The 144179-nt window shown below is 40.2% G+C and overlaps 3 protein-coding genes and 1 long non-coding RNA gene across 5 annotated transcripts in view; 1 reads left to right on the top strand and 3 right to left on the bottom strand.

Annotated features, from left to right (window-relative positions):
* Window positions 1-6970: 6970 nt before the first annotated feature.
* On the bottom strand, window positions 6971-7962 carry LOC125782672 (uncharacterized). 2 transcript variants are annotated; one of them, XR_007425418.1, is made up of 3 exons: window positions 7921-7962; window positions 7245-7400; window positions 6971-7179 (listed from the first exon to the last, which is right to left on the bottom strand). It is a non-coding gene; the product is annotated as an uncharacterized LOC125782672 (long non-coding RNA). The 2 variants fall into 2 exon arrangements; XR_007425417.1 differs by lacking the exon at window positions 7921-7962 and adding an exon at window positions 7505-7601.
* A 30984-nt stretch (window positions 7963-38946) lies between these two features.
* On the bottom strand, window positions 38947-93583 carry fxyd6 (FXYD domain containing ion transport regulator 6). Its single transcript, XM_022667948.2, has 9 exons — window positions 93345-93583; window positions 57577-57627; window positions 48476-48499; window positions 47094-47129; window positions 46854-46928; window positions 45217-45256; window positions 44294-44343; window positions 41643-41682; window positions 38947-40121 (listed from the first exon to the last, which is right to left on the bottom strand). Exons 2-8 carry the CDS (start codon window positions 57620-57622, stop codon window positions 41654-41656), a joined length of 300 nt encoding a protein of 99 aa, XP_022523669.1. The 5' UTR covers window positions 57623-57627; window positions 93345-93583; the 3' UTR covers window positions 38947-40121; window positions 41643-41653.
* A 14483-nt stretch (window positions 93584-108066) lies between these two features.
* tmprss13a (transmembrane serine protease 13a) lies at window positions 108067-135871 on the bottom strand. Its single transcript, XM_007239081.4, has 13 exons — window positions 135686-135871; window positions 127333-127507; window positions 123764-123883; window positions 121991-122167; window positions 121667-121793; window positions 113452-113547; window positions 113267-113310; window positions 112322-112487; window positions 111099-111277; window positions 110891-110989; window positions 109732-109874; window positions 108446-108601; window positions 108067-108331 (listed from the first exon to the last, which is right to left on the bottom strand). The coding sequence occupies exons 1-13, from the start codon at window positions 135701-135703 to the stop codon at window positions 108317-108319; spliced, it is 1515 nt and encodes a 504-aa protein (XP_007239143.3). The 5' UTR covers window positions 135704-135871; the 3' UTR covers window positions 108067-108316.
* A 5205-nt stretch (window positions 135872-141076) lies between these two features.
* The window catches only part of il10ra (interleukin 10 receptor, alpha), a 7393-nt gene continuing 4290 nt past the window's right edge, over window positions 141077-144179 (top strand). The window contains exons 1-4 of the mRNA XM_007239080.4: window positions 141077-141850; window positions 142560-142677; window positions 143180-143355; window positions 143441-143583. Coding sequence (XP_007239142.3) covers window positions 141787-141850; window positions 142560-142677; window positions 143180-143355; window positions 143441-143583 — 501 coding nt within the window. The 5' untranslated portion in view covers window positions 141077-141786. The remainder of the gene's footprint in view (window positions 141851-142559; window positions 142678-143179; window positions 143356-143440; window positions 143584-144179) is intronic.

Here is a 144179-nt window from a genome sequence, read left to right as displayed (position 1 = left end):
CGATAGCTTTGTTTATAGCAGTACAGCCGCAGATGAATATTATGCTGTTATTGAGTTAACTAAGTTAGACTAATCTCAGCTTGTTAGCAGCTAATGATTCAGCTATTTAACTAACTACTGTTACAGACAAATATCATGCTCCATCGTTTTAGTAACTAATCAACAAAGCTGTACATCAGTAATCTCTTTGTCTGTATGAAGATAATGTTTATGGACGGCTGAAATTAAAAGTTTGGAAGTAAACTGAAATCACTGACTAATAACTGAGCCTGTGTGATGTTCAGAGGAGATCAGAGACCTCCAGATCAGAGGTCCTTTCACTAATTTGTTTAAGGGAGCAACAGTAAAAGGTAACTATTATTTTGCTGCAAGAAATTAGGAAAAAAATACAGTTTCATAAAATGCTGGGGAAACTCTATGCCGTGAAAGCTAGTGATGTTTTTTTAATGTTTTTATTACAGCACATTTTTAAAACCATCAAATACAAAAATTACATATTATGCAGGATGCTTAAAAATATATGTAAAAAAAAATCTTTGGCTGGGCTGAGCCCCGGATCTTTAGATACACAGGCAATGCCCCTGACTCTGATCATTTTTTTTAATCAAATAATGTTACCTTATAAACCTTGTTAATGAAAGGAATGAGTCTGTGTGAGTGTGCTCATTGCTGCTTGTGCTGTTTAGTGTGCCCGGTTAACATTAACGCTAATCCAGCAAGCCATCTATGGACCTAAGTTGCTGTACTACAGACTCTCAGACACTTACTCTCTCTCTTTCTCACGTGCACACACACAGCTGATGGCACATTTCCAGTTTGTAAATGGTAGAACATGCAACATGTGTACAGTTAAACGTAGCACATTTATATATTCTATTTTTTTTAACTGCCCTGAGATATGCCTAAAAAATAAATCCTGATATTAATTATTTACTTATGATCATTCAGAGTGTAGCCTAGTTGCCCCGGTTACCTTAATCCGCCATTGGCCACGGTTATCACCTTTAGCCATTAGCTTGTTCTGGTAGTGTGCTCTGCTAACCCATGCAGATGATGGATGGTGTGGTACAGAGGTTAATATGTATTTTCCCACTACAGTAATAATAATGGGATCATATGCATCTCTGATCTCCTTCAAATATGGACGGTTGAATTAATGGTATTGTGACGCTCAAGATGCACTGTATCCTGTTCACACCTGTTCACCCAGGATGCACGTTTGCTAAGTGCGGACCACGCCTAAAGTAGAGAAGAAGGAAAAAGGGGAGGGAACTCAGGGAAATTTGGGCTAGAGTTCTGAACTACGTGCTTGAAGAAGCGTGCAGTTATATCCCCAAAATTGGAGCTTATGTGGAAGCTAGTTTGGAATGAGTCCGTCTCAAATCGTCTGGTTGGGAACGGATGTATAGGTTATAAGCTTGGGGAATCCGAAGTATGCCAGGAGAAATAGTGCTTGGAGCGTGGAGGATGTAGTCGGAGAGTAGAAGCCTGATTGGAGGTTTAAATGCAACGTAGCAGGATTTCTGGAGTGATAGGAGCTCGATGATGTGAGATTGGAGTTTCTGAATTTTTGGATTCCTTCCAGGAGCAGGGAAAGTTGTGGGTGATTGGAGGAAGGGTGAGGTATGCCAGTAATGAGTTTAGTGAAGAAATTCATGGCGGCCAGATGGACTCTGAGTGATGAGGAAGGGGCGGAATGTTGAGTGTGAATAAAAGTGAGGAATGCGGTCATTACGGATAGATGATGAGAAGGGAAAGAGATGTTATTTGTGAAGGTGACTCTTTTGTACGTTTTCCTGCTTGACCAGTAAGTGGAGAGAGTCTGTGGGGAGACGGCTGAAAGGATGGTTTGTTGAGCTTGGAAGATCGGTTCGTTCACATGGGGTTAAGTGTAGTGTAGTTGTGAAAATGGATGTACCGACATTGGGTTGCATTTGCATGCAGAGCCAAGGATCTGAATTTCTGTAATTGAAAACGAGAAAGAGAATCAGCAAAAAAAAAAAAATTGGATGGACCTGGGATGTGAACAGCTTTAATGATTAATTGATGCTTAATAGAGTGCCAAGTGAGATGATGGATAAAAGGCATGATTTCTAGCGATTTGGAGCAACTTTTGATGATGCGGACCGCGGCGAGATTGTCAGAGTGGAGTAGAATAGATTTTTCTATCTTTTTTGTCCCCAAAAGAGGGCAGCCACGACGACCGGAATATTTCCAGAGAGCGCGGAAGAATCGCACCCGTGCGCGGCGGAGCAGACCAAGGTCTCCGGCCAGGCAGAGGCGACTAGAGAGGAAGGAGCGGCATCTGTGAAAAGCCGAACATCAAAAGAGCTGGAAGCTGCGTCGGTGTAGAAGAAGGAAATCCCGTCCAGTTGCGGGGGAGGTACAGCCAGAAACAGGATCGATGATTAAGAAGTTACCAAGGAGGTGGAACACGAATGGGAGACTGTGTTGAGCAAAATCTAGCAGAGCGCCTCAGCGAAGGAGTCGAAGCTTGGGGTTACTTTTGCACCCGAAAGCAAGGTGAACTGAAAAGCGGACTCTGAAAAGGCGCCAGGAGTCAGGTTGGAGAGGGAGGATTTTGAAAGCCAAAAACACGTCAGCCTTTGACAGCCAGGCCCATCACAGGATGGGAAGCTTCGTCCCGCAAACACACGGCAATGAAGTTCCAGATCCGGGGTGCCCCGGAATGTAGTAGGGTTCCAGTGTTGGAGATGAGCCACAGCGCGAGCTGAGAGGGGGCAGCGCTGTAGATAAGGAGAATGAAGGTCAGGGGGCTCCAGCAAGGAGCTGAGCGGGTGCTGCAGACCGGTGAGGAATGGCGAGAAGGAGGCGGGGAGAGAACTGACAGAGTAAAGGAAGGAGAAAGGCCGGCCGGAAGGGATGGGTTGGAGAATAGTGTTGCCAACTGCACAGTAAGGAAAGTAGCTATTGGCCGCAATTTGTGATTAAAAAACGCCTTAAATGTTAGAAATGTTACAAATGAACTTTAACAAATGAACTACTGCTGTTGCTTTTATAAATAGGCAGTCACTTCACAAAATAACTTCATTTTAACGTAAATTACATAATCATTTTTTTTTTTTTGTCAGTCAGCGGCAGCTTTAGGTATGCGCAGTTCGTTGCAGCGTGTTTGAGGAGCGGTGTGGGTGTGCTCTGACTGAGACTGCACCGTGAGTGTTGTGGGCAGGGCTCGCGGCAGCACCTGCTGCTCCCTGAGGACAGAAACTGAAGAGCATGCGTGTTCATTTAGAGTTGTCAAAAGTCTCAATAACAAACAAAAACTAAGTTGTTAAGTTGGCAACACTGTTGGAGAACAGCAGGAGGAACGCAGAAGTGGAGAAGGAGGACGACTGAGGGAGGGGGTTTGGACGACTGAGGGAGGGGGTTGGACGACTGAGGGAAGGGGGGTTGGACGAGAGAGGGAGGGGATTGGACGATTGAGGGAAGGGGGGGTTGGACGATTGAGGGAAGGGGGGGTTGGACGAGAGAGACGAGAGAAAATGGCCCGGACTGGCAACGAAGAAGGAGAGGACGAGGCAGATGAGAAGGGGAGGGGTTCGGGGCCCGGAGGAGGGCACGCTGAGGCTGAAATGGGTGCCGCGCCTGGGGCGCGAGAGCAGCCGCGACGGTGAGTTGAGCGGGTGACGTCATCGGGCCGTGATGCCGGTGCAGCTCCTGCGCGCTGTTCACCTCTCAAAGAGGAGACGGTGTGGTTGGATGAATGAGGGAAGGGGGAGAGGAGAGAGACGAGGGACGAGAGACGAGGCACTGAGGCTGAAGCAGGCGAAGTTGGTGCCACGCCAGGAGCGCGAGAGCTGCCGCGGCAGCGAGTTGAGCGGGTGACGTCATCGGGTCGCGACGCCGGTGCGGCGGTACCCGGAGAGGTACGGCAAAAAAGTTCTGCCTTTGGAGCAGAACGGGGGAAAGGGACGCCGCAGTCCTTCAAAACCCACTGCAGCTTAACAACAGTCCAATCAGACATGCGAGGAGGCTGGGACTTACTAGAAGAGAGGGGCCCAGGGCCGGCGAGGCCGGCCGAGGAAGACGGGCATCCGGAGCGGCGAGCCCGCGCAGGAGGAGTAGGGGAAGGGGGAGAAGAGCGGCGGGAGTGCCGAGATCCGGGGGTGCACTGGAGAGGATGACCGACCCGGGAGGAAGAATAAGCAGTAGCTGGAGTAGAACCAGGAGTAGCCGGAATGGAGATTACGGACTTCAGACGATGAGCCCGGCGAGGTGGAGCAGGAGTGGAGACAGGCTGGCTAGGAGGGAAGAGGTCCTCGTCGGAGGCGGTGAGTTAAAGGTCCATGACGGAGAACAAGCTAATGCTAGCAGGCGGGTGCGGCAGATTCGACTGATGCGAACTTTCGTCACGAGAGGTAGTTAGTTAGGGGAGGTATTTATAGGACGGTTGATTGATACGGGGTGGAGTTAGAACGTAGAGTTGGGGCGTGGTCCTTCTCCCAAACTTTTGTTATTACATAACATCATTTAAAGCCAGGTGTAAATGAACAGGGTCAATGTTGTTTTTTTTTTTCAGTAATTGTTGTCCTAGTCTGTATATCTTCAGGTATTTAGTAATAGATTTTAGTAGTAGGAGATTGAGTGAGTCCTATTGTGACCCTTTATGGGGCTGCTGGTTCTCCAATTTATTGATTCACATGAATCTCTATGTCACCTTGAACTATGCAAACCTCACTAAGCAAATGCCAATATTAAGCTCTGTAAATAGAGAGGAAATGACTTATAGAGCAGGTTTGTTCCCAAGACCAAGAGTTAAATGGAGGTTAAAATGATTTAACAGCAACCACAGTCTGTTTTAGAATGCTTGACTCTATTCTTCAATATAACAAATTAGATAAGTACTGGGTGTTCTACTGATATGCTCAACTAAAGTACATACTTTGTGCATAGTCTGGGTATGTTTTGTTTGCAGCAATTATAATAAAAATATAAAAGCTATCAATTGGCTACAAAAATTAAGTAGTAAATAAAAAAATGTATTCCTGTTTTTTCTATTGTGGTTGATGTGGTGCATTGGATAATAGCACCTGCTAGTAGGCTACCACATCATGTTGGAGACTGGTGTTTAATATCTCGTCTGGGTGACTATACTGCGTTACACCAATTAGAGTCCTTGGGCAAGACTCATAACAATACACGTGCCCACCACTGTAAGGGGAATAACCTTGTAAGTCACTTTGAATAAAAGTGAATTTTAATGTAATGATCAAAGACTGCCTGAACAGAATTCCCATCATAAATATGACCTCAAAAATATTAAGTGTTATATTTTCTGAGGTAGAATCATGTAGACCCTCCGCTGGTGACAAACCAGTGACCTTCCATAAAGGACTGTGTGTACACAATGGTAGAGTGCAAAAATTCTAATTATACAAGGTAAGTCAAAATCTTTCACTTTATTATCATTAACTTACATACAGTAAATGTATAAATCTGAGGAGGTTAGCATCTCTTCATATGATTAATCCAGTGGTTTAGTGCTTTTTAAATGATATAATGCACTTTTAGAATGTTAGACTCACCTCCTGCAGAAGACATGCTGGTGTTGTGAGTGTGGGTGGCGCTGCAGAGCGGGAGATCTGTGGACAGGTGTGGTATATTTGGGATGGTTAGTAGGTGTGAGAAAGATAAATCCACTGAAACTCACAGACTCACAGCAGAGAACAGCGTCAGCTTCACATTACATTATATCTGTGTGCAGATTACCAAGTCTATTAAAATGTGTAATCAATATACTCTTTGCACATCCTAGTTTGGTTTGTTTTCACAAACCTAAACGCATCAAAATGCACTTGCAGCATTCAGTGTGAAAACAGCATAGCACAGAGCAGCAGCAGAGACAGTGTTTATTCATAGCTGTGGTAATTATCTGGCTAATATATCAGGTTAAACTGCATCTGAACAGAAGTTTAGATCAAATAAAATTTGTAAATATGACAGTTGGGTCGACTCGAGACCAGATCAAATTCATATCACAAACAGAACAGCTTCGGAGTTCGATCAGAGCCGGGTTGTTTTGGACTGAAGCTGAATGTGATTGCTAATTTCACACTTGTGCTAACAAACCGCATCAAGAGTGCAAACTTTAGCGTCAAAATAGAGTCAAAAGTTTTGAGAAGCAAAAGTATAATCCACAACCAAGAAATTTAAATTTGAAAACGTCTGTAAACCGAATATTTAATAATGAATGGAGAGTTTAATATTTTGTTTTGTGTTTTAGATTTATAAGAAATCTGTTTGCGCTTTCAGTATTTTTTTGCTCAATGGCGCTTCACTCACCTGACTAGTGGGTAATTGGCTGCTGAAATTAAAAAACCTGCCCACTAAGGTCGTTCCACTCGCTCAGAGCAGCACAACCTGCAATTTATGGTTTGTGGGAAATGGTGAACCGTCACAGTGCGGGGGCTCACGGGACGGAACTAGAGCTCACAGACGAGCTGCAGCCTGAAAGCTTTTCCACTGCAGGAGCAGGAGGTTTTAAACGTCATGCCGCCGCTGTGTTCCTGGCTGGTTCTGACCGCCGCTGTAAAACCTGGTTGCTGCTGGCATTGTTAAGCTAACGGGTCAGAACCAGCCAGGAACACAGCGGCGGCACGGCGTTTAAAACCTCCTGCTCCTGCAGTGGAAAAGCTTTCAGGCTGCAGCTCTGTGACTGTGACGCTTCGCCATTTCCCACAAACCATAAATTGCGGGTTCTGCTGCTGTGAGAGGGTGGAATATCCTTAGTGGGCGGGGCTTATTTCCAGCAGCCAATAACCGACTAGTCTCCACCCACCCGCACAACTGAGCAAAAAAATATTGAAAGCGCAAGCAGATTTCTTATGAATATAAAACACAAAACGGAAAATAAAACTACCCTTCCATTTAATATTAAATATTCTGTTTACAGACAAGATTTATGTTTTCATATCAATAACGTTTTCAAATGTAAATTTCGTGGTTAGGGATTATACTTTTGCTTCTCCAAACTTTTGACCATATTTTGACGCTATAGCAAACCAACCAGAGTTCATATTAACCAAACCAAGTAGTGCTGTTTTAAAAGCATCCTCAAAAGAATGTCAAAGACATCTACACATCACATCTACACATCACATCTACACATCACATCTACACCTCACATCTACACCTCACATCTACACATCACATCTACACCTCACATTTACACATCACATCTACACATTACATTTACACCTCACATCTACACATCACATCTACACATCACATCTACACATTACATTTACACCTCACATCTACACATCACATCTACACATCACATCTACACCTCACATCTACACATCACATCTACACATCACATCTACACCTCACATTTACACCTCACATCTACACCTCACATCTACACATCACATCTACACCTCACATCTACACATCACATCTACACATCACATCTACACATCACATCTACACCTCACATCTACACCTCACATCTACACATCACATCTACACCTCACATTTACACATCACATCTACACATTACATTTACACCTCACATCTACACATCACATCTACACATCACATCTACACATCACATCTACACATCACATTTACACCTCACATCTACATCTCACATCTACACATCACATCTACATCTCACATCTACACCTCACATCTACATCTCACATCTACACATCACATCTACACATCACATCTACACATCACATCTACACCTCACATCTACATCTCACATCTACACATCACATCTACATCTCACATCTACACCTCACATCTACATCTCACATCTACACATCACATCTACACCTCACATCTACACATCACATCTACACCTCACATCTACATCTCACATCTACACATCACATCTACATCTCACATCTACACCTCACATCTACATCTCACATCTACACATCACATCTACACATCACATCTACACATTACATTTACACCTCACATCTACACATCACATCTACACCTCACATCTACATCTCACATCTACACATCACATCTACACATTACATTTACACATCACATCTACACATCACATCTACACATTACATTTACACATCACATCTACACCTCACATCTACACCTCACATCTACATCTCACATCTACACATCACATCTACACATCACATCTACACATCACATCTACACATTACATTTACACATCACATCTACACATCACATCTACACATCACATTTACACATCACATCTACACCTCACATCTACACCTCACATCTACACCTCACATCTACACATCACATTTACACATCACATCTACACCTCACATCTACACCTCACATCTACACATCACATCTACACCTCACATCTACACCTCACATCTACACATCACATCTACACATCACATCTACACATTACATTTACACCTCACATCTACACATCACATCTACACATTACATTTACACCTCACATCTACACCTCACATCTACACATCACATCTACACATCACATTTACACCTCACATCTACACCTCACATCTACACATCACATCTACACATCACATCTACACATTACATTTACACATCACATCTACACATCACATCTACACATCACATCTACACATCACATCTACACATCACATCTACACCTCACATTTACACATCACATTTACACATCACATCTACACCTCACATCTACACATCACATTTACACATCACATCTACACATCACATCTACACATCACATTTACACCTCACATCTACACCTCACATCTACACATCACATCTACACATTACATTTACACATCACATTTACACCTCACATCTACACATCACATTTACATCTCACATCTACACATCACATCTACACATCACATCTACACATCACATTTACACATCACATTTACACATCACATCTACACCTCACATCTACACATCACATCTACACATCACATCTACACCTCACATCTACACCTCACATTTACACATCACATTTACACATCACATCTACACATCACATCTACACATCACATTTACACCTCACATCTACACCTCACATCTACACATCACATCTACACATTACATTTACACCTCACATCTACATCTCACATCTACACATCACATCTACACATCACATCTACACATTACATTTACACCTCACATCTACACCCCACATCTACACATCACATCTACACATCACATCTACACATCACATTTACACCTCACATCTACACCTCACATCTACATCTCACATCTACACATTACATTTACACCTCACATCTACACATCACATCTACACATTACATTTACACCTCACATCTACATCTCACATCTACACATCACATCTACACATCACATCTACACATTACATTTACACCTCACATCTACACCCCACATCTACACCTCACATCTACACATCACATCTACACATTACATTTACACCTCACATCTACATCTCACATCTACACATCACATCTACACATCACATCTACACATCACATCTACACATCACATCTACACATTACATTTACACCTCACATCTACATCTCACATCTACACCCCACATCTACACATCACATCTACACATCACATTTACACATCACATCTACACATCACATCTACACATCACATCTACACATCACATCTACACCTCACATCTACACATCACATTTACATCTCACATCTACACATTTTAACTACAAATCACATTTACACATCACATCTAAATATCTTATCTACACATCACATTCACACATCAAATTCACACATCACATTTACACCTCACATCTACACATCTTAACCACACATCACATTTACACCTCACATCTAAATATCTTATCTACACATCACATCCACACATCACATTCACACATCAAATTCACACATCACATCTTATCCACACATCACATTTACACCTCACATTTACACCTCACATCTACACTTCGCATCCACACCTCACATCCACACATCACATTTACATCCACACATCACATCCACATTCACACATCGCATTCACACATTCACATCCACACATCTTATCCACACATCACATCCACACATGTGATGAAAACGCACATTATAGGAGAATGTTTAAATATGGTAGATATGATTAGGAAAAAAGGCATTTGAAAGTAACAGGTACAATAATGTGAACCTGCTGCTTTTATTGCTAGAATATGAAATACACAATGGCAGATTTGCTGTGAAATAATCTGAATCTTCAAAGATGTTTAACATTATTAGAATGCTATAATACATTTCCTGTACTGTACCTGTTGTTTTAATGTACTTTTAGAGACAACAAATATTAAAGTGATCTGTTACACCTTTATTAATAATAATAAATTATTATTTTCTAATATTTCTAAATTAATTCAAATCTATGTTTTAGTTAAAAGAAATCAAAAGAAAAAGTAAGAACAAAATTGTCCCTGGCTATAAGAATCAAAGTAGAATTATTGTGCAGAGGAATTGATAAAACATTAAAACATTAAAATAACTTACAATTATATCAAAAAGTGAAAAAAGTTTCATTATTTGATTAGTAAACATTACTTAAAATAAATAAAAACAGTTATCTGTTAAACCTTATTAATATAGGATATAATTTCTCCCCTTACCTCAGTTGAGCAGAGCCTCCTTGTCTGTGTGGAAATGAACCCTGGGCTGAAAGTCTCTCCGTAATCTGTATGAAGTTGCCCTTCAGCCTTCTGCCCCTACCTGTTTCCTTTTCTGATAGTCCATACATGTATGCCCTGCCTTGACACACACTCACACAAACCCCCCCACACACACACACAAAGATTTTATTATCCTGTGAACACTGGCCTTTGACCAGCTGTAAAGCACTGCTCTCCTGACCTTTGGAATCCTAACCCAGTGCAAACCCCTCTTATCACACTTTCTCAAAGACTGATGACCGCCTGTGGCCTGACTTTACACTGTAGATGAAAGACCTCAGGCCTGGCAGTCAACCATCCACCATACATTATTCAACTACTCTGGGTTGCATCTTTAGGTTAAATCAACTTATGATAACTTCAATAATTGTGTTTACTCTGTTGCTTCTTTTCATTGTTTGCTGGTGCCATTGTTGGGTTTTTTGTTTTCCCTCTTTCCAACAGTACATACTCTAGTACATTGTTTGTACATGTTCAAACTCCAACACCATTTATGACAATTGTGCAAGAGCTCTGTTGCTTGGGTGTATAACTTAAATACCTAAATAAACTTTACTCTTTTACCAATAAAATGCTCTTCTTAGTAAGTGTTTGATTTGAGAGCTGATAAACTGAAACAATCCGTCTATATGGATACTGCGTGTGTTTTCCTTTCATTGACAATCACCATCAGTGTTTGGTTGTTTTCGCTGGGTTACATGTGTATCTTATGTACTGTTCGATTGCCTGTTTTCACTGTTAAACCAAGTTATTGTCAACTTACACAGAACATTTATTTTGGAAAAATAGGTAGTATGAGTAAGTAGGATGAGTAGTCTATATTACTCTAGAAGTAAATCTAAATTAAATTATTACAGCATTTTATAGTCATACATACTGTTCAAAACTCTAATAAGACTTATACAACTATTGTCTGTTGTGGATTCTATTATTGATACAGTTAATGTTGGTATTGCAGATTATGAATTTAATTATTTTGTTTTTAGGGAATAGTTGGGTCAGGATAAAGGAGAGGAATAGTCGGTCAGGATAAGGGAGAGGAATAGTTGGGTCAGGATAAGGGAGAGGAATAGTCGGGTCAGGATAAGGGAGAGGAAAAGTCGGGACAGGTTAAGGGAGAGGAATAGTCGGGTCAGGATAAGGGAGAGGAATAGTCGGGTCAGGATAAGGGAGAGGAATAGTCGGGTCAGGATAAGGGAGAGGATTAGTCGGGTCAGGATAAGGGAGAGGAATAGTCGGGTCAGGATAAGGGAGAGGATTAGTCGGGTCAGGATAAGGGAGAGGAATAGTCGGGTCAGGATAAGGGAGAGGAATAGTCGGGTCAGGATAAGGGAGAGGATTAGTCGGGTCAGGATAAGGGAGAGGATTAGTCGGGTCAGGATAAGGGAGAGGAATAGTCGGGTCAGGATAAGGGAGAGGATTAGTCGGGTCAGGATAAGGGAGAGGATTAGTCGGGTCAGGATAAGGGAGAGGAATAGTCGGGTCAGGATAAGGGAGAGGAATAGTCGGGTCAGGATAAGGGAGAGGAATAGTCGGGTCAGGATAAGGGAGAGGAATAGTCGGGTCAGGATAAGTGAGAGGAATAGTCGGGTCAGGATAAGGGAGAGGAATAGTCGGGTCAGGATAAGGGAGAGGAATAGAGGAATAGTCGGGTCAGGATAAGAGAGAGGAATAGTCGGGTCAGAATGAGGGAGAGGAATAGTCGGGTCAGGATAAGGGAGAGGATTAAGGGAGAGGAATAGTCGGGTTAGGATAAGGGAGAGGAATAGTCGGGTCAGGATAAGAGAGAGGAATAGTCGGGGTAGGAAAAGTGAGAGGAATAGTCGGGTCAGGATAAGGGAGAGGAATAGAGGAATAGTCGGGTCAGGATAAGGGAGAGGAATAGTCGGGTCAGAATGAGGGAGAGGAATAGTCGGGTCAGGATAAGGGAGAGGAATAGTCGGGTCAGGATAAGGGAGAGGATTAGTCGGGTCAGGATAAGGGAGAGGAAAAGAGGAATAGTCGGGTCAGGATAAGGGAAAGGATTAGTCGGGTCAGAATAAGGGAGAGGAATAGTCGGGTTAGGATAAGGGAGAGGAATAGTCGGGTCAGGATAAGAGAGAGGAATAGTCGGGGTAGGAAAAGTGAGAGGAATAGTCGGGTCAGGATAAGGGAGAGGAATAGTTGGGTCAGGATAAGGGAGAGGAATAGTCGGGTCAGGATAAGGGAGAGGAATAGAAGAATAGTCGGGTCAGGATAAGGGAGAGGAATAGTCGGGTCAGAATAAGGGAGAGGAATAGTCGGGTCAGGATAAGGGAGAGGAATAGTCGGGTCAGGATAAGGGAGAGGATTAGTCGGGTCAGGATAAGGGAGAGGAATAGTTGGGTCAGGATAAGTGAGAGGAATAGTCGGGTTAGGATAAGGGAGAGGAGTAGTCAGGTCAGGATAAGAGAGAGGAATAGTCGGGGTAGGAAAAGTGAGAGGAATAGTCGGGTCAGGATAAGGGAGAGGAATAGTCGGGTCAGGATAAGGGAGAGGAATAGAGGAATAGTCGGGTCAGGATAAGGGAGAGGAATAGTCGGGTCAGAATAAGGGAGAGGAATAGTTGGGTCAGGATAAGGGAGAGGAATAGTCGGGTCAGGATAAGGGAGAGGATTAGTCGGGTCAGGATAAGGGAGAGGAAAAGAGGAATAGTCGGGTCAGGATAAGGGAGAGGAATAGTCGGGTCAGAATAAGGGAGAGGAATAGTCGGGTCAGGATAAGGGAGAGGAATAGCTGGGTCAGGATAAGGGAGAGGATTAGTCGGGTCAGGATAAGGGAGAGGAAAAGAGGAATAGTCGGGTCAGGATAAGGGAGGGGAATAGTCGGGGAAGGAAAAGTGAGAGGAATAGTCGGGTCAGGATAAGAGAGAGGAATAGTCGGGTCAGGATAAGGGAGAGGAATAGTCGGGTCAGGATAAGGGAGAGGAATAGTTGGGGTAGGATAAGGGAGAGGATTAGTCGGGTCAGGATAAGGGAGAGGAATAGTCGGGTCAGGATAAGGGAGAGGAATAGTTGGGGTAGGATAAGGGAGAGGATTAGTCGGGTCAGGATAAGGGAGAGGAATAGTCGGGTCAGGATAAGGGAGAGGAATAGTCGGGTCAGGATAAGGGAGAGGATTAGTCGGGTCAGGATAAGGGAGAGGATTAGTCAGGTCAGGATAAGGGAGAGGATTAGTCGGGTCAGGATAAGGGAGAGGATTAGTCGGGTCAGGATAAGGGAGAGGAATAGTCGGGTAAGGATAAGGGAGAGGATTAGTCGGGTCAGGATAAGGGAGAGGAAAAGTCGGGACAGGATAAGGGAGAGGAATAGTCGGGTCAGGATAAGGGAGAGGAATAGTCGGGTCAGGATAAGGGAGAGGATTAGTCGGGTCAGGATAAGGGAGAGGAATAGTCGGGTCAGGATAAGAGAGAGGAATAGTCGGGGTAGGAAAAGTGAGAGGAAAAGTCGGGTCAGGATAAGGGAGAGGAATAGTCGGGTCAGGATAAGGGAGAGGAATAGTCGGGTCAGGATAAGGGAGAGGATTAGTCGGGTCAGGATAAGGGAGAGGATTAGTCGGGTCAGGATAAGGGAGAGGAGTAGTCGGGTCAGGATAAGAGAGAGGAATAGTCGGGGTAGGAAAAGTGAGAGGAATAGTCGGGTCAGGATAAGGGAGAGGAATAGTCGGGTCAGGATAAGGGAGAGGAATAGTCGGGTCAGGATAAGGGAGAGGAATAGTCGGGTCAGGATAAGGGAGAGGAATAGTCGGGTCAGGATAAGGGAGAGGAATAGTCGGGTCAGGATAAGGGAGAGGATTAGTCGGGTCAGGATAAGGGAGAGGATTAGTCGGGTCAGGATAAGGGAGAGGATTAGTCGGGTCAGGATAAGGGAGAGGAATAGTCGGGTCAGGATAAGGGAGAGGATTAGTCGGGTCAGGATAAGGGAGAGGAAAAGTCGGGACAGGATAAGGGAGAGGAATAGTCGGGTCAGGATAAGGGAGAGGAATAGTCGGGTCAGGATAAGGGAGAGGATTAGTCGGGTCAGGATAAGGGAGAGGAATAGTCGGGTCAGGATAAGAGAGAGGAATAGTCGGGGTAGGAAAAGTGAGAGGAATAGTCGGGTCAGGATAAGGGAGAGGAATAGTCGGGTCAGGATAAGGGAGAGGAATAGTCGGGTCAGGATAAGGGAGAGGATTAGTCGGGTCAGGATAAGGGAGAGGATTAGTCGGGTCAGGATAAGGGAGAGGAGTAGTCGGGTCAGGATAAGAGAGAGGAATAGTCGGGGTAGGAAAAGTGAGAGGAATAGTCGGGTCAGGATAAGGGAGAGGAATAGTTGGGTCAGGATAAGGGAGAGGAATAGTCGGGTCAGGATAAGGGAGAGGAATAGAGAAATAGTCGGGTCAGGATAAGGGAGAGGAATAGTTGGGTCAGGATAAGTGAGAGGAATAGTCGGGTTAGGATAAGGGAGAGGAGTAGTCGGGTCAGGATAAGAGAGAGGAATAGTCGGGGTAGGAAAAGTGAGAGGAATAGTCGGGTCAGGATAAGGGAGAGGAATAGTCGGGTCAGGATAAGGGAGAGGAATAGTCGGGTCAGGATAAGGGAGAGGAATAGAGGAATAGTCGGGTCAGGATAAGGGAGAGGAATAGTCGGGTCAGAATAAGGGAGAGGAATAGTCGGGTCAGGATAAGGGAGAGGAATAGTCGGGTCAGGATAAGGGAGAGGATTAGTCGGGTCAGGATAAGGGAGAGGAATAGTTGGGTCAGGATAAGTGAGAGGAATAGTCGGGTTAGGATAAGGGAGAGGAATAGTCGGGTCAGGATAAGAGAGAGGAATAGTTGTGGAAGGAAAAGTGAGAGGAATAGTCGGGTCAGGATAAGAGAGAGGAATAGTCGGGTCAGGATAAGGGAGAGGAATAGTCGGGTCAGGATAAGGGAGAGGAATAGTTGGGGTACGATAAGGGAGAGGATTAGTCGGGTCAGGATAAGGGAGAGGAATAGTCGGGTCAGGATAAGGGAGAGGAATAGTCGGGTCAGGATAAGGGAGAGGATTAGTCGGGTCAGGATAAGGGAGAGGATTAGTCGGGTCAGGATAAGGGAGAGGATTAGTCGGGTCAGGATAAGGGAGAGGATTAGTCGGGTCAGGATAAGGGAGAGGAATAGTCGGGTCAGGATAAGGGAGAGGATTAGTCGGGCCAGGATAAGGGAGAGGAATAGTCGGGTCAGGATAAAGGAGAGGAATAGTCGGGTCAGGATAAGGGAGAGGAAAAGTCGGGTCAGGATAAGGGAGAGGAATAGTCGGGTCAGGATAAGGGAGAGGAATAGTCGGGTCAGGATAAGGGAGAGGATTAGTCGGGTCAGGATAAGGGAGAGGAATAGTCGGGTCAGGATAAGGGAGAGGATTAGTCGGCTCAGGATAAGGGAGAGGAATAGTCGGGTCAGGATAAGGGAGAGGATTAGTCGGGTCAGGATAAGGGAAAGGATTAGTCGGGTCAGGATAAGGGAGAGGAATAGTCGGGTCAGGATAAGGGAGAGGAATAGAGGAATAAGGATAAGGTAGAGGAATAGAGGAATAGTCGGGTCAGGATAAGGGAGAGGAATAGTCGGATCAGAATAAGGGATAGGAATAGTCGGGACAGGATAAGGGAGAGGAATAGTCGGGACAGGATAAGGGAGAGGAATAGTCGGGTCAGGATAAGGGAGAGGATTAGTCGGGTCAGGATAAGGGAGAGGAAAAGAGGAATAGTCGGGTCAGGATAAGGGAGGGGAATAGTCGGGTCAGAATAAGGGAGAGGAATAGTCAGGTCAGGATAAGGGAGAGGAATAGTCGGGTTAGGATAAGGGAGAGGAATAGTCGGGTCAGGATAAGAGAGAGGAATAGTCGGGGTAGGAAAAGTGAGAGGAATAGTCGGGTCAGGACAAGGGAGAGGAATAGTTTTGTCAGGATAAGGGAGAGGAATAGTCGGGTCAGGATAAGGGAGAGGATTAGTCGGGTCAGGATAAGGGAGAGGAAAAGAGGAATAGTCGGGTCAGGATAAGGGAGGGGAATAGTCGGGTCAGAATAAGGGAGAGGATTAGTTGGGTCAGAATAAGGGAGAGGAATAGTCGGGTTAGGATAAGGGAGAGGAATGGTCGGGTCAGGATAAGAGAGAGGAATAGTCGGGGTAGGAAAAGTGAGAGGAATAGTCGGGTCAGGATAAGGGAGAGGAATAGTTGGGTCAGGATAAGGGAGAGGAATAGTCGGGTCAGGATAAGGGAGAGGAATAGAGGAATAGTCGGGTCAGGATAAGGGAGAGGAATAGTCGGGTCAGAATAAGGGAGAGGAATAGTCGGGTCAGGATAAGGGAGAGGAATAGTCGGGTCAGGATAAGGGAGAGGAATAGTCGGGTTAGGATAAGGGAGAGGAATAGTCGGGTCAGGATAAGGGAGAGGATTATTCGGGTCAGGATAAGGGAGAGGAAAAGAGGAATAGTTGGGTCAGGATAAGGGAGAGGAATAGTCGGGTCAGAATAAGGGAGAGGAATAGTCGGGTCAGGATAAGGGAGAGGAATAGTCGGGTCAGGATAAGGGAGAGGATTAGTCGGGTCAGGATAAGGGAGAGGATTAGTCGCGTCAGGATAAGGGAGAGGAATAGTTGGGTCAGGATAAGGGAGAGGAATAGTCGGGTCAGAATAAGGGAGAGGAATAGTCGGGTCAGAATAAGGGAGAGGAATAGTCGGGTCAGGATAAGGGAGAGGAATAGTCGGGTCAGGATAAGGGAGAGGATTAGTCGGGTCAGGATAAGGGAGAAGATTAGTCGGGTCAGGATAAGGGAGAGGAATAGTTGGGTCAGGATAAGTGAGAGGAATAGTCGGGTTAGGATAAGGGAGAGGAGTAGTTGGGTCATGGTAAAAGAGAGGAATAGTCGGGGTAGGAAAAGTGAGAGGAACAGTCGGGTCAGGATAAGGGAGAGGAATAGTCGGGTCAGGATAAGGGAGAGGAATAGAGGAATAGTCAGGTCAGGATAAGGGAGAGGAATAGTCGGGTCAGGATAAGGGAGAGGAATAGTCGGGTTAGGATAAGGGAGAGGAATAGTCAGGTCAGGATAAGGGAGAGGATTAGTCGGGTCAGGATAAGGGAGAGGAATAGTCGGGTCAGGATAAGGGAGAGGAATAGTCGGGTCAGGATAAGGGAGAGGAATAGTCGGGTCGGGATAAGGGAGAGGAATAGTCGGGTCAGGATAAGTGAGAGGAATAGTCGGGTCAGGATAAGGGAGAGGAATAGAGGAATAAGGATAAGGGAGAGGAATAGAGGAATAGTCGGGTCAGGATAAGGGAGAGGAATAGTCGGGTCAGAATAAGGGAGAGGAATAGTCGGGTCAGGATAAGGGAGAGGAATAGTCGGGTCAGGATAAGGGAGAGGATTAGTCGGGTCAGGATAAGGGAGAGGATTAGTCGCGTCAGGATAAGGGAGAGGAATAGTTGGGTCAGGATAAGGGAGAGGAATAGTCGGGTCAGAATAAGGGAGAGGAATAGTCGGGTCAGAATAAGGGAGAGGAATAGTCGGGTCAGGATAAGGGAGAGGAATAGTCGGGTCAGGATAAGGGAGAGGATTAGTCGGGTCAGGATAAGGGAGAAGATTAGTCGGGTCAGGATAAGGGAGAGGAATAGTTGGGTCAGGATAAGTGAGAGGAATAGTCGGGTTAGGATAAGGGAGAGGAGTAGTTGGGTCATGGTAAAAGAGAGGAATAGTCGGGGTAGGAAAAGTGAGAGGAACAGTCGGGTCAGGATAAGGGAGAGGAATAGTCGGGTCAGGATAAGGGAGAGGAATAGAGGAATAGTCAGGTCAGGATAAGGGAGAGGAATAGTCGGGTCAGGATAAGGGAGAGGAATAGTCGGGTTAGGATAAGGGAGAGGAATAGTCAGGTCAGGATAAGGGAGAGGATTAGTCGGGTCAGGATAAGGGAGAGGAATAGTCGGGTCGGGATAAGGGAGAGGAATAGTCGGGTCAGGATAAGTGAGAGGAATAGTCGGGTCAGGATAAGGGAGAGGAATAGAGGAATAAGGATAAGGGAGAGGAATAGAGGAATAGTCGGGTCAGGATAAGGGAGAGGAATAGTCGGGTCAGAATAAGGGAGAGGAATAGTCGGGTCAGGATAAGGGAGAGGAATAGTCGGGTCAGGATAAGGGAGAGGATTAGTCGGGTCAGGATAAGGGAGAGGAAAAGAGGAATAGTCGGGTCAGGATAAGGGAGGGGAATAGACGGGTCAGAATAAGGGAGAGGAATAGTCGGGTCAGGATAAGGGAGAGGAATAGTCGGGTCAGGATAAGGGAGAGGATTAGTTGGGTCAGGATAAGGGAGAGGAATAGTCGGGTCAGGATAAGGGAGAGGAATAGCCGGGTCAGGATAAGGGAGAGGAATAGTCGGGTCAGGATAAGGGAGAGGAATAGTCGGGTCAGGATAAGGGAGAGGATTAGTCGGGTCAGGATAAGGGAGAGGAATAGTCGGGTCAGGATAAGGGAGAGGAATAGTCGGGTCAGGATAAGGGAGAGGAATAGTCGGGTCAGGATAAGGGAGAGGAATAGTCGGGTCAGGATAAGGGAGAGGATTAGTCGGATCAGGATAAGGCAGAGGAATAGTCGGGTCAGGATAAGGGAGAGGATTAGTCTGGTCAGGATAAGGGAGAGGAATAGTCGGGTCAGGATAAGGGAGAGGAATAGTCGGGTCAGGATAAGGGAGAGGATTAGTCGGGTCAGGATAAGGGAGAGGAATAATTGGGTCAGGATAAGGGAGAGGATTAGTCGGGTCAGGATAAGGGAGAGGATTAGTCGGGTCAGGATAAGGGAGAGGAATAGTCGGGTCAGGATAAGGGAGAGGAATAGTCGGGTCAGGATAAGTGAGAGGAATAGTCGGGTCAGGATAAGGGAGAGGAATAGAGGAATAAGGATAAGGGAGAGGAATAGAGGAATAGTCGGGTCAGGATAAGGGAGAGGAATAGTCGGATCAGAATAAGGGAGAGGAATAGTCGGGACAGGATAAGGGAGAGGAATAGTCGGGACAGGATAAGGGAGAGGAATAGTCGGGTCAGGATAAGGGAGAGGATTAGTCGGGTCAGGATAAGGGAGAGGAAAAGAGGAATAGTCGGGTCAGGATAAGGGAGGGGAATAGTCGGGTCAGAATAAGGGAGAGGAATAGTCAGGTCAGGATAAGGGAGAGGAATAGTCGGGTTAGGATAAGGTAGAGGAATAGTCGGGTCAGGATAAGAGAGAGGAATAGTCGGGGTAGGAAAAGTGAGAGGAATAGTCGGGTCAGGACAAGGGAGAGGAATAGTTTTGTCAGGATAAGGGAGAGGAATAGTCGGGTCAGGATAAGGGAGAGGATTAGTCGGGTCAGGATAAGGGAGAGGAAAAGAGGAATAGTCGGGTCAGGATAAGGGAGGGGAATAGTCGGGTCAGAATAAGGGAGAGGATTAGTTGGGTCAGAATAAGGGAGAGGAATAGTTGGGTCAGGATAAGGGAGAGGAATAGTTGGGTCAGGATAAGGGAGAGGAATAGTCGGGTCAGGATAAGGGAGAGGATTATTCGGGTCAGGATAAGGGAGAGGAATAGTCGGGTTAGGATAAGGGAGAGGAATAGTCGGGTCAGGATAAGGGAGAGGAATAGTCGGGTCAGGATAAGGGAGAGGAAAAGAGGAATAGTTGGGTCAGGATGAGGGAGAGGAATAGTCGGGTCAGAATAAGCGAGAGGAATAGTCGGGTCAGGATAAGGGACAGGAATAGTCGGGTCAGGATAAGGGAGAGGAATAGTCGGGTCAGGATAAGGGAGAGGATTAGTTGGGTCAGAATGAGGGAGAGGAATAGTCGGGTTAGGATAAGGGAGAGGAATAGTCGGGTCACGATAAGAGAGAGGAATAGTCGGGGTAGGAAAAGTGAGAGGAATAGTCGGGTCAGGATAAGGGAGAGGAATAGTTGGGTCAGGATAAGGGAGAGGAATAGTCGGGTCAGGATAAGGAAGAGGAATAGAGGAATAGTCGGGTCAGGATAAGGGAGAGGAATAGTCGGGTCAGAATAAGGGAGAGGAATAGTCGGGTCAGAATAAGGGAGAGGAATAGTCGGGTCAGGATAAGGGAGAGGAATAGTCGGGTCAGGATAAGGGAGAGGAATAGTTGGGTCAGGATAAGTGAGAGGAATAGTCGGGTTAGGATAAGGGAGAGGAGTAGTTGGGTCATGATAAAAGAGAGGAATAGTCGGGGTAGGAAAAGTGAGAGGAACAGTCGGGTCAGGATAAGGGAGAGGAATAGTCGGGTCAGGATAAGGGAGAGGAATAGAGGAATAGTCAGGTCAGGATAAGGGAGAGGAATAGTCGGGTCAGGATAAGGGAGAGGAATAGTCGGGTCAGGATAAGGGAGAGGAATAGTCGGGTCAGGATAAGGGAGAGGAATAGTCGGGTCAGGATAAGGGAGAGGAATAGTCGGGTCAGGATAAGGGAGAGGAATTGTCGGGTCAGGATAAGGGAGAGGAATAGTCGGGGTAGGATAAGTGAGAGGAATAGTCGGGTCAGGATAAGGGAGAGGATTAGTCGGGTCAGGATAAGAGAGAGGAATAGTCGGGGTAGGATAAATGAGAGGAATAGTCGGGTCAGGATAAGCGAGAGGAATAGTTGGGTCAGAATAAGGGAGCAGAATATTTCGGTCAGAATAAAGGAAAGGAATAATTGGGTCAGAATAAGGGAGCAGAATATTTCAGTCAGGATAAGGGAGAGGAATAGTTGCGTCAGGATATGAAGCAGGAATAGTTGGGTCTGGATAAGGGAGAAGAATAGTTGGGTCAGGATAAGAGAGAGGATTAGTCGGGTCTGGATAAGTGAGAGGAATAGTCGGGTCAGGATAAGGGAGAGAAATAGTTGGGTCAGGATAAGGGAGAGGAATAGTCGGGTCAGGATAAGGGAGAGTAATAGTTGAGTCAGGATATGAAAGAGGAATATTTGGGTCAGGATAAGGGAGAGGAATAGTCGGGTCAGGATAAGGGAGAGGAATAGTCGGGTCAGGATAAGGGAGAGGAATAGTGGGGTCAGGATATGAAGGAGGAATAGTTGGGTCTGGATAAGGGAGAGGAATAGTTGGGTCAGGATAAGAGAGAGGATTAGTCGGGTCTGGATAAGTGAGAGGAATAGTCGGGTCAGGATAAGGGAGAGGAATAGTTGGGTCAGGATAAGGGAGAGGAATAGTCAGGTCAGGATAAGGGAGAGGAATAGTTGGGTCAGGATAAGAGAGAGGAATAGTCAGGTCAGGATAAGGGAGAGGAATAGTCGGGTCAGGATAAGAGAGAGGAATAGTCGGGGTAGGATAAGTGAGAGGAATAGTCGGGTCAGGATAAGGGAGAGGAATAGTTGGGTCAGGATAAGGGAGAGGAATAGTTGGGTCAGGATAAGGACGATGAAAAGTTGGGTGAGGATAAGCGAGAGGAATAGTTGGGTCAGAATAAGGGAGCAGAATATTTCGGTCAGAATAAGGGAAAGGAATATTTGGGTCAGAATAAGGGAGCATAATAATTCAGTCAGGATAAGGGAGAGGAATAGTCGGGTCAGGATATGAAAGAGGAAAGTTGGGTCAGGATAAGGGAGAGGAATAGTCGGGTCAGGATAAAGGAGAGGAATAGTTTTGTCAGGATAAGGGAGAGGAATAGTCGGGTCAGGATAAGGGAGAGGATTAGTCGGGTCAGGATAAGGGAGAGGAAAAGAGGAATAGTCGGGTCAGGATAAGGGAGGGGAATAGTCGGGTCAGAATAAGGGAGAGGATTAGTTGGGTCAGAATAAGGGAGAGGAATAGTTGGGTCAGGATAAGGGAGAGGAATAGTTGGGTCAGGATAAGGGAGAGGAATAGTCGGGTCAGGATAAGGGAGAGGATTATTCGGGTCAGGATAAGGGAGAGGAATAGTCGGGTTAGGATAAGGGAGAGGAATAGTCGGGTCAGGATAAGGGAGAGGAATAGTCGGGTCAGGATAAGGGAGAGGAAAAGAGGAATAGTTGGGTCAGGATGAGGGAGAGGAATAGTCGGGTCAGAATAAGCGAGAGGAATAGTCGGGTCAGGATAAGGGACAGGAATAGTCGGGTCAGGATAAGGGAGAGGAATAGTCGGGTCAGGATAAGGGAGAGGATTAGTTGGGTCAGAATGAGGGAGAGGAATAGTCGGGTTAGGATAAGGGAGAGGAATAGTCGGGTCACGATAAGAGAGAGGAATAGTCGGGGTAGGAAAAGTGAGAGGAATAGTCGGGTCAGGATAAGGGAGAGGAATAGTTGGGTCAGGATAAGGGAGAGGAATAGTCGGGTCAGGATAAGGAAGAGGAATAGAGGAATAGTCGGGTCAGGATAAGGGAGAGGAATAGTCGGGTCAGAATAAGGGAGAGGAATAGTCGGGTCAGAATAAGGGAGAGGAATAGTCGGGTCAGGATAAGGGAGAGGAATAGTCGGGTCAGGATAAGGGAGAGGAATAGTTGGGTCAGGATAAGTGAGAGGAATAGTCGGGTTAGGATAAGGGAGAGGAGTAGTTGGGTCATGATAAAAGAGAGGAATAGTCGGGGTAGGAAAAGTGAGAGGAACAGTCGGGTCAGGATAAGGGAGAGGAATAGTCGGGTCAGGATAAGGGAGAGGAATAGAGGAATAGTCAGGTCAGGATAAGGGAGAGGAATAGTCGGGTCAGGATAAGGGAGAGGAATAGTCGGGTCAGGATAAGGGAGAGGAATAGTCGGGTCAGGATAAGGGAGAGGAATAGTCGGGTCAGGATAAGGGAGAGGAATAGTCGGGTCAGGATAAGGGAGAGGAATTGTCGGGTCAGGATAAGGGAGAGGAATAGTCGGGGTAGGATAAGTGAGAGGAATAGTCGGGTCAGGATAAGGGAGAGGATTAGTCGGGTCAGGATAAGAGAGAGGAATAGTCGGGGTAGGATAAATGAGAGGAATAGTCGGGTCAGGATAAGCGAGAGGAATAGTTGGGTCAGAATAAGGGAGCAGAATATTTCGGTCAGAATAAAGGAAAGGAATAATTGGGTCAGAATAAGGGAGCAGAATATTTCAGTCAGGATAAGGGAGAGGAATAGTTGCGTCAGGATATGAAGCAGGAATAGTTGGGTCTGGATAAGGGAGAAGAATAGTTGGGTCAGGATAAGAGAGAGGATTAGTCGGGTCTGGATAAGTGAGAGGAATAGTCGGGTCAGGATAAGGGAGAGAAATAGTTGGGTCAGGATAAGGGAGAGGAATAGTCGGGTCAGGATAAGGGAGAGTAATAGTTGAGTCAGGATATGAAAGAGGAATATTTGGGTCAGGATAAGGGAGAGGAATAGTCGGGTCAGGATAAGGGAGAGGAATAGTCGGGTCAGGATAAGGGAGAGGAATAGTTGCGTTAGGATAAGGGAGAGGAATACTCGGGTCAGGATAAGGGAGAGGATTAGTCGGGTCAGGATAAGGGAGAGGAATAGTTGGGTTAGGATAAGGGAGAGGAATAGTTGGGTCAGGATAAGAGAGAGGAATAGTCGGGTCAGGATAAGGGAGAGGAATAGTGGGGTCAGGATATGAAGGAGGAATAGTTGGGTCTGGATAAGGGAGAGGAATAGTTGGGTCAGGATAAGAGAGAGGATTAGTCGGGTCTGGATAAGTGAGAGGAATAGTCGGGTCAGGATAAGGGAGAGGAATAGTTGGGTCAGGATAAGGGAGAGGAATAGTCAGGTCAGGATAAGGGAGAGGAATAGTTGGGTCAGGATAAGAGAGAGGAATAGTCAGGTCAGGATAAGGGAGAGGAATAGTCGGGTCAGGATAAGAGAGAGGAATAGTCGGGGTAGGATAAGTGAGAGGAATAGTCGGGTCAGGATAAGGGAGAGGAATAGTTGGGTCAGGATAAGGGAGAGGAATAGTTGGGTCAGGATAAGGACGATGAAAAGTTGGGTGAGGATAAGCGAGAGGAATAGTTGGGTCAGAATAAGGGAGCAGAATATTTCGGTCAGAATAAGGGAAAGGAATATTTGGGTCAGAATAAGGGAGCATAATAATTCAGTCAGGATAAGGGAGAGGAATAGTCGGGTCAGGATATGAAAGAGGAAAGTTGGGTCAGGATAAGGGAGAGGAATAGTCGGGTCAGGATAAAGGAGAGAAATAGTCGGGTCAGGATATGAAAGAGGAATAGTAGGGTCAGGATGAGGGAGAGGAATAGTTGGGTCAGGATAAGGGAGAGGAATAGTTGGGTCAGGATAAGGACGATGAAAAGTTGGGTGAGGATAAGCGAGAGGAATAGTTGGGTCAGAATAAGGGAGCAGAATATTTCAGTCAGGATAAGGGAGAGGAATAGTTGGGTCAGGATATGAAGGAGGAATAGTTGGGTCTGGATAAGGGAGAGGAATAGTTGGGTCAGGATAAGAGAGAGGATTAGTCGGGTCTGGATAAGTGAGAGGAATAGTCGGGTCAGGATAAGGGAGAGGAATAGTTGGGTCAGGATAAGGCAGAGGAATAGTTGTTTCAGGATAAGGGAGAGTAATAGTTGGGTCAGGATAAGGGAGAGTAATAGTTGGGTCAGGATATGAAAGAGGAATAGTTGGGTCAGGATAAGGGAGAGGAATCGTTGGGGTAGGATAAGGGAGAGGAATAGTCAGGTCAGAATAGGGGAGAGGAATAGTTGGGTAAGGATAAGGGAGAGGAATAGTTGGGTCAGGATAAGGGAGAGGAATAGTCGGGTCAGGATAAGGGAAAGGAATAGTCGGGTCAGGATACGGGAGAGGAATAATTGGGTCAAAATAAGGGAGCAGAATATTTCAGTCAGGATAAGGGAGAGGAATAGTTGCGTCAGGATATGAAGGAGGAATAGTTGGGTCTGGATAAGGGAGAGGAATAGTTGGGTCAGGATAAGAGAGAGGATTAGTCGGGTCTGGATAAGTGAGAGGAATAGTCGGGTCAGGATAAGGGAGAGAAATAGTTGGGTCAGGATAAGGGAGAGGAATAGTCGGGTCAGGATAAGGGAGAGTAATAGTTGGGTCAGGATATGAAAGAGGAATATTTGGGTCAGGATAAGGGAGAGGATTAGTCGGGTCTGGATAAGTGAGAGGAATAGTCGGGTCAGGATAAGGGAGAGAAATAGTTGGGTCAGGATAAGGGAGAGGAATAGTCGGGTCAGGATAAGGGAGAGTAATAGTTGGGTCAGGATATGAAAGAGGAATATTTGGGTCAGGATAAGGGAGAGGAATAGTCGGGTCAGGATAAGGGAGAGGAATAGTCGGGTCAGGATAAGGGAGAGGAATAGTTGAGTTAGGATAAGGGAGAGGAATACTCGGGTCAGGATAAGGGAGAGGATTAGTCGGGTCAGGATAAGGGAGAGGAATAGTTGGGTTAGGATAAGGGAGAGGAATAGTTGGGTCAGGATAAGAGACAGGAATAGTCGGGTCAGGATAAGGGAGAGGAATAGTGGGGTCAGGATATGAAGGAGGAATAGTTGGGTCTGGATAAGGGAGAGGAATAGTTGGGTCAGGATAAGGGAGAGGAATAGTCAGGTCAGGATAAGGGAGAGGAATAGTTGTGTCAGGATAAGAGAGAGGAATAGTCAGGTCAGGATAAGGGAGAGGAATAGTTGGGTCAGGATAAGGGAGAGGAATAGTCAGGTCAGGATAAGGGAGAGGAATAGTTGGGTCAGGATAAGAGAGAGGAATAGTCAGGTCAGGATAAGGGAGAGGAATAGTCGGGTCAGGATAAGAGAGAGGAATAGTCGGGGTAGGATAAGTGAGAGGAATAGTCGGGTCAGGATAAGGGAGAGGAATAGATGGGTCAGGATAAGGGAGAGGAATAGTTGGGTCAGGATAAGGACGATGAAAAGTTGGGTGAGGATAAGCGAGAGGAATAGTTTGGTCAGAATAAGGGAGCAGAATATTTCGGTCAGAATAAGGGAAAGGAATAATTGGGTCAGAATAAGGGAGCATAATAATTCAGTCAGGATAAGGGAGAGGAATAGTCGGGTCAGGATATGAAAGAGGAAAGTTGGGTCAGGATAAGGGAGAGGAATAGTCGGGTCAGGATAAAGGAGAGAAATAGTCGGGTCAGGATATGAAAGAGGAATAGTAGGGTCAGGATGAGGGAGAGGAATAGTTGGGTCAGGATAAGGGAGAGGAATAGTTGGGTCAGGATAAGGACGATGAAAAGTTGGGTGAGGATAAGCGAGAGGAATTGTTGGGTCAGAATAAGGGAGCAGAATATTTCAGTCAGGATAAGGTAGAGGAATAGTTGGGTCAGGATATGAAGGAGGAATAGTTGGGTCTGGATAAGGGAGAGGAATAGTTGGGTCAGGATAAGAGAGAGGATTAGTCGGGTCTGGATAAGTGAGAGGAATAGTCAGGTCAGGATAAGGGAGAGGAATAGTTGGGTCAGGATAAGGCAGAGGAATAGTTGTTTCAGGATAAGGGAGAGTAATAGTTGGGTCAGGATAAGGGAGAGTAATAGTTGGGTCAGGATATGAAAGAGGAATAGTTGGGTCAGGATAAGGGAGAGGAATCGTTGGGGTAGGATAAGGGAGAGGAATAGTCAGGTCAGAATAGGGGAGAGGAATAGTTGGGTAAGGATAAGGGAGAGGAATAGTTGGGTCAGGATAAGGGAGAGGAATAGTCGGGTCAGGATAAGGGAAAGGAATAGTCGGGTCAGGATACGGGAGAGGAATAGTCGGGTTAGGATAAGGGAGAGGAATAGTCGGGTCAGGATAAGGGAGAGGAATAGTCGGGTCAGGATAAGGGAGAGGAATTGTCGGGTCAGGATAAGGGAGAGGAATAGTCGGGGTAGGATAAGTGAGAGGAATAGTCGGGTCAGGATAAGGGAGAGGATTAGTCGGGTCAGGATAAGAGAGAGGAATAGTCGGGGTAGGATAAATGAGAGGAATAGTCGGGTCAGGATAAGCGAGAGGAATAGTTGGGTCAGAATAAGGGAGCAGAATATTTCGGTCAGAATAAGGGAAAGGAATAATTGGGTCAAAATAAGGGAGCAGAATATTTCAGTCAGGATAAGGGAGAGGAATAGTTGCGTCAGGATATGAAGGAGGAATAGTTGGGTCTGGATAAGGGAGAGGAATAGTTGGGTCAGGATAAGAGAGAGGATTAGTCGGGTCTGGATAAGTGAGAGGAATAGTCGGGTCAGGATAAGGGAGAGAAATAGTTGGGTCAGGATAAGGGAGAGGAATAGTCGGGTCAGGATAAGGGAGAGTAATAGTTGGGTCAGGATATGAAAGAGGAATATTTGGGTCAGGATAAGGGAGAGGAATAGTCGGGTCAGGATAAGGGAGACGAATAGTCGGGTCAGGATAAGGGAGAGGAATAGTCGGGTCAGGATAAGGGAGAGGAATAGTTGAGTTAGGATAAGGGAGAGGAATACTCGGGTCAGGATAAGGGAGAGGATTAGTCGGGTCAGGATAAGGGAGAGGAATAGTTGGGTTAGGATAAGGGAGAGGAATAGTTGGGTCAGGATAAGAGAGAGGAATAGTCAGGTCAGGATAAGGGAGAGGAATAGTGGGGTCAGGATATGAAGGAGGAATAGTTGGGTCTGGATAAGGGAGAGGAATAGTTGGGTCAGGATAAGAGAGAGGATTAGTCGGGTCTGGATAAGTGAGAGGAATAGTCGGGTCAGGATAAGGGAGAGGAATAGTTGGGTCAGGATAAGGGAGAGGAATAGTCAGGTCAGGATAAGGGAGAGGAATAGTCGGGTCAGGATAAGAGAGAGGAATAGTCGGGTCAGGATAAGGGAGAGGAATAGTCGGGTCAGGATAAGAGAGAGGAATAGTCGGGGTAGGATAAGTGAGAGGAATAGTCGGGTCAGGATAAGGGAGAGGAATAGTTGGGTCAGGATAAGGGAGAGGAATAGTTGGGTCAGGATAAGGACGATGAAAAGTTGGGTGAGGATAAGCGAGAGGAATAGTTGGGTCAGAATAAGGGAGCAGAATATTTCGGTCAGAATAAGGGAAAGGAATAATTGGGTCAGAATAAGGGAGCATAATAATTCAGTCAGGATAAGGGAGAGGAATAGTTGGGTCAGGATAAGGGAGAGGAATAGTTGTGTCAGTATATGAAAGAGGAATAGTTCGGTCAGGATAAGGAAGAGGAATAGTTGGGTCAGGATAAGGGAGAGTAATAGTTGGGTCAGGATATGAAAGAGGAATAGTTGGGTCAGGATAAGGGAGAGGAATCGTTGGGGTAGGATAAGGGAGAGGAATAGTCGGGTCAGAATAGGGGAGAGGAATAGTTGGGTCAGGATAAGGGAGAGGAATAGTTGGGTCAGGATAAGGGAGAGGAATAGTCGGGGTAGGATAAGTGAGAGGAATAGTCGGGTCAGGATAAGGGAGAGGAATAGTTGGGTCAGGATAAGGGAGAGGAATAGTTGGGTCAGGATAAGGACGATGAAAAGTTGGGTGAGGATAAGCGAGAGGAATAGTTGGGTCAGAATAAGGGAGCAGAATATTTCGGTCAGAATAAGGGAAAGGAATAATTGGGTCAGAATAAGGGAGCATAATAATTCAGTCAGGATAAGGGAGAGGAATAGTTGGGTCAGGATAAGGGAGAGGAATAGTTGTGTCAGTATATGAAAGAGGAATAGTTTGGTCAGGATAAGGAAGAGGAATAGTTGGGTCAGGATAAGGGAGAGTAATAGTTGGGTCAGGATATGAAAGAGGAATAGTTGGGTCAGGATAAGGGAGAGGAATCGTTGGGGTAGGATAAGGGAGAGGAATAGTCGGGTCAGAATAGGGGAGAGGATTAGTTGGGTCAGGATAAGGGAGAGGAATAGTTGGGTCAGGATAAGGGAGAGGAATAGTCGGGTCAGGATAAGGGAGAGGAATAGTTGGGTCAGGATAAGGGAGAGGAATAGTTGGGTTAGGATAAGGGAGAGGAATAGTCGGGTCAGGATATGAAAGAGGAATAGTTGGGTCAGGATAAGGGAGAGGAATAGTCGGGTCAGGATAAGGGAGACGAATAGTCGGGTCAGGATAAGGGAGAGGAATAGTCGCGTCAGGATAAGGGAGAGTAATAGTTGGGTCAGGATAAGAGAGAGGAATAGTCGGGTCAGGATAAGGGAGAGGAATAGTCGGGTCAGGATAAGGGAGAGTAATAGTTGGGTCAGGATAAGAGAGAGGAATAGTCGGGTCAGGATAAGTGAGAGGAATAGTTCAGTAAACTGTGCAAAAACATAGAACACTCAATATCTATTCCATTTAACTGTTCTTGTAATGTAATTCTTTTTTTCAGTGATTAACTTATATTAATTAACTAATATGGTGGTTGGTGTGATGCAATGGATAACACCACTGACTGCTTGTGAGCCACCACATCATGTGGGAGACTGGAGTTTAATTCCTGGTCTGCGTAACTGTGCTGTGATACACCAATCAGAGTTCTTGGGCAAGACTCATTCCACTATTGTTGCCCTGGGGTAAGTTTTCCTCAGAGGTGGAAAAAGTACTAAAAAAAAATTAATTGAGTAAAAGTACCTAAAATTCTACCCAAGTAAAAGTACCCCTCTAAAAATCTACTTGAGTAAAAGTAATTACAATTTAAAATGTACTTTGAGTAAAAGTTACATAGTTACTTTTGATTATTTGATGTAAAAAAGTACAACAAATCATACATTAAATCATTTTAAATGAATTATTATTCCACATAATAATTTGGACCTTTCAGGCAGTATTTGTTCAAACCATCCCATGAAACATTGTCAAGAAGAAGTGGCATAAGTTTCAATGATCGTTTTTTTTTCTTTACTGTTAAAAGTTATGGTCATATAGGTGACTATAAACTGTATTTTTATAGTTTTAAAGTTCATTATTATATTTTAACTTGCCATTGTTATGTTTTAACTGCTTTTTACATGTTTTTTAACATTCAAGCAAATTGTTTAATGTTCCCAAAAAAAACGTATGGAATTATCATTAAAAACATAAAAATAAAATAAATAAAATGTTGGTCGGTGCATGGGCAGTGCTGCAAAGAAGCACATATCAATGGGTAGCATAACTCGATAGAACACCGGTTCTGTTTTTGTGCAATATAAAATATAAACTAAATAAATTGAGAGCATAACTTTTTATGTGCATAACTATAGGGACACTTTTTGAACCATGGGGTAATTTTCACTTAAATTGAACAGTATTTGCTGGTGCTGAGTTGAAAGGAAGTCAGGTCATCCAGTTAAACCCCACTTATTATTATATTTTATGTAATGATCACTGGACACTGTATTCCTTAAAAATATAAACATTTTGACACAAAATACACAGAAATCTGTACACGCATTTTTAATCTGACAAATAATTCCTAAAATGATTTTTTTTTTTTTTTTTTACAGATTTCTGTGTATTTTGTGTTAAAATGTTTATATTTTTGTGAATAATACCGTGTCCAGTGATCTCCCGGAGACATTGTGGATCAACAAAGCAAAATAAATAAGTTTTTATTAAATCCTTATATATTAGAAAATATATAAGAATTTAATATATATTAGATTTGTATATATATATATACATTGTATATATATATATATAATAATTTTTTCGACCAAACAAAACATACTAATCGATCAAATAGTCCACTAAAATAAGTTCTGCCCCATGCACTGACATCTTCTGGCAAAATCACAACCAGATAATCACATAATTACCTGTCAAATATCAGTCTTAGGAGATGAGTGGGGGATGAAGGATGTGAGACTGGTGCTCGGGCAGTGAGACACTGAGTGTGGGCAGTGTTGCTCTCCTGATCCACGCGGTCTGATATCAGAGAGCCACCGCGGGCTACCGAAAACACGTGCCGGCGCGTTTAACAATTTAATTTATAATCATCTCCACTGACGCCCCTTGAGTAAAAGTAAAATTACCTATTTTAAAAACTACTTAAAAAATTACAAATTACTCATAAAATCTACTTAATAACAGTAACGTGAGTAAATGTAATTCGTTACTTCCCACCTCTGCTAAAATGCAATTATATTTATATTAGTGGTGTCCTTAAAAATATGAGTATATACTTGTATGTTTGAGGCAAAATAAAGCGAATGTGGGGCCCTGGAATAAAGATTACATGATAAATTCGAAACTTTTTTACTTTACTGAAAACATCTCAGCCTGGTTGTAAATATTTCTGAATTAAAACTTTATTTTCTGAGAATAAAAGAGCACCAATAAACCATGTGAACATGTCTCCTCCGATTGGTCACAGCTGTCTGACGTAGGAGCAAGAAAGTAAATAAAGAGAGAAGATTCTGTGTTTCAGTGCGAAGCTGCTTTAACACTGAACACTGAAAACTTGCCACTGCACTTTTAAAGACAATGTTTTTTTTAATGGGACGTGCAGTGCTTGTTCATAGCAGTACATTATTTGGCTAATATATAAGATTAAAATGCCCCTTATTAGCAGTTTAGCTTGATTAAAAAGAAGTATATTTGATAGCTGGGTCAGATCCAGACAGGGCTGGACAGGACCCTGGCATTTTTGGTTTAGATTTTTGGCTAAATGGATTTTCATTCATTATAGCTTATAAGTCCTGCAATCCTAAATTAATAAACACAATTTAAAAATGAAATAGTTATTGGCTGATCAGGCACATCAGGGCAAGCTAAACATGAATTTTTAATTCTCAAACCTTGACTACTTATCTATCTAATTCCAAATTAAAGTTACATTCTGTAGGAACTTTGAGCGAGCAAATGAAATGGCTACAGCAGTCGAATTTCAAAACATCAAAGAGAGTAGACTGTGCCGCCCACCCCTCCCCAGCCACAAAGCTTATTTGGGTTGCCTAATTCAGGAGGCTGAATCTACAAAAAGTTTAGACTAGTAGGAGAGGCAGAGAACTTAGAGTACGAGCGAGAGGAGAAATACAGCAATTCAAAACTCTTCTAAAACCTGTATATAGCGTTATATTGACTGTGATATAATCCAAAAATTGCAGAGAGAACAGAACCAATCCGGTATCTGTCCCTGTTTCAGGCTTTACGGTCACGTAAATTATGGTCACTGATTACAAAACACCTGATCCAACTAATCAACCAATAACTAGCTTATCAATTAACTATGTGCCCTCATGGAGGCAAGCTGAGTGATGCATAGGAAAACCAGCATTACAGTGTTACAGTGTCCAAAACTACAGAGCTAACCCAGCTAACTGAAGAACCACAGAGCTAACCCAGCTAACCGAAGAACCACAGAGCTAACTGAAGAGTAACTGTTTATTTTACCTTGGGTGTATCGACAAATATCTCTCGATTATGATTACTTATCTTAGTATCTATAATTACATAATCATTGTGTGAAACCTTGTATTTTATATGCATTAACCAATACTCACATTGTATTTGATCATTTTTATTACTCACAGTGTATTTTACACGCATTTATATAGAAGATTATCCAATAATCACAATATATTCTTTACATATATAGTAAAACATTGTTTGATCAGGCATGTGACTAACACCGACCTTATTATGACAAATTAACCCACATGATACATAGGGAGGGCGGCACTGTCTAATTACTGAAACAATATCACACTGTCTGACTGGACCCAGTCAATTCTTGAAACAATACCACACTGTCCGGCTGGACACAGTCAAGGCCAAACACTAGTGGTCCGGTCAGACCTGTGAAACTTGAGTACTAACACGTGAAATTATGCATGGTAACATGAGATGATTTTAGCAACGCCTCATCAGCAGGTTTCACGTCATTTGGGGTATAAACATGGAGTCAGATCAGAGGGGGGTCAGAACTTATACTGGGACGGCTGTTAGACTGTCTTTCTGTGTGTATGGTTCTCCTGAGCTCAGTAATAAATACTTGGTTTGCTTTCAACTTCACTCCACCTGTCTGACTCTCTCTATCAAACGAACACGCAGGGGAGTTGTACCCCGGATGAGGGGTGGGTGGAAACCCATCTTTCATTTTCATTTCTACAACATAACCCAGCTAACCGAAGAACCACAGAGCTAACCCAGCTAACTGAAGAACCACAGAGCTAACCCAGCTAACCGAAGAACCACAGAGCTAACCCAGCTAACCGAAGAACCACAGAGCTAACCCAGCTAACTGAAGAACCACAGCGCTAACCCAGCTAACTGAAGAACCACAGAGCTAACCCAGCTAACCGAAGAACCACAGAGCTAACCCAGCTAACTGAAGAACCACAGAGCTAACCCAGCTAACTGAAGAACCACAGAGCTAACCCAGCTAACCGAAGAACCACAGAGCAAACCCAACTATCCGAAGAACCACAGAGCTAACCCAGCTAAATGTAACCCAGCCAAAAATATGTATGTGTATATTAGAAGACAAAGAGAAAAAATAATAGTTAGTAGGTGATAATTATAAATTATATTAGAGAAAAGCAGTAAAATAATAATAATCTTATTAATTGGGTGGCAAGAAATACATGTGTGTAAAATATCAGAACTATTTTGTGTGTATTTTGTAAGGTTTAGTGTGTATAATCAATCCTAGCCAATAAGGATTCAGCAGGTTGTCATAGAGACGGAGCAGTAGAATAAAAGACAAGGGGGAAGGGTGAGCACGAGGCAGCAGCAGGTTGTGAGTTCGCTGCCTAGCCAGCTAAAAAGCCAGCTAAAAGTTTCTCAACTAGAGAAATGTGTTAGTTAAGAGTTTATTAAGTGGGTAAAAACCTCAGTGTTTGTCTACCTTTTTGAGTTGTGCTGGACCTTATATGCACCCTTTGTCAGTGTTTCTGCTCGAAACCTGGAACTCACGAGTCTGCTAGCTGACCCAGCTAGGCTGAAGTTTCGTTTGGCTCTATATTTGGCTCAGCTTCGTGCTAGCTGGCTAAGTCGACAGAGTTCATCCCTAGTGGAACTAACACAGTTAGGCTGAAGGAAGACTCTCTTTTAACTACATGCTTGCTGCTGAACTGAAAGAGAGATGCTGGCTGGTGAGCTGCGTGAGCTGTGCTGCTGCTGAACCGAGTGAGCTGCGTGAGCTCTGCTGCTGCTGAACCGAGTGAGCTGCGTGAGCTGTGCAGCTGCTGAACCAAGAGAGCTGTGTTGCTGAGAAGCTGAGTTGCACTGATTAAAGCAGCTATTACTGGATCCACAATACAACTGAGGTACTCGGAAACTACACATACACACACTCATATTTTTGTTTGGCTGCCTGAGCAAAGAGGCAGTGGCGGACTTAGCAATTTGGGGGCTCAAGGCGAATTTAGCTAGGGGGCCCATCAACATTAATATGCAAGAAATAGGGTTGTGCCGATGGATGATATCATCGTCCATCCTCATTTAGGACCCAACATTGCATGGATGGTAACCATCGCGATGCCACGCCCACTGTTTTGTTTTTCCAGAAACATGCACTGACCTTCTTTAGGTCTCCTTCACCTAAAACTTTAGCAGGGATCGTACAGAAAAAGATCAAATCAGGTATATGAGTCAGGGATGAAAAAATACCCTACTGCTAAATATGCCTAATTGGCATATTATTCTAATATTTATTATTATTATATTATTATTATTATATTATTATTATTATTATTATATTATTATTATTTATATCTAGGTTACAGCTTGTCTTCGTCTTGGTTTTTCTACATGTCTGTATTCATGCTGGTTGTGCCAGGAAACTTGCTCATTGTCAGCCAGTGTTGGGCACGGTACTTTGAAAATAAATTATGAAAATTCTATTATTATTAGAAAAATAACAAACGAAAATAAACCCAAAATGTGGAAAAATATATAATCTAACGAATTTCAAAACATAGAAACGAAAAACTTTAAAATGGTATTAATATAATAAAATATAATAACTGGATCAAACAATTTAGCGTCAGTCACAAGGAACGCGCGCTTCAGTCAAAAGGAAAGTGCGCGCGGCATTGCGATATAAAAAAAAACGTTTTAATAAATAAGGTCCTATCAAGTGAATTAAAATATATGGTATTAAATGGTATTAAATTCACATGTTTATTGATATTTAATCAAGAGGAATCAGGCAAAATGCGCTGCGCTCTCTCTCTCCCCCTCCCTCCCTCCCTCCCTCCCGCAGCACGGAGCTAAATTCAGCGTGAGGCTAAAAATAATACAACAACTAAAATTAAGATGAGTAAGGACCTGTAAAGTAATAAAATATTGTCAAATATAAAGGATAGTTTGAGGTTTTGGGGAGCTGTTTCAATTATTTGAAACTGAAACTAACTGAAACTGATATTATTCTGTGCACTATTATAAAGCTTTTGATTGTGTTTTGAATGAGTTTTTATTTTATATTAATTACTTTTTATTCATTTAAAATATTTTGAGTTTTTTATTGATAAAAAAAGCTTATCAGTTTTGGAAGAGCATCTGTTTTTAGTTTAGCCTCTTCCTTCTTTTTTTCTTTTTGTAGCAAGTGGCGCTTCATGGCTTGGCTCACAACCCACTTGTACACTTAATTTCACCTTAATTCCTCGTTGCGGTTCATGGCATGGCCACATGGCATGAATAGAATATTCCATTTTAACGCGAAAGAGAGGGGGTGTGGACTGAACTGTATTTCTTTGTAATTTATTGTGTTGTCTTTGTTTCCATTTTAAACATACAAGATTCACCATTTCTGAACGCACTATGTGTGAATTACTGTCCAAAGGGCCCCAATTACCAGCTGTAAGCCTATGGGAAGTTTGCAGCTAGTCAAGGGGCCCCTACAGTGGGCTGCAGTGAAAGGGGCCCAAGGCAGTTGCCTAGCAATGCCTCTATGCAAAGACCGCCTCTGCAAAGAGGCCAGTTTCAGTTTTCTTGGGCCACTTCGAACCCCAGCTATGTCCAGGCCTGCAACTTTTGTTTTTTTATTTCATTTAATGCCGGCTTAGACAGTACTACTAAAGGGCCCATAAAGTTTTATTTTGGGGTTATTAAGCGCTAAAACTGTGATTGCATCACTGTGTTTGTTGTGCCATTTATTTGTGGTTAAATTCTGAGGTTTAATCTGAAAGCTAAAAGCTTTGTTGATTGTAATTGTGCTAGAGAGAACTACTTGAATCCATTATTTCGGTGTAAATACTTTTATATTTAAATTTAAAGGTTTCTGTCTATTGTTCTTTATACTGTTATTTGAGTGTTATTATTATATTTCATTGTTCCTAAAGGTTCTTTTATATGACCAGTCAAGAAGGTTATTAAAATTAGCTATCCTCATAGTCAGGTTTAAAAAAAAGACAGCGAAAGGCTAAGCTACAGTAATATAAAAAACCTAAAAGAAGTTCATTTATTTTACTTATAACAGATACGAACCCAACGCCCTTCCAGAGAGTATTAGGGTGCTTTCACACATGAAAGTCCGGACCGTGGTCCAAACCAAGGTTCATGTGTTTGCTATATTGTATATATTTGGTCCGGTTATTTTTGTTTTCACACTGCAGTTTAGGGAGCCACCAAAGATATTTGTGTGATACTCCTACATCCTTTTATCATCACTTACGTATCGATGCGTTTTCCTTAACTTATTGCTGATTGGTTTTAGAAGGACATGGGTCTGACGTTGGCGTGTTGACAATTCAGCAGGTGGTTCATTCAGCGGGAAGCCTTTCCATATTAAGGATAAAATTGAATTAACAGATTAATTTAGTCTCCATAGTAGTGCTGCTATTGTGGTTTAATACCAGCAGCAGCAACTTCAGGCACAGTACTCTAGGTCAGTGGTTCCCAACCTATGGGTCGCGACCCAACCTATGGGTCGCCAAAGATGCACGATGGGTCGCGAAGCCCTCTTGATTTTAAGGGGTTTAATTTTAATACTATATATAGCCTAGGGTAAGCAAAATTTAAATGAAAATGAGTGAGGGCCTGTAAAGTTAATCAATTATTGTCCAATATTTGGACAGGTTGAGGTTTTGGTGAGCTGTTTTACTGATTTGAAATTGAAACTGAAACTGATATTATTCTATTTTTTTTGTTTGTTTTTATTTTATATAAATTATTTTTTATTCATTTTAAATAGTTGTATTATTTTATTGATCTATTTTTTTTTTCTTCATAAGATAAAAATTCTTTATGTTTTATGTGCCAATTTTTCCTTTTTTACGTGTTTATTTTATTCATCTAAAGTAAATGTCAGTTTTTATTTGTCATTTCTAACACTGCTTAGTCATTTTTCTGCTTCTGCTGCCGTTGCTGAGGAACGCCTGCTCAGCTTCCTGTAATTGGTCCAAAAGTTCGAACCATCCAGAAAAGCGCTTTCACACTGCAGGAGAACCGGACCATGGTTCAGAAGATCCGCACCGAGACCACCTCTCTTGATCGGACCAAAATCTGGTCCTTTGGTCCGAACCGTGGTTCCCTTTCACACCTGCTACTTTGGTACCTTCATTGGACCAATAAATTTACAGGCACTAGGGCACTGCGCACGGCGCTGCGTGTGACATAATCCCTGAGAGCAGTAGACAGCGTCAGTCTCACAGTCAGAGCACCCCCCAACCCCCCCAACAATAACAGTGCAGTACCACTGTTAGAGACCCCCTTCCACACCACCCAACCCCATCCCCACCCCCAAGATGCAGTATCACTGTTAGAGCACAGTTAGATCAGCTGTGTGTAAATATTCTGTAAACATACTGGTTTGAGTTCACTGGTGTTGCGCTGAAAAGAGTCCCCTCGCAATCTCTAAGCTAATGCTAAACAAAAAGCAGCCATGCGCAGACTACCTGTGTGACGTCAGCGTTTTCAGAAAGCTCCGTTTTCCCTGTCCGGGGTCTGAACGTCTAAACGTAGCGGACCACGCAGAGAGAGGGTGGGGCCACTTTCGTCTTATATCCTGATTGGTTCAGTCCACTGTCTATATTTAAGATATAAATTGCAGGACTGTCGGCCCACCAGGCAAGCGCCTGGTACACCAGATTACCTGTCCACCCCTGGATCCAGACCAGATCACGTTCTCACCAAAAGCGAACCTCTCCACAAAAGAATATCTGTGGTGGGGGTGGGGGTGTGGCAGAATATGGGGGAAGTTGGGGTCAAACCTGGTGGTGTATTTAATTGCATAAAAAATAATAATAATTCTGTTACAGATTTCCGATTAATTGCATGCGTTAACACTTTATTTTTGACAGCCCTGTTAAAGACATTAGCATGTTAAGCGTATTCCACTTAACTCAGTGAAGTTATAATTTTGCATTGAGTAACTTAAGTTGAATAAATCTAACATGGTATATTAAGCTGGTTATTTGAAATTGAATTCAAATTGAAATGGGTTGTTCTGATCAATCATCATAATAATAAAAGTTCATCTTACTATAACAGAAACATTTGTAGTATGTAATAACTGATTTAAACATGGATTATAAACAAATAAAATAAACTCCAGATGAATTCTGTCCGACTTTATTGGGTATTTAAAAGCACAAAATGCGGCCATACAATACAGCTGCACAAAGATGTGTAGAATATTCATAGAAGTACTTTTCTCTAATGAACACAGCTTTTTCTAAAATACTTAGCATCGTACCTGACTGGATGATTCAGAATATGTCCATGCTAAAATGGTAAATTGATGTTTTCTTTTCTTAAACTGACCTGTACATCTACTAATCTTAGGTTCGTAGTCACAAGTAACATGTGGGTGGACAGATACACACTGAAGCACACCATCTCCAATCAGACTGACAGCTTGATTTCACAGAACAGTAGAACATCTGGAGCTGAATATGCAGTTGGAGGAGAGTGGGTGTAAACGCTACATGTGCAGAGAGGGGTGGAGGACGGGTCAGCGGCACTATGGTGAGGCGAAGGGCTCCTGCGGCCTACGGGTCACAGGTCCTGTTATGCAGGCACAGAGCTGGGCAGTGTAGTAGCTGATTAAGAGAACAGTGGTGCGGCGCCCCCGGTGGTGCAGCAGTTGAAGTGTTTTTATGTGCTTCTGTTTAAACTGTAGGTGCTGCAGTTATCAGATTGTCAGGAGGAGGCGTGCCCACACGCACTGTCAATAACCTGTATGATTGGCGGCTCATTCAGATATATGCACACACACACACATTCACAAGCTCAAAACACGCATTCGCACACACAAACACACACATATTGTGTGTAAGGTATAGTCATAATAATGCATGTTTTAACAGTTCTGCAATATATGTAAACATATGTATGTTTTAACAGTAGACATATAACGAGAGTGAGCACACTATTAATAGCACTTTGACATAAAAAAGGTTGACATTAAACTAAACGTGGACCCTACAGTTAAACCGAACACAGGAGCTTAGCCGGGGAAGAGCACTAGCTATTAGAACACTCGGCAGTAGTGGCTAGTTTCTCTACAACAACTTACTTTGTACGAACTGGTGCAAGAAGTTACGGAAAAAGACATTACACAGTAATACAGTAACTGGTCACGTGACAGGACTAAGCGCTATATACAAGACACCGGCCTGAAGTCTCCTTCAGCAACTTTCATTCCTCCATCGAACAGCCATGGACCGTAATCAGCTTTAGCATCATCATCATGTTTGCAGAAATGTTCTTCAAAGACAGCTGTGTTTCTCTGTAGAGGGAGAAAAGTGATTTAAAAGATGATTGTTAAGTACAATGCCAATAATTGTTTTTAAAACATATTTTATTTCAATCTAATTTCAATATTGTAATCTGACAGAGACATTCCTGAACCCTTGCAGTGTGTGGGTGATCATTGTCCTGCTGAAAACTCAGTTGCTGAGAGCGTCCCTCGTATCGCTACTAGGGGTGACTGATCCTCTGACTGACCCCAGATCATCAATCACACCAACAGTTTGTTGGAATAAATCTCTCATCAGAGAGACCTCCAAACTCAATCCTGACCCACAACACACCTGATTGTCTCTAAACACAATACTGTTTTGTCTGTAACAGTTCTGGGGCTTCATGTACTAAGACTTGCGTGGACTTCCTACTAAAATGTTCCGTACGCCTAGACCTGATAATTTCCGTACGCACAAAAAAATCCGGATTTATCAAACCGTGCATAGGCAGAATCCCACGTACTTTCTTTTAGTACATCACAATCAACTTAAAAATCAAGCGCAAGTGCACGAAAACATCACACCTGCCATGACTCCTCCCTCAATTACACAGAGTATAATGTTATAATAATAATAATAATAATAATAATAATAATAATAATAACAATATTAATATGGTAGAGTATAATATGCAAGTCAAGAAAGAAAAGTGTTGCAAGACACGTAGCGTAATAACTAATAATTACCCATGTTTAAATGTATTATTCTAGGATTTATAATAAATGCTTTCATTTAAATGAGTTGCTTACCAAGAAGCCACCCGTCACGCTCTCAGCTTGTTTTCTTATCCTCTTATGCTCTTGGAAATCTAAAACGGCTTATAAGCCAGTCATCATCATGGGCCAAAAAACATAATGCTCACAGAAAATGCGCTCTCAATGAATTCGGCCATTAGCAATATTTTCCAATAATGCCAACGTTGCCATCTCCAACAACTCTAGCGCAAACTTTTATGCATGTTTATATAATCTAGGCTAAGTGGAAACACGTTGAACGATTATTACAGTAAGCCAATGAAATTGTCTGATTAATTTACTTTATTTTACCCAATAATGGCTTACTACAATCTGTGCATAAAGGATATCTTAATTGTAATTGTAATCTTAGTTGTAATTTCAATGCATCGCCTCTAAGTGTCGCCAAATGACAAAAACACAATACATAAAAAAACGCGTACGCCCGAAACGAAAATGCCGTGGGGAAACGCACTTTCTCACGTTCAAGTCAAATTTAGTACATCTGACCCTGAGAGTAAAATATAGTTTTGCACCTTTAGTACATGAGGCCCCTGGTTTCTTGAGAATGAAGGTGATGACCCCATTTTCCCCCAATTTAAAAAGCCAAATACCCAATCCCCGTTCATAAAAACTCCCCCTTTCACTAGTATAATGCCCCCAACACATAGAGGGTAAAGATCAGCTCATTCCTCTCTTATTTTCACTGTTTTATTAATTATTAACAATGCATGCATACATACATCTTTTACCCTGTTTATCTGTATTTCTTACCAGGTCATGTCTCAGTTCTCAGCTTTTGGCGTTTCCTTATCTTTAAAAAGAAAGAACAATCAAAAAGAGATTTAATGCAAATTTAGTTTGAAGAAAAAAGACAGAGATATATGGGAATGCACACAATAATTAAAACACTTAAAATATCTTAATTTTCAGGGTTGGGTTTCCTGTAAGCTTCGTAATGTTAAGAACTATGTTAACTCGTACTTAAGATTGATCCTTAAATAAAGAGTGTTTCCCAAACACGTGCATAACTAAAGTACTGCGAAAACTAACCTGACCCTAACGATTCTACTTAATGGGAACTCACCTTAAACACCAGGGACCGCCAAATTTGAGGAAAAAAAGTTCATTTCTGTGGTTTAATTAATATATTAATATTAATATAATTATATTATATTAATGCAATGAATGCAATCAATAAATTCCTGCAGATGATGCTCACGGTTTAAGCAAAGCTGCAAAGTCTCCAAGTCACTGCATTTTGTAACCAGGCTGCCATACTGCCATTCTGTAACCAGGCTGTTACTGTACACAATTATATAATATATTATATTATATTATATTATATAATTATATAATAATTAATTCCCACCAGACCGGGAACTACAGCACAATATATTTCTATATATATAAGTACCAGTCAAAAGTCTGGACACGTCTCATTTTTTTTTTCTTTTTTCTACATAATAATAATAAATAATATTATTAAGAATAATATTAAAATCATGAAAACTATTAATTGATGCATATGGAATTATATAGTAAACAAAAAGGTGCATGGCCTTCACAATCCCCTGACCTAAACCCAACTGACATGGTGATTTGGGATGAGCTGGAGCATATAAGAAAAAGCAGTAACTATTGCCACAAACAGAGTCACCTGAGAGCCGACTCTGTGGCATGCTTGCAAAAATGGCTTCTTTCGCATCACTCTCACATGCAGCTTCTCCTTGTGCAAAGTGCGCTGTATTGTTGACCAATGCACAGTGACACCATCTGCAGCAAGATGATGCTGCAGCTCTTTGGAGGTGGTCTGTGGATTGTCCTTGACTGTTCTCACCATTCTTCTTCTCTGCCTTTCTGATATTTTTCTTGGCCTGCCACTTCTGAGCTTAACAAGAACTGTCCCTGTGCTCTTCCATTTCCTTACTATGTTCCTCACAGTGGAAACTGACAGGTTGAATCTCTGAGACAACTTTTTGTATCCTTCCCCTGAACAACTATGTTGAACAATCTTTGTTTTAGATCATTTGAGAGTTGTTTTGATGAGCCCATGATGCCACTCTTCAGAGGAGATTCAAATAGGAGAACAACTTGCAATTGGCCACCTTTTCTCATGATTGGATACACCTGGCTATGAAGTTCAAAGCTCAATGAGGTTACCAAACCAATTTTGTGCTTCAGTAAGTCAGTAAAAAGTAGTTAGGAGTATTCAAATCAATAAAATGATAAGGGTGCCCATACTTTTGCACTGGTCAAATTTTGTTTTAATGCATATTGCACATTTTCTGTACAATAAATCTCATTTTAATCCTGAAATATTACTGTGTCCATCAGTTATTAGATCTATCAAACTAAAATGGCTGATGCTAAAAATGATTAAGATTAATAGGGGTGCCCAAACTTTTTCATATGACTGTATATATATATATATATATATAGAAACATACGTAATAACAAACTTAGGCCTAAAGACACATATGATTAAATTAATAAACAAAAGTAACTATATTAACGCTACAATCTATTTAAAAACATTAAACAATCTAAGAAAAGTTTAATGTTTTAAAACAGATTATATTTTTGTTTATTAATTTAGTCATATGCATCTTTAGGGGTATTTTATTAATGCCAAAGTACATCCTTTTGTAATTTAAATATGAGAATATGTATAATGTCTTTGATTACAACACATTTCTACATTTTTAGGGTGTAATAGTGAATAAATACTGCATATTGGCAGTGCTGAATCCATGTTTGTGGTTCGATTGAGTTTTGGGGGAGGAGTCAATAAAGACGCTCTTTAACTTGTTCGTTAATTTTCGCTTTACGCAGCTCTTTGGGAAACACTTGCAGAACTGGCTCGTTCTTTACTCACGTCATTCGTTAGTTTGTTCGTTATTCGCTAAGATTGATAGTTTTTGCTCTGATCTCTTTCTGATTTAATTATCACTGTCATGTAAACACCACGTGTCTCCATTTGTAGTATTTTCACTTTTTGTCCTAAGTTAAATCTGGCAGTTCTGTCATAATGATTAACCAGTCATTAATGATTAACCTGTTTTTAAATGACAATTTATTTTATTGTTTGATATTCTGAAAAAATGTATGACAAGTATGACAAAACAAAAAATAAAAGAAAATTAAAGAGCCTGTGAGGGGGCAAATACTTTTTGTACACACAGTATTTATAGCAATTGAATGTTACGAAACTCTTCTTTCTTTCTCTTGTTAAGCAACCCATTGGTACGTACAGTTTTTTGCTTGACAATGATGATGTACTGATTATTCAGCCTGTATTACTGATTAGTTAGTCAATAAGCTAAAGGCCTTATTATTTTATCCACCCTATTGTACTTATGCATATCTGTTATGTATTGGTGTATGTACTAATAGACACACGTATATCTATTAAATCTCCTTACCTTTGGCCACCATAAGGTTTTCTGCTTGAGCCTCTTCATCACCTGGAGCTCTAAAAAAAAAAGAAATATTTATACACTTGGGTTCCGCATTGTGAGACTTGTTTTCCCATCAGTTTTCATCATTTTACTGAATACGTCAGGACACATGAACATGATCTTTGATAATGCAAAGGTGTGTGTTTCACTGTAATACGGATGGTAACAGTTTACAATAGCATTAATTCATGCATGTCTCATGCATGACGTAACGCAGGAACAATGTACAGTACCAGTTTGGACACACCTCTTCTCATTCGGTGTGTTTTCATTCTTTTAATGCTTTTTTACACTGTATATTTAATTTTAAAGACTATATTAATGCTATAATGAAAGACATGCAGAATTGTTCTGCAAACAAAAGGTGTTACAAAAACTAGAATATGTTTTATATTTTAGATTATCTTTGAGGACAGATCTGCTCACTCTTGGTATTTTAACCTCAGGGTCTTTATGAGGTAGAGTCAGCTGGAATAGTTTTTCCCAGCATCTTGTAGGAGTTCCATCTCAGTTGGGTTTAAGTCAGGGGATTGTGTAGGACAAACACATTTATTATGTAATTCCATGTGTCCCTTAATTGTTTTCATGTCTTTAATATTAATCTACGATGTAAAAAATACATTAAATAAAGAAATAAAGAAAAATATTGAATGAAGGTGTGTGCCCAAAATCTTGACTGGAATTGTAGTCAAAATGGTCATAGAGCAGAGCAGCTGTTATTATTTGGGTGGTGGGTCATTATTCTCAGCACTGCAGTGATTAGCACTGATTAGCATGGTGGTGGTGTATGAGGTGTTAGTGTGTGTTGTTCTGGTACAGTGAGTGGATCAGATACAGATTTTAAACACTGTGTATGAAACAGGATTGCTCAGTTGGTTGGCGAGTACCTCTGGGGTTTCTGGTTAAAACTGCAGCGGCATCTTCGGCCTAAAATCAAACAAAAGCAGACAGGTTTACTATTTGGCAGAATATTTTAGTAAACACTTTTTGTTTTGGACACATAAGTGTTTTTTAAAAGATCAAAATGTGAGATGAAATATTCTAATAAAATAAAAACATATAATCCAGTTTTCTGATATATAATACTGTATAATATAATACAACTGTATATAATTCAGCTCTTGATCTTCTTCAAAATAATTATAGTGGAACTATTTTTGGTGCTATATACAGTCATATGAAAAAGTTTGGGAACCCCTATTGATCTTAATAATTTTTAGTTCTAAATATTTGGGTGTTAACAACAGCCATTTTAGTTTGATATATCTAATGACTGATGGACACAGTAATATTTCAGGATTAAAATGAGGTTTATTGTACAGAAAATGTGCAATATGCATTAAACCAAAATTTAACCAGTGCAAAAGTATGGGCACCCTTATCATTTTATTGATTTGAATACTCCTAACTACTTTTGACACAAAATTGGTTTGGTAACCTCATTGAGCTTTGAACTTCATAGCCAGGTGTATCCAATCATGAGAAAAGGTATTTAAGGTGGCCAATTGCAAGTTGTTCTCCTATTTGAATCTCCTCTGAAGAGTGGCATCATGGGCTCATCAAAACAACTCTCAAATGATCTAAAACAAAGATTGTTCAACATAGTTGTTCAGGGGAAGGATACAAAAAGTTGTCTCAGAGATTTAACCTGTCAGTTTCCACTGTGAGGAACATAGTAATGAAATGGAAGAGCACAGGGACAGTTCTTGTTAAGCTCAGAAGTGGCAGGCCAAGAAAAATATCAGAAAGGCAGAGAAGAAGAATGGTGAGAACAGTCAAGGACACTCCACAGACCACCTCCAAAGAGCTGCAGCATCATCTTGCTGCAGATGGTGTCACTGTGCATCGGTCAACAATACAGCGCACTTTGCACAAGGAGAAGCTGCATGGGAGAGTGATGCGAAAGAAGCCATAACTGCAAGCACGCCACAAACACAGTTGGCTGAGGCATGCAAAAGCACAAAAGCACACCTCAGGCGACTCTGTTTGTGGCGTGCTTGCAGAAATGGCTTCTTTCGCATCACTCTCCCATACAGCTTTACTGTGTCCATCAGTTATTAGACATATCAAACTGAAATGTCTTTTGCAAACACCCAAATATTTGGAACTAAAAATGATTAAGACAAAATAACATGCATTTAGGGCCACATGTTGGATGGACATTGTAGTCATGGAGTGTTTATTTCTAATCCAGAATTTACTTTTCAATTTCCACCCTATACATGATTCTTTTTTTATATTTAGGACTTTATTACAAGTTCTATATATTTTTTTATGTTTGGCCTCCTTTTTATGAGAGACTATTTTTAACAAATTAAATGTGGGTAGTTTTCTTAAAAATGTACAATGTATAATTCTACTGGGTTCTCTTTATGAACTTTTAATTGTGATTTCAAAGTGTGATTCAGACATAAAGCAAACTATTCCCATAAATTTACTGCACATTCTAAACACTATACATTCTAAAGTCTATATATTATAAGATCAGTGAGATGTATAGTAGGTTAAGTGCAGTGTGTCTTACTGAGGATGAGGAGGACGCCCAGAGCGAAGAGAACCACAGCAAACGCCAAACCTCCAATCCTCAAACTCTCATAATCTAAAAGAGGAAGAGGAGAGAGAGAGTATCCAGTCTGAACTTCACATTAAAGTGATTAATTCTATTTAAATGTATTTAATGTGTTTTTGTTATGTATATATTAATAAGGGAACACAGAGCCAAATCTGGATTTTAAGTACAGATCATACAATCATTCACTCTTACCATATTCAAACGGGGCCAATTTACGCTCCTTTCCATCTGGTGAAGACATGAAATATGAATAAATGAGTAATGCAATATACTAAAAAAACTGGCTAAATGAATATTTCCAGTTGTAAATTTTGAGGCACGCTGATCACTGTAATAAACCTTTTTTAATTGTAATCGTGTTTAAAAAGGAAATCCCTACAGTTTAAAAATCTGAAGTTAAAAATGTACCCCACAGCTATTCATATAAATTCATTCTTATTACATATCAGTGAGAATGTGATACTTTAACACATATTTTTCTTCCAAATGGACACAGAGGCACTAACATTAAGCAAGCATTTCCTTTATGTTAAATAATTAACAATATCTTCATTTGAAAGTAATAAAATGAAATAATGTTCCGGTAATTGATAAATTAGCATTTATTAAAGTGTTTACAGGGTAACGCTGTTGCTTATAAGGGTCAACAGTTCCAGGTCTAGATGGCCTTAATGTAAGGACAATCATTATGAAGACTTGGATAAAGCAAAGTATTCTGGGAAATTAGGAAAGTTATTACAATTTTGATGATCTGTTTAATAGAGTATATTTTTGTGGTCTATACAATAGTATCTGTACACACTTCATGGTGTAATCATATGTAATATATACTGTAAAGCTTCATTGTTAAATACACAATACTTTTTTTAAAAGTGCTTCTGTTTATTTACAGTAAGCTTATATTTCCAGTATTTTATTGTGGTTAGCAGCAGTGCTGCTAATACTGTTCCAGCCTCTGTGCTGCACTATTCTGAAACTCCTGTATAACTCTGTACTTCAGCGGAGTGGCTTTACTGCTTCTTACAAACTGACTGATAGAATTCATACATAAGGTGCATTGATGATTTTTGGGAAAATTTAAGGATTTTAAGTGCGCCTTATAGAACAAAAAAATACAGTAATTATGTATTTTAAAAAACATGGCTCTGAAATTCAATCAGAAAATGAAACTAAATAAAAAGAGAGGTTTTAGGAATGTAGACATAACAACTGATACATAATAACTAACAGCCTCACTGTGTAGTTTTTTACTGTTGGAATATTTCTATCTCTGCCAGGTTAGTGATTTACAACACTGACAAATAAAATTTCCCCAACAACTTTCAACACAGAAAAAGTCTTGACATTTCCTCCAGACAGTTTTAATCAGACAACTGCAGACATGTTTAGTAACTATAAAACTTATATGCATTTAATTCATTTATTCATCCACACAATTATCATCATATTAAGAAGCTTTTACTCTTCTCTAGTGTGGTTATGGCATAAGACAGGGGCACTTCCACACAGATCAGACGCTTCAGAAATGGAGATAACATATTAAAAAGGTAAAGACACCAAGTATGTGTACTTACCCTGTTCAGTGGACTCTGATGCAGCTAATACGAGAGAGAGAGAGAGAGAGAGAGAGAGAGAGAGAGAGAGAGAAAAAAAGAGAGAGAGAGAGAGAGAAAAAGAGAGAGTAAGTGCCAGTTTATTATTTTACCTTTATTCTATATTTGAATTTAATACAAAAAAGACAGCCTCACACTTTACATCCTGTGATAAATGATATTAAGAACTAAATACTTTAGTTGAGTATGACTAATAAATATAAACTCTACACACACACACCGAACTCTATACAAACACTATACACACATACCCACACTTTACATACACATACATTCAAACTCTACACACATACCCACACTCTACACACACTCTATGCACATACCCACACTCTACACACACTCTATGCACATACCCACACTCTACACACACTCTACGCACATACCCACACTCTACACAAACATACATTCAAACTCTACACACACTCTACGCACATACCCACACTCTACACACACTCTACACACATACCCACACTCTACACACACTCTACACACATACCCACACTCTACACAAACATACATTCAAACTCTACACACACTCTACGCACATACCCACACTCTACACACATACCCACACTCTACACACACTCTACGCACATACCCACACTCTACACAAACATACATTCAAACTATACACACATACCCACACTCTACACACACTCTACACACATACCCACACTCTACACAAACATACATTCAAACTCTACACACACTCTACGCACATACCCACACTCTACACACACTCTACACACATACCCACACTCTACACACACTCTACGCACATACCCACACTCTACACAAACATACATTCAAACTATACACACATACCCACACTCTACACACACTCTACGCACATACCCACACTCTACACAAACATACATTCAAACTATACACACATACCCACACTCTACACACACTCTACACACATACCCACACTCTACACAAACATACATTCAAACTCTACACACACTCTACGCACATACCCACACTCTACACACACTCTACACACATACCCACACTCTACACACACTCTACGCACATACCCACACTCTACACAAACATACATTCAAACTATACACACATACCCACACTCTACACACACTCTACGCACATACCCACACTCTACACAAACATACATTCAAACTCTACACACACTCTACGCACATACCCACACTCTACACACATACCCACACTCTACACACACTCTACGCACATACCCACACTCTACACAAACATACATTCAAACTATACACACATACCCACACTCTACACACACTCTACACACATACCCACACTCTACACAAACATACATTCAAACTCTACACACACTCTACACACATACACACACTCTACGCACATACCCACACTCTACACAAACATACATTCAAACTTTACACACACTCTATACACATACACACACTCTACGCACATACCCACACTCTACACAAACATACATTCAAACTCTACACACATACTCACACTCTACACACACTCTATGCACATACCCACACTCTACACAAACATACATTCAAACTTTACACACATCCACACTCTACACACATACCCACACTCTACACACACTCGACACACACTCTACACAAACATACATTCAAACTCTACACACATCCACACTCTACACACACTCTACACACATACCCACACTCTACACAAACATACATTCAAACTCTACACACATACTCACACTCTACACACACTCTACACACATACTCACACTCTACACACACTCTACACACATACCCACACTCTACACAAACATACATTCAAACTCTACACACACTCTACACACATACTCACACTCTACACACATACTCACACTCTACACACACTCTACACACATACCCACACTCTACACACACGCTACACAAACATACATTCAAACTCTACACAAACATACATTCAAACTCTACACACATCCACACTCTACACACATACCCACACTCTACACACATACCCACACTCTACACACACTCTACGCACATACCCACACTCTACACAAACATACATTCAAACTCTACACACACTCTACGCACATACCCACACTCTACACACATACCCACACTCTACACACACTCTACGCACATACCCACACTCTACACAAACATACATTCAAACTATACACACATACCCACACTCTACACACATACCCACACTCTACACAAACATACATTCAAACTCTACACACACTCTACACACATACACACACTCTACGCACATACCCACACTCTACACAAACATACATTCAAACTCTACACACACTCTACACACATACACACACTCTATGCACATACCCACACTCTACACAAACATACATTCAAACTCTACACACACTCTACACACATACTCACACTCTACACACATACTCACACTCTACACACACTCTACACACATACTCACACTCTACACACATCCACACTCTACACACACTCTACGCACATACCCACACTCTACACACATCCACACTCTACACACACTCTACGCACATACCCACACACTACACAAACATACATTCAAACTCTACACACACTCTACGCACATACCCACACTCAACACACATCCACACTCTACACACACTCTATGCACATACCCACACACTACACACACTCTACGCACATACCCACACTCTACACAAACATACATTCAAACTCTACGCACATTCTACGCACATACCCACACTCAACACACATCCACACTCTACACACACTCTATGCACATACCCACACTCTACACACATACCCACACTCTACACACACTCTACGCACATACCCACACTCTACACAAACATACATTCAAACTCTACACACACTCTACGCACATACCCACACTCTACACACATCCACACTCTACACACACTCTACGCACATACCCACACACTACACAAACATACATTCAAACTTTACACACACTCTATACACATACACACACTCTACGCACATACCCACACTCTACACAAACATACATTCAAACTCTACACACACTCTACACACATACTCACACTCTACACACACTCTATGCACATACCCACACTCTACACAAACATACATTCAAACTTTACACACATCCACACTCTACACACATACCCACACTCTACACACACTCTACGCACATACCCACACTCTACACAAACATACATTCAAACTATACACACATACCCACACTCTACACACACTCTACACACATACCCACACTCTACACAAACATACATTCAAACTCTACACACACTCTACACACATACACACACTCTACGCACATACCCACACTCTACACAAACATACATTCAAACTTTACACACACTCTATACACATACACACACTCTACGCACATACCCACACTCTACACAAACATACATTCAAACTCTACACACATACTCACACTCTACACACACTCTATGCACATACCCACACTCTACACAAACATACATTCAAACTTTACACACATCCACACTCTACACACATACCCACACTCTACACACACTCTACACACACTCTACACAAACATACATTCAAACTCTACACACATCCACACTCTACACACACTCTACACACATACCCACACTCTACACAAACATACATTCAAACTCTACACACATACTCACACTCTACACACACTCTACACACATACTCACACTCTACACACACTCTACACACATACCCACACTCTACACAAACATACATTCAAACTCTACACACACTCTACACACATACTCACACTCTACACACATACTCACACTCTACACACACTCTACACACATACCCACACTCTACACACACGCTACACAAACATACATTCAAACTCTACACAAACATACATTCAAACTCTACACACATCCACACTCTACACACATACCCACACTCTACACACATACCCACACTCTACACACACTCTACGCACATACCCACACTCTACACAAACATACATTCAAACTCTACACACACTCTACGCACATACCCACACTCTACACACATACCCACACTCTACACACACTCTACGCACATACCCACACTCTACACAAACATACATTCAAACTATACACACATACCCACACTCTACACACATACCCACACTCTACACAAACATACATTCAAACTCTACACACACTCTACACACATACACACACTCTACGCACATACCCACACTCTACACAAACATACATTCAAACTCTACACACACTCTACACACATACACACACTCTATGCACATACCCACACTCTACACAAACATACATTCAAACTCTACACACACTCTACACACATACTCACACTCTACACACATACTCACACTCTACACACACTCTACACACATACTCACACTCTACACACATCCACACTCTACACACACTCTACGCACATACCCACACTCTACACACATCCACACTCTACACACACTCTACGCACATACCCACACACTACACAAACATACATTCAAACTCTACACACACTCTACGCACATACCCACACTCAACACACATCCACACTCTACACACACTCTATGCACATACCCACACACTACACACTCTACGCACATACCCACACTCTACACAAACATACATTCAAACTCTACGCACACTCTACGCACATACCCACACTCAACACACATCCACACTCTATGCACATACCCACACTCTACACACATACCCACACTCTACACACACTCTACGCACATACCCACACTCTACACAAACATACATTCAAACTCTACACACACTCTACGCACATACCCACACTCTACACACATCCACACTCTACACACACTCTACGCACATACCCACACACTACACAAACATACATTCAAACTTTACACACACTCTATACACATACACACACTCTACGCACATACCCACACTCTACACAAACATACATTCAAACTCTACACACACTCTACACACATACTCACACTCTACACACACTCTATGCACATACCCACACTCTACACAAACATACATTCAAACTTTACACACATCCACACTCTACACACATACCCACACTCTACACACACTCTACACACACTCTACACAAACATACATTCAAACTCTACACACATCCACACTCTACACACACTCTACACACATACCCACACTCTACACAAACATACATTCAAACTCTACACACACTCTACGCACATACCCACACTCAACACACATCCACACTCTACACACACTCTACACACATACTCACACTCTACACACACTCTACACACATACCCACACTCTACACAAACATACATTCAAACTCTACACACACTCTACACACATACTCACACTCTACACATACTCACACTCTACACACACTCTACACACATACCCACACTCTACACACATGCTACACAAACATACATTCAAACTCTACACAAACATACATTCAAACTCTACACACATCCACACTCTACACACATACCCACACTCTACACACATCCACACTCTACACACACTCTACGCACATACCCACACACTACACAAACATACATTCAAACTCTACACACATACCCACACTCTACACACATCCACACTCTACACACACTCTACGCACATACCCACACACTACACAAACATACATTCAAACTATACACACATACCCACACTCTACACACACTCTACACACATACCCACACTCTACACAAACATACATCCTAACTCTACACACACTATACACACATATTTAAACTCTACACACACTATACACACATATTTAAACTCTATACACACTATACACACATATTTAAACTCTACACACACTATACACACATATTTAAACTCTACACCCATATTTAAACTCTACACAGACAGCTTTTTCTACAAATCTGGCCTTTATGGAAGAGTGGCAAGAAGAAAAGCTTTGTTAAAAAAGACTTAAGTGTTGTTTAAAGTGAGTTTGGTAAAAGTGTGTACCATATAAGCTAAATGAGTGTAAGGAAAAGAATGAGCTGTAGGAGGTTAATCAAAAGTTAGTAATTCCCAAAATTGTGCTACAAAAATGTAATATTCCACATGAAAATGTATACCATTTCATTATATAAACATACATTCTGAGACCCAGCAATAGCTAATGCCTGATACAAGAGTCATATGATAAAGAAAAAAAAACGAAGTACTACTGTTTTTCTTTCTCTTCTTTCTCTCTCTTTCTTGTATGATAAATATTCTCAAAAAACAAATATTAAGCAGTTGAATGAAAGAGTGCAGTGAATAAAAGCTGTAGCACAGGGCTCCATGTGTGGGTATGAAAGTAGTTCACAGTGATGGCACATGTGCTGCAGCTTTACGTGTCCTACTTGTGTGTGGGAGAGGCGTTTCCCTGTGGAGAACTGGTTTTAAATGGATGGACTAATTTCACACAGTTCTGAGCTCAAAATCAAGCCATTCAACCAGCAGACGACATCACACCATCATAATACACTATAAATAAATCAAAATACACCAGATAATACATACAGTTAGGTCCATAAATATTTGGACAGTGACCTAACCTTCATGATTTTAGACTATGCATGCTACCAAGCTGAATTTGAAATGAAACTATTGAGATAGAATTGAAGTGTACATTTTCAGGTTTAATTAAAGTCTATTGAACAAAAATATGTCATGAAGTATTTCGAAATTACAGCCACTTTTCTACAAAGCCTCCTCATTTCAGGGGCTCAGAAGTAATTGGACAAATTAACTTTACCATAAATAAAATGTGATAAGATGTAAAATCCCATGACTGCCTGAGGTCTGGAACCCATGGAAATCACCAATCACTATTTTTTACTCCTTTATGATGCTTTGACAGGATTTTACTGCATTTGTCTTCTGTTGTTGGTTTGTGGGTCTTTCTGCCTTTGAGTAAAACGCAGCTCGATCAGGTTCAGATCAGGTGATCAAATCAACCACTGCAGAAAATTCCTGAAAAAACGTGTGGGTTACTTTCCTGAGTTACTGGGTTACCCTAGTTCCTACAGTGTCCTTTATGTTGCTGACTGAGACCACTCTGTGTGGTTGTTTTGGTCACTAGTCCGCTTTAACCAAACAATTTAGTGCTGGTGTGAAACTAACTCTACACCAAGTTTACATAAATATAGCATTATTATACTAAACAGAACAGAAAAATATACTAAATATAATGTTATATACAAAAACTATGAAAGAGAACACTATACAAATATATTAAGCAAAGAAATGTAAGAGAAAGAAAAATACTTAGTTAATAGTAGAGATAGTATTAGTAGTAGTAGTATTGTTAACATTATTATTAATATTATTTTAATTTAAATGCCCCTTTCTATACAGAAAGAACACAATACAAGTAATACAAATAGGTTAGACACAACATATGCAGTGGTATAAAAAAAGTTTGGGAACCCCTGATAATTTGTATGATTTTTCCTTTATAAATCATTGGTTGTTGGGATCAGCAATTTCAGTTTAATATAATCATAAACAGTGTACTACAAAAGTGAGTACACCCCTCACATTTCTGCAGATAATTGAGTATATCTTTTCATGGGACAACCCTGACAAAATTATACTTTGACACAATGAAAAGTAGTCTGTGTGTAGCTTATATAACAGTGTAAAATTATTCTTCCCTTAAAATAACTCAATATACAGCCGTTAATGTTTAAACCACCGGCAACAAAAGTGAGTACACGCAACAAAAGAGATGACACCACTAAATGTTCAAATTGAGCACTGCTTGTCATTTTCCCTCCAAAATGTCATGTGACTGGTTAGTGTTACTAGGTCTTAGGTGTGCATAGGGAGCAGGTGTGTTCAATTTTGTAGCTCAGCTCTCACACTCTCTCATACTGGACACTGAAAGTTCCAACATGGCACCTCATGGCAAAGAACTCTTTATAAGAACTCTTAACACGATATTGAAAGATGAACCTGAGGCCAAGATCATCCAGCATTTTAAAAGAGCAGGGTTCACTCAGAACAGACATCACGTTAGTTGTCCAAAGAAGCTGAGTGCACATGCTCAGCGTCACGTCCAAAAGCTGTCTTTGAAAGGCGCAGGAGTGCTGTCAGTATTGCTGCAGAGATTGAAGAGGTGGGGGGTTAGCCTGTCAGTGCTCAGACCATACCCTGCACTCTACATCAAATTAATCGGCATGGCTGTCACCCCAGAAGATAGCCTCTACTGAAGTCTGTACCCAAGAAAGCCCACAAACAGTTTGCTGAAGACATGTTAACAAAGGACATGGATTACTGGAACCATGATCTATGGTTTGATGAGACCAAGATTAATTTGTTTGGTTCAGGTGGTTTCAAGCATGTGTGGCAGCAATCAGGTGATGAGTACAAAGATAAGTGTGCAATGCCTACAGTCAAGCATGGTGGTGGGAATGCCATGGTCTGGGGCTGCGTGAGTTCAGCAGGTATTGGGGAGGTACATGTTATTGTGGGACACATGAACTCTTATATGTACTGTGAATTACTGAAGCAGAAGCTAGATCCCCTCTCTAAACTGGGTCTCAGGGCAGTGTTCCAGCATGATTATGACCCCAAACACACCTCTAACTCTTAACTCTAACTCTGACCACTGCTTTTTTGTCATTTTGTCAGTGTTGTCCCATGCAAATATATACTTAAATATCTGCAGACATTTAAGGGGGATTTATAGGATTTACAGAAAGTGTGCAATAATTATTTAAACTCAATTAGGCAGGTGTGTAAATTTGTGCACCCCAACAAAAAAATACATCACTATTTAGTAGATACTCAGAAATAACAGCCTATATAAACACTTCCTATAGCTTTCAATTGTAGACTGGCTTTTGGTTAAAGGTATTTTGGACCTTTCTTCTAACCGGTGCCTATGAGATAATGTTAAATAAAGGTTGTTTAAAGGTTGCTTTTCCATCATTAGCATTAAAAAATGCATTAAAAGTAATGTAACAAAATGATGAGTGTTTATTCAATGTTCTCTGCTCACTGAGATATGTATTTTTATGTGTGTGTTTTGTTATGATGTCCATCCCTCTGTTTTGCACTCATGTGCATTCATGCATTCCTAATAGATACCAATGTGCCTAGAGAAGTGTGTGTGTGTGTTTGGGGAGGTGCTTACCAGCTACATACACAAGCAGCGAATAGAAGAAGAGAACTGTTTCCATGGCAACTGGGGGGAGAGCAAGAGATATTAGTGAGAATCAGTCAGTGAGATTCATGTTTACAATTACAATCACAAACACATACACACACACTCTCCAGTGTGTAAACACCACTGTACTGTTGTCCTATCTATAGATTGGCGTTGGGGTGGGTGGGGTGGGGTTGTTTGGGGTTGGTTGCCCACTCTACCCTGTTGTATCATTGTACATGTCTGGGCAGGACGTCTCGTGCTACATGTATCTTCTTCTGTAAGCTGATTTATCTGCACGTGTCTCTGGATATGAGCTTCTGCCTCACAGCGCAAACTGAACTGACACCTCTGTACATTCTGTTATTTTAGTTACCATATTTTACAGGCCTCAAATCCAGACATATCCATGACCACACTCATCATCATCATCATCATCATCATCATCATCATCAAAACAAATTTGACCTATTCCAGACCCATTTCTAAATACTGATGCCAAATTCAAAACGGGAACAGATAAATTCAGTAAGCAGCTCATTCATGTGTTTTTCATTAGTTACAGTCATAACTGTAGATTTTTAAGTTAATATATCCCGATGTGTTACACTTGCCTAATTCACAGCAGTGCAACATTAAAGGGAGAGCACACATGATATAATTCAAGCAAAAGCTGTCATTTACAGACCAAACGAGGTGCAAAAAGACAGGGAGACCTCGGGACACTGAAGGCAGAGCTTTTATCACCTCCAGGTAACCTCACTCCAAATCAGCCAGACCTGGTTCCAGCTCCACCCTACTAAGGAAACAACAAAACACGAACTGGAATCAGAAACAAAACAAATCATGGACTGGAACCCAGCAGGGCTGTAACAGATGAAACTTAAATGACAGCGGCAATTCTTAACTTGTATTTGAACATTTTGTTCTAGAAATTGTGCTGAAACTAGTTCTACGGATTGTAAAACATTTTAATAAAGCTTTTAAAGTCAAAGTCAAAGTGGTTTTTATTGTCATTTCAGCTATATACAGAGTACACAGTGAAACGAAACAACGTTCCTCCAGGGACCATGGTGCACAAACACAGTGTAGACAAAACAAAAAGTGCAACAGTACAAAAAGTGCAGACAGACAATACAACACAATACAGACAAAGAAAAATAAATATCGAAACAGTGTGCAAATAATGCAGTGTGCAATAGAGTCCAGTGAGGTAGTAGGGTTTTTAGTGCTTTCATTTTCTGGGGTAAGTGGGGTAAAGTGACAGTACAGAAAAGAAATAGAAAAGAAATTAAATGAAATCAGTTCAGTCTCTGCAGTTGAGGAGTCTGATGGCTTGGGGGTAGAAGCTGTTGCAGAATCTGGTCGTGCTGGACCGGATGCTGCGGTACCTTCTTCCCGAAGGCAGGAGAGAGAACAGTTCGTGTGAAGGATGGGTGGGGTCATTCACAATGCTGGTTGCTTTGCAGATGCTGCGGGTGGTGTAAATGTCCGTGATGGAGGGGAGAGAGATGCCGATGATCCTCTCAGCTCTCCTCACAATACGCTGGAGGGTCTTGCGGTCAGAGACGGTGCAGGTCCCAAACCAGGCAGTGATGCAGCTGCTTAGGATGCTCTCAATGGTCCCTCTATAGAAGAGTGTGAGGATGGGTGGAGGGAGACGGGCCTTTCTCAGCTTCCGGAGGAAGTAGAGACGCTGCTGGGCTTTCTTGGCTGTACAGCTGGTGTTCAGGGTCCAGGTGAGGTTATCTGCTAAGTGGACACCAAGGAACTTGGTGCTCTTAACAATCTCCACAGAGGACCCGTCGATGTTGAGTGGAGAGTGGGTGTGTTGTGCTCTCCTGAAGTCAACAACCATTTCCTTTGTCTTGTCCACATTCAGGTGAAGGTTGTTGACTGTACACCAGTCTGTCAGCCGCTGCACCTCCTCTCTGTATGCTGACTCGTCGCCTTTGGTGATGAGACCCAGCACGGTTGTATCATCGGCGAACTTGATAAAGCTGTTAGAACTGTGTTTTGCAGCACAGTCATGAGTCAGCAGGGTGAACAGTAGAGGACTCAGGACACTGCCCTGGGGGGCCCCAGTGTTCAGTGTGATGGTGCTGGAGGTGCTGCCCCCGAACCGGACTGACTGGGGTCTCCCTGTCAGAAAGTCCAGGATCCAGTTGCAGAGGGGGGTGTTGAGGCAGAGCGAGCTTAGCTTCCTGATGAGGTTCTGTGGGATGATGGTGTTGAATGCTGAACTGAAGTCTATAAACAGCATTCTGACGTCTATAAACAACACCTGCTCGTCCGGCTTGGGCATGGTCTTTCTCGCCATCGTGTTGTTTTGTGCCTCAAACCGTGCATAAAAGTTGTTTAGGGCATCAGGGAGGGAGGCATCACGTTCACAGGATGGTGGCATTGTCCTGTAGTTGGTGATTGCCTGGATGCCCTGCCACATGCACCGTGCGTCACCCGTGTCCTTGAAGTGGCTGTGGATTCTCTGGGCGTGTGCGCGCTTTGACTCTCTGATGGCTCGTGACAGGTCTGCTCTCGCTTTCCTCAGGGCTAACTTGTCACCCACTCTGAAGGCGGAGTCGCGAGTCCTCAGCAGCGCATGTACCTCAGCAGTCATCCAAGGCTTCTGGTTTGGGCGTGTGGTGAAGGTCTTGGAGACAGTGACATCATCAATACACTTGCTGATGTAGCCAGTGACTGATGCTGCATACTCCTCCAAATCAACAGAATCGCCTTCAGTAGCAGCCTCCCTAAACATGTCCCATGCAGTGCACTCAAAACAGTCCTGAAGGGCAGAGATGGAGCCTGCCGGCCAGGTTTTCACCTGCTTCTGAACTGGTCTGGAGCGTCTGATGAGTGGTGTTGGATGTTGATGGAATGTTGATGGAATTTAGGGAGCACTGACTTGAGATTTGCGTGGTTGAAATCTCCGGCGATAATAAACAGTCCGTCTGGGTGTTTGTTCTGCAGATCGCTGATAGTCCGATAGAGTTCACACAGAGCCTCTTTAGCATTAGCACCAATGCTAGCGCTGGGTGGGATGTAAACGGCAGCTATTAGCACGGCGGAGAACTCCCGTACTAAATAAAAAGGTCTGCACTTGACTATCAGGAACTCCACCAGCGGAGAGCAGTGTTTGGCGACAGTCACAGCGTTGTTACACCATTCTGTGTTGATGTAAACACACATGCCTCCACCGCGGGTCTTCCCGGATAGAGCCGCGCTCCTATCCGCTCTGAACGCGGTTAGCCCGGCTAGCTGAATGGCGCTGTCCGGAATGTTGTCGTTCAGCCACGATTCCACAAAAACCAAAGCACAGCAGTCTCTGAACTCACGCTGGGTTGTTCGCTGGAGTCGGATGTAGTCCAGTTTATTGTCGCACCGCTTGCAATGGCACTTCCGCTGGGCTCCGGCGTCAGGAAACACCGCGGGCTGCCGGCCTGGGTCTCTTAGCAGGCTAAGCTCAAGTAGCGTCTGCAGAACCTCGTCGGGTAGCGTGTTTTCTGGCTGATTTCTCCACTGTAGCAGGGTCTGGCGTTGGTAGAACATGTGCACGGGTGTTCCGATGCACATATTTGCAGGAAATAAATGGAAAAAATGACAAATAGTAACACAAAAGCACAATTTTTCGGACCCGAAGCGGCCGCTGCGTGTTAACGCGCCGCCATCTTAATGCACCGCCAATTAATAAAGGCTGCAGAAGTGTAGTTTAGTTTTATCTCCAGCACTAACCCAGCAGTAAATCCTGTAAATAAAGTCACATGATCACACATTCACACACTGTCCTGTGAGGCTCTGTTATATCACTGTAAAATTAAAATAGTATATAAAAAGGATGTGCCGTATCGTATGCAATAATATCACAAACAGTTTTAATTATTGTAAATGACAATAAAACCTTAAAATATTGTGCTATATCACCCATATATATCACATCAGGGTATGTAGGAAAAGAAAAAAAATCGCAGTGTTCTCGTTTTCCATAATATATCTACTACAGACAGATTATATATCCGTATCAGTATTATTTATTTTACTTTAATCCTGGATACGTGGAGTGCATTTTTAGTATCATATCATATCATATCTGGATCATTGACTTCTGTTATAAATCTGATAAAATTCTTGTATTTTTTTAATATCTCAGTTTGGCGTGTGCCATATCGTATTGTATGCAATAATACATTTTATTTTTATTTTGTTGCAGTAGTGTATTCTTGATATTTTTTTTTATTCCATGTTTTTATTTTGCCAAGAGTATCGTTATTGTAGAAATACCATTTAATATTGTGATTTTATAGGCCTATATCACCCACCCATAGTATATAGAGTAGTATGCAAATGAACTGCAAATGAAATGCACAGTGTTACAGTTTTTTTAGAGTAGGATTTGGCAGAAATAAATGCATTATAATACTATAATAATTCTTTAGAAACATGTGTAATGAAAATATTTGGTGTCTTTAGCTGTTAGTGAAGTACTATAAAACATATAGAAAGCCATACACTGTAAAAGCACTGATGGTAAGTAAGGACTGGGGCCATGCAAATAACTTATGGCAAGAGCCCACAGGAAATATGTATTTTTGGGCATAAACAATATATTATACTGCAAAATCAACAGATAACGCAGCTCATACTACACCATAACCTTTATAGTCAGGGTTATAAATAATATATTATACAGCAAAATCAACAGATAATGTATCTCATAATACACCATAACACAATGCTATCAGTTTCATACCACACAGTCTAAACCTCTTACATTACAGGCATAGCCACTCAATAATCTAAATCTGGCAGCATTTTTCTTGCTCTGAAAATTACATTCCTATTCTACAAAAAAAATATATAATAATAATAATAATAATAATAATAATAATAAATTCAAGGTTATACATTGATTTACTGCATTACTATTTAAGTTTACTATAGAACATCTCATATATATGAGCAACTTATTTCTCACTACTAAATCCATGAAGTATTTACCCTTAAAACTAGAGTTTTTACCCCTTTTGGAGTAAAATCCCTGTCAGGGTTGCTGGCAGAGATAAGCAGACACAAGTGCGAGTATGTATCAAATTTATATATAAAGAGAACAAAAGAAACAAACTACTAACTGAAGCCAAAACAGAAAATAAGAAACACGGAGAACATAGAGAATACAAGGAACACTGAGACTACTGAAAATACAAAGAACATGGACTGCGACCTAAACAGATGATAAACATAAAATAATCGACACAGGAACAAGAAAACACACAGACTATAAATACAATCAGACAACAGGAAACTGCTGACAACAGGTAACGCAGGGGCGGAGCTACAAATAAGAGACAGGTAAAAACACTGAGTGTGGATACACAGGAGGAACACACAGGAACATGTGGGAGAATGACAGGCAAGGAAGAAAAAGGTAAATAAACAGAGATAAACACCAGCACAGTAAGAAGGACAGAACCAGAACAGAGTATAAAAGCTTTCTCTTATTATTCTCAAACATTAGCCAGGAACTCTTATCTAAAATCATTCTGAAATAAAAATAACTTTTTACTGTATTACTTCACATCCTTAATCATATTAAGTACAATCCAATGAGTCCATGAGTCTTTCAAAAGAGATTATAATCTTCATAATTGTGTTTTGACTTCTGACTCAGCATGTACCAGGGGGTTATTTTTATTACCAATAATACCATAGCATGCTTTCTTTCTCCCTCATCCACCCCATCTGTCGTCCAGCCACATCACCCCAGTTTTCAGCTCATGTACAGACCTAAACACTCAACATAGTTGCTCTTAGTTGATTTTCAGTTGCTTTTCATATTGGCACAAAAATAAAATATGAAAGCAGATTTTTGGTCATAGAGGCTTTCTTAAACTGTTGGTAAATTATTACATTCTGACAAATATTTTACAGTTTTGCAATATGTACTTTTGTACTTTTACCCAATCTCTGCACGTCTGCTGGTGCCCACACTTCCACATATTTATTCCAAGCCTATATGAAACTCATTCATACAAGAGGTCAGATATTGCAGAATTAGACCTAACAACATATAATTTTTATCACCTAACTAGTAGAATTAGGCAAAAGCAAAGAAATATTTGTAGAGAAAAATGTGTGCCAACACTGGTGTTTCATGAACTATAGAGCTAGTAATCTGTCTGTACTACTAATGACATTTTGTCCTTTCCCTTTCTCTTACGAATATTTGTTTTTTAATGGACACAGTAAAAATAATGTGGCAAGATTAGAAGCAGCAAGTTATGGTTATTATTGATTATAGTTTTTCTTAATTGTTTACACAAAAACTGGTACTTGAGACAGAATGACCATAGCATGTAATTTAGACGCCAACCTACAATCTACAAGCAGCGTCACCATCGTCTACCAGAACGAGGCTGTGGGGGACAGAGGTAGCGCTGGACCGCAGGGTGCGAGCCATGCTGCCTCACTGCTGAGTTCCCAAATGCACTCTTCAAAAATAAAGAAATCTTACAATGCTCAAACCTTCCACAGTTTCCCCAAAGATCCTGTACTTCACCGTGAAAGGATTCACAAAATCAGTAGAGATCGCCATATCAATTTAAGCTGTATGTTACTGTGCTAGGCTAAGGTTAATCATACTAATATTACCCAGTCAGCCAAGCTAGCCAGATGAACGATAGCAGAGAGACAGGTTTCCGGCTATGTTCTGATTAACCGTGAACTGGTTATTTTCTCGGTTTAACATTAAAACAAGTGAGGGAAGTAAAGTTAACTAAGCCACAGCTCTTTAGTGTAGCCTGCTTAGCTAGCTAGCTAGTTAGTATCTTACCGTGAGAAGCCTGGCCTTAAAAAAAAATGTACCCTTGCATGCTTAGCTGGACTGTATTTGGTTTTTAATGCTCGTGTAACATTAATTTTATGTTTGTTTTGATATTACAGAATAACGTGGAAACAAAGTAAGTTTTACATTTTTTTTACACTTTACAAAAGAGTGTTTCTCTAAAACACTGGTTGAAAAGTGTAAATTGAAGGATGTTGTGCCCACATTATTAACCTGGACAGTTAGTTCAGTGAAGTCTGTAGGGAGGACTGAAGTTAAACAAACTACAGAGTGTTTTTCTACAGGCACTAGTTAGTAACTAACTAGCTAGCAAGCTAGCTAACACATGAGTTTTCAATACAGCAAACAAAAATGATTACCTTGCTATCTTCCACGTCCTGCACATAACCCTCAATCCAGGTGCTGTAGCATTTTAGTAAAACAGCCCGGGGAATCCTACACTTATTTTCTGCCCATTTTTATACTGCTTTCACTGTTAGTTTTTCTCAAATGTTTAAACGCATTTCTAGAAACTTGGCTCAGTTTCTTAAAACTTTAAACACAAACTGAAAATTATTGACTCCTTTGTTGAAACTCTACAAATCTCCAGCAAAACTGATTCCTTCCACCAAAACAACACACACAGCTATTTATATGCTTATCTCCTGCAGAGCATCAAATAAACACTGACAAGATAAAATCAGACTGGAACCAGTCTCCTTGAGAGGGGTTGGACACTCTTTCACTCTGGAGTTGCCCCGGGAGAGAGGCGCCGAGCTGGGGTTGGCATACTTGTTGCCCCCCATCTCGGGGCCTGTACGTTGGGGTTCACCGCAGTGAACGAGAGGGTAGCCTCCCTTCGCCTACGGGTGGGGGGACGGGTCCTGACTGTTGTTTGTGCCTATGCACCGAACAGCAGTTCAGGCTACCCACCCTTTTTGGAGTCTTTGGAGGGGGTGTTGGAGAGCACCCCTACAGGGGACTCCCTTGTTCTGCTGGGGGACTTCAACGCTCACGTGGGTAATGACAGTGAGACCTGGAGAGGTGTGGTTGGGAGAAATGGCCCTCCCGATCGTAACCCGAGTGGTGTTTTGTTATTGGACTTCTGTGCTCGTCATGGATTGTCCATAACCAACACCATGTTCAAGCATAAGGGTGCCCATATGTGCACTTGGCACCAGGACACCCTAGGCCGCAGTTCAATGATAGACTTTGTTGTCGTGTCATCTGATCTGCGGCCGCATGTCTTGGACACTCGGGTGAAGAGGGGAGCGGAGCTCTCCACTGACCACTACCTGGTGGTGAGTTGGCTTCGATGGTGGGGAAGGATGCCAGTCAGACCTGGCAGACCTAAACGAATTGTGAGGGTCTGCTGGGAACGGTTGGCAGAGTCTCCTGTCAGACGGAGCTTCAACTCCCACTTCCGGGAGAGCTTCAAACACGTTCCGGGGGAGGTTGGGGACATTGAGTCAGAGTGGGCCGTGTTCCGCACCTCCATTGCTGAAGCGGCCTACCTGAGCTGTGGCCGCAAGGTTGTTGGTGCCTGTCGTGGCGGCAATCCTCGAACCCGCTGGTGGACACCGGGCCCTTTGATATGGGCTGTCAGGTCCCTGTATGACCGGTGTCAGAGCTTGGTCCGCATTGCCGGCAGTAAGTCGGACTCGTTTCCAGTGAGGGTTGGACTCCGCCAAGGTTGCCCTCTGTCACCGATTCTGTTCATAACTTTTATGGATAGAATTTCTAGGCGCAGCCAAGGTGTTGAGGGGATCCGTTTTGGTGGCCTTGGGATAGCATCTCTGCTTTTTGCAGATGATGTGGTCCTATTGGCTTCATCAGCTCGTGATCTACAACTCGCACTGGAGCAGTTCGCAGCCGAGTGTGAAATGGCCGGGATGAGAATCAGCGCCTCCAAGTCCGAGGCCATGGTCCTGAGCCGGAAAAGGGTAGAATGCCTTCTCCGGGTTGGGGAGGAGGTCCTGCCTCAAGTGGAGGAGTTTAAGTATCTTGGGGTCTTGTTCACGAATGAGGGAAAGATGGAGCGGGAGATCGACAGACGGATCGGTGCTGCTTCAGCAGTCATGCGGGCGCTGTACAGATCCGTCGTGGTGAAGAGAGAGCTGAGCCAAAAAGCAAAGCTCTCGGTTTACCGGTCGATCTACGTTCCTACCCTCATCTATGGTCATGAGCTTTGGGTCATGACCGAAAGAACGAGATCACGGATACAAGCGGCCGAAATGAGTTTCCTCCGCAGGGTGTCTGGGCTCCCCCTTAGAGATAGGGTGAGAAGCTCAGTCATCCGGGAGGGACTCAGAGTAGAGCCGCTGCTTCTCCACATCGAGAGGAGCCAGTTGAGGTGGCTTGGGCATCTGATTAGGATGCCTCCTGGACGCCTAATTAACTCTGGGCACGTCCCACCGGGAGGAGGCCCAGAGGAAGACCCAGGACACGCTGGAGGGACTATGTCTCTCGGCTGGCCTGGGAACGCCTTGGAATTCCCCCGGACGAGCTGGCCCAAGTGGCTGGGGAGAGGGAAGTCTGGGTTTCCCTGCTTAGGCTGCTGCCCCCGCGACCCGACCTTGGATAAGCGGAGGAAGATGGATGGATGGATGGAAGATAAAATCAAAGCACTTTTATCAGAAGTATTTAGTTTTGTTTTTGACCTCTTGAGGCCACTGTACAAATTCAAATGCATGGAAGTATAAAAAGTACGTGGAAATATGTTGTCTTTATGTTTTTTATATTTATTTGGGGCAGTGTAGTTCACATAAAAGAGGTAGCAAAAATGTATTTATTTCAAAATGCAAAGAAACAGATCATTAGACCCCTGATCTCATTAGACCCCTGTTCATTAGACTACTGATCTCAGTCAGGCCAGAGGACCTCATCTGCATCAGCTGCAAAATTCTCACCTGCCAAACAGCGAGGAAAAAAATGCCTTGCATGTCGAGTCCATCAATGGCAAGCATCTGCATGGATGTTATCCACATGCCTCCTCCATTGCCTGAAGTATTCCCAAATGCTCGTGGGAACTGCGTTTCTGCACTTTTCACCTCCATGCAGAAAAGAATCATTCTATTGGAAGAAGTGTTTTAAGTTTCCACCACGCTGCCCAGGGACATCGACAATGGCACGGTTGCCAGTGATGTTCCTCCTTGAAAGATTGCCTCGTATTTGCCTTCCTCTTCCTCTTCCTCGTCCTCTTACGTTGACTCTTCCTGTTGCTCCATCATCTCGCCTAACACCTCAGTCACTTGAGGCCTCTTTTATATTCTGACAAATAATTGAAATGTTCTTCTAATTAAGTGTATGTAGGTGCAACTTGTATGAGACTTCTTGGTAATTAGGGTTTTGTATTTGGAGGTCAGTGATTCTTAGGTGACCAAGGTGTTCTAAATAATGCAATTTGTGTTTAGAGATTTGCAAAGCTGTGATTTAGAATGATATTTGAGTGAGAACATGTGGAATTGTCTTTAGAGTTTAGCAGTTTGAGTCACAATGTTGACACATGAGCTTCATTTTTTTGGATTTGTGTGCATAGTTTCACATTTTGTGTGTATACAATGTGGAAAAACTGTAATTCAGGGAGGTGTGCGAGGTTAATTGTCCACACAGGCGCTGCCATTTAAACTGGTGAATATTCTGTTAGCTTCCTCGCTGCCTTAGAACTGCAGTGTAGGAGTGTACCCCCCAGCCTGGCTTTCCTTTTAACATAAAGATGAAATCTACCCCCACAAGAAAACTGCAGTATTGTACATCAACACAGTACTCAATGAGTACAGTAGTATAGTATTGCCTGTGGACTGTTCTGTAGCTCTGTAAATAAATTTCATTAAACTGTACATTAAACAAAAAAGAATTAAATTGTTTTGATGAATTTACATTGAGGACTGTGTGTGTCATCTGAACACAAAACATAATTTTAAGAAGAGATGATATTGTTTTGAATGTAAAGTTTAATTTTGCAGGATAATTGAGCGGTTTCACAGCCCAGCCCACCAGAGCCCCGCCCAGCAAGGCCACGCCCAGCCCAGCCCCACCTAGCAGAGCCCCGCCCAGCAGAGCCCAGCCCACCAAAGCCCCACCCAGCAAGGTCACGCCCAGCACAGACCCACCTAGCAGAGCCCCACCCAGCACAGCCCCACCCAGCACAGCCCAGCCCAGCAGAGCCCCGCCCAGCAAGGCCACGCCTAGCACAGTCCAACCTAGCAGAGCCCCACCCAGCAGAGCCCTGACCAGCACAGCCCAGCCCAGCAGAGCCCCGCCCACCAGAGCCCTGCCCAGCAGAACCATGTTCAATCCACCTACACATAAATTGACAGTTTTCCAAATGGGACCACTCACCTCCACAGGTACTTACTTACTCTGAGGTGGTTTAAGGTAAAAAAACACTCAACCTCAGACATTACAGAAGTACATCAACTGCTTCACCATCTAAATCTAAATACGACGAAAGGTTGATTATGAGCTTCCTGTCAATGGATGTGCTGTCGACAAAGCTCCACCGTGGAATGCTTTAAAATTAAAATATTTGGACTTATACCTTGAGATAATCCATTGTTCCTGGGGAGTTCGGCTTGATGGTTACCTTCTCTTGCCTCGTATGTGAGTTATTGGGTTGGAAAACGGGGGGCTAGACGCTTGTGTGGCAAAACGCTAATAACAAGCTAGCTTAGCCAGCGCTTCAGCTCAGACAACTGTTATCACTACGAGGCAGTACACATCACTGTTATGCCGCCCAAGCCAAACTACGGTGACTTGAAAGAGTCAATCGACTCCTTGGCCGAGGATGTGTCTGCTGTCAAAACGCAACAGACGCAGCTTTTGGAACTCCTGGAGGAGGTAAAGCAGCTGCGACTCCAGAACGAGGAGAAGAGCCGGCGCATAACCGAGCTGGAGCGGAGAGTGGATGATCTGGAACAATACTCTCGCATGAACGATGTGATTATTTCGGGGATACAAATTAAGCCGCGCTCATATGCGCGCGCGGTTGTTGGTGATGGTGAGGAGCCCAGTGAGCAGGAGACGCGCTCTGTGGAGCAACAGGTCATATCCTACCTCCAGAGCAGAGGGATTGAGTTGGACCTGGAGCACATCGAGGCGTGTCACCCACTCAGACAAAACAATGAAAGATCAACCATCATAATGAGATTTGCCAACAGGAGGAATAAAAGGGCACTCATGAAGCAGAGAAACAGACTGAAAGGAAGTAAGGTTTTCATAAATGAGCACTTAACTAAAAAGAATGCTGATATAGCGAAGAAAGCAAGATACTTGAAGAAACAGCAAAGAATAAAGGATACAAGATCTTTGTAAAACTAAATGGTACTTCAGAGGGAGCAAAAGTTTTGGTGGTGAGAACTATAGAAGAGTTGGAAAGATTCAACTGAAAAGGTTACAACATAAAATTCTAAACACCACAATGACTGTAACATCAAAAACATTTTCAGTGAGGAACAACAATGAGTCAGATCTGCTACGAAGAATCTTACAACTTAAACAAAAGGATTTGGAGACATTTGAATATACTGAGTACAATATGCAAGATCAGGAAAATGAAATCGACCCAGACAACAACTTTCTTAGTTCAATAAATACAAGTTGTGACTATTATACACAGGACCAGTATAGAAATATTAGGTCTTTGGAAGACAAACTGTCAATTATACATTTCAACAGTCGGAGTCTGTATACAAATTTTAATTCTATTAAGGAATACTTGGAGCAATTTATATTACCCTTTAGTATTATTGCTATATCAGAATCCTGGTTACAAAAAGAAAAAGGTATTGATGTTGATTTAGATGACTATGAGTTGCATTATGTAAACCGGAAAAACAAAATAGGAGGTGGTGTTGCTTTATATATTCATAAAACAATACATTTCACTGTCGTAGAAAGTATGTCACTAACGATAGATGGAGTAATGGAATGTGTGACAGTGGAAATAATTAACCAAAAGAGAAAAAATATTATTGTAAGTTGTGTGTATCGATCACCTGGATCTAGTATAGACATTTTTAACGAACAAATGGAAAAAATGTTTTCTGGGAAAAGTACAAAAAATATATTTGTCTGTGGGGATTTCAACATTGATCTTTTGAATCCTGCAAAACAGAAAGCAATAGATGCATTTTCCGATACAATGTATAGTATGTCCCTTTATCCAACAATTACAAAACCAAGCAGAATTACATCTCAAAGTGCTACAATAATTGATAATATCTTTACGAATGTTATTGAAAAACAAGTTATTAGTGGCCTGCTTACATGTGACATAACCGACCATTTACCTGTTTTTACTATTTTCGACTGTGACTATAAAAACACTAAACAGGATAAAGAAGTAGTTTACAAACGAATAAGAACAGAAGAAACAATAAAAGCCTTTAATAGTAGTTTAAGCATGCAAAATTGGAACTCAGTTTATAGAGAGACAGATGTAAATAAGGCATATAATGATTTCTTGGAGATTTTTTGTTCTTTATATAATAAACATTGTCCACTTAAAGAATATCGTAAAAACAATAAATGCAATAAATGTCCTTGGCTAACCAAAGGAATATTAAATGCTTGCAAAAAGAAAAATAACCTATATAAAAAATTTATAAAGTCAAAATCGTATGTGGATGAAAAAAGATATAAAGTATACAAAAATAAGCTAACAGAAATCATTCGAACAAGTAAAAAATTGTACTTTAATGAAATTTTACAAAACAATAAAAATAATATTAAGGAAACTTGGAATATTCTGAATAGTTTAATTAAACCAGGAGCTTCAAAAACTAAGTATCCAGATCATTTTGTTGATAAAAATGTTTATGATTTCAATATGAACAATATAGTAAATGGGTTTAATAAATTTTTTGTCAATGTTGGCCCAGACTTGGCTGCTGATATCCCAAGTTTAGGACATCATCAGTCCAATGAAACTATAAAAGGAAACTTAAACTCAATCTTTCTTTCTGCAACAGATGAACATGAAGTAAAAAATATTGTTAACCAATGTAAAAGTAAAATATCTACAGATTGTCATGATATAGATATGGTATTAGTTAAAAAAGTTATAAATAACATTTCAAAACCTCTGACCTATATTTGTAATCTGTCTTTCCAAACTGGATGTGTTCCGAAAAAAATGAAAGTTGCAAAAGTTGTACCAATCTACAAAAACGACAATAAATATATTTTTACTAATTATAGACCTATTTCTTTACTTCCGCAATTTTCAAAAATTTTAGAAAAATTGTTTGATTCCCGTTTAGAAAAATTTATTGAAAAATTTGAGTTAATAAATGAAGGTCAATATGGCTTCAGAGCCAAAAGAACTACTTCAATGGCTATTATTGAGGCAATAGAAGAAATTACAAATGCATTGGACAGGAAAAGATATGCAGTTGGAATATTCATGGACCTCAAAAAGGCCTTTGATACTATAGACCATTCAATATTATCAAAAAAAGTAGAGAAATACGGAATTAGAGGAGTAGCAGGTAACTGGATTGATAGTTATCTCACAGAAAGGGTTCAATATGTAAAAATGGGTAATTATACATCTGAATATCTTGGCATCGCTTGTGGTGTCCCCCAGGGGGCCGTGTTGGGCCCAAAATTGTTTAACATGTATATTAATGATATTTTCAATGTATCAAAATCACTAAAACTAATATTATTTGCGGATGATACAAATATTTTTTATAGCAGTGACAATCATAATGAACTCATAAATACTGTAAATGATGAATTAAGTAAAATAAAAGAATGGATGGACAGAAATAAGTTATCATTAAATGTAATTAAAACAAAAGCAATGATATTTGGTAATGATAAGATTAATTCTGTATTTCAAATAAGCATAGATGGTGCCCCAATTGGAAGTGTAACTGAAAACAAATTTTTAGGAGTAATAATACACAGTAAATTAATATGGAAAGCCTACATCAGACACATAAAAACAAAAATTTCAAAAAGCCTCTCTATTATGAACAAAGTAAAGCAATTTCTCGATCATAATGCACTCCGTATACTATATTGTTCTCTAGTTCTCCCATACTTATCATATTGTGCGGAAGTATGGGGCAACAATTATCAATGTACAATACAAACACTATTTAAATGACAAAAAAACGAGCAATGGGAATTATACACAAAGTTGGATTTTTAGAACATAGTAATAATCTTTTTATTCAATCAAAATTACTTAAGATTCATGACATCGTAAACTATTACACAGTACAGATTCTATTCAAGGCGTTTAACAACTTACTACCAAGTAATATCCAGAAGTTCTTCATAGTTAAAGAGTGTGATCATAATCTTAGAGGTTTTGCTAAGTTTTCATCACGTAAAGCTAGAACTACCAGGAAAAAATTTTGTGTGTCTGTATGTGGAGTTAAATTATGGAATAGCCTGGACTCCAAACACAAGCAATGCCAAAGTATTCATAAATTTAAGTTACATTATAAAAAGATGGTTTGGGATCAGTATAGAGTGATTGGGACTTAAAAAAAAAAAAAATGTGTGGGTATTTGTTTATTATGATTGTTTTCTTTCCTTACCATTGCATGTTTTGTTGTTCTCTTATCCCTGTTGGTATGTGCTTGTATGTTTGTTTTGTTCTTTTTTTTTTTTTTTCTCTTTGTTACCGTAACTAGTATGGTTGCCCTCTTACCACTGTTGGTATGAGGGCTGCTTGTATATAGTATTAGAACTTTCTTTACTATTGCTGTTGGTATCTAGGTTAGAGGATTCTAAGTATTTGTAAATTTAATTTTCTCTGCTGTTAAGTTTCATCTAATGTAAGTCGATGGGAAGTGGCTATGTAAGCTATGTAAGTTATGTTAATTTTGAAGAAAGGGGTGGGTTTAAATAAGTTTTCTTCTTCCCACTCCTTTTTGAGTAGCTGTATTGTATATCTTCTTCTTCTGCTGCTCATAATAAAATATCTCAAATATCTCATCAGTGTATAAATATAGCTTGAATATTGCTATGAATATTGCTTGAGTATAAATATCGAGAATATATTTATGACATTTATCTCTTAAAATTAAATTAACATATTTACAGTTTTTCCACATTGTATACACACAAAATGTGGAACTACGCACACAAATCCAAAAACATTAAGCTCATGTGTCAACATTGTGACTCCAAACTGCTAAACGCTAAGCACAATTCCATATGTTCCAGAGCTATATTCATCCCTCTTAGGAAGCAAAACTTCAAATTCAGATTTTTTTAAAAGCAATCACCAATCAGGACATTACTATTTTGATTAAAACTTGGTGTCGGTCAGATGTAGATACTCACTTTCCTTCAGGCTACAGGGAAATCCTTCTACCCTCTTATTAAAATTAAAAAATAAAACATGGCGCCCCTGCTGTTCGGCTGCAGAAAGCTGTATAACCCCACCCACCCCCATAGGTTTCAATGGCAAAACAGACAAGTTTCAATCACGTTTTTTTTTCTAATATACTGTAATTCTACCTCCATTATTTAAATGCAGCAGCTAGTGTAACCTCTGCTTATATTGTCAAATTTTTATATTCCCACAGAATTAGTTTTTTAAAGCGTTATTCAGCTCTATTTAAAAAGGTGTGGTTATTGTAAAAAGGGCTGGGTTACACCTAGCCGGGGCGGGACCAATAACGTCAAGCAGTAGACTAGTACTAGTAGTTAGTCAAACGTTTAGCTAGCTAACTGTACTACCGTTATTATTTTTTATTAGCTAAACTGAATTTAGATTGTTGTATTAATAATGTCGTGTTCTGCTGTTAATTGCTCTAACAGACATTCTGGACAAAGTTCTTTGTAGTTTTTTCGGTAAGTTTGCTGGCTGTTTTTCCCTCCACTCCTGTGTCTGTGTGCATTTTATCTTAGGTGAACCATTTAATCTCGGTTGGATTTTATAGCTAGCTTAATTTGTTAGCTAATTCTACAGAGTTAGACTCTGTAGAATTAATATTTTTACTTGGTCAGTGGCTTCGCCCGTCACCGGTGCGTGCGGCAAGCTGACCCAGATAGCATGAAGTTTCTGCCCGAGATCCGCTGATTGAGGCAGCACTGGTTTAGACTCTGCATAATCCGTGCAGAATTTAGCCAAATGTGCTCAGTTCGTCTCAGGGGCAAAATTAACTGAGCTTCAGTACTGGATTCCTCTCGTTGTTTAAAGCACTAACTAGTTCTGGCATTCACTGCCGTTTGGTAATGTTTTTTTTCGCTGTATTTTATTCACTTCCACTTGCTACATACAGAACTATCATGTGGCTGGGTACACGGTTAATATCCATAACGTGCACAAACTGCACTGTTACTATGAAAATATTAATCTTATCGTGCTGCAGATAAGTTCTCCGCTTGGCTTGACAGGACTCCGCTCCCCTTGATTACCAAACTACCCCCAAAGAATTAGCAGATGCTCTCCAAAATATGAAAACAAAGAAAGCTTGTGGCCCTGACAGCATCAGGAAAGAGATGTTAAAGAACAGCTCACCTGACCTGCACAGGGTCATACTAAAACTCTTCAACCTGGTTCTTAAAGCAGGCTGCTTTCCTGACTCCTGGAGACAAATTTGAACCCAACAAGTACCAAGGCATCTGTGTGAGCAGTAACCTGGGGAAGGTTACGGATACATGCCTTCCTTACCGAGCACAGTGTCCTGAGTAAAGGACAAATTGGCTTTTTACCAAAACACCGCACTACTGATCATATTTACACCCTGCACACCCTAATCCACCAGCACGTCCACCAAAACACCAACAGTAATATATATGCATGCTTTGTTGATATTAAAAAAGCTTTGAATGCTATTTGGCACACTGGACTCTTTTAACAGGTTCTAAAGTGTGGTGTAGGGGGAAAGTATATGATATTAATAAATCTATATATCTGAACAAAAAGTGCGGAATTAAATTGGTCAACAAAAGAACAGAATATTTCACTCAGGGGCGCCAGTTAGCGCTATTCCTGGAACAATCTGCAGCCCCTGGATTCACTCTCAATGACACGGAAGTCAAACTCCTGGGACAACCACACCAGAACCCAGTCCAAATTACAATGCTATCGGGCCCTAAACAGACCGTATGAATTAGCACAGTATCCCTACACCATCAGAGATCCACAGCAGAGACAGATCCTGACCAAGTACCGGCTCAGTGACCACAGTCTGGCCATAGAGACTGGCAGGTATAAACAGTCCTGCAGCCCAGAGGGGAGCAAGTGTTTGGTCACTGTGAGTGCGATGAGGTCGAGACAGAGCTGCACTTCCTCATACACTGTACAAAATATAACCTTATCAGATATACTTTTACCCAAAAACGTATAAATACCCACCAACCTTAAAAACCCTGAGCGAATCAGAATTAGTAAAATATTCCTTGGTAAAGGTAAAACAGCCAAATATGTGGCAACATGCCACCACCTGAAGGACAGTGAGTAACTCCCCATTAAACCACAGTTCATTATTATACTTGACTATTCTAATTACTCTGATTATAATAAAAAATATATATTATTGTTATTATTACTATTGTTATTATAGTTTTTATTATTGTCATTGTTTCTTCTTATTTATGGTTCTGTTAATATTTTCATTGATTTGCGTGCTTTGGCAACATTGTTTTCAAAAACAGTCATGCTAAAAAAATAATTGATTTGAATTGAATTGAATTGAATGAAAGAGACAAAGAGAGGGAGAGAGATAAGAGAAGCGAGAAGCTCAGGCAAGACAGTCAGAGAGAGAGAGAATGAGAGACAGAGTGAGAGAGACAGACAGAGTAAGAGAGAGAGACATGTATTTGTGTATGTATGTGTATGTGTGTATGTATATATATGTATGTATTCATATGTGTGTGTGTATGTATATATATATATATATATATATATATATATATATATACATATATATATATTTATAATATTTATGTACTCAGTTTCATAATTTACCTATATACTTATTTATTTCCAATTTGTTCTCTTATTTTGAAACCCAGAACCAACATATTTTTTTTTTCACATGGAATGGCATCTTTTAGTATCCCTTCATGGAATGTGCAGGGTTTAAACTCATCTGTTTTTGGTGTAAAGAGCAAAAATCCTGATTTTTTGAGGGAAATAAGAGATGTGGATATATTAATTTTGCAGGAGACATGGTGTAGAGGAGATGAGCCCACTGGTTGTCCCCCAGGTTACAGGGAGTTAGTGGTTCCCTCTAGTAAATTAAAAGGTATAACTCAGGGAAGAGACTCAGGAGGGATGCTTATTTGGTATAAATCTGAACTAATCAATTCGATTCAAAAGGTCAAACAAGGAGAAAATCATCTCTGGATAAAAATTAATAAGCAGTTAACCTCAACCCCCCAAAATATACTTCTTTGTGCCATTTATATCCCCCCAGCAGAATCACCATACTTTAGTGTTGAAACCTTTCCAGATTTGGAGAAAGAGATCAGCCACTTCCAATCCCAAGGACACATCATCATCTGTGGAGACCTAAATGCTAGAACAGGATATCAGCCAGACTTTATCAGCCCTCACGGTGATCACTTTATAACAGGGACTAATATAAACTTCCCAGCCTCTTCCCCCAGAGAAAACTGTGACACATCTGTAAACGCTCACGGCAGGAACCTGCTGCAGCTCTGTAGAAGCCTGGGTCTGTGCATCATAAACGGACGGCTGCGAGGGGACTCCTTCGGTCAGTTCACCCACAGCTCGACTCTGGGCAGCAGTACTGTGGATTACGCTATAACCGATCTGGACCCGGCCTTCCTGAGAGCCTTCTCTTACAGTCAAGCCACCAACACCCCTTTCAGATCACAGCCAAATTACCCTATACCTGAACAGAACTATTACACATGACCACAGGAAACCCCCAAACAAACTGATCAAACTCAGACTTCCTGTCAGGTGGGATCAGGACAGTACAGATAAATATCTGCAGGCCACAAACAGCGAGGCAATCCAGACATGCCTCCATTCCTTTCTGTCAAACACCTTTCCCCAAAGTAAAGATGGTGTTGAAGTGGCTGTGGAAAACCTAAATAGAATCTTTGATCATGCAGCTCAAATATCAAATCTGTCCATCAAGAAACACAAATCCAGAATAGTCCAATCAAATCAATGGTTTGATCATGATTTGACTGCAAGATCAAGTGAAATGAAGTACGAAAATTATCCAATCAAAAACACAAGGAACCACATAATCAGGAATTACGCATTAAATACTGTGAGATAATGAGAGAATACAAACATACACTCAAAGCTAAAAAGTACAAACACACACAACAACAAATACACAACCTAGAGAATTCAATCAATTCCAATTCATTTTGGCACAACTGGAAATCCCAAAATAAAAACAAAAAAGATGATATAACAATTAATGACGGAGACATTTGGAGAAACCATTTTAAATCATTGTACAGTCGTCCATCATTAAATACAGCGCAAAAGAAAGTATCAAACAAACTAGAAACACCCCACACAGTAATCAAGGAATATCAAAACCCACTAGATTTCCCCATCACACAATCAGAGTTATAGGAAAAACTCCGAGACCTCCAGCCCAGAAAAGCCTGCGGTACAGACGGCATCTTAAACGAAATGCTTATAAACACAGATCCTAAATTTAAATTGGCCATTCTTAAACTCTTCAATCTTATTCTAAATACAGGACATTTCCCTTCTGTCTGGAACCAAGGTCTCATAACCCCCATATTCAAATCTGGTGATAAATATGATCCAAATAACTACAGAGGAATCTGTGTGAACAGCAACCTGGGTAAGGTCTTCTGTAGCATTCTCAATACTCGACTCACAGACTACCTCACTGACCATAACATCCTTAGCAGAACTCAGATCGGCTTCTTACCAAACCACCGAACGTCCGAACACATTTTCACCCTCCACACGCTCATCGATAAATATGTAAACCAGAACAAAGACACAATCTTCGCATGCTTTGTAGATTTTCAAAAAGCGTTTGATTCTATTTGGCACACAGGGTTATTCTTTAAACTTATAGAAAGTGGTGTGGGAGGGAAAGTGTATGACGCTATTAAATCAATGTATTCTCACAGTAATTGTGCAGTGAAAATTGGAACACAAAGGACAGAGTTTTTTCCACAGTCAAGAGGAGTATGACAGGGCTGCAGCCTCAGCCCCACGCTCTTTAATATTTACATTAATGAACTGGCTGAAACATTGGAGCAGTGTGACTCAATACCCAGCCTCACTTTGGGGAATGCCAAAATCAAGTGCCTTCTATATGCAGATGACCTCGTCTTGCTGTCACCCACCAGAGAGGGTCTGCAAGAAAGCTTAAAAGTTCTGGAGAATTTCAGTCAAAATTGGGCTCTAGAAGTCAATCATCAAAAAACGAAAATAATGACCTTTCAGAGAAGATCTAAAAACCAACGGAATCACACTTTTACAATTAACAACACCAACATCCAACACACTAAATCATACACCTATCTGGGGATAACCATCAGCTCCACAGGAAGTGTTGGCTTGGCTGTGAAGGAACTCAGAGAGAAGGCGAGGAGAGCTCTGTTTGCAATCAGAAAATCAATAAACTTTGAAATACCCATTACAATATGGATCAAACTTTTTAAATCTGTTATAGTACCAATAGCCCTGTATGGCGGTGAGGTGTGGGGACCCCTGACACAAAACGACTTCACCAGTTGGGACAAACATCCGGTTGAAATTCTGCACACAGAATTTTGTAAGAGCATCCTGCACGTGCAGAGAAAGACCCCCAATAACGGCTGCAGGGCTGAGCTAGGTCAGTACCCCCTCCTCATCACCATACAGAAACGAGCTCTAAAATTCTGGAAGCACATAAAATCCAGTGACCCCCAGTCACTGCACTACCAAGCACTGTCCGAACAGGAGCTCAACATTGAGCGGAGTCCCCTCAGCCAGCTGGTCCTCAACCTCAGTGACCTAAAACCCAACAACATTACTGATAACAGATATCCTCACCCCACACTCACTCAGACCATCAGACCCAACCAAATCACAACCCAACAACAACAACACTACCTCACACACTGGACCCACACTACACAACAACAATCCAAACTGCAATGCTACACAGCCCTCAATCGTGATTACACACTGGCCCCATACCTCACAGTTCTCAGAGAGAGGTCACTGAGGAAGATCCTCACCAGGTACAGACTCAGTGAGCACAGTCTGGCTGTAGAAACTGGGCGTCACAGACAGAGCTGGGCTCCCAGAGAGGCCAGGCTGTGCTCTCACTGTGATCTCGCAGTGGTGGAGACAGAGCTGCATTTCCTCACAGAATGTTCTAGATATGAGTCTGTGAGAACCCGGTTCTACCAGAGAACGAGCAGAGTCTGCCCTGAGTTCCAGCTCTGCTCAGACTCTGAGAAGCTCCAGTATATACTGGGAGAGAAGAGAGAGCTGATCACTCAGGCAGCTCGATATGTTACAGACTGTCACAACCTGAGGGACAAAACCACACAATATAAATTATTATAACTCATTTAAAATATTACTGATTCATTGATATTATTACACATTTATAAAGTCTCCACACTCTTATTTCCTTCTATTTGAATGGTCATTAATAATAATTATAAGTGTTAATCCTGTAAATAATCATTTCTGTTGGTGTAATTGTATATATGTAATCTTTCTTTTAATTATTTATTATTAATTATTATTATTATTGTTTGTTTTCTGTTTTATGCTTTGGCAATAGTGTTGACTTTTACATTCATGCCAATAAAGCACTGTTGAATTGAAAAAATTGAGACAGAGTGAGAGAGAGAGACAGAGTGAAAAGGATTGAGAGACAGAGAGAGACAGAGTGAGGGAGAGAGACAGAGTGAGAAAGAATGAGAGACAGAGTGTGAGAGAGAGAGAGAGAGAGAGAGAGAGAGACAGAAAGAGGCAGAGAGAGACAGAGTGAGAGAGGGAGAGAGAGGCAGAGACAGAGAGAGACAGAGTGAGAGAGAGAGACAGAGGGAGAGAGAGTGAGAGAGCGAGAGAGAAGCACAAAGACAGAGTGAGAGAGGGAGAGAGAAGCACAGAGACAGAGTGAGAAAGGGAGAGAGAGACAGAGTGAGAGAGTGAAAGAGAAGCACAGAGACAGAGGGAGAGAGAGACAGAGTGAGAGAGCGAGAGAGAAGCAGAGAGAGAGAGAGACAGAGTGAGAGAGCGAGAGAGAAGCAGAGAGAGAGAGAGACAGAGTGAGAGAGGGAGAGAGAAGCAGAGAGAGAGAGAGACAGAGTGAGAGAGCGAGAGAGAAGCAGAGAGAGAGAGAGACAGAGTGAGAGAGCGAGAGGGAGAGAGAGCGAGAGAGAGAGGATCACCTCGGTAATAGACTATGTGCACTAGAGGCCGTGATGTGTTTCGGCCTGCATTTATGCCAGATGGTTTAGCTGTCTAATTTTTTAGCCTGTATTTTAAGTGTTTAACTGTATTTTAACCGAGGAGATTAGAATTAAATAAGAATATTAGCACAAGTTTTCCCAGAGACATGAAGGAGCAGCTTCAGAACACTGTTCTCTAGCACTCTGGTCTGTATCAATATATAATTTAATAGTTTAATTATTTCCCTAAGCATGAGTGGAACCATTATTATTCTGCGCTCTCTGTGTGTTTTTAATAATCTGGGTTACTGTTATCATTTGCATTAGTGTTAAAAAAAACTGTACAAAAAAATACTACACAGAAAATTGTGGAAAAAAGTGTCCTTCTGTGGTGGATTTACAGGGAAAGAGGGGGAATTGTGCATATGCTTTTAGTGTTTCAGTAGACCGGTTAATAAATACACTTTACTCAAGACAACATGACTACAACAAATCTTCACACAAACACACACAATGTACAAGCCCAATTACCCAACCCACTCATTAGAACTCCTCCTATCACTAGTGATGCCCCAACACCAGGATGGTAAAGACTAGCACATGCCTCCTTTGATACATGTGAAGTCAGCCACCGCCTCTTTTTGAACTGCTGCTGATGCAGCATTGCTAAGTAGCATCACAGCGCACTCGGAGGGAAGCGCAGCGACTCTGATACATCAGCTCACAGACGCCTCGTGCTGAGTGACATCACCCTTTGGAAAAAGCACTCAGAGAAAGAAAGCCCAATTGAGCTCCATCAGGGCTCCGGTAGCCGATGGCAAACTACATGTAAAATCCAAAAATACTACAAATAGGAACATTAAAACATTAAACATTAAAGCATGCAGCTGCATTGTTGGTGCAGAAAATATTCCGAAAGAGAAACACTTGAAAATATGATTCTTTATGCTACTAATAAACATATTTTATTATCAAACAGTAATATAAAATATATGTGGATGTTTCTGTTACCTATGTGGACAGAGGTGTGCAGACATAGACATGCTAAAGCACCACCAACTCTGCCCTTTATCAACCAAAGTGCCCTTTTGAAACTCTGTTTTTTTTATATATATATATATATATTATTATTATTAAGATTTTACTGAGGCCGGTTTGAAATGATCTTTTGAAAACCTGAGCGATTAAAAACGAGTGAAAACAGAATGGCCTGAAATCAGCTCGCACACACCCGACCGCTCTCTTCCTCTGTCACGTGTCGCGCAGCAGCAGTTCAGTTCAGCGAGTCTTCAGCACAGCATGCACGGCTTCTTCTCCCCCGTGTCACACCAGCCAGGTAACATACACATCAAGTAAAATCCTACCGTTTGCCCTCTAAGCCCAACGTGGAATCATTTTGTTGTGCAGTAAAATGTCTCATACAGCACCAAACTGCTAAGCATCTTTAGCCAACTGGTCACCAGATAAACTAGCCGCTCTAGCCCAAATCAATGATAGATAACGTGAGGACGACCACATACAGCCCCGGTTCTGGACTGATTTGCTTGGGGGGGGGGCAGTAAAATTAAAAGTGCCCTTTTCCCCCCTAAGCACTTGCCCCCCAAAATGTCTGTGCACGCCACTGTATGTGGATGTATAAAGACTCACTGGGGGTTCTGTATTCTGTATTTTCTATGTTTAATGTTTTGCCTGACTCTTTAAACTGTAATCATGTTTCTGTAAATTTGCTTTGTGCCAACATCAGTTGTACAAAGCGCTATACAAATAAATTGATTTGATTTTGATTTGATAATACAAAACAATCCAAATGGCAGTTATATTTTTCTTGTTTTTGTCACGTCTTGGCCTCGTCTCGTGTCTCTGTGTGCATTCCCCACGTGACCTGTGCTCCCCTGTGTCTCCCGTCTCAGTACTTTTCCACATGTGTTTCTAATTTGTAGCTCCGCCCCTCGTTACCTGTTTCCCCAGGTGTTCATTGTTTCATGTTTAGTATAAATAGTACTTGTTAGTCTACGTTTGCTGTCGGTCTTTGCACCTTCCCCCGTTGTTTGTCTTGCCACGTTCGCTATAGTTATTTCCACGTTCTCTAGTTCTTCGTTTTGTATTTATCTCCGTTTATTCCCTGTATATTTCTAGTTTGTTTTCTTGTTTGGTTATCGGTCACGTTATTTCTAGTCACGTTTAGTTCCTGTTTGTTTCTTTGTTTATGTTGTATATATTTACGTATTTATCCCTTGTATATATTTCCTCGCCCTGTTTTGTTATTATCTGTTTCACGTTTTTTCCCTGTTTGTTTATGCACCTATTTATATCCGTTATTCCCCTGTTTGTTTATTTGTTTCTTTGTTATTTAATAAAGTCTGGTCTTACCCGCATTTACGTCCGCCTCCCGTCTGGTTCCCGCGTTACAGAAAGACCGACCTTAATTATGGACGTAGCGGGAAGATTTCTGCCGAGGTCCGGGCCGGCCATCCGCCGCCCCTCTGTCGGGATCCCGGCGCAGGAGAATCCGAGGCCTCGAGGCCGGAGAGGGCCTCGGTCTAGGCGCTCTAAGGGATCCCGAATTCCGGAGGATTTTCTTGGGGGGGGCATAACCGTTGGGGCTATGGGCCTAGCCTCGCACCGCGGGGGAGGCGAGGTGGTCAGAGACGCTGGCGATGAGGACTTTTGGAACTATGTAGCTGCCGCGTCTAGTTCGGAGGACGAAGATTACCCTCCGACGCGAGCCCGCTTGCCGCTTCCTCCGGGGTCAGTTCTGCACCCGGCATTCCGATGTCCACTCGATCTCGTGGAGGAGGCCACCCTCGCCCCGAACCGATCTCCAGCAGTGCCGGTCCTCAAGACGCCGTCTTCTGTCCGCCCGCCTCCCATGGCGCGCTCCGTTTCAGCGGCTCCTCAGCTAGCTTCAGCGGCTAACCTGCTAGCTTTTCCTGCGGCTGCTGCTCCAGCCTTCTATTCGGCGGGGCGGCTAACTCCGTTAGCATCCCCTGCTACCAAGACGCTCTCCTCTCCGGCTGTAACGGCGCTCACCTCTCCGAGGGCTGCAGATCCAGCTTCCACGGCGGCCGCACAGCCGCGCTCCGACACATCCCCTGCGCCGGACTCTACCGGCGGCTCCGCGCTTCCTACTCCAGACTCGTCCGGCAAATCAGCTGATCCAGTCCGGGTTTTCGAGTCTCTCGCGGCAGCAGCAGCTCTCCGCTCCAAGGTTTCCATGGTTACGGCGCTACACTCTCCTGCTCGCGCCACCCCGGAGTCTGCATACACTGCGGTGAGTTCAGCTCAAGTCTCTGTGCTTTCTTCAGCAGCCCTCATCTCCACGCAATCTCCTTCAGCCCAAGTCTCCAAGTCTGCTCCTGTGTCTGTGCCAGCGGTGCCCACCGCTCCTGTGTCTGTGCCAGCGGTGCCCACCGCTCCTGTGTCTGTGCCAGCGGTGCCCACCGCTCCTGTGTCTGTGCCAGCGGTGCCCACCGCTCCTGTGTCTGTGCCAGCGGTGCCCACCGCTCCTGTGTCTGTGCCAGCGGTGCCCACCGCCAATGTTCCTGTGCCAGCGGTGCCCACCGCCTATGTTCCTGTGCCAGCGGTGCCCACCGCTCCAGTGTCTGTGCCAGAGGTGCCCACCGCTCCAGTGTCTGTGCCAGCGGTGCCCACCGCCTATGTTCCTGTGCCAGCGGTGCCCACCGCCAATGTTCCTGTGCCAGCGGTGCCCACCGCCAATGTTCCTATGCCAGCGGTGCCCACCGCCTATGTTCCTGTGTCAGTGGTGCCTATCGCTCCAGCTCCGACGCCAGCCGCACCCGCCGCCGCGCCTGCCCAAGCTGCACCCGCCGCCGCGCCTGCCCAAGCTGCACCCGCCGCCGCGCCTGCCCAAGCTGCACCCGCCGCCGCGCCTGCCCAAGCTGCACCCGCCGCCGCGCCTGCCCAAGCTGCACCCGCCGCCGCGCCTGCCCAAGCTGCACCCGCCGCCGCGCCTGTCCAAGCTGCACCTGTCACCACACCCACGCCAGTTCCAGCTCCTAGGACTATGTTTGGCCCTAGGCCCCGTCTACCCAGGTCTGCCCCAAGGGCCCCGGACCTCAGCCCTAGAACTGTGCCCAGGCTGGCCCCACGGACCACACCACAGACTTTAGCCAGTCCTGGGCATCCCCAAGTTTATTTTGTACCCCTGTCGCTCCCTGTTCTGGTTCCTGTGTCAGTCTGTGTTCCTGTTCCTGTCTTGTCTGGTTTCTGTGTACCTGTCCCTGTAACCGTGTTCGTGTCTGTCCCGGTTAATGTTTTTGTCCCTGTTCCCTTGTCCAGTCCAGTCCAGTCACCAGTCATGCCCCATGTCCAGTCTCCGACCCCTGTCCAGTTCCCCGTCCAGTCTCCTGTCTTGTCCAGTGTACAATCTAATGTCCAGTCTCCGTTCATGTCCAAGGTCCAGTCTTCTTTCTTTGTCCAGTCTCCTGTCCGGTCATTAGTTCAGTCTCCTGTTCTGCCCCATGTTAAGTCCCCGGTCTCGTCTCTTGTGTTTCCCGGCCTCTCCCCGCCGCCGGCCCCTGGGGTTCGTTTTTACGCGCCTCGGGAGCTGCGCGTTTAGGGAGGGGCTTCTGTCACGTCTTGGCCTCGTCTCGTGTCTCTGTGTGCATTCCCCACGTGACCTGTGCTCCCCTGTGTCTCCCGTCTCAGTACTTTTCCACATGTGTTTCTAATTTGTAGCTCCGCCCCTCGTTACCTGTTTCCCCAGGTGTTCATTGTTTCATGTTTAGTATAAATAGTACTTGTTAGTCTACGTTTGCTGTCGGTCTTTGCACCTTCCCCCGTTGTTTGTCTTGCCACGTTCGCTATAGTTATTTCCACGTTCTCTAGTTCTTCGTTTTGTATTTATCTCCGTTTATTCCCTGTATATTTCTAGTTTGTTTTCTTGTTTGGTTATCGGTCACGTTATTTCTAGTCACGTTTAGTTCCTGTTTGTTTCTTTGTTTATGTTGTATATATTTACGTATTTATCCCTTGTATATATTTCCTCGCCCTGTTTTGTTATTATCTGTTTCACGTTTTTTCCCTGTTTGTTTATGCACCTATTTATATCCGTTATTCCCCTGTTTGTTTATTTGTTTCTTTGTTATTTAATAAAGTCTGGTCTTACCCGCATTTACGTCCGCCTCCCGTCTGGTTCCCGCGTTACAGTTTTAGTTTGAGCAAATTGATATAATAATAATAATAATAATAATAATACTTTTGTAAGAAGTCATATCATATGAACTATTTTATATAATTGTTTTTAATTATTTATGATTATATTAATTCTGTTACTAGGAACTAAAGTTTTACATAAATGCATATAAATTTGTCTTATCATAACAACAAAAATCTGTTTGGATTTCTATAAAGAAATCTGTGTATCTCTTCTGCAGGTTCCTGATAAGTACAAGAGCAGCAGCCAGTTCAGATTATTAGCTGAGTAGCATACAGATACTGGAGATGTGATGATACTGGAGCCTTTTTTATAAGTCTCATGGTCTCTGTGAGGTCCTGTAGAGGCCTGGAAATGAAGATCATGCTACCATTCTCTTAATCAAACAAAAAAAATCCTCTGGACTGAAAATCTTAAGAAGTAAAACAAAAATGTCAGACTCAGTGCAGAACTGATCAATATTATGAATGGGTTGAAAAATTATCTTTAATTGATCTTCATTTGAATTATTCGATATCAATTCACATTGTGGTGTTGTTAAAGGCTGAGTAATTCGGGGCAAGAGGGGAAGCAGGGCACAGTGTTTTGCTATCTCATAATGCACTCTTCATAATGCACCCCTCTCTTCATGCCAAACTACAACTGATGTAGTTTGGTATGAACTACAGCTCAGTTTTATTAACCCTGCTGTGGTTTTTCACTGTTGAGGCATAGTTGGCTTTATTTACTGTGTGCATTTAAGTGCAATAAATGTACAGTCTGAACCAACATCGACTCACGCAGTCAATTGGTGCTGGTGTCTCTGTGTGGCTGATATATTGGAGGTCACAAACCTGCATCCCCAGTGCATTAAATAGTACTGAGGAAGGTGTTTAATACGCCTATAATTAGGCCTGTCATGATAACAAAATTTTCAGGACGATATATTGCCCCATAAATTATTGCGGTAATTGTGATATTGTCATTTTAAAGCGGCACTATAGACAATGTTTTTTCCTGCTTCTGGGCTCCTCAAAGGTGCTTTAAGACAGTGTGCCACAGTAATAATATACTAGCATATTAATACTATTACACCACTTTACAGTGAAACTAGATCTCTGGCCTGCTGAGCCATACACTTTACAGTGAAAGGACATTAGACAGTCCTCTATTAAAAAAATCAAGTAATAACATATAAACAACATATAAATCTGGACACAAAAGCACTTGTAGATTCTTTTTTCCGATCATATATGTATATGCTGTAAAACACAAATCAGACAGTTATAAGACAGGATGCTGTCACATATTACAAATATATGGTTATAGTATGGCATTTTAATAAGTGTATAGGGAATACCAAGGCAAAAAAACACTGCTGACCAAAAACATGATCTAATATGTTTCATGCAGGAGTTTTGCTGGTTTGTGTGATTAGCAGTGTTTATTAGCTCTGCTTCTAACTGTAGATGAAAAATGCTATCTCAAGATGGGTATCCAGTTATCCACAATGTGTGTTAATCACATTCTGATCATATGACAAATCATATCATCAAAAATTGCATGCATGAATTACTGAGTGTAAAAATCATATGGTGAGACTGTTCTGCCATATGTAAACAGTGGAGATGTGTTTTTTCACAGGTTCTGCTGGTACTGAGGCTGCATTAAGGAAAGAGCTGTGATAATCATCAGCGGGTTACAGCATGTTTCTGACAGCTCTGATGATCAGATGTATAAACACCAGCACAGCAAATGTTAGCATGATATTTATAATTTCATTAATAGGACACACGTTCTCCTCCTCTCACTCAAACACATTCACAAACCTTTTTTGCCCACAGAGCTCACTGATGGGTCTAGTGAGCACAAATACAGACCAATCAGCATCACACTCACTCTGTCTTTTTGATTGTCTCCATAAAGTGTGATATTACAGTTTCCTGATTTCCAGAACATTGTATTTGATGTATGGATGTTGGGGAGCTGAAATCAATATTCGTGAAAATCACAGACATTACAGAACAGGTGAGTGGGCATGCACATATTCCCAATCAAGGCCTCTTAGTAATTATAAATGACTATCATTGACTACAGCAGCCAGTGTTTCTTGTTGGACTGACCGACACACAGTATAATGTAAAAGTCCACAGTTTTTAGTACACAGCAGGTAATCTGCTCATCTTACTCCTGTACTCCATCAGTTACACTGACTATCTGTGTCACGCCTAATACAAACTCTGTAGTCCAGAACTTAAACCTTCCTGTTCTCGTCTATGGACAAACCCCCATCCGGAACTACAATCCCCAGCATGCATCCGCCAGTGTCACGTGTCCAGACTCAACCAATCCCATCTCACTCTCACGTTAGTCACCTCTGGAATTCTAAATGGTTTTCATTTATGTACATTCTTTGTTTATACACCCTGTAATTAATCCTCTTTTATTTTTTACCACAAGTGTCTGATTCAGGTCTGTAGCATTACAACCTCTCACTATAAGCATCCAATTTTAAATCCTACAATTAATCAGAGTCAACTAATGGATATAACCCTTTATCTGCAGAGGAGTACTGTAGAACTGACTTCTGGGATGTGTTTTATTTAGACAACCATACAGCCTGTTCTCAGTTTTGTCAGAGAACTGCCAGCTACTTTAAAAATAGAAGGCTTGTTGGTAATGGTTCACAATAAGGGTCACAAATAACATACTTACTTACAATTAAACTTATATAGCACCTTTTTACCACTCAAGGACGCTTATAATTACATTCTACACACACCGGAAATAAGCGGCAGCCAAACGCATACAGAGTACTCTCGTGCACCTGAAGGACTGCATTGGCAGACATCCCAAGTAGCAAAAGGTGATTTCAGGGAAGTTGCCAAAAAAAAAAAAAAAAAACTTGCACACACACCAAAGGATAACAAAACTTTACTTTTATATTAATTAAATTTACGTTTTTTTTTTTTAGAGTATTCAATAAAATGAGTTATCTTTTTCTTTTTGGAAGGCCCTGCCTCTGCTTTTCTTTTTTTTTTTTTGGAAAAAAAGCCTTTATTTGACAAAGATTGACAGTTACAATATCACAATAAATTGCACAACATCAAAAACATTTCATATCATATTACAATAATTATTAATATTGCCTCCGCCATGATCTGCTTTCTCTCACTCACTGAACAAATCCCATCCGGGAGGGGGGAAAACACTGCCCGCCCACACTAAAAACTGATTGGCTGTCTTACAGACTCTTTGCAGAGAACAGGCCAATTAGAACCCTCTCTGTTTTCTCTCTCTCCTTCCCACACGCGATTAGAGAATAAAAGTCTGTGGCCTGTGTGAGCGTTTGGGGCACTCGTTCTGAATTCCGGGAGATTATATGGGACTCGTGGGCATCAGGGAGCCACTACCGAAATGCGGGAGACTCCCGCAGCTTCACGGAGACTTGGTTTATCTGCATTGGGCATTGAAGATTTGACAGAGTGCCAATCCATATTTGGGCAATATACAGTTTCCAATTTGTCTGATTTTTATGATTTTAAACTGTGTGAGGAAACCAGAGTACCCGGAGGAAACCCACACAGACACAGGAAAGAAATGGAAACAGATAGGGATATGACCCCAGCACTGAGAGGCAAACGTGATAACCACTAACCCACAGTGCTGCCCATAGAGTGTTCGAACCATTAGTTAAAAAGTATGTAATGATTAATAATGTCATATTTAGTGTAAATTAATAATTAGTTTAGACACTCTGTCATAAGAAATGTTAAGTAATGAATCACAGGTCACCTCACAATAATAACGATATAATAATACTGTGATTCTGCGATACGCAATATGTCACAAGACTATTCTCTACAATGTTTCACAGCATCTGTGTTACTGAAGAGGATAAAATACCCATGGATATTCAAATTGCAGGATTTATGGATTTGTTGGTGTCAGTTTCACAGAACTTACCAACTAATATTCTTCACTGCAGGTCTACCCTATTCATTTAATTATAGCGCCAACATGTGGAAAAATGAAGCAGTAACTTAATGTAAGTCGGATTGGGGGCACAATCATACACTTTTAAAATATTTGACATGCAGGATGGCAGCAGATTCTACAGGCTGCACAAGGCTGCTCAGAGATGGCAGGATGACCCAATACAGTATGCAGTATTACAGTGTTTTCCAGTAGCTAAAACACAATTTTATAATTGGTTTGGTCAAAATCCAACACACCATATCCACCTAACCCTGCCCATTCCTGCCCATCTCAGCAGTGAGGTACGGAGGCAGCAGCAGCATGTTGTGGGAATGTTTGCTTCTCAGCGGGTGAGCATCTTGATAAAATCAGAGGATAGGTGAATGGTGCAAAATACAACCTGAGATAACCTGACTATTTCTGGTAAAGAAAAAAAAATACAAACATAAAAAACTAATGTTTTACAACAACTTAAGGTTTCGCCTATTTCAAAACTGTGTTTTTGGTCCTAACAAACAGGAGTACTTACAGATGTTTCTGATTCTCCTCATAAGAAGAAGCATGCTTGACCCACACTAAAAAATAGTTTTTACATTTTTGGATCCTTTATGTGTCTTTATGTGGCGATCACTGACAGGAACATGAATCGTAATAAGTCTTTTGCCATTCCAAATTTTGAATTTCCACAGAAGTTAAAGAATGATGCTCTGATGATCTGTGGGATATGTGGGTGGGGTCTCCTGCACTGAATGTGGATTTGATTTCTACCAGTGTTTGTTCACACAGAACAGTTCTAGCCACCCGCCATCACTCCCACCCACTGCACTGTCCACTGTAGGTGGTTATGCCTTTTATGCTGTATTTCTGGTACACACCTGACACTGTGGATTGAGGAATGCACCCACTATCAGACCTGACTCTAACTCCCATAATTCACCTGGCTTTTGCCATGAACATCCTCACAAGATAATACCTCAGGACAAGAGGTGGTCTCTGTTCAGTTCCAAATCAACTGTGGAACAATTTGTTTATGGTGAGTAGGGATGTGCCATATCGTATCATACACAACAATATCATGAACATTTTTCAATATTGTAAACAATATTATACCCTGAAATATTGCACCATATCACCCACCTCTAATTATCACATCAGGGCACTTCTTTTGTGCTGTTTTTAACCAATCGAAAAATTTACACATTTCTTATTTCCCATGGAGTATCATTTATTTTACTTTAACCCTGAATATATGGATCACAACATTCTGGATCATTGACTTCTGTGACGTGATCTAATACAATTCTTGTATTTTATTAATATTTCAGTTAGGAGTGTGCCATATCATATCGTATGCAATAATACAATTTTATTTTCATTTTGTTGCAGTAGTGTATTCTTGAAATCATTATTTTAATTCCATGTTTTGTTATATAGTCAAGAGTATCATTATCATGGAAATACCAGGAAATATTGCGATATTATTTTAGGGCCATATCGCCCACCCCGAATGGTGAGAATGTGATTTGACTTGATTTTATGCATTCAGTGTGAAAACAACTTTACTTCACAACTTAAGACTCTGGTCTGGAACACAGAACCTTCTGTTTTTTATCCTCTTCAGTAATACAGATGTAAGTGACGTATGGTAGAGAACTGTCTTACCATATGTAATATTGTACTGTGAGATGCCCATATAATAAATACACATGTACCAAACTTTTAACTGATTTACAGAATAGACTACATGACCAAATGTAAACCATAAAAAAATATTAATATTACATATTACATACCATATGCTTTTATTGGTTTCAGTGACAGCATCATATTTGGAGATGGGAGACTGTTGAATAAATATATAGGCTAAATTTATTAGGGAGACGCGTTGTACTACTTTCCTGAAAGGATGCCTGATATGGGCTGAACCTAAACCTCAGATCTGAGTCGTTACACCTACAGCGTCACATCTCAACTTAAAGGCAGGTCAGTATCCATGACAACACAGTATCCAGTGGCTTAGTGCCAGGCGCGCATCTTCAGTGATGTTGGGATATTGCTATGGCTACCACTTTCGTCAGGTGATTATGCTGGTTTAGGCAGTTGGCAGCAGCTGGAGGAAGATCATCGTCCTCTTTGGAAGGTCTTAGCAGTCACAGCCATACCCACCCGGTGTAGAATAACCGAGAGAATAAAGGGCTGTGAAATGTGGGCTGGGCTCCAGACAAAGCGATTGTAACGGTTTATTATTTAATAATGAATCGCGTTAGTGGGAACATTATCCCGCATAAAATGTTGGAGAATCGGGGGCTGATTTTTGGGACAGAGCTCTCAATCCGATTCTTTTGGTGTGTAGCTAAAGCTGTTACTGCCACGCCTCACAGACTACACCAGCCTACCTGTTGTGCGCTTCAGTTCAGCCATGCCAAAACCCGCACAGATGGAGCGCGTGGGTGCGCCATCATTATTATATCCCATTATTAAACAAGCAGCGGAAATATTGACTTGATTCCCATTCATGAAAATATTTTTTTATTTATTTATTTATTTTTTACAATGTCGCGCCGGTGTTCTATCGAGTTGTGCTACCCATTGATATGTGCTACTTTGTGGCTCTGCGCATGCGTAAAACTATCATTATGACTGTTTTAATGTGTTTTTTCCGAGAGGTGTGTAACCCAGGTCCAGAAAGTAAAAATGCAACATGGGTTTTGCACCAACTGCCTGGGCATCTTATACCCACCTGTAGTTTTTCCTGATTTTACTTTATAATTATAGTTTTTTCCCGGGTGCATTGTATAACCTGGACTCACAATCATTGTATATGTATGAACATACATTAGGGTAGCACGGTTTGACAGCATAGCAGAACTCGACAGAACACCGAACGCTCCCGCTTATTATTAGTGTCTGCGCGCGCGCCTGAATGTAGGTTAAGCGCGCTCTTCATCCCGCCACCACACAAAGCACGCGCGGGACACACCCTCTTAATCACATGGAGGCTCAAAACCTCTGTATAAATAATAATAATAATAATAATAATAATAATAATAATAATAATAATAATAATAATAATAATAACAGTGTTTGCGCTGCGCTCTCTCAATGCGGAATAAAACCTAAACAAGGCGGAATTCAGTAAACACGTCTGTTCACTCTGTCTTTATTCTAATCTGAATTTACCTGCTTATCCCTGCCAATTAACCCACATCAGTGCATCAGCGCTTCAGACACGCACTTCTCCAGGAAATTATCAAACCCCTCGTGCAATACGCAAACGAAGTGTGTAATACTGTAATTAATCGCAGCATTGAGAAATACACCGTTAAACAACTCTACGCAGAACCGTAACAGCAACTGCGCGCGCGTCCCTAAAAGTGGGCAGCACACGCCTATTTGATTGCAAAAATAAATAAATAAGTAAAAAAAGCAACCAACTCAACCTCCCAACCTCCCCCAGCTTACCTTCTCTTCCGTGCAGTTGTGACAGAAGATCAGACAGAGAGACGATCAATAAAACTGATTCCTTATGTAGATCAGTCTCAGCTTTAGTATCTTAATTTTTTGAATTGTACAAAAATGAAAAAAATGCTGATAATCAGAACGAGAGCAGCTCCTCAGCCCCTCAGTGCTGCTGATCTTCAACAGACAAAAACACGCTTCTCCACTCCCTACCAATCACACACCACCACTAGCTTTTAGCAATATCTCCCTCTGCCCTCTATCATACTCTCTCTCTTTCTCTCACTCACTCTTTCTCTCTCTCTTTCTCTTTCACACACAAACACACACACACACACACACACACACACACACACACACACACACACAAACAATTTTAATTCAATTCAAATAAGCTTTAATTGGCATGACCATAGTAAATTACAGCGCTGCAAAAGCATTAATTAATTAATTATTTGAAAATAAAAAAACACCAACAAGTGATCAGTTAGCATCAAAGCATCCCCCCAACACACACACACTGACCACACAGCCTCTCTCCTCTGACCAGCCAGGTCTTCCTCTGCCTGCCCCGCTCTATGGCCAGGCTGTAGGTCAGGAGGTTCCTCTGCTAAGTATCTCTGACAGAATAAAGATACGGGCCAGTGTGTAGGTATCTCTGATGGAGAGGTAGCAGATCAGATTGTTTTGGTGTGTTGTGGTGTTCCAATTGTCCAATAGGAATTTTGTGTGAATTTAATAATTTGTTAAATAGAAATTTGGTCAGCAGGTGGGTCTGAACTGTAGAGCTGCTGGATGGTGGTTGATGAGTGAGCTCCTAAACCAGCTGGCATAGGGGGGGTCCTTCAGCTCCGGGCCTGAAGTGCTTAAAACTGCAGTGAACTTGGGGAACTTGCTTTTAAGTGCATCCATAATTTCAGTGCTATTTTTTTTATTTTATGGCCAATGTGAATTCTCCTAATTCAGCTCTACATGCATTGCTTTTACGGCATTTTTACAGTATGCAATGTTTTTACAGAATTTTTCCCAGGCAGTGTAATACCGCAGACTGGACTCCAGATTTCACAGTCATAGAGTGCATCTGGTTGAACTACACAGTCAAATATTTTAGTCTGAACTCTTACAGGAATTTCAATTTTATTAAAATTCTTCTTGATGGCAAATCTTTTTCAGTGAACTTACTTCCACGTTAAAGCTGCCTGATGCTGTAATGATCAGTCCAAAATAAATATAATTTAGGGAGGGGTTTAAGGTGGGGCTGCCTGGTGTGAATGGATGTCTATTTTTCTTTATTCTGGGTTTTTTTTATTACATTGGTTTTGTTTAGATGTACTACCACGGCCCAGTTTTGGCAGTGAATTTGGAGCAGGTCAAGCATCTGCTGTAGGCCTTGTTGAGTGGGAGACAACAAGACTAGGTCATCGGCGTACCTCTGTATCGTGAAGTGTGAGGCCAGGAGCTGCAGACTGTTCCAGCTGTTCTGCCAGCTCATTGATGTAAATGTTAAAGGGTGTAGGACTCAGACTGCAGCCCTGCCTGAAGTGTTCGATCCGTCTCTGTCCAATTTTTAATGCACACTTTTTTTCTGTGAACATGTGTTTTATAATGTTGAACACCCCCTGTGCACTCTGGAGTAATCTATAATATAGCCCTTCATGTGTGTGTGCGTCACTGTAAATATGTCCAGAATTTGACTTTTGTTTTTATTTTTTGGTATTTTTTGATTTTGTGGAAATTGGCCTAAGAATTAGGGTTCGATGTTAAGAATTTGTTCAGATTTTAAACACAAAATAAAATATCCAACTTGTATTATTATTAATGAATAGTTTAAGATAAATGAATTAAACCAGACAAAACTTTTAGGGTTTTATGAATTAGCTTTATAGATGTATATTTCTTATTATTTCTTATTATCTCAATGTTATGTTTTAGGGTTCATATATTATTATAAAATATATAAAATACAATATTATATTTAAATAAACCCCACAATTCACAATTTTAGAAAACAAACACAAAATACACAAAATAAAGTGCTTAAACCTTAAATAAAATTCTCTTCAGTAAAGAAATAAGTTGGTGACAAATTAAATAAAAACCAGAGCTCTGACCTTCTCACTGTACGAAATATTGCAGCTTATTTCAGCTCATAAACACCCCTTAAAACTGGAATGTAGCTTTCTTGAAAGTACACTGTAATGAAATTAAGCTAATAAAATTAAGCTAAGACTTAACTTTGTCAATTTCACTCAGAGAATTAACACTTTCTGCTGAATTAACTCAGAATTATACACAAAACAGAGAATTAAACTTATCTAGTGAGGGGCGCCCCACACACACACACACACACACACACACACACACACACACACTCCTAAATAACAAACGTTGCAGGCCTGTATGATACTTGGGTGCGGCGTGGCTACTCGGCTAGCCCCTTCAGAAACTTGGGAGATGTTTAGCTTACAGTTCGGAGTCTTTAGGAGAACAGGGACGGAGAACCAGGCATCGAACCCTAAGCCTAAGTCTGCCCTGCATGGATTGCTTGTGGTGTTTCTGTGAATCTTCAGGGTAATTTAACTGAATTCTACATTCAGGGTCTCAGTTGAATGTTTGTCTCACTTAGAGAAAAGTGGGGTAATTTGTGCCACCCCCTGTTTCTTGGGAACCACATGTAGCCCTGGGCAAAATTATACCCTTTAATGTTTTTACTGTGTAAATCAGTTCTATTAGACACTGTCACTTTAAGAATCAGTAAGTTAGTTAGACTGCAACTTGTTCCTAATGTTTTGGAGAGCAGTCAGAGTTAACTATTGGATAAATACTGTGTCTGTCAAGATTCCTCTGTTCCGATTGGTGGGGGAGGGACTTGAGGGAGCAGGAGGGTAGTGTGCGGGAGAGAGATGCGAGAGAGCGCGGGAGAGTGGAGAGGGAACCAGTAGGAGAAGTACACAAAAGTGGAGCAAAAAGTTGTATTTTGAGTGTAACAACCCTTAATTTCAGTAATAAGGGTGAGACCAAGATATATTATCTCGGTTAAGCAGTGTTACGTGAGTTATAACTGTGTTTTGCACCGTGTTTAAGGACTGAAGCACTGTAGTTAGCTGCTCGAATAAGCTAACTGGCTAATTATGCTAGTTCAGTGTGACGGAGCTAGCTAGCGCTCAGGACTGATTCACTCTGCGTGGTTCGGGCGGGAAGACGACACCGTAGCCAAGGTCAGATAGACCCCCTGTGACCAGGTAAAGCAGTGTGGGTCCTCTGACGAAGATTTCTGCCTCCAACGTGCCTCTGATCCGCCTGGTTCTCCGTCCCTGTTCTCCTAAAGACTCCGAACTGTAAGCTAAACATCTCCCAAGTTTCTGAAGGGGCTAGCCGAGTAGCCACGCCGCACCCAAGTATCATACAGGCCTGCAACGTTTGTTATTTTGGAGTGTGTGTGTGTGTGTGTGTGTGTGGGGCGCCCCTCACTAGATAAGTTTAATTCTCTGTTTTGTGTATAATTCTGAGTTAATTCAGCAGAAAGTGTTAATTATCTGAGTGAAATTGACAAAGTTAAGTCTTAGCTTAATTTTATTAGCTTAATTTCATTACAGTGTACTTTCAAGAAAGCTACATTCCAGTTTTAAGGGGTGTTTATGAGCTGAAATAAGCTGCAATATTTCGTACAGTGAGAAGGTCAGAGCTCTGTTTTTTTGGAGAATTTTATTTAAAGCTCACCTTCCGCGAAAATCCGATTTTTCTTGTTTTTTTGTGGAATACAGTAGGTCTCTCCGAGTTGAATGTGTACACCTGCACATTAAACTGTTTTGCAGCCCCCATTGTCTGCAGGAGCTAAGCAAAGAAATCCCCCCTCCCCCCCTCCGAAAAACGGGTGAATTTTGAATTATCTTTCTTCCTACGTAGGCAGAAACTCACAGACCAGCCCACCTTGGCTCGAGAAACTCCCAGAGGCGGAGCTGAAGCGACGCAACATCACCGCTCATCAGTTAGGAGGTGGGAGGCAGTGAGCGGCAGAGCGGTGGAGGGGCGTCGCAGTGCTCCTAGCCAATCAGAGGAGAGATATTTGCATGCTGTTTGCATGTATGAATATTCATGAGCAAAGCTGGAATCCGGTCATTTTGGACACACCCCTAAAACAGTCCATTAAAAAAGAGCTATACAGAGACACCTGAGCACTTTTTTTTTTACAAAAACGGCTCACATGTCATTCATTCATACTAGAGACCACAACTAGACATTTTAAAATGAAAGAAAAAACGATGGAAGGTGACCTTTAAGGTTTAAGCACTTTATTTTGTGTTTGTTTTCTAAAATTGTGAATTGTGGGGTTTATTTAAATATAATATTGTATTTTATATATTTTATAATAATATATGAACCCTAAAACATAACATTGAGATAATAAGAAATAATAAGAAACATACATCTATAAAGCTAATTCATAAAACCCTAAAAGTTTTGTCTGGTTTAGTTCATTTTTCTTAAACTATTCATTAATAATACAAGTTGGATATTTTATTTTGTGTTTAAAATCTGAACACTAATTCTTAACATCGAACCCTAGCCTCACCCGCTATAGATATATAGAGAAGTATCACCAGATAGTGGGCACGAGTGCTACACACAGAAGAAATTGATCATGTGACCACACATTTTTAAAAAGTCAGCCATTTTACTCATCCTGCGAAAAATAGAGCCTCATTGCATGAGAGGTAAGCACATTTAAGTTCAAAGTTTTTTGCCTTTCAGAGTAAAATTTCTATGATTAAGGAGTTTTGATTGTTGTGTCTGAACAGTTATAGACCAGCTTAAAAACATTTCACACATGTATTAGTGCTTTGGTAAAGCTACACTATGAGTCTACACAGCTAGCAGGATGTTAGTCCAAAACTACTGGATGATGCATTTTTTCCAAAAAAAAGTGGGGTTTGGGGTCATTTCTGCCAAAGGGCCTGGGGTAAGTAACTCACTCCCACTTTATATATTTTAAACATATTTAGGGGTTCGAGCACGTGGTGCTAGAAACCCTATTGTAATTGTTCTGATTGTAGTTCTTATTCTTTTTCTGCCATAAAACCGTAAGGCCTACAGGGCTGAGACTTGGTCATATGGTAGTACTTCTCACTGCTACTCAGATTCAAAAGATTTGCACACCTCTGCTCCTCACCTTGGGCATTGTGTTGAAAGAACCATTGTTAATCAAATTAAGCCTGAAGCCTGACCAAAGGGCAGTTGACACCTCTTGCTTGAAGATGTCTACTGAGCTGAAGAATCTTTTAAATGCTGGATCTGAAATGTATCTTGTTAATATGAAATGTGAATGTCTTCGTGTTTGGTATCATTTTAATGGTCTCTTGCCCCGTGATGATCAAAGGCCATGATGAACAAATGGTGGTGATAGTCGGTAAATAGTGCCAAATTCTAATTTCCATGAGAATATGAAGTGTATTGTTCTGGTTGGATATTTAAGGAAAGCACAAAGACCTACTCTCTGAGTTTTGTCTGGTAGTATGAGACCTCCCATGCTCTGCATGTAGCCAACATTTGTCTGTAACCAGGATGCATATCTACTCTGTATGTTACTACTATTTCAAATATATCACACAATATTCTATTTCAAATATATTATGCGATATTCTTAACTGCTATCTTGTTTGACTTGGTCTTGTGGATTGTTAAAGAATATTGTTTCATATGCCAGTTTAGGTCACAATAAACCGTTAACTGTTAGTCTGTAGTAAGTGTTTGTTGAATCTTTTTCTAGTAGACCTTAGGGTCTAATTGGTCTGTGTTTTGAGTTTCTTTAAGTTTTTAGACTTCCATAGTTATATAGTGAGTTTTCACTGGGTGCAATGTCACACACAAACTACTAAGGGAAACATAAGATTGAGTGTTATGTTCTGTAACCGCTAGTATTGACTAAGTTCTGGACCGCTGAATATCTCAACCCATGCACTGGGCTGTTTTCACATGTTATGTAGTATTTTGAGTGTTGTGTACTTTTTATGCCTATATCTTCCATCACTAAACTAATTAACCAGACCTGGTTTTGCTTAGACATATTCTAATTCTTAGTAAGCGTGCTACTGATAATTGTTAACTATTTATTTTCACCTAGTTGGTATTTATAAAATGGAGTCAGATTAGTTTATTTTAGTATCTCACCTAAGTCTCATCTAAAGTACCAGAAAACGGAATACGCATTAGGAGGACAAGGCATAGGCCTGTTGATGCCCTCCCTTACAGCCTCAAAGGGGCGCTATGGCAAAGGTCCCTGATAGCTAGACGAAATTTTTTTTCGTTATATGATTCCTTGGTTTATGGCAAATCAAAAAGCCCCGCCCACTTAGATTTTTTGCTATTTAGAATAAAATGCAAAACCTACTTTTGCAAATTAGTCTGTGGATTTTTGACCAATCCTGACATGTTTGGTGTCAAACAACTTTTTCAAGCAGAGTCCCACCCTCAATAATTATGGAAAAAAATCATGAAATTTGTGAACAATATGGCCACCATATGCAAATAAGTCTTACCGTGGCACACCAAAATTTACTCTAACAGCTGTAACTTTTGAACGCTTAAACCAACACTAATGCCACTTTAGATCTTTGATCGTAACATGATTCTGAGGTAGCCTTTCAATCTGTGTAGACCTACGCCCCCAGGGGGCGGAGCCAAAGCTAAAAATCTGTTTCTCAGGAACCGTACAAGCTATCAAGCTTGTATCATCTGTGGCCTATGTCCTAATATTACACCAAAGGAAAATCTGATATGTACATTTTTGCAATCGTTATTAGCCAATCCGTTTCCAGCAAGCTTTTGACAGGCTAAACAATGACCGATCAGGACAATACTTATAGCCTTCATGTATATGAGGGCTTTCTATCATCTATTAAAATATGGCGTTGATTGGCCTCTTGGGGGCGCTATAGCAGAAAATCAGTTATATCTAAAGGTACAAGTGGCCTAGGCATGTCATTCTTTTTGATTTGTATACTTTGCTGTAGCATCTACAACTTTGTCATTACATGTCTTTACTAAAAATGCATTGTTTTGCATTAGTGGCCAGTAGAGTAAAAATCGCACCTTTCGAACTAGTCCCTGAATATTCAACCAATCAAACGATTCAGCCAAATCGGACATGTTTTCCCTCTACAACAACTGGAAATTTACAGCGATTTTGCAGGCCGCAAGCCTGAATTATCGCTTTTGTTTTAAACCTAAATGGACAGAAGACAGGAACCTTTGACTCTATCAGCACACAAATTTATATACATATAAGGACTGATATTCTGATCTTGATTGCAAATTTTGAGCCAAATCGGATACTTTTTGCCTCTAATATGGCCCAAGAGCAACAGTGATTTTGCAGGCCCAAAACCGAAATTATCGCTTTTTTTCAAACCTAAATGGACAAACCTAAATTTGACCCTATCAACACACAAATTTACATACACATATATATATACAGACCACTTGATCTTGACTACCAATTTTGAGCCAAATCGGGCTTTTTTTCTCTCTGCAATAAATAGAAATTCACTGATAGTAACATTTGTCTCTTACTGATAGACTAATAGATTCTCAGCAGGTTATATGTGGTCTCTTGCTGCGCACTGGTGGTGATTTGGTGAAACAGCAACAGGTGAATAATTCTAAATTAAAGCTCTGCTAAACTTATTTAATCTTGCTGGTCTTGCTGATTGAACATCTTTATCCTTCTTGGTCATGCTGGTCAGCCACATTGGTCATTCTTGTTTATGCTCCACCCACTTAAGTTTTTTGCAAATTTGCATAATATGCAAAACCTACTTTTGAGAACTTGTCCTTGGCTCCTTGACCGATCATGACATGTTTGGTGTCAACCTGTTCAGCAGAGCTTACTCCTCAATAATTATTTTAAAAATCTTGAAATTTCTTAAACAATATGGCCGCCAAATGCAAATCAGGTCTACCATGGTGCAGCAAAATGTCTTTTGAATGCTTAAGCTGAGATTAATACCATGTCAGTCCTTTGATCTTAACATGATTCTCAGATACCCCGTCAGTTTAAGTAGACATACACCCCCACCGGGCGGAGCCAATGTTACATAGCTGTTTCTCTAGAACCATGCTAGCTATCAAGCTCAGCCTTGGCAATTATCATCTATTGTCCATGCACGGTACACCAAAGGAAAACTTGATATGTACACTTTTATGGTCACTATTAGCCAATCACATTCAAGCAAGCTCTTTACAGGCTGAATATTAATCAGGTCAAAACTTATTCTCTATACATGGGATATTTATATGTGGCCTTTTTATGCCTCTTCTGGGCTCTCAGCAGGATTATTGTGGCTTGTATTTTTCAATATAAGAACTGGAGTTGTTTCACCAAATGACCACTACAGTGCAGCAAGACACCACAAAAAGCCTGTAGCACTGTAAAACACTGTAGCTCATTTGATATTGTTGGTCATGCTGGTCGTACAGTTTGGTCTTTACTGTTGTGCTGATCAACCAACTTTGTCATGCTGGTCAACCAGCTTCGTCATGCTGGTCATACTGGTCTTCCACTTTGTTGATGCTGGCCAACCAGCTTGGTCATGATGGTCAACCAGCAATATGTTTTATACCTAACTGGCCTAAGGGGCCTCTTTGCCCTCTACTGCTCAGACCTCGTAAATCGCTGTTTGCGGCTATATATTTTTTTGTAATTGTTCATTGTATTCTTACATTTTATCACTAAAATTATGTGACATTCTTAATTTTAGACCAAAAATAGAAATAGACCTTCATGCCATGGAGTTATAAGAGGAAGACATGCAGGGCTTCCACTCAGAGCAGTGAAAGAGGTAGAGAAGGGGAAGTATATTCGTAAGAAGGGAATTAAGAGGTATGCTTATAATGTTAATAAACTGTTAATCTTTGCTAGGATGTGATTGGTTTGCTAGGCCTTGTTTAAGAAAATTGACCTCTGGTGTGCTCATGTGTGTGACACTTTTCACTGTTACTACAGAATTCCATATGTGTCTCTTAATTGTTTTCATCTCTTTAATATTAATCTGTTAATTAAATGAAGAAAATCAATTAAATAAATAAATAATGAAAAAACATTGAATGAGAAGTTGTGTCCAAAGAAATTAAGGTGTGTCAGGAAGGAATTAAGAGAGATGCTCAAATTGGCCTATAATGTTGTAAAGTAACTTTAAATAAACCTTAAATTAGTAATTTTGTATTAGATTTGCTTTTATATAGCATAACAGTTTCTGAAATCAATATATACTGTTTTACTCCAGTAATCAATGGCACAGTTTACCCCAATGTATTCTGTCCAAAGACACAACTTATCCCGAACTAGGACTTTTTTTTTTCAAAAAGCTGTGTTTCTTAAATATTATATTTCAGATCCTAAGTGACTGTTTTCAGGGATGCACCACATCCTGAAATATATGTATATATTTTAATATTTTAAGTAAAAAGTGGCACAACTCACCCCTCTCTCCCCTACCCTTTTCATGGTTTATGGGCGGACCCCACACTTCACTGCCATGAAGTGCAATATAATTATGGGCAGTAAGTACAATAACAGATTCAAATATTTTCAGCCAAATTCTAATTGGAATTTCTACAGAAATGTGATGTTTTATGGTATAGAAAGCTTTGTGTGCTTTTGTTCAGTTCATTTACTGCCAAAGTTTCCAAATGAACTAATTGTAACACCTAAGTAATCATAATTGTACCTAATTTCAATATGTGCTTTTGCCCCTGAAATCTGAATCTTTTTTTAAATATTATAGTATTTGTCTTTTTTAAGGTTTACTGCCAGGGCCCAGGTCTGGCAGTGCTTCTCCAGCAGGCCCAGGTTCTGCTGTAGACCCGCAGAACCAAGTCGTCTGCTTAGAGCAGGAATTTGAATTTTGAAGACCCGGAGCTGTAGACTATGATATTTTTGCCAACTGTTTAATATAAGTATTAAATAATGTTGAACTTCTGTTTTACTCTTTGTTTGTGAGAGATGGAATTTGTTTGTTTCCTGTGTACATTGATTTAATGAGATCATACGTTTTACCACTACACCACTTTCTAAGAGTGTAAAATAGTCCCTGGGACCAAATTTAATCAAATGATCATTGAAATATGATCAGTGGTGCAGTAATTTGCTAAAAATCCAATCTGACTTTTCTCTTTCCCTGTTCTCAGCAGTGCAATAGGTACTGAAAACTATTATACAAAACTAATGATTAATTTATTTCTTGGGTAATAAAAGATTAATCTTGTACTGAACTGTGCATTTATTAAATTCCATTACTTGATAAAGATTTAGCTCTAACTCAAACTCTTACACTGCACCCCTTTAGTGCCAGAGGTGATCTCTAACTGACTGGAATTACATCTACTATAAGAGGAATAATAGCAGCACGTTTTCACAACTCTGAAACTGGATCTTGTCAAATAAAAGGTAAAGCCAGAAAAATGTGTGTTTTATTAATCTGTCCTCAGTTTTATTACTGTAGTACTCCAACAATGGTTACATTTCCTGGATGTGTTCTTGCTCCACCCCCAGAAAAAGTGGATACATCTGTTGCATTCCACAGTCTAGGCTGCAGTCAAGGTAGGGGGCGGGTCTTCGATAGGACTATCCTATGGAGACTCCTTCTCAGTGGCCTATCGGACATACATTTGGAACAGTATAATAAAAATGCAGGGTAGGCTTTGAAACACAGATGTTTGTTGGTGACTTGCTAAGGAGAACAAACCTTCTGACCTGATGCAATGGCAGAAGACATTAGTCCAACACACAGTCTTAGCTTAATAATTATCCAAAAAAAGTTTGACTTAAAATACTTGAAATTAAAAATATGAAATATACAGTACAGGCCAAAAGTTAGGCCTCTCATTCAAAGTGTTTTCTTTATTTTCATGACTATTTACATTGTAGATTCTTACTGAAGGCACCAAAACTATGAATGAACACATGTAGAGTTTTTTACTTAACAAAAAAAGGTGAAAAAAACTAAAAACGTGTTTTAAAATCTAGTTTTGATGCCATTCATTCTTTCATTCATTCATTCCTTCATTCAAAATAGCCACCCTTTGCTCTGATTACTGCTTTGCACACTCTTGGCATCATTCTCTCAATGAGCTTCAAGAGGTAGTCACCTAAAATGGTTTTCAGGTGTGCCCTAACAGGGTTAATTAGTGGAATTTCTTGCTTTATCAATGGGGTTGGGACCATTAGTTGTGTTGTGCAGAAGTCAGCTTACTACACAGACGACAGCCCTTTTGGACAACTGTTAAAATTCATATTATGGCAAGAACCAATCAGCTAACTAAAGAAAAACTAGTGGGTCAGTCAGTCCAGAAAATTGCAAAAACTTTAAATGTGTCCCCAAGTGGAGTCGCAAAAACCATCAAGCGCTAAAACGATACTGGCACACATGAGGACCGACCCAGGAAAATAAGACCAAGAGAGGGAGGGGGGGGGGGGGGGGTGCTGGCGCAGTACTTCAGGTGAGAACAGGGGAGGGGGGTGCTGGCGCAGAACTTCATGTGAGAACGAGGGTTGTTGCTGGCGGAATATGACATAAAATAGCGCGTGCATCGCGTGGGGGACAAAAACTTTACAGTGTTTCCCAATTTAAGGGCTGCATCCTTCAGAGGCTGTATTAGAAGACAGATTGCGTCACAGCTGCGCAGTAATACACCGCCTCTGTGGGTCGCATCCTTCAGAGTATGCTGCCTGTGAATTGGGACACACCCCGACACGAGCTGACTCTGGAAAGGAAATATGCACGTGAGGCGCAATATTTTGACGGCACCCCCGATGAAGCCAGACGGCACCCCAGGGTGCCGCGGCACCCTGGTTGAGAAACACTGCTCTAGAACACCTGTTAAGAGGAGACTGCCCCAATCAGGCCTTCATGGTCAAATAGCTGCTAGAAAACCACTGCTAAGGAGAGGCAACAAGCAGAAAAGATTAGTTTGGGACAAGGAATGGACATTAGACTAGTGGAAATCTGTTCTTTGGTCTGATGAGTCCAAATTTAAGATCTTTGGTTCCAATTGCTGTGTCTTTGTGAGACACAGAAAAGGTGATCGGATGGATTCCACATGCCTGCTTCCCACTGTGAAGCATAGAGGAGGAGCTGTAATTGTGTGGGTGTGTTTTACTGGTGACACTGTTGGGGATTTATTCAAAATTGAAGGCACACTGAACCAGCATGGCTACCACAGCATCCTGCAGTGACATGCCATCCCATCTGGTTTGTGTTTAGTTGGACAATAATTTATTTTTTAACAGGACAATGACCTCAAACACACCTCCAGGCTGTGTAAGGGCTATTTGACCAAGAAGAAGAGTGATGGAGTGCAGCGGCAGATGACCTGGCCTCCACAGTCACCTGACCTGAACCCAATCGAGATGGTTTGGCGTGAGCTGGACTGCAGAGTGAAGGCAAAGGGGCCAACAAGTGCTAAACACCTCTGGGAACTCCTTCCTTCAAGACTGTTGGAAAACCATTTCAGTTAACCCCCTCTTGAAGCTCATTGATAGAATGATGCCAAGACTGTGCAAAGCAGTAATCAGAGCAAAGGTTGGCTATTTTTAAGAAACTAGAATATATATTTTTTTGTTATTTCACCTTTTTTTATTAAGTAACTCCACATGTGTTCATTGATAGTTTGATGCCTTCAGTGAGAATCTACAATGTAAATAGTCATTAAAATAAAGAAAATGCATTGAAAAAGAGAAGGTGTGTCCAAACTTTTGGCCTGTACTGTACATCTATTAAAAAGATTATTCTATCCAGAGAAAAGAAAATAAGCTAATAATATATGTATTATTTAGTTAATTAAAAAATGCACCAGTAGCCAGTTATCTGAAACCATTTTACTGGAGTTGAAGCTCATTGGTTAGCCCAGACAGTTCTAAGCTGCTATTGGAGCAGTGGAGTTAATCCCGCCTTTCTTCTAGAAGTGAGTAGAAAACTAGAGGAGAAACAGCCAGAACAAAATGGTGTGGAGCTTAGAGATAGCTGTAAAAAAAAAGTTAAAACATAAATTACACAAAGTTTCACTGTGTTTCCCAGCAGAAGAGATCCAAAACTGATCATTCATGTTTAAATTGGATAGTAAAGGTTTTGCCAGTTAGCCACACATGATGTGCTTAATATAAGCAGTGTTACTACTCTAGTTCAGATTCATTTTGAGTTTACAACTGTTTACTGAAAGTAATGCTTAAATGTTGTAACTAAATTCATAATTGTCCTAAAAGTTGAAATAACTTTTTAAAAAATGAGCATAGGGCTTAATATAAGGATATTGTGAGCTCTAGTTAGCTGTAGTTTTGGCTGTTTCCTTGGTGGAGTAATAGCACCACCTGCTGGACGTTTAAGAGAGTTATCTCCACAACAAGAAATATGGTTGTAATTCAGACTCTCCTTTTGCCATCATTAAATTGTGAGCTTGTTTTATTTTGTATGAATTATTTTTAAAGGTTTCAGTATTACTTTTGAGCTTGGCTGTGTTTGGATTATCTCTCTTCTGGGGAAATGACGAGCCACCGACATTCAGATTCTGACGAAAGTGCTACACCTTTGAGGAAGACAAGCTGTTGACTTCAGTGTTGCAAACTACATTATTGGCTTTCTTTCATACTTTCCTGGATAGCATCGGAGTGGTAGGACTGTGTCTTAATGCACATGCTCCATTTCTTTTATTTGTTAATTTGAGGGTGCACCCAACAATGGACATTGACATTTACTAAATATTTTCTGTATTTTAATGCCGGCTTATTTGTAACTATGCTTTTGTTTAATTTTAAACATTTCAGTTTCATAACAAATATGTGTAACTCATTGTTACCATTTATTTCAAATCCTTTATCTGAACCTAGACTCTGGTCCACCCTAGCTCACTTAAGAGATCACTTGAACTAGGGCATTTGGCTACACTAAGATTTTAAATAAACTTCATGCCTGGGTCTGCAGGTGAGAGCTGCTTAAAATATTAAAGTTGTTAAAGCTTAATAAATCTGATAAAAACAGTGATTGTTGTTTATTTACTTGAACTCCTGCTGTGGTCAGATATGAAAAAAGTCACAATAACTTTGACTGTCATTTAATATAATGGAACACAAGATCTCAGTAGATCCTCCGTTCTTATGTTTTTACGAGTGCTTACAATGTAGCTTGTCAAGTCCATTCTCTGCATTCTTGGTATTAAGAAACACCCACATACTCTGTTCAGCAGGGCTTTTTAAAATATTTGTAAAATAATATGTAATAAACTTAGTGTACAGTACATTTGTTGAAATAACTTTATACTGTATCTTTAAAGGATCGGGAAGGGGGGTGAGGATAGTCTATACAGGGAATCTCTACCTATGTGTATTCCCTGTGTGTGTGTATTTACCGCCTTTTCTGCAAGCTTTACCCAAACATTTAACAAATGTACAAATGAAGTAAAAGTGCAAAAACAGGAGAAGCATTAATATGTGAAAGGCAGTGGAGTTTCAGGCCAGGACTGGGGCTCATTTGTATTACAAATATATATTTTTTCTCTTTTTAAGTTGGATTTTGATTGGTCTTGAAATTTCAATTCAGATCTGCATGGTGTTCTTTGGCTTTATAGCAAACAGAACAAATGAACCACACAGCAGAGATACGCAGCAAGACAAAGATTAAAGGTCAATCATTTGGTTTCAGAATTTGTACTTTGTGTAAAAGTAAAAGAAAAACCATTCATGGTATGCAGATATGATTTTATATAAGACTTACATTAAGATGAATAACAGTTCAGTGGATGTTTGACTGTAGTAGAGAAACACAGCCCCGGATTAAAGGGCAGATTTATTAATATTTCCTTCTGTCTGTGGCACCACATTTCCCTGTCTTTTTACATCTCTCCTAGTCTTTTGTGCTTCTCCTAGTCTGGCTTGTGTTATTCCTGTTTGGTAAGGGAGAGTGTTCCAGTCCCACCGCAGGATCATGTTAAGGTCTCTCTTTCTGTAAATAACCAAAGAAAACATTAATAATATAGGTATGATGAAGTGTGGTTTAATATGACAGTGTTATATGTCAGTTATGGAAGATACTGTGTCGTCATGCTCATCATCTCACCTGCATTATGCTGTAGATCCAGGGCAGCAGGGTGCTCACTTTACTATAGACGCCTGGCCTTTGTCTCTGTCCACAACCGATTCCCCAACTCGTCACACCTGTCAGGTACCATCTCTGGTCACTGTCCTGACACACCAGTGGGCCGCCACTGTCCCCCTGAACACAGAGAGTAGTGTTCTGTATGATTTGCTTTAACACTCTTTTAACACTGTAATCAGTAGAGGGAAAACAGGTTGGTTTATGGTTCATAAATTATGTTAAAAGTACGTAAGCATTATTAAAGATGTTATAGTAAATAATCCTTCTCTCTGCAACAAATGAAATATGCATATCAACGCTTTAATGTGCAAACCAGTCCGCCACAACAAAGATAAATCATCATAGCTCTATTTTCTGTTTAGGTTTAACATTCTACATTTTACCCAATGTAAAAAAAAGTACTTCACAATGGTTAAATACGATCCTTTTTTTCAAGAGATGTTTTTAATTCTAGATGGAAGATAATTGCCATCAGAAAAAAACTGAAAAAAAAAAAACTTCTGATAGAAATATTAAACAATATAGAAAACATGAAAATAAAAAATAAAACCTTAGGAACCTGCATGTCACAGTATAATGTTGAGAAAAATAATTTTCATGCTGTAAGAAAATACTTTTTTTTTACTTTTTTTAGTTGATCAATGTACTTTAAAAATATTAAATATAACAAGACTTTTAAAAACATGGTTTCAAGAAAATGTCGGTAAAATTGTAACTTTCTGGCAGATATTTTTTTTATTATCTTGCAGAAAAAAAAATATATTTACTATTGTAAGGTTCCAGACCTCCTCATCTCTGAATGCATTTGGTATTACGGGATTATGTGGACGGTGAAAAGCAAAAAAAAACTAAAACTGCAAAAAATTGCCTTGCAGAAATCCTAAAAGCAGGTCTAGTTTTTTATTTTTTTTTTTATTTCACAAAGCAAGATTAAATATTAAGTTTTTACTTTCCCTATTTATTTTAAAGTGTAAATTACAAATGTGCTTATTAATATTGCAGTACTTCTATGATAACGGAAAAAAATCTGGAGAAATATGAAGAGAGAACACATATGTCTGTAGCATATGGTCTCCCTGCATGCATCACAGTACCAGTCCAAGCAGCAGAATAAATTAGTGTCACAAGAATAACAGGAATGTAAGAAGCATTCAAAGCAAGTGGACCAGCACAGAATGACTTTGCTTTAGGGTATTTTGTGGCCTAATATGATGGACATGCTCAACAACCAGTAGTATAAAACCCACCTGACAGGAGTCCCGCCCCCCCTGCAAGTCACCAGCACACATCATGTTCATAGAGATGCGTCCCTTGTAGACATCACTACCGTTACACACGCGCCCATCAATGATGCTCACTTCCACCCCCATCAGGTCCAAAGAGCCAGTGTCTGAGAAAACAACACACACTGTGAGCAGAGCAGCAGGTCTACCACACTGCCACAAACAGAGCACGGCTACGCACCAATTACTGATCTAAAATCAGAGATCCGGTTCCATATGAGTTAAGCTCAGTTTAAGATGTATTGCTCAATATGTTACTAGGCACTATTATTTTTGCCCTGTGTTATTAATCTTAATCTTAGGAAGTTTACATGCATTTGAAAATCTGTACTTAATAAGTGCCCTTAGATAGGAGTAATAAATTAGATGTGCTTAAGATATCTGATACAGGGAGATTTCAGCTCTTTTAACAAGGGTGGGTTTCCCAAAAGCATAATTGCTAAGTACATTATCAACTTAGATAGTCTGAAAAATGTCATTATGATTAAGTGGCATGAAAAAGTATTTGCCCCTTTACAGATTTCTTTTGTTTTTGCATTTCTGTCATTGAATTTTTTTAGATTATCAAACAACCTTTAATATCAGACAAATATTAACTGAGTAAATATTGAAAGCAAAAAAAATTAAAATGTTATATTCATTTAATAATATATATATATATATATATATATACACACACACATTTGTTTAAAGAAATGGTAATTTTTTTAAATGTAGAACAAGTACGAACAACAAATATCAGCAGAAACAACATATATTCTTTTCAGAGTTTCAACCAGAGTTTCAACTTTAAAAAAAACACTGCAAATTTGTCCATCAGGAGTGGTCTTCAAACGCATTAGTTATTATTTTTAATAATTGCATTTTGTTGTAAATTGTATTGTTATTATTGTTGCTGCAGGTGGTGATGCTAAAATGAATGGCCTAAATAATACATTAATTACACATCTGTTATAATTTGGCATAATATTTTCCACTATGAAAATCTTACCAAACACAACAGGAAATACTTTAGTTATTATGGTTTTGGGAAACGTTCACACTTCACTTGTTAGTTTAAAGACACACTGTGCCATGATCATAAAGAAATTATTCATGCATATTCTTAACTGTGTATCTCTACCTGATCCTTCTACGGTTGCCCCAAAACCAGATGTCCAGCATTCTGTTCCAAAGGGGAAGTTCTTGTCAAAGGCAGGAAGGCAGGCTGGGTTCACAGTGCCTAGATTTTATTATCAGAAATAATAGGTTCACACATGCAACCACTAAATCCTACATACACATTAAAATCCTCCCTCCTCCCCTCCACAATTTTAAAATCAAATACTCACTGGACAGTTCTGCAGGACTGGAGAGCTTCAGGAGAGCAATGTCGTAATCATTGGTGTCCTTGTTGTACTGATCATGCAGTAAGATTTTCTTTATGTAATGAGGCTCTCGAAGCTTGTCCTGAGAGGACACTCCAGTATACACACGCCAGAGTTTGGCATCCATGTATATAGGATTTGAACTGGAAGATGAAATGAAGCATCAACCACTCACTATAGGTTACATTTACTCTCACAATTAAACACTTAATTAATTATAAACACACTACCTATTTATGAAAAATGTATGCATTTTACCAGTTTTGGCTCAACATACTGCAGTATTTTATTTATTTTTTTTAAGTTTTAGTAAGTATTAGTAAACATGGCATTGTTCAGAATGTAGATTACTTTTATGCACTTTGACCTTTTTGAAACTCCACTGGTACTAAAACATAGTTCATATAGCACAGTCTATGTTCAAATTAAATATAAATACATTATTAAAAACATATATTGTGTTTATTTTTGTTTAATCACTGCTTTATTGTACTTTTTGCAATATAAGTCGCACTGGATTATAAGGAGCATTATGCAACACTAGTGAAGAACAGAGTTGTCAGCATGTTTTCCTTCTAATTCGGCAGATCTCGCCACTGGGTAATGGTGGGGGAGGGGTAACTAAAACCTTAGCTAAATTTATTTACAGTAAGCTTAGATTTCCAGATTTCCACTAAGGCTGGGTGCAGCAATATTAGCATTAGCGGTTAACCACTAGTTCTAGGAAATGCCAAACGACAGCACTACAATGAGGAACCCCATCCCCGATATTAGCTAGTGGTTCGTTTGTAGCTTGTTTTAACACGCTGATCACACTCTGATATACTCAACTCCAAACAGCAAAAGAGCTAGCACTTAGCACAGTTAGTGGCTAATGATAAAACTGCTCCAGCAGTGCTATCTGGGGTTAGCAGCAGGCTACAGTCCAATATACACCCCTTTGAACAGCAAAAGAGCTAGCCATGCGCTTTGCGGCCAATGCTAATACTGATCCAGTCTTGGTACTGGAGAAGCTTTACTGACTCTCCTGTATAGAGCTGTACTTAATAGGAGTGGCTCTACAAATCCATAAATGTTGTGTTAAAAAATCTCCCCTGTAGATTATCTAGGTTATCCATCGTTATTAATAAAATATTAATAAGAATGTCAGTGCCACTCATTCTAACTGTTGTAGTATGGACACTTACTCTGAGAAGCAGTGGGCTGCTGTCACCACAAAGTCTTGGGAGATGAGGGTTCCACCACAAATGTGAGCGCCGTTGAAGTGCAGGCTGACCTGCCAGGGCCAGAGGCCGAGCTGTGCAACACTGCCCCCTATAATTCTGCTGGTGGTGGTCTTCTGCTTTCCACAGTCTGTCACAAAAAAGAAACAGTGCCTCTAAGATTCCCATAACATGGACTGATTAATGCATCCATACACGCAACATAGAACAGATTACTGTATCAGATACAATCAGTTAGTAATGTTTCATACAAATTAAGGTGTTTTAAATTGACTGACAGTTCTGATAATTCTTTCTCCCAAACCCAGATCAGAAAAGGTAAGGACAGTGTGGAAAACGCAAAGAAAATGTTTCATTAAATTATTATTATTATTTTTATTATTAGATTATATTTATTTTGATTTTTTTTTTATTGCAGACAGTATGAACCTAAGATGTCATGTTTTATCTGCTCAACTGCATTTAATTTATTAATATAAATCCACTAAATTTCAAGCCTGCAACACATTCCAAAAAGCTGACCGGGCAGTTTAGGGATATTTATGAGGTAAAGGAAATCTAAATAATGAGATTTCAAACACACTATTGAAATAATTAAAACAATGTTGCTCAAAAAGAAAGATTGATATGGGGGGCATGTCAGTACATTTCCATGATTATATATATATTAACCAATAAAATAATGTTGACCTTATTCATACTTTCTGCAATTAGATGAAAGCCAATGTAAATATAGGAAACGCAATTATTTTATTCATTAAAATTAGCATTTCCATAATGTCCCAACTTTTCCTAATCTGGGTTCATGAATTGGTTTAAAATACTTTTAGGAACACTAACATTTTGTTTGTGATATTCCTAAAAGAAATGTTAGTTGTTCTGTTAATAATTATATAAAATCATATATACCAATGCATTCAAGGGTGACTGTTCTCTCATTTGAGCAGGAAGAGCTGAAACACAGAAGAACAACAATAGACAATCTGGGATTATAAATTAGTAGTGATTTACCTCCACTGTACAGTAGAGAAAGAGTGGGTATTTTGGGTAATCAATTATGACAAAATAAACTGTAAGAATTTGCATGTTCTTACCTGACATTGAGTAAACCTTGAATTAGGTTAGATGTTCTGGCCTGTAAGTTCAACACTGGAGATATCTTGTTCTCTACTGAACTTAAGGCAAATGACCTGGTGAATCAAAACAAGTAGAATGACAATGGCTGTGTTTAGACTTCCAGCCCAAATTCAAATGTTAGATACAGATACCGATACAGATAGATGCAGATACCACAGCAGCACATGCATTTACCACAGCAACTCACACAGACCACAGCAACCCCTGCAGAGACCACAGCAACCCATACAGATATGACAGCAACCCACACAGAAACCAGAGCAACCCCTGCAGATACCACAGCAGCACATGCATTTACCACAGCAACTCACACAGACCACAGCAACCCATACAGATACGAAAGCAACCCACACAGAAACCAGAGCAACCCCTGCATGTACCAGAGAAACCCATGTAGATACCACAGCACCCCCTGAGGGTACCAGAGCAACCCCTGCAGATACCACAGCAACCCCTGCAGATACCACAGCAACTGACACAGATACCTTAGCAGTCGACACAGATACCAGATCAACCCCTGCAGATACCAGAGCAACCCCTGCAGATACCACAGCAACCCCTGCAGATACCACAGCAACCCATACAGATACCACAGAAATCCATACAGATACCAGATCAACCCCTGCAGATACCAGAGCAACCCATACAGATACCACAGCAACCCATAAAGATACCACAAAACATACAGATACCACAGAAAAACCCATATAGATACCACAGAAATTCATACAGATACCACAACAACCCATACAGATACCAGAAAAAACATACCGATACTACAGAAACCCATACAGATTACCCAAAAAACATACAGATACTACAGCAACCCACACAGATACCATAGAAACCCATAGAGATCCGACAAAAACATAGATACTACAGCAACCCATACAGATACCACAGAAACCCATACAGATACCACAGCAACCCAAACAGATACCAGAAAAAACATACAGATACTACAGCAACCTATACAGATACCACAGAAAAACCCATACAGAGACCATAGAAACCAATACAGATACCACAAAAACCCAAACAGATACTACAGCAGCCCATACAGATTACACAAAAAACATACAGATACCACAGCAACCCATACAGATACCACAGAAATCCATACAGATACCACACAACCCATACAGATACCACACAACCCAAACAGATACCACAACAACCCATACAGATACCACATAACCCATACAGATACCACAGCAACCCATACAGATACCATAGAAACCCATACAGATACTAAATCAACCCATGCAGATACCACAGAAATCCATACAGATACCACAACAACCCATACAGATACCAGAAAAAAACATACAGATACCACAGAAACCCATACAGATTACACAAAAAACATACAGATACTACAGCAACCCATACAGATACCATAGAAACCCATACAGATACCACGCAACCCATACAGATACCAGAAAAAACATACAGATACTACAGCAACCCATACAGATACCACAGAAATCCATACAGATACCACACAACCCATACAGATACCACAGAAATCCATACAGATACCACAGAAATCCATACAGATACCACAGCAACCTATAAAGATACCACAAAACATACAGATACCACAGAAAAACCCATATAGATACCACATAAATCCATACAGATACCACACAACACATACAGATACCACAGAAATCCATACAGATACCACAGAAACCCATACAGATACCACACAACCCATACAGATACCACAGAAATCCATACAGATAACACAGAAATCCATACAGATACCACAGAAACCCATACAGATACCACACAACCCATACAGATACCACAGAAATCCATACAGATACCACAGAAACCCAAACAGATACTACAGCAACCCATACAGATACCACAGAAATCCATACAGATACCACACAACCCATACAGATACCACAGAAATCCATACAGATACCACAGCAACCCATACAGATACCACAGAAATCCATACAGATACCACACAACCCAAACAGATACCACAACAACCCATACAGATACCACATAACCCATACAGATACCACAGCAACCCATACAGATACTAAATCAACCCATGCAGATACCACAGAAATCCATACAGATACCACAACAACCCATACAGATACCAGAAAAAAACATACAGATACCACAGAAACCCATACAGATTACACAAAAAACATACAGATACTACAGCAACCCATACAGATACCATAGAAACCCATACAGATACCACTCAACCCATACAGATACCAGAAAAAACATACAGATACTACAGCAACCCATACAGATACCACAGCAACCTACAAAGATACCACAAAACATACAGATACCACAGAAAACCCATATAGATACCACATAAATCCATACAGATACCACACAACCCATACAGATACCACACAACCCATACAGATACTACAGAAACCCATACAGATACTACACAACCCATATAGATACCACATAAATCCATACAGATACCACAGAAATCCATACAGATACCACAGAAACCCATACAGATACCACACAACCCATACAGATACCACAGAAATCCATACAGATACCACAGAAATCCATACAGATACCACAGAAACCCATACAGATACCACACAACCCATACAGATACCACAGAAATCCATACAGATACCACAGAAACCCATACAGATACCACACAACCCATACAGATACTACAGCAACCCATACAGATACTACAGCAACCCATACAGATACCACTACCCATACAGATACCACAGAAACCTATAAAGATACCACAAAACATACAGATACCACAGAAAACCCCATATAGATACCACATAAATCCATACAGATACCACAGAAATCCATACAGATACCACAGAAATCCATACAGATACCACAGAAACCCATACAGATACCACACAACCCATACAGATACCACAGAAATCCATACAGATACCACAGAAACCCATACAGATACCACAGAAACCCATACAGATACCACACAACCCATACAGATACCACAGAAATCCATACAGATACCACAGAAACCCATACAGATACCACACAACCCATACAGATACCACAGAAATCCATACAGATACCACAGAAACCCATACAGATACCACAGAAATCCATACAGATACCACACAACCCATACAGATACCACAGAAATCCATACAGATACCACAGAAATCCATACAGATACCACAGAAATCCATACAGATACCGCAGAAACCCATACAGATACCACAAAACATACAGATACCACAGAAATCCATACAGATATCGCAGAAATCCATACAGATACCGCAGAAATCCATACAGATACCGCAGAAACCCATACAGATACCACAGAAATCCATACAGATACCACAGAAACCCATACAGATACTACAGCAGCCCATACAGATTACACAAAAAACATACAGATACCACAGCAACCCATACAGATACCACAGAAATCCATACAGATACCACAGAAACTCATACAGATACCAGAAAAACATACAGATACCACAAAAAAACATACAGATACTACATAACCCATACAGATACCCCAGAAACCTATACAGATACTAAATCAACCCATGCAGATACCACAGAAATCCATACAGATACCACAACAACCCATACAGATACCAGAAAAAAACATACAGATACCACAGAAACCCATACAGATACCACAGAAACTCATACAGATACCACAGAAAAACCCATATAGATACCACATAAATCCATACAGATACCACACAACACATACAGATACCACAGAAATCCATACAGATACCACAGAAACCCATACAGATACCACACAACCCATACAGATACCACAGAAATCCATACAGATAACACAGAAATCCATACAGATACCACAGCAACCCATACAGATACCACACAACACATACAGATACCACAGAAATCCATACAGATACCACAGAAACCCATACAGATACCACACAACCCATACAGATACCACAGAAATCCATACAGATACCACAGAAACCCAAACAGATACTACAGCAACCCATACAGATACCACAGAAATCCATACAGATACCACACAACCCATACAGATACCACAGAAATCCATACAGATACCACACAACCCAAACAGATACCACAACAACCCATACAGATACCACATAACCCATACAGATACCACAGCAACCCATACAGATACCATAGAAACCCATACAGATACTAAATCAACCCATGCAGATACCACAGAAATCCATACAGATACCACAACAACCCATACAGATACCAGAAAAAAACATACAGATACCACAGAAACCCATACAGATTACACAAAAAACATACAGATACTACAGCAACCCATACAGATACCATAGAAACCCATACAGATACCACGCAACCCATACAGATACCAGAAAAAACATACAGATACTACAGCAACCCATACAGATACCACAGCAACCTACAAAGATACCACAAAACATACAGATACCACAGAAAACCCATACAGATACCACACAACCCATACAGATACTACAGAAACCCATACAGATACTACACAACCCATATAGATACCACATAAATCCATACAGATACCACAGAAATCCATACAGATACCACAGAAACCCATACATATACCACACAACCCATACAGATACCACAGAAATCCATACAGATACCACAGAAATCCATACAGATACCACAGAAACCCATACAGATACCACACAACCCATACAGATACCACAGAAATCCATACAGATACCACAGAAACCCATACAGATACCACACAACCCATACAGATACTACAGCAACCCATACAGATACCACACAACCCATACAGATACCACAGAAACCTATAAAGATACCACAAAACATACAGATACCACAGAAAAACCCATATAGATACCACATAAATCCATACAGATACCACAGAAATCCATACAGATACCACAGAAATCCATACAGATACCACAGAAACCCATACAGATACCACACAACCCATACAGATACCACAGAAATCCATACAGATACCACAGAAACCCATACAGATACCACAGAAACCCATACAGATACCACACAACCCATACAGATACCACAGAAATCCATACAGATACCACAGAAACCCATACAGATACCACAGAAACCCATACAGATACCACAGAAATCCATACAGATACCACACAACCCATACAGATACCACAGAAATCCATACAGATACCACAGAAATCCATACAGATACCACAGAAATCCATACAGATACCGCAGAAATCCATACAGATACCGCAGAAATCCATACAGATACCACAGAAACCCATACAGATACTACAGCAGCCCATACAGATTACACAAAAAAACATACAGATACCACAGCAACCCATACAGATACCACAGAAATCCATACAGATACCACAGAAACCCATACAGATACCAGAAAAAAACATACAGATACCACAGAAACCCATACAGATTACACAAAAAACATACAGATACTACAGCAACCCATACAGATACCACAGAAATCCATACAGATACCACAGAAACCCATACAGATACCCCAGAAACCTATACAGATACTAAATCAACCCATGCAGATACCACAGAAATCCATACAGATACCACAACAACCCATACAGATACCAGAAAAAAACATACAGATACCACAGAAACCCATACAGATTACACAAAAAACATACAGATACTACAGCAACCCATACAGATACCACAGAAATCCATACAGATACCACAGAAACCCATACAGATACCACAGAAACTCATACAGATACCAGAAAAAACATACAGATACCACAAAAACATTCAGATACCACAGCAACCCATACAGATACCACAGAAAAACCCATATAGATACCACAGAAATCCATACAGATACCACAGCAACCCATAAAGATACCACAAAACATACAGATACCGCAGAAATCCATACAGATACCGCAGAAATCCATACAGATACCACAGAAACCCATACAGATACTACAGCAAACCCATACAGATTACACAAAAAACATACAGATACTACAGCAACCCATACATATACCACAACAACCCATACATATACCACAACAACCCATACAGATACCACAACAACCCATACAGATACCACAACAACCCATACAGATTACCCAAAAAACATACAGATACTACAGCAACCCATACTGATACCATAGAAACCCATACAGATACTACACAACCCAAACAGATACCAGAAAAAAAACATACAGATACTACAGCAACCCATACAGATACCACAGCAACCTATAAAGATACCACAAAACATACAGATACCACAGAAATCCATACAGATACCACAGAAATCCATACAGATACCACAGAAACCCATACAGATACCACAGAAACCCATAAAGATACCACAGAAAAACCCATATAGATACCACAGAAATCCAAACAGATACCACACAACCCATACAGATACCACAGAAACCCATACAGATACTACAGAATTTCATACAGATACCACAAAAACATTCAGATACTACAGAAACCCATACAGATACCACAGCAACCCATACAGATACCACAAAACATACAGATACCACAGAAATCCATACAGATACCACACAACCCATACAGATACCACAGAAATCCATACAGATACCACAGAAATCCATACAGATACCACAGAAATCCATACAGATACCACACAACCCATACAGATACCACACAACCCATACAGATACCACAGAAATCCATACAGATACCACAGAAATCCATACAGATACCACAGCAACCCATAAAGATTCCACAAAACATACAGATACCGCAGAAATCCATTCAGATACCACAAAACATACAGATACCACAGAAACCCAAACAGATACTACAGCAACCCATACAGATTACACAAAAAAACATACATATACCACAACAACCCATACAGATAACAATGTATTTTTAACAACTTTAAAAACAATGTAGTTGTGAAAAAATGAAAATAGTTCAATAGTTCAACAGCTCTTTTTCATCAGTTTTTTAGTGACATATTACTGGGAAGGGATTGGATTACATGTCGATATATCTGCAATACTTTATCAATACCTGCCAAATATAGGAGCGCTAAACTCGTTCGGACTCCTTAATTTGATTTGCTAAAGTTACTGCTTTATTTCTCCACATGGTAGTGCTATAATCAAATGGTAAACCTGCAGTAAGGAATATTGCTTATTACAGTATTTCTCGGTTGCTTTGGAGCATTTCTCACGTCAGAATTGAATTTCTCAAAACCAGTTGTTCAATTTGCACTACATCTTGTAATTTGTGCTCATCACAAAAGCAATTTCTCATTTATTTTGTCAAACAGCAAATTATTTTGTACAACTGAATGCTGTTTTACAAACTATTAATTGCTTCTGTCATACAGATCACAATTTATTATCCATTATTCTGCTGGACAGGTTTACCCACCAGAACCGCTAACCATTAGTTCACTTGGAACATCTTTACATTCAGCTCAGTTAAACTAGTTATCAGAGTCTGTAAAGCAGATTTTATACATTTCTATTATAATTTTTTTCTGGTAAATATCCCCTGAACTGATAATGTCTTGTCTGTGTGTTCTGTGGTAAAACTGAAACTTTTTTTGATTCACAGTAAAAAGTGCTGAATTTTTAAATAATTCTCACTCAGACATCAAAACTTTTATTTTGTAAAGTCCTTATAGAGCAAACTGAAAGATGCTAATTAGTGACTAAAGAATTGTTAATTCTGATGACTCTGACACATTCACTGATATAAATATCTACCTTTGGGGAATTGAGAGAGGACTTAGAGGTCAGTACAAGCATTTGCTGCTCATCTATTATGTGGTGCTGTTTGTACACACTGTTTTGAGAAATGCTCACAGTGTGGTGCAAATATTAATTCTGATTTGAGAAATGCATCAAAGTGACTGAGAAAAACTGTAAACTGTGTGAAACAACAATGTATTCATTATTCTGGGTTTTTGATTAATTGGGAGTATTTTATCCTCTTCAGTAACACAGATGCTGTGAAGTATCACACAGAATTGTCTTGTGATATATTGAGTATCACACAGTCACAGAATTGTGACATCATCGTTATTGTGAAATGCCCTTTGATTTAGACCTCTATTTTGGATGGGTTAGATACTTTGTGTTAGACTGGTGTGATGGAATTATGCATGCTGGTGCAGATTTACTGTATGTGGAAATGCAATCACAGAACAGGTTTTACCGCCTGAAGCCGAGTTGGGAACAGGTCTGGTCAGCGTAGCTTTGATCCCAGTCTTGAGAGCAGACTGGGAGGAACCGGCCATCCTGAGCAGTCCTGACCTGCAGAACTCCGCCCTGAGCAAACCTCACTGACACAATGAAGATAGAAACAAAGAGTTAATTAGGTCCTAATTAAGCCTTAGCACACAGCCAGGTATTCTGATTTACTATGATATCTCACTATGACTCCTCATTCTGCTAATGCTTTCATCTTTCAAAATGTATGAGGGGAACCTGGTTTACAGTTTCCTCTCTTTGGCAATGTAGGGCATGCGTATGGACTCACCACAGTTGATCTCGTCACTGCCCTGCTGGCAATCTCGGACTGAGTCGCACTCCACTGTGAGGTTGGAGCAGGAATCAGCTGCTGTTATACTCCACTGCTTCGCCCCGTCGCCATAATCCACCCTGCCGCCAGTATTCTGCATTATAGCAGCAGATGCCAACTTGGTGCTGAAATGTACTGTCACACAGAGAGACAGAGAGAGAGTGTTTAAAATGTTGTATTACAATCTGCCAGATGGACAACAGTTAGAAATGTTTTAAAATAAAGACATTTTACACTAATAACAGTCTTTGGAATGCCATATGATACTTTACAACATGTGTTATGCCCTGCTAGGTGCAGTTCAGCCACTGACCTAGTCTTAAAAGTCTCTGTAAAACGCCAAATTCACTGGAGATTCTATATACCGGATGTCCAGAAAGTAAAAATCCATTTTTACTTTTAACTAGTGTAAACAGAACTGTTCTAAAATAAACCTACCTATCTCAATTGTACTTCACTGGTGGTGTTCCATAGATAAATTCTAACCATTTGTTCCTTAGCTCTGAATTACTGGGCAAAGCAAACAGTATAACACTGAATAACCGCCATTCTGTTCCTAGCACTTTTCCTGATCAGAGGTTAAGGAACAGTTTCATGTGCAGCATCATATACAACTCAGAGACACCGATAGTATTTCACAAAGAACAAGAAAACATGGATTTTAGCAGAAGAAAACCTTTAACGAGCTACAAACCAATGGGTGACACTGGTGGAGGAGGCTCATTGGAGCACTGAAAGCACATAATTTGGCATTTACAGACCATCTCAAAATGTACTCTCTGCTGACTTCTTTAAAAATGCAGAGTTATGTAACAAGAATACTACAAATTTTAGGGACACAGATAATTTCTCCACTTAATATGCAAATATCATGTCCCATCGTTTTGATAACTATCCAGCAAATGCCTGGATCAACAGGAGTCTCTGTGCATGTGATCTGTGCAAGTTCATGTTTACTGAATGAAGGAAATATGAAAGTAAACTGTAATCTCTGAATATCTTGACCAGTGTGGTGATTTTTTATACATTTTTTTTACATAAAATAAACTGTTTAACAGTCACCAATGCTAAATTCCTGCATGCTTTGTTAGTTTGTAAGTCCATATAAAACTCAGATAATATTGCTTCAATTTCTCATTATAAGCTGCTGTAACCCTTTCAGACCTAAATTAAGTTTCAGTAATGAAAAATGCTGTTATTGTCTGTAATGCACTTACAAACAAGATTTAGTAAATAAATTACTAATATAATACACAATAATAATAATAATAATAATAATAATAATAATAATAATAATGATAATTTGTTTAACACTGTTATTTTTATCCTATATAACTTTTATATAACTTCCTTTATTTCACAAATCATCCCTATGCAGTAAAACTAAATGGTAAGAAAAAAATACATTTATTATGCCCCATTAGCTGTGATGCTGCCATGTTTTACTTTCAGTGTGCAGATGGGCAGTGGGCGGGGTTAATATGCTGTTTGATTGGCTGATAAATATCTATGCTGATGGACAGCAGATTACAACAGTGCAAGAATACACAAGAATAAAAAAAACACATGATGTCTATTTTAATGGACGCAGGGTCTGAAAGGGTTACTTCTGTTAAATTCTTAATTATGCAAATAAATGTGGAATATTATGCAAACATTGAGTCAACTAACAATAGAAAAACATAAAATAATGTAAAATAAGATAAGAATATGCTGCATGTTTTTACTCACTTCCCAGCCAGATGACCACTGCAAGAAGGGCCAGCAAGAAAAGTGTAGCTCCTGATCCACCGTAACAATGAGCACTGCAGACACAGCACTGCTTCTTCTTACCACTAGGTGGTGCTGTGGCTGCAGGAAATAAACACCACAGAACTCAACTGAAATGCCATGTCTTCACAGGCTGTGTAACATGACACTGATACAGGACAAACATGTGTTGAGTCAGTGACCCAATATTACACTGCAGAACCTGTATTATATATAAACCTGTATTCTAGCGCCATTTAGCTGATTTACACAGTATAAACCCCATTAGTTTTGTAAATGTGTTATAGCCTTGCTCCATACCATCCTCACTGGACAGGACGGGTGGGGCAAAATATCAACATTGCAATATATCTTATTGTTTTAGTTTACAATACAATACGTGGCATCAAATATATATGTTTATTGAATCACATTCTCTCTACACTCCCTAATACTCGCCCCAAATTAGACTTACTAAAGTTACTGCTTCATGCTCCACATGTTGGAGCTATAATTAAATGAATAGTGTAAACCTGCAATGAAGAACATTGGTTGTTCTTTTATGTGAAACTGACACCAATAAATCCATAGTTCCTGGTATTTTTTTATTTAGGAGTATTTATATTTTATCCAGAAAATTAAACTGATAAATATGCACTGCAGGAGTTCTTAACCTGGGGATCATGACCCCCAAGTTAATGTTGACAGTCTGTAGGGAATTAAATATTCTAAACCCCAAAAAGGGGGTCACACAGTGAACAAGGTTATGATCTTATGGATACGTGGACATGAGAAATAATTATGATGCAGCAGTTGGTACATAAAGCCGATGGTACATAAACGTTTTTATGTATATCCAATGAAAAAATTAATGTTTAAGACTTATCAGAGAATTAGATCTACGATTAGATCTTATTATCTAATGTAATATTATCTATTAATCTATTATTATTATTATTATTATTACCTGGACCACGATAACATGCATGAAGGCCATAGTCAAAATATATATTGGGAAGGGGAAATGTTCCCTTCAATATTCATTTAAAATGCCTAAAATATCTTGCAAAAATTTTAAGAAATATGAATAGAAATGTAAATATTCTACCTCCAGTATAAACAGGACCTGTTTTTCTGTGTATAAATATCTCTTCCTTCCTTCCTTCCTGTTCTTGCTGAGTATCAGTTCTAGTTTCTAGTAGCTCTCATTAAATGTGTTTCTTTTTTTGTCCATCGTAACCGATCTGTTTTGTATTTCTGACTACTCTATTGCCTTGGCTGTGCTGTTGATTGCCTTGTTGTCAACCTGTTTCGTATTTTTGACTTCATCTTGCCTGCTCCCTGATTTTTGGATTTACTGTGTTTGACCCTGGCCTGTCTGACCACTTTTGTTTTTTTGTACGCTGCCCTTTTTGTTGTTATTGACCTTGCCTGGTCCCCACTATTCCCTTTTGCTCAGACCCTAAAATAAAGACTGTTTATTATCTGCATTTGTGTGCCTTGTGCCTGGCTGTGCGATACACTATTTTAAAACATATCTGGATATAAACAGAGTAAGACACAGGCTGGGGCCATGTCACTGATACACTGTAAACATTTTTGAATAAAGTTTACGACTCTGGTCTGCTTTTACAGGTCTTGCTGTCTTGCTGCTGGTGTACTGCTGTTAGCTCTCCTCTTATACTTCAGCTTCTACATTTTTCTCTGTTTTCTTCCACTTTACCCTTTACACCTATTAATACACTTTTAGCATATTTTATGCAGTTTGTCTATGTAAATTTCAAATCAAAATTAAACCAAGGTGAGTGCTTTTTTCTGCCATGGCTACTGCTGAGACTTTCTCCTGTTCAGACCTCTTGTCCGCCGATACTTGTAAAAATAGTGTAAGCTAGTTAGCACATTTGTGGATAAGGTGAATAAGTTACAGCCTAAATAAAACCCTTTTTTAGATATTTACATGAAGTCTTCACTTTTTTTGACTGTCTGTGACATAAAAATAGTATCATGAGCTTTTACTAAAGGACATGGACCAGATACATTTAATATAAAACATTGGATGGTCATGTAGCAATGTAATAATGTAAACAAGTCACTTGTTTCTAAATTGTTCTTTTACCTTTTATAACAAAATAAAACAAATTATTAAAATAAATATTGATAAAAAATGAGTCCTAAGAGACCTACTCAATTAATAAACTTTAATTAATACTTTTTTTTTTATCAGTCCAGTCCTGAACAGGGGTGGGTTTCCCGAAAGCTTCGTAACGCTAAGAACTTCGTTAACTTGTACTTAAGATTGATCGTTAATTAAAGAGTGTTTCCCAAACGCGTGCATAACTAAAGTACTACGTAAACTCGCTAACCTGACCCAGTCGTTAATCAGAAAGAGCTACTTTAGGGGATTCTGCTTGCAGTTCAGCACCTTAACCACCAGGGACCGTCAAGGAGCAAGACAAATATTATTTCATATATTTCATATTTTATATATATGGTTGAATCAATTATTTAAGGATTCAAGGATTCAAGTAGATTTTATTGTCATTCGCATCACATGTGGTGCATAAGGTGGAATGAAATTGTGATCTCACTATCCAGTTTACACCCAAGAGCTGTTATTAAAATAGATATATAGATAAAATTAAGAATACAATAAAAATAGAATATACTAAATAGATAAGATAAATACCCCCCCCAAAAATAAAAAAATAAATAGAGAGAGTAGACAGGTAGCAGCAACATGAAGTCCAGAGTGCAAGTGTGTTATAGCAGCATGATATGGAATTAGAGCAGTAACAGATAAAGTGTCTCAGTGCGGTTTGAGGTGACAGTGTTTGTAAACAGTAATTTGTCCTTGTGTGTCAGTGCAGTGTGTTGTTAGGTGGAGTTTAAAAGTCTTACAGCTTCTGGAATGAAGCTGTTTCTCAGTCTGGTTGTTTTGCACTTGATGTTCTGCAGCCTCCGGCCTGAGGGGAGCGGGACAAAAAGTGCGTGGGCTGGGTGGGTGGGATCCTTCCTGATGCAGGTGGCCCTTTTTTATATTATATTATATTACATTATATTATAATGCCAACTTTGTATGTGGCTTGTAGTCTAACTGGGCATATTGGAATTGACCAATCAAACCCACAAATTTAAGGAGCCTGTTAAAGATACTCTGGTGATAGGAGACTCTTTTTTCCGACACGTGAAATTAGCTACTCCTTTAGAGTCACCAGCGGCAACAGTTACCTGTTTACCAAGAGCCAGAGTGTTAAGTAAATTAATTTTTTTAAGAATGGTCACAATGTCTGGATTTGTCTTTATATAACAATTCATACCATTTAAATGATTATTGTTAAATTTATTTGTCAGTTAAAATTATGAAATTAGAACCCCCCCCCCCCCCCCCAAGGTTCTTATTATGACTACAGATTTTACAGGCATATGTTTACATGCATTTGTTTACAAATTTAGTTAAAATAAGCGTAATGTTATTTAGTGCCCTCCATCAACTAATCACCTTCAAGGACAGCACAGAGAGGAAAATCTCTGTTTTAGAGATCAGCACTTACGGAAACTGTGTGGGGTGATGATTGGAGCTGCGACGGGTAGGGGATTCTGGGGGATGTACTGTTGGACAGGACTCTGGACATATCCATAACTTATCCCATAGATCAGCTCTTCATATGACATGAGAGAGGGCTGGGCGTGCACTGCCACCGGGTAGAATGGAGGAGGAGGATCATTCTAAAAAAGGAGGAAAACATTCTTCACTTGTCATAATCATCATGCATATTACCCTGTACTTCTAACACCGTGTTACCTACTGGAACAGTGATCACTATATTAAGCCTAATTTTATAAAATAAATAAAAACATTAAACTAAAGCTACAGCAGCCTACAGTATTCTGCCCTTTGTGCTCAGCTTGAATGCAGTGAACTGACAGTAACAGAAGCTGTAAATACTGTATATCTCTTGCAACATAAGATACATGTATTTTAGTCTGATGTACTTTTATTCACCTGAAAAAAAGGACAGATATTCACACCTGCCAGAGAATATATTTTTTGTAGATGGTCATTGGCTACCCAGATATGTCTTACTACCTACACCCTGCGCAAGGCACTTTGTGATGCTCATTGCTATCTAACACCTCGCCAACAGTCTACTTTCTCCCCTTTCAAATAGCATATGAGCTTATGAATATATCTGTGCTGATGGGCGTGGTGGTCTGGAAGTGAGGTGTGTTCAGATAATGTTCTTTGATTTTTGATAATATTGCTATCTTGGCAGCGGAAAACACAGGTGCTCTACTGACTGATTAAACCCTGACTTCAGTCAACCATCCATTCCTGTCTTGTTTACACATGTGCACATGAACACACAGCAGCAAAAATCCAACTTTTACATCAACAATAAACAGAATACTAAATAAAATATCATTTCTGTTCCTGTAAATGAGCTGCTGAGGAGTGTTGGACACGTCCAGGTAGCTGTGCAGGCGTTAAATAAAATGGCAAGTGATATTTTACACTAATAATTAAAATGTGTTGCTCTGTAATAATAAAATACAATAGCAATGCCTAAAGTGCTTTATAATCCTCTGTATTTCAAAATTATTTAAGAGTCATAATAAGAAAAATGCTAACTTTTAGCTAATGCTAAACATTACATCCCAGCAGCTAAGAACCTGAGCAAGACTGCTCATAAATGATTTTGAAATCTTGATGATCCAGTGATGCTCAGGAGAAAAATGTACACAGAATAAAATGCAGGCCCGTAGCCAGGGGGGATCGAAGGGTTCGTTCGATCCCCCCCCCATCCCCCACAACCCACCCTCAGCCACCCCATGCCACCCCCCCCCCCCCCCCCCCCCGCCTGCACCCAGAGAAGTGACGAGTAAGAAAAATTGTTAATGTTTCTCTTTACACATTTTGTTCAGACTGTTTTACACCAATCCAGTAGGTGGCGGTAATTCCCCCATTTCTGTTCTTAGCTTGTGGAAAGAATAAGAATCAGGGGAAAGTTACTTGAGAAATTGGGTAAAAAAGAAGACAAGGAGCGAAAACGGAAGAAAACGGCGGTAACATTGTCCCAAAATATTGGTGACTTGTTCAAAAAAAGGCCCAAAATCGGTAAGTTGCTGAGTGCAGGGCTTCCATTTCTTTACAACTCCCCTGCGTTAAAAGTGCCGGGCTCGGCTTAGCCCAATAGTATATTGTACATGTAACACCGGATTATTACTGTTATTATTGCGATAACTCCAAAGTCTGGATTTTAGATGATTTTTAAGAAATGTAGGTTAAGTGACAATAACATTCAGTCACTCACTTTGCAATTCTGACGATCAAGCTAGGGTGTATTTTACTCTCAACATGCCTGTTGCTCCTAAGGCCATATATAAAATACAGGTGTAAAAAGGGGGTTAACCTCTTAACACGCCCTGGCCCGCCGGCGGGCCAGAAAAATATCATATTTAATATCTGGCTGTGTTTATGAATACTTATAGGTTCAATATAGACACCCAATATGCCATTTTAAAGCTTTTCAGTTATCTAGCCTATTTAGCCGTATCTCCTTTCAGAAAATAAACATTTAGGGCGAAATATGCCTGGTTTATGAAAGTTATGAAATATTATTTTCATATTTGCGTTTTTCGTACGTCCATATTTGATAGAATGCGGACATGTTATACACCATTCGAACCGTCTGCCTCTCCGGATTACGGAACTGTGTTTAGAGTTTAAATCTGCTTGTGTTTGGCTTTGTGTTTGACGTTAAGTTACCTCAGGACACTCGAGACACACACCCAACCCCCTCCAGCGCTTCCCCCACACTCTTACCTTCAAAACGCAATCCAGTCACCAGTAATTCTCACATATATCCAAACAGTGCTTGAAATAATTTGAGGCAGAAAAAAATAATATCAACTTTAACGCGTTATTAAAAGCGGATTATTGGTCGCTCCACGAATCCACGCATATCTAATGAATCAGCAGACCCTCACAGACCAGACGGTATGCAAATGAGCTCTGTCAGCCAATCAGGCGCCGAGTTCAGCGAGCTGAAGGGAGGGGGGGGGGGTGTGGGGGGGGCAACGAAGTCCCAGCACAGTTATAGGAAGATTTTAATAAGACCGAACACTTCAATTTATAGTATTATTAATTCATGATTAAGTTTTAATGACCATACCGATAGTGTTCCTAATGAAGTAATTCTTATCTATTTATGTCAATAGTAGAGAGATAGACAATAAAGGACAGCAACATCAGAGACAGACAATGGAGGGCAGCAACAGAGACAATGGAACAAAGCAACAGACAACTGAGGTGAGCAACAGAGACAGACAATGAAGTCACATCACAGATGTAGGAAGTTTGAGTAACATTTACATTTATATCAAATTTATGTTAACAGTGGGGAGCAACAGATGAACAAATAAGGACAGCAACAACAGATTCACAACAAACTTATAATAAATAAAATATGTCTAAATTAAAAGGTTTGAAGTGTGCTTGTGTATTTAGGGGGCATTGGAGTAGAGAGCCAAATGAAGTCCACTTTTGGGGGAAAAAGATCCCCCCCATCACAATGCTGGCTACGGGCCTGAAATGTATAGGGTTCTGAACATATTTATTTACCGCAGGAAGTGATACAGGCGAGTTTTTGAAAAACCCATTAATTTTGGCCATAGACAAATACAGCTTAGAATCCGAACCACAAATATGGGCATAGGAGGACTAGAGAATGACGCATGTCTGCATTAGTCTATTAGGTCTTACTGTTAAAAATGATTTTATGAATTTATTTCATTTGATGATGTACAGCAGAGGTGGTGGCTTTATCCGGATTAGATTCATATTGAATTATATTGTAACAACCAAAATAAAGCAATTTACAGTGGGTCCAGAAAGTATTCAGACCCCTTTAAATTTTTCACTCTTTGTGTCATTGCAACCATTTGTGAAAATAAAAAAAGTTTATTTTATTTCTCATTAATGTGCACTCTGCACCCTTTCTTGACAGAAAAAAATGAAATGTACGGAAATAAAAAAAAAAAAAACCCTGAAATATCATATAGTCATAAGATGTCAGACCCTTTGCTGTGACACTCGAATTTAACTTAAATGCTGTCCATTTCTTCTGATGAGAGTCCTGAGGTGGAAGGAACTGCACAAGAAGCTCAGGGACAGAATTGTGGTGAAGCACAGATCTGGAAGAAGTTTTCCTTGGTGAGAGAGGTAAAGAAGAACCCAAAGATCACTGTGGCTAAGCTGCAGGGTTGCAGTAGGGAGATGGGAGAAAGTCAACTATCATTGCAGCCCTCCTCCACCAGCATCATGCTATTGGGTTGTTTTTCAGCTACAGGGACAGGATGACTGGTTGCAGTTAAAGGGAAAATGAATGCAGCCAAGTACAGAGATATTCTGGAGAAAATTTCTTTTAGAGTGCTCTGGACCTCAGACTGGGGCAAAGATGTACCTTCCAACAAGACAATGACCCTAAACACAGTAAAATAACAAAGGAGTGGCTTCGGAACAACTTTGTGACCATTCTTGACTGGCCCAGCCAGAGAGCCAGAGTCCTGACCTAAACCCAACTGAGCATCTCTGTAGAGAGACCTGAAAATGTCTGTCCACCATCGTTCACCATCCAACCTGAAGGAGCTGGAGAGGATCTGCCAGGAAAAACGGCAGAGGATCCTTAAATCCAGGTGTGAAAAACCTGTTGCATCATTCCCAAGAAGACTCATGGCTGTACTCGCTCAAAAGTGTGCTTTTACTCAATACTGAGCAAAGGGTCTGAATACTTATGATCATGTGATATTTCGGTTTTTCTTTTTTAATACATTTGCAAAAAAATCTAAATTTTAATGAAATTACACTAAATATCCCACACAGATTACTGTAAAGTTTTTAACCTAAGTTGAAACTTCAGATGTAAAAAAAACTTTTACATTACATTAGTTTACATTGTGTTTTTTTTATTTTTATTATTCATAGCAACAACATACAATGGAATCCGGTCTTGGTTTCCACAGTGAAGTGGGAGGTAACCAGTGGGAAGTGGGACAGAAGGCTGATTTCTGTTTTGAGCAGATTGACCTTCTTTCACACTCCTTCAGACTGCTGATCTGTGACCCATCTTTACAGCTAGATCACAGGAATATAATGCTTTATTCTGCCCCCTAGGTCTAACACCTGAGCCCTGATCCTTCACACAGGGCCATGGTTACAGGTCTAGTTTTTAGAGCACTTCTATTTACTGTGATGATTGTTATGACTCTCAAAATCTGATACGACAAGTCTGAGCAAAATTAAAGAACTATGTCTTTAGTTAATAGTAGCCATAGTTCCCTATATAGCTTCAACAGTAGCAGCACATGGTATTTAGCACATTGTTATTCATGTTTTATTGTTTGCCTTGTTACTGTTTATTTTTTAAGAAACAATTTTTTTCTATTATTAACCCTTTGAACCCTAGGCTGTTTTGTTGTGTTTTTTTCTCTGTTTTTGAGACATACGGCTGCTCAAAACTATAATCATTTAAAATGTAAAAGAAAGCAGAATTGTTATATTTTCTTGGAACTGATCATGTTTGATCCGATCTATGGACATATGAACGATCAAATCAGAATGCGTTTACGTGCTTCTCTCTCATATCCACACATCTCTAGGTGCTGCTGTGCAGCTATAGCTTCAAAAACAGCAAAAGCAAACTGCCTGAACTTTTTTCACTTCCTCGACCTGAACATGTACGTCAGACCAGCTGTTTACTGTTTGTCCACTCTAGCAAAAGATGCTCCACATATGAGCTGCTAACTCATCCATTTCCCTTCCTAAAACTTTGTCTCTTAAATATGAGTTTTTTTGTTGTTGGTGAAGAAGGTGCACTGAAACAATATATATTCATTGGCTCAACTTAACTCAATACATACAGTTCATTCAAATTAACTCAGTCAAGTCATCATTTGATTTGACTCAGTTAAGTAGTAAATAGATACAATTTTAAGTTTATTCAACTTAACTGAGTCAAAGCTAGTTGATAACTTGACTGAATTAAGTTGAATGAACCCAAAATGTTATATATTCACAGCTTTACTGAGTCAAAGCTAGATGATAACTTGACTGAATTAAGTTGAATGAACCCAAAATATTATTTATTCACAGCTTTACTGAGTCAAAGCTAGATGATAACTTGACTGGATAAGCCAACATACTGTGACAACTAGGAACACAGAATAAAGTTAATGTGTTCTTACAGCCTACAAACACTCCCAGGATAAGGTAGCTTTTGGCAACAGACAACACAAAGATGGTAAGGGTAAGGCCACACCCAATATGCAAATATAGCCTTATGGGAAAGCTGTGACTAAAATTTGGTTCAAATCACATTTTGTATTGGCTCAACAAACATTTTAAAGTTTTCAGGTTGAAGTTCTCTGAGCTCATTTTATTGAGTTGTACTGGCTGGTAAGTTCACTCAACTTAATAATATTAGTTCTCCTGACTAAAACACAGAATTACTTTTTAGAGTGTGACGTTTATACACATATCAATGTGAGCATGTGAGGCGTTTCAGGGACATTGATTCCTTAATTAACCTCCATGCTCGAGAAATATTGACACAGTTTGGCCATTAATGGCTGTGTGTAGAATTATTTTGAGGGCACAGCAACTTTACACTGTTATACAAGCTGTACACTGATTACTTTACATCCCAGCTGGCCACCAACGTCAATAGACTTGAAATTTAGGTTAAATGTTGGCCAAAACATTTATGTCAGGGTAACGTCTAATACTGTTACGTGCCTGCAGGGATTGTATTAAGGCGTCATATCTTTAGAGTTGTTCCATAAAAAGGTATAATAAAAATGTGAGGGGTGTACTCACTTTTGTGGGCTGTTGTATCTGCACTGTAAGTCTGGATACACAAATAAATGTTAAAACAGCTTGCTATACATCCACTGTGTCTATGTCAGCGATGTATTAAATGTATTGCACGATTCTAACACCTCTTAAATGCCTGTTATATGAGATGACTTCTTTAATGTGTTTTCATGAAATGAAACACCCCCACACCCATGACCCAAAAGCAATCGTAACATTAATCATATATTTTCTTATAGAATGTTCTCTAAGGCATATAAACCTTTATAAAAACAATGCTTTATTATCAGTAAGTGTCTAAAAAAGTTGTTTTTTGTTGCCTATAGTAATTATTGTTATTGTAAATACAATGTAAAAAGAGAGTTGCAGCCTCCATTTAGATTTTTTTTAAATAAAGTTTAAAACAAAGTCTAAAATAAATCACATGGTCTATTTTGTGGCATATTCAAAGACAATGAATATACAAATATATGAAAAGTGAGTTGTAAGATAATGTGACTATTAATTTGTAAGCCTGTGACTCTAAAATTAAATAACAGGCTTAGCAGGTAAGTTGACGGTCCGGGTAGCTGATATGTAGGCTTATACATATGGAGGGTAATAATGGTATAAGGCTCACATTTCAACGTATCGCTGAAGGCACCACACTGAACAATCATCACTGATCTATCTGATCTATATGAGGAAGTGGTTTTCTCAAATTCTCAAGATGAAGAAAAGGTTCACACAAAGCTGTAGAGCATCATTACCAAGAAGTGAAGCTATACGCTATAGATAGAAAGTATATACAGGAAACATTTCAAGAACAATCATGAGAAAATCTTCACCTTTCTATTCTGTCAGATCCTGAATCACATACTTGTTTCTGTATCTCAGTTTCAGTATGCATTTCATAACTAAACTAGCTTACAAAATGTAATCACTTACACTTACAACACTTAAAGTTTATTTTAATTTGTAAAACCTATAAAAATGCTCTATAGATGTAGAAAGTACACTTATATCAATACACAAGTACTGACAAATTTCTTTTGTATTTCAACTATACTGTGAGCTACACTACATTTAAATCTGGGGCTTGGTATATTCTTCTGAGACCAAATCTTTGCCTCCTGCATTGGATATATGGTAGGTCCATCTATAAATAAGTCATAATTTATGCAATCTGTGGTCTGTCTAATGACAATCCAGCTGTGGGGGCGGGGCCAACAGAACACAGGGACTTTCTTTTTGGGATACCGGCAATCACAGTTTTTATATTTTATGGCAATAAGAGGGAAAGTGATTTTTAAAATTCAAAATTTTAACCTTAGTTCTGCAAGATTTTAGAAATATACAGTAATGTTAACCCTTTCAAACCACAGCCTTTTCCATCCTCTGTAGTGGAGAACAAAACTTACTGCCTCCCATTTTTCCACACTGAGGAGACAGAGCTCTGAGTATGACCCATAGTCATTTAGTGTGCTTGCCCACTAGTCCTATCTTCCCTTAAATATTATATATACAGAATGTACTGAGTCTTCTAGACTGTAGGAGCAAGTTACCTTTTCTTTACTGTAAAGAAGTATCTATAGAAACTAATGGGAACACAGACTGGAAGAAGGGCACTTTTAGGGTGTCCCAGCTGTTCAGTTTTATTGGACATATATTTGCTGATTTTATGGGGATGAACTCTACCAAATAAATTGATTTAAGGAACATTGTATATGTTGTTTTTAAAACAGCTTTTCAGCCATTCTAGAAAACACTTATTTGCAGTTTATTACACAGTAGAGACACTGTAAAATGACATGCAAAAATAACATGCTGGAATTAAATATACAATTCATATGGTTAAAATGGATGCACTGTAAAGAATAACAGTACAATGATGGAAAAACGGCGACCAGTTAATTACTGTAATTTCACAGCACAAATTTTTACTGTGTTTATATTCATACTGCGTATTATATACATACAAATACAAATATATATGAACTTTATCTATACACTACTGATAAAAAAAAATGCTAAACCAAATAAAAAGCTCCTACCACATCGCGTTGTGCCATTCCACAGGTGTAGAGGAGCTGTGTGGGGTGCAGGTGGGTCCTGTCTCCACTGTCCTGCTGGAACAATGTGCCTCTCCTGTCTAAGAGTGACCTCTGTCCCCACAGACGGGCGGGACCACCCTTTCTCCATCAGTCCCCCTCTCAGGTGTGTTCTCATTCTTCTCTCTGGAGGGACAATACCCACGTGTCAGTGTCACACCTGCCAGACCAGTTTCCTGGCCGACTCTTTAGGCCGAGACTTCAGCTCAAATAACAGCAAGTGTTACATGCTCCCTTTTACAGCAAGTAGAAACGCAACTCTGAAATAGTTGGGATCCTGTGTAAAATGAAAATGAATGGAAATAAACAATGGAAAAATATGCAAATCTAGTAGACACCTATTAGACACAATACTGGAACATTGCATTGACAATTTTTAGACTGGATTAATCTGACCACAGAACAGAATTTCATTTTGCATATTTTAAATGAGCTTCAGCCCAGTAAAGATGGCGGAGTTTCTGGATGGTGTTCATATGGCTTATAACTTCTTCTCTGCATGATCCAGCTTTAACCTGCATCAATGAATATTATGCAGGTAATGGATATTATGCAGAATATAGACCGTTTCAATGAGGAAAACAATAACAAAGCTACTGCGCATGTCTGTTCCTTCGACGCTTCTGGTGCCGCTATTTTCAAGTATACAGCTGTTAAAATAAGAGCGCATATTTCACAAATCTCCCGAATACAAAGCAAAAACGTATAGTCAGAAATTAGTGAAAAGTGATCAAACCTCTTTTCCTGATCCTTTTAATAAGGATTTAAGAGGGAAGTTCTTTCCTCTGATTTAAAATGCTTGCCAGAGGTGACCTTCCCAGATGTGATCACTACCTTGAAACGGAGGCAGTGAAAGCGCACCGCAGTTTGGACGCATAACGGAAGTGTCCTAGAAACAGCTACGCCACTTCCTACACTCATGAATATTCCTCTAAAACGGTCTATTATGCTGATATTAGTGCAGTGATTTCCAGTACAGAATCAGTACAGTCTGTTATTAATGCAGTGATTTCCAGTACAGAATCAGTACAGTCTGTTATTAATGCAGTGATTTCCAGTACAGAATCAGTACAGTCTGTTATTAATGCAGTGATTTACAGTACAGAATCAGTACAGTCTGTTATTAATGCAGTGATTTACAGTACAGAATCAGTACAGTCTGTTATTAATGCAGTGATTTACAGTACAGAATCAGTACAGTCTGTTATTAATGCAGTGATTTACAGTACAGAATCAGTACAGTCTGTTATTAATGCAGTGATTTGTAGTACAGAATCAGTACAGCCTGTTATTAATGCAGTGATTTCCAGTACACAATCAGTACAGTCTGTTATATTAATGCAGTGATTTCCAGTACACAATCAGTACAGTCTGTTATATTAATGCAGTGATTTCCAGTACAGAATCAGTACAGTCTGTTATATTAATGCAGTGATTTCCAGTACAGAATCAGTACAGTCTGTTATATTAATGCAGTGATTTCCAGTACAGAATCAGTACAGTCTGTTATTAATGCAGTGATTTCCAGTACAGAATCAGTACAATCTGTTATTAATGCAGTGATTTCCAGTACAGAATCAGTACAGTCTGTTTCTAATGCAGTGATTTCCAGTACAGAATCAGTACAGTCTGTTATTAATGCAGTGATTTCCAGTACAGAATCAGTACAGTCTGTTATTAATGCAGTGATTTCCAGTACAGAATCAGTACAATCTGTTATTAATGCAGTGATTTCCAGTACAGAATCAGTACAGTCTGTTTCTAATGCAGTGATTTCCAGTACAGAATCAGTACAGTCTGTTATTAATGCAGTGATTTCCAGTACAGAATTACCCAGCTCTAGTATATACTTACTTTTCCAGCATTCTGCAGCTTTTTATGTTGTATTGTGAATAAAATATGGATCTATGCAATTAGCTAATTATTGCATCATCATCATCATTATTATTATTATTATTATTATTATTATTTTCAAAATGCCTGTAGATGACTTCTTTACTACTGCAAATTTAAGCATTAATTTGCAATAGTAGATATTTAACAGACTCGATCTCCAGGTGGCTATATAGAATATAAATACTTAGCACCTTTTAGGTATACTTGCAGTATTCAAGTCCCATTTGTCAGCTCTGATTAATGACCACCAGAGGGCAGAAGATTTCTCCCAGTGCTATTACACAGCAGCAGTGCTGTGTAAGAATGTATTAGTTGTAGTATTTATAGTATTTGTCTTCTACAGTTTATCTGTTTATGTTTGCAATATTCTGTTTAGCTTTCTGTTTTAAAAATAATATGAATAATATGGTATAAAATTAAAGAACACAGATAAAACATTATTTCCATTATATAATCCTAAATCAGAAAAAAGTTGAGACAGTATTAAAAAATGAATGATAATAAAAAAGTGCACAGAAACAAAATGCCAAAAAATAAACAAAACTCTTTGTCATCACACAAATCAATGTTATACTAATTTCACTAGTTACATTATGGGCCTCTGTTGACCTGTCCTGTCAGGAGAGATGTGGGAATTCAGTCGGTCACTTCAGTGAGCTAGTGTCGTAGCTTAAGCAGGTAGTTAATGCTAGGTATAATTTTTTTTTTAAGAGGAGTTAACCACAGTCCTCAGATCTTCAGATTGAGATAGTAATACAAAAAACGAATCTTCAGAGAGGAGCATGAATCTGGACATTTGGACTAAACCCCAGATGTTTAAAAGGTCCATGCTTGATGCAAATGTGGATAAAATGACCTTGTACAGACAAGGCCACACACAAAAACCCTATGCTTCAGTCAGACAATGGCAGGCCAATTCCATCATGGGCTTAAAATCACAAGTTTATAAATGTGCCGAGCTACACACATTATACCACTTAAAAAACTGACTGCTCTTCATAAATAGAAGCTGATAGAGATTATTATTCACTGTAGTCTACAGAATTGTTCAAGTCAAGAGTCAGGTCAGGAGACTTTTATCGTCATTATATCTGAGTACAGGTCCACAGTGTAACAAAATTACGTTCCTCCGGAACCATGGTGCAACATGGAACAACAAACAATAGACAACATAAAGTGCAAGAGTGACGGTAGTGCAACATAAACCATTAAGTATGTAAATGCTGCAGTAGAGAGTAAGAGCAGTAACACCATCTGTTCCAGCACTGCTTTACTACAGACAAACATCCATTTATAATTACTAACTTGTTCCCTAAAAAGACAGTATATTTTTCCATAAAAGCCTGGTCACAACTTTCTATAATATATTTTTATTATGACTTATAATGTATTTTTTAAACTCAAGCAACACTGAAACCACAGAGCAGCTGCATGGGGATGGAAAGGGGAGGGAAAAATCCCCAAATAACACACAAAATTCAACTTCCTGTTCTGTGTGGCATACACTTTATTAAACTCAAAATAAGACAACCAGGATCTATACATTTAAGGTTATAAATTATAAATATGGCTGTACATGTTTACCTGTTTGTGGGAATGCATTATAAAGAAGTCTTTACAAAAATGTTATTAAAACTCACCACTCTCTAACTTCATTTGTCATTTCTCTATAGAAAACACTTCTACTTTTAATAGGTACATAGTTCTCTGTGTGTCTTTTCTAGTTATTATGATGAAAGTGTGAATGTGCTGTTTGTGTGTGTAAGTGTGTAAATGCTGCAGTAGAGAGTACCAGCAGTAACACCATCTGTTCCAGCACTGCTTTACTACAGACAAAGGCTTAGGTAGAAAATGACTTGTTTCCTAAATAGAACACACTCCCCCTCCCCTTTTCGCAATACATTTTTCCTTTAAAATATATGTTTGTGCAAATCCAATATAAATGTATTTTTGCAAGAATTGTATTAAGTATTGCTTGTTCAAAAGCTTCTGCATTCTTAAAATGTATGGGTGATATTTTTCGTCAAGTGATCATAATTTTAACCTGGGTTCATTTAAATAATGTTGCTGAATAATATAAAATCCATTTCTGCAATTATTAACAACCTCAGTGTGCAAAACATAAAAAAAAAACTTACTGTTGTTTAGAACATTTCCCTTACACCAAAAATAGGTGAGAAATAGAGAAGTATGACAATTCTCTGATACACAAGACATTCTTAACAATAATAGACAATACAGTTATTTTCACTCCCACATTTAGAACTTTTTAACTCTTTATGACAAGACCAGGGCACATCATTTTTATTTATAATGTTGGATGAAGCTGTCAAATTAAATACATACAATACCCTCAATACTGTGGCCTATCTGACATTTGATCTTTTTGTTTAAAAGAATAGAGTTATGCTAGGCTAATAATTTAAACGTGTTAAATCAACTCTGAATGTTTAAGTATAACATTCACATTGGCAATATCAGAAACAGGTGCGTTTCTCCCCCAAAAATGATACCGCAGAACTGGGGAGCACCAGGAGCGAATTGTTTAGCTCAGCTCAGCTGTGCTATATATGAAGAGACAGACCACGGACCTCTATGTGAATGGGAAATCTCTACGTGCCAATGACAAATCCGGTTCAGGGAGAAGGTTCTGCCTCTGAGGAGAAACAGCCAATCACCTTGCAGGGGAAGTGGGGAAGCCCCCTTCATTTTGCGGGTTGCAGCGAACTGACATTAAAACTAGTGGTGTCAATCAATTAAAAAATAAATTCTGTTAATAACTGCGATTAATCGCATTTGTTTTTCTTCAGACGCAATTTTTATAGTGGATATATAAATGTAAATAAAAGAATGAATGTAAGAAATCAAAAATGTAATTATATGGATATTAGTGGTGCCAATTAAAATACTAGTATATATTAGTAATAGTATATACGTTTGAGGGGAGATAAAATCAATGTAGGGTGCTGGAATAAAGAATGCATGATAAATTGGATTGTAAATGTCTCAGCTTGGTTGTGAGGATTTCTGAATTCAAACTTAATTTGATTTTGAGTATAAAAATCTCAGGGATGAACAGCAGAGCATGAAAGTGTGTGTGTGTGTGTGTGCGTGCGTGCGTGTGTGTGTGCGTGTGTGTGTGCGTGCGTGTGTGCTTGTGTGTGTGTGTGTGCGTGTGTGTGTGTGTGTGTGTGTGTGTGCGCGCGCGTGTGTGTGTGTGTGCGCGTGTGTGTGTGTGTGTGTGCGTATGTGTGATAGAGAGAGAGAGAAATAAAGCTCTCTGACTGGGTCTGAATGAGGCAGATTATGTAAACTGTGATGAGATTATTACTGACAGCTGATTACTGACACCCCCCCCCCCCCCCCCACCCCCCACCACGGTTAGCAGCTAATGCTAATACTACTCGAGTTTCATTGCTGGAGAACTAAACTGAAACTCCTGTACAACTCTGTACTTCAGCAGAGTGGCTTTACTGCTCCTTAATACCTGACTGGTTAAATTCATAAGTAAGTTGCACTGATTATTTTTGGGAAAACTAAAGGATTTTAAGTACACCCAATAGTAATAGTTCGCCCCCATCACTCAGGAGTGTACTAATCAGTGTTTAACAGTGATTATTATTGTAATATTGTAACAATTTACAGGACACAACAATTTTTTTTAGTTGCTCTATATTGTGCATATTTGCCTTGAAACCTACAGTACGTTGGTTAAGTATTTCAGATCAATAGCTGGCTCATGGGTGTTTACAGTCATTATGCAAAAGACAAAAAAAAAAGAGGTGCGGAAGAGTGAAGCAAAACAGGAACTGGCTGCGTATGAGCGAGAGCGTATGTGTGAGAGTGTAGGCGAGAGAAGTGTAATTAGGGGAGTTCACAGTGTGAATACAGAGAAGACCAGTCATTCGTCATCACACACTCACACACCAGCGAGAGAGCACACAGTTAATGAGAGAGAGAGCGCGAGAGCAGGAGAGATTCTACAGTTTCGTTTATTCTGAGTACAGTAGAGACTTATGAGTATATTTTACATTTTAGATTCAGATAAGTTTGATTTAGTTTAGTAGTTTAGTATAGTGGACTGGGAGGAAGTGTGGACTGCACAGTGGTGGTCTTCTGGGATATGAGACCTTCATGTTAATGCAACCATGGACAGGAACAGCTGGGTTTTAACTCTTGTCATGTTTCTCACTATGTTGGTTCATGTATCAGGTAAGGGAACCTTTAAATGTAATTTTTTTAACTTAACAAAAAATCTATTGATGTTTAGACTTTTTACTGTTAAACAAACTTTTGTTATGTTGAGTAAAGTTAGATTTAAGTATAAATGTACAATAGGAGTTTCAGAATAAAAATCAGTCTAAATCTATGTAGTTGGTGTTTTCTGGAATTACAATTACGTAACAATGGTATTTCCCACTTTCCAAAAATTGTATGTTATCTTTCAGTATGTGGGCATGGAAAGAGGCGGTACTTTAAAGCTTTATTTAGACATGTTAATTTTTTTTAAATAATTAATTATTTAAATAATTTATTTATAATTTTAAATAAATAGTTAGTTTTAATTTTAAAAATGTTATGTTATCCAATGGTTGTATAGGACACTTTTTTTTCTATAATTACAGACTGTAGTTCTGTTTCTCTATATACTTTATCATTATCCTCCTTTCACCCTGTTCTTCAAAGGGTATGAGTGGATCAGACACAGCAGTGCTGCTGGTCTCTTTAAACACTGTGTAATCTAATGATCTAGTGATGCTTGTCTAACAGTTAATGGTAAAGGCTGTAAATTTAACATATTGGAAGCTATAGGCTGAAACTCCACTTATAATGTAATTTAGTGAACTGAAAGTCTAGGAATGTTTAAAAAAAAAAAACTCTTTTGCTTTCTCTCCTCATAAACAACTTCTGTGATGGTCAGGTTCAGAGATGAAACCACAGAATGTGACTGTCCACATATGGGAGGGAAATGTGACTGTCACCTGGGATCCCCCTCAGAAAAATCCACAGGGATGCCGTTATACAGTTCAAGTTGCCACGTAAGATAATATTTTATTTCCCTCATACATGATCACCCACATGACTCTCTTATTGCACTGCACCTGCTATGTTATTGCCAGCAATAGTGTTATTTAGAATAGTACTAATAAAAAGTATTTTCATTTTAAGACATATTTTATGCCACTGATAATAACAATGAAATAATATTATTTAGAATATTTACACACTGTAATTAAATTAGGAATAAAAAGTAATCCAAAATAAATCAAACATAAAAAGTTAACATACTGGCACCTGCAAACATGCTTAGAAAAAACATCATGGCTAACATTAATCAGGTCAGCAGAAAAGATTAAGGTCATTTCTATACTATAAGTGGTACGCTAATCAATAATGTGGTTATTGTGACAAGCCTAGAAGTGTGCTATGTGTGTAAAAGCATCCACACGCAACAGCCCCATTTATTGGATAAGCAGGTGTCTACAAACATATGGACAAAATGTAGAAAATCTAATGGATGATTTTTGCTCTTTTTCCTAGATATATTGATTATCCAAGGGTCTGGACAAATGTGACCAATTGTAATCTAATTCATGGGACTGTGTGTAACATTGGAACCCTTTTTAACGAGTCAGAGGAAAGACTGGTTAAAGTTTATAATCACATGGCTCATGGAAGCTTTAGCTCTGGTGACAAAAGATTTAACATCAAACACAGTAAGTTTTTAAGCATTACTTTAATAATACACTCCTCTATGCTACACTGTGGTAAATACAAAACCTATTGATCTTTCTGTCCCAGGCCTATTATTACCACCGTCCTTCACACTGCAGTCCACCCCATATACTGTACAAGTCAAGATGCAGAGGAAACAGCTGCCTGGAGTCTTTCCCTTTGGATTGGATTATACTGCCTACCTGTGGCCACAGGGGCGAGAAAATGAGGTAAACTTTACACTACAAGATACTAAGTACATCTTTTCTTAGCCTTTCAAAGCCATTCAGATCTATTGTCCTATTTTTATTTCTGTTGATTTAAACTATTTTCTATGGTTTTTAAAGCTTCGGGGTTAAATCGACATGTTAAAAATATGTAAAAACATTTAACACCCTGTCAGATTTTGCATTTTAACGCACAGTTGTGTACATTAGAAGAATTAGAAGAAGTTTAGTAAATTAATATTATTAACAATTGAATTGAAGGAAGGTTAGCTTGTGTTCTGGTTCTTAACACAGAATTAAATAGCTCTGCTTCCTCCTTCCCTCCTTTAACACTTTACTGTACAGAAAATGATAGCTTGCTTTAATAGCTATGACACTATGGCCAAGTTATGACTGAATAAGGGATGGTAGCACTGGTGGGAACGACTACACACTGATGGTGTATGTAAATATTTGATGCCAGGAGCAAACAGGAAAATTATGCTTTGTGCAATGTTAGTTTCAATTCTCCTTATTTTTTAGTGTATCTCAGCTATTTAATGTGGGAAATATTTACATAGTTTACTAAAGTTAGTTTTTTTATTCTATAACTAGGTAAC

Source organism: Astyanax mexicanus, chromosome 18 (assembly GCF_023375975.1).
Source record: "Astyanax mexicanus isolate ESR-SI-001 chromosome 18, AstMex3_surface, whole genome shotgun sequence".
Classification (NCBI taxonomy): domain Eukaryota; kingdom Metazoa; phylum Chordata; class Actinopteri; order Characiformes; family Acestrorhamphidae; genus Astyanax; species Astyanax mexicanus.
Note: the sequence above shows the minus strand (reverse complement) of the source record. Positions and strands in the feature narration are given on the sequence as shown.

Bases quoted from the DNA above. Each gene is read 5' to 3' on its own strand.
- fxyd6 (XM_022667948.2), bottom strand. From the start codon at position 57,622: ATGGAAACAGTTCTCTTCTTCTATTCGCTGCTTGTGTATGTAGCTG. The intron at 45,257-46,853 runs GTAAGACACACT...GTTTGATTTTAG, and splicing joins GGGCGTCCTCCTCATCCTCA to GCCGAAGATGCCGCTGCAGT. The intron at 44,344-45,216 runs GTACTCGCCAAC...TTTTTTTTTTAG, and splicing joins TTTAACCAGAAACCCCAGAG to AGCTCCAGGTGATGAAGAGG.
- tmprss13a (XM_007239081.4), bottom strand. The intron at 123,884-127,332 runs GTAAGTGCTGAT...TATTTCCTGCAG, and splicing joins CATCACCCCACACAGTTTCC to CCACAGCACCACCTAGTGGT. The intron at 111,278-112,321 runs GTAAGTGTCCAT...TTCATCTTCCAG, and splicing joins GCAGCCCACTGCTTCTCAGA to TTCAAATCCTATATACATGG.